This window comes from Rhinolophus hipposideros (assembly GCF_964194185.1).
Source record: "Rhinolophus hipposideros genome assembly, chromosome: 26".
NCBI classification, from domain to species: Eukaryota; Metazoa; Chordata; class Mammalia; order Chiroptera; family Rhinolophidae; genus Rhinolophus; species Rhinolophus hipposideros.
The window spans coordinates 4982658-5126836 of NC_138072.1; the positions used below are offsets into that span (position 1 = coordinate 4982658).

Consider the following 144179-nt stretch of genomic DNA (forward strand, 5'->3'; position numbering starts at 1 on the left):
ATCACATTGAGTCGTGGAAAAAAAATATAGAACTCATAAGGCTATTTATTTACCAATGCATTCTATACATTTGCCAAGCAGGCTTGGCAAATGCAGTGCACCAGATGTGGTCCGTGGACTGGGAGGGCGCCCCTCCGCGGTGCCGCGCCCTTCCGCTCCCCTAGCCGCGGGGGTGTCCCCCAGGGGGCGTTAGAAGCCTGGAGGGGTTCTGCAGGAAGCTCTAGGGTCTCCACGTCGCAGCGCCGCTTCTCCTCCCGATCCTGCAGCGCGGAGGGACGGGGTCGGGGTGCAGGGGGTGAGGTGTCCGCGGTCTCCGGCCACCGCGCTCTCCCTGCAGGCTCTGCGCCCCATCTGCACGCTCAGGTGCAGCCTGGCGCCGGCCACCAGTGGTCCCTGCGCCTGGAGGCTGTTGGTGCCGCGGGAGTAGTAGAGTCGGCGGCCGGGCAGTGCGTAACCGCCGCTGGCGGCTCCACCTCCAGCATCTGCGAGTGGCTGAGCGACAGGTTCGGCGGAAGTCCCCCGAGGAGGTCCCACCGCTTTGCCCGGGCTTCGTGGAGCAGCGTCAGGAGGCAGAATGCCAGCAGGGAGCGCCCCAGAGCCAGGCGGAGGTTCCGGCCCCGCATGATGCTCGGTGCCCGCCCCGTGGGCGCTTCTTTTATAGCTTCCAACCTGGCAGGGTGCCCGCTGGTTTAGTGAGGCGACGACTGCAAGGGTGGGGTTCAGGCAAGTGAGGGCCATCATCTTCCCAGGGCACCCAGCGGGGAGCCACTGCGAACCCCGGAAGTGCCCCAAATCCCACACACGACTTGTGTTCATCCTTTGTCATCGGTACATGTTGAGTATTACAAGTTTAATACAGTGTTTTCCTTTCTGAAAATGCGTTTACCTGTTGGGGGCACCCTCTGTATGTTGGTTCCCCACGGTGTTCACAGCACACGTGTAGGTCACGGGCCCACGTGCTTCCTACTAGGCTCGTGTACACATCACACGTATGACCCCAACCCATCGCTGTGTAGCCAGCCAACTGAGCACCAAGAGGTAGTATGTAGTATGTAGTATGTAGTATGTAGTATGTAGTATGCTTCATTCCCACATACCATTTTGGAAGTACTTTCATTGTGGGATCTCTTTTTAAAAATCTGTAAGCCGTGTCTACTACATTAAAATTACATCGTGACAGGATTGTTTCACCTCCTAATGGTCTTTATTTTGTAAAATTAGTTGAGGCAATAGGGTAAAATTCTACTTCAAAACAAAAACAACGCAGTAAATTTCCTTAGCAGCTATCTTTTGATTGCACAGACAAGACAAAACCGCACAACACTGTAGACGACATCTCCTAATTTCTAAAGTTATTTTGGATTTATGAAGAATGGCCGCACGCCTTTCAGGGTGTTTGTTTTCTGCAATTGTCTTTCATCCTTTCATGAAGTCGTGAAGCACAGCCCACTTGAAAGTAGAAAGAGAACCGTCAGAAACAGCAGTTGTAACCTGGTAACGTGAACCTTACCCTTAGCTCGTTGAGCACGAAGGATCGAGAAGGGTCTGCACTGGGGTGATAACTGTTTAGGGGCAGGCGTCTCAGCTGACCTTGACCCTCCTTCACAGACTGCAGCGAGTTCGGTGAATGAAGCGCGGTCTGCTCGGTTGGGCTCCGCAGCCGCCACCGCACCGAGGGCTCTTATCACCGCGACCCGGGCCCCGGCTTGGTCTCAGCATCACCGGCCTAGTTTCAAAGCCACGGCGAGACAGCGCTGGGCTTCTAACGTTCATTTCCTAATTTCGAAAACACAACGTTTGTTTCCTTTAGAATGAACGTTCTCCATCGGGTTACTTTTCCTCCTAACCGTGAACGTAAAACCGCAGTAGGTGGCTGCAGGTGGCTGCGGGCTCTCCTCTCCACCCTCCGGGGACTGGCGGAGGCTTTTCCTTCCCCGGCACGGAGACCCGGCCAGCAGGCGCTGTGAGGACACTGTCATCCCAGGCCAACATCCCAAGGACTGGCTTCTTTCCGGCAGTCTTCCCTTTGTTTTTTCTTTCTTTAGTCCGTTTTGCCAGAATATTGGCCACCGTTCCACTCACTGAGCCTTTAGAAGCATCCCTAATCCGGAAAGAAACTTAAATGCCCGAGGCGTGGGCGTGAGTGGAAGCACCAGCGAGTTGTCTGGCGGAGAAGTCATCTTGAGTGGCAGACGGTGACATTCGGACATTGGTGACATTCGGAGCTTTGTAAACACTGGGTGACACGACACTGAGTTCCTGACACAACTCGCCAGGAATCCGGCTTTGCAGGAAAACCCCGAGCGGCCGGGTGGGGCGGGGCGGGCATGCGGGGGCGTGGCCGGCGTGCGGGGGCGTGCCCGGGCGTGCGGGGGCGCGGTCGGGTGACAGAGGGCGTGGCCTGTCGGCCGGGGCGGGCCTTCCGGGACGACGGGCCGCCCCATCCCCGGTGGCTGCAGCCCGGCGCTCACACCATGCCCTGGCGCCGCGCGGCGCTGGCGGGGACGCGTCTCGCCCGGGGCGGGGACCGGAGCGGCAGGGCGGCCTTCAGGTACCGGCGAGGGTGGGCTCGGCGGGGCGCGGGGGCCTGGAGCCTCTTCCTCCCGCGAGGCGCGGCGCGGCGCCGCGTGGGTCCCGAGCCCCATCCAGCGGAGGCCGCGGAGGGCGGGAGAGGCCGGGGCCAGGGCGGGTGTGCGACTGCAGGATCCGGGGACTCTGGTTGAAAATACTTGGGTCGTGTCGCAACCCCCACGATTGCCAGATGAAATACAAGATGCCTCAACAAATTGGGGTTTCAGATTGACAGCGAAGAACTGTTTAGTCTCAGTGTGTCCCCAATGTGGCAGGCAGGGGACACACAGCCTGAACAGTCGCTGTGTAGCTGAAATCCTAATGCAGTCGCCAGTTGTGCAGTTTCACCGGCTGCTCAGGCAACCCCAGGCCGAAGGGAGGGGGCGCCGCCTCCCGAGGGGCCACGTCTCTCAGGACAGGTACGGTGGCTGTCGCAGGTTGAGGTCGCCCCTGGCGACAGCGAGGACCGCGCTTTCCCCGCGCTGCTCCGGTTCCAGTACCCCGCGGTCACCGGGCCCGCACGGAAGACGCCGCCCGGCCGATGCTGTGCCCCCCGTGCCGGCCGCTGTGCGTCGCGCCCGCCTGCCAGACCCTCCCGCCCCCCTCGGCCTGGGGACTCCTACAATTTTGCAAGATGCTCGAAACTCTTGAACTTTGTATGCTAAGCGAGGGAACCCCTCCGGAAGGCGCTAATCAAAGGGTCTAACCATGTGGCTAACAGGTCACAAAGCCCCTCCGGTGTGTTTTTCCCACCCTGTGTCTCCCTGGGGCATTTAGCATTTTGCCGACTTAGCACGTAGTAGGTGCTTCCTTCATGTGCCTTTGACTAGTGGGTGCTTCATCACTGTTGAAGTGAAAGCTTTATTGTGCACACTGACTTCTCCGTTGATGTTCTGTTCCTTGATAGGTGACAGCTTTTGCAAAGCTCAACTAGATTTAAGGAGAAAGGTCCCTTCCAGAAACGTTCTCTTTTACTTGTCTGGGAAGGGGGTGACATTTCAGAATGCACCTCCCACCTGCTCTCACTACCCAGGAAAACATGCTCTTGCCAAAGTTCCACTGGAACTCCTGCTTCAACAGTGAATCTTGTAGTAGATGGTTTAGGGATGACAAATAAATGCTGGACTTGGGATGAAAAGGGCTCAGTTTCTTGGTTGACAACCTAATGCATCGCTGATTTATTCACAGGCACCTTCTTAGGTCCAGGCCAGCACAGATTAACCTCCTTTCTTTTCTGGTTTAGGCTTCAGGAACTCATTTTGCTTTTTTCTTAAAGAGAATGTCTGCTAAATTGGCTAGCTGGCTTCCCCAACCCCTTTCTGACAAAAGCACACAGGCCCTTTTTGTTTTAAAGGTTTCCTTGCTCAACTATTGGGAAGCAAGAAACAATAGATTGTAATCATTGGGGAGTTACAATGTTCCCTTGCAGTAGTTTGTGTCTCTTTTTCCTTATTACCAAAGGTAATGTTTGTTACAGCGTCTTTATTCTAAGCAGGCAGGCATGCCCAGCTCAGGTCAGGCTTCCCTTAGCCAGGGGTACTGTTTGATTTTGGCCTGGGAAGCTCTGTAACAACAGCTTTGTTCCCTTTGTTCATCATCCAAGGATCACATGTCAAAAGCCATTTAAAGTGGATTCTTAAACCAGTACTAAAATTTCATGCTACACAGTAAAAAAGAAAAGTTTTGGTGGGTACCTTTTTAAAAAGGAATCTAAACATTATAAAAAGTAGATTACTTTTATATTTAACAACAGTACAACATTTAAATTTTAAGTGCTTTCAGCGTTTGGAGGGAGAAAGTTTTCTATCAAAACTTGAGTTTGCAACATAATCATAAGGAGACTGTTTTCTGAACTATTTGAGGCTTCAATTCTTTAGCTTACTCTCTTCATCCCTAGATGGTTGAGTAATTCTTTTTGAACCCCCTTTTATCTTACAGTCCGTTGGCAAGGATTGAAACTCCACCTGGCAACTAGTTTGCATCCTGATGTCATACTGTCCCAAATATGCTGTAGGACTTGACTGATCAAGAGAGGAAGTCAGTGGGGAAAGGTTCTAGGGACAGGCAGGGAGACTGGATGATATTAAACTAAGGTTGGTTTTTTTAGTGTAGTGGACCTTTTCCTGTTACAATACCTCCTTGTACAAGCTACCAGTGGCTTGATTTTGAATAATAAATACTGGGATAATGAGGGTCTCTGTAATCAGGCTATAATAGTAATAATGTCAAATGTTATTGAACGTGTGCTGTGTTCAAGGCACTGTTCTTTATGTATATCAATTCATTTAACCTTCACAAAACTCTTTGAGGTGGGAGTGACTATTGTTCCCACTTTACTGATTGGGAAACTTGGAGCTATGGATCATTGTGAGAGATACTTTAATTTCCTTAAAATCCTTTTTTCCCCACTTTTAAAACCTTAATTTTTTTATTTAAAAAATTAATGAAATTTATTAATAACATTATGTAATGTTATTAATAAAGTTCAGGTGTACAACCTTATAATTCAATAGCTGTAAAATCTTTGACTTTTGTAGGTTTTCTGTTTCATCACGTGTTCGTGGAGTTTTGGCATGTTTTTATAAGGAAATGGTCATGGGGGCCAATCATTAGGACAGTGTATTTGAAATTGGTGCCAGGGTTTAAACACAGTAAATGTGGTTTTATCAAATAATTAAGGCCATTGGGAGGTTAGTGAGAAAAGCACAAAGGCCCTTTGGTTTTAGTAAACCAAGTATTTAGTAAAATACTTTGTAAACTGATATTTTGTACTGATAAGAACACTTCTTTCCTTCTACATATGTTTGAATATCTATTTGCATATCAGGTTTTCTTCAAATGGATCGCATTTGGTATATTATTTTTAATATTTCATAAACTGGCTTACCTTTACAAATTCCTTTTAGGATGGGGAACAGCATGTCGTCACCTTTGGGGAAGCCAGCAGCTCCTCCTGCGACTCAGATCCAAGTGAGTGATAAAGAAAACGTAGGAGGAAAAGAAACTCTCCTGTGTGGAAAAAGAAATGTCTTATGCATTGAATATTCTTATTCAATATCCAATCTGACATGGTTCAGCAAATGAATTACTAAAAATCTATTTTAATATTTACTATCAAAATAATCCATGTGACAAAACAGTCCATTTTGGTAGTCAAAATTTATGATATTTACTCCTGTTTTCTTCCTTTAGGTTTTATTGGGGAAGGGGAACAGGACTTTATTGGGGAACAATGTGTACTTCCGGGACTTTTTCCAAGTCAAAGTTGTTGTCCTTTCAGTCTTAGTTGTGGAGGGCGCAGCTCAGCTCCAGGTCCAGTTGCTGTTGTTAGTTGCAGGGGGCGCTGCCCACCATCCCTTGTGGGAGTCGAGGAGCCCAACCAGCAACCTTGTGGTTGAGAGCTGGCACTCCATCCAACTGAGCCATCTGGAACCCCGGGAGCTGAGCGGCAGCTCACTGACTTCATTCTAGTTGCGAAGGGCGCAGCTCTCTGGCCTATGTGAGATTTGAACCTGCAGCCCCGTTGCCCAGAGCTCATGGTCTAACCAACTGAGCCACCCTTCCGCCCCTGAGATTTACTCTTAATGGAGTCTTCACTCCCTCTCAGCGGGGTCTGTGATGTTGGCTGTTTCTTTCCATTGCCCTCCTCAGGTCAGGCTTCCCTTAGCCAGGGGTACTATTTGATTTTGGCCTCGGAAGCTCTATAACAACAGCTTTGTTGTCTACACACAGAACCTAGGACACGATAGGTAATCTATAAACTATCTTCTCAGGGAATCTGTGCACTGCTGTGTTCTACCGTTTTACTCTTGTTCCCCCCCACACACACACACACACAAAGCCCAGTTAATTCTGCCTCAGGAAATTGCTCTTGTTCCCTCACAGCCTACAAGACACAGTCATGTTTTTCTTTCTGTGTTCCTCACCACCAACCCTACCACACACACAGAACATTTCTGCCTTTATTTGGTGCAAAAAACTATTTAGTCACAGCTGCTGAGTGTAACAGCAGTGCTAGAAACCCAGTATGAGGGAATTGAATCTGTTTAAGACAAGAATACAAAATCATGAACTGTATAGCAAGGATGAGCTTGAGAAAAGGTGAGAAGGAAGGTTCAAGAACCTTTGGCACTCTCATCTTGAGTTTCAGCGCACTTTGGCATCTCTTCGTCAGTGTCTGTACTACCTGTGAGCACCCAGGTTGCTCACGTCCCTCTCAGTGAGCCTCTGTGTGCCTATAATCTATGTACCTATAATCGAGGTAGCACGATGGAGGAGAGCACTGGCTTTGGTGTTGGCACAGGGGGGATCAAATCCCAGTATTGGGAACCACTCGGCCTCAGTTTTCGCATTTATAACATGGGTTCGTTAATACGTCTCTCATATGGCTGGCTCTCCGACATAGACTTTTACACTGAATATGCTGAGTAAGCAGAAGAGAAAGCGTAACAACAGACCAACTTGCAGGCTGCTGAACTGGGACTGAGAAGGCTTCTGACACCCCAGGTGGACACAGCATTTGAATCGCTTTGCCTGGGGACCCTGCTTTCTGATGTTTGGCCTTCATCCTGAAGGTTCTGGTTACGACCCACATAAGAACAACCTAAACGGATGCCTGGTCCTAGACCTACACATTCAGAATCTCTTGAAGGGCCTGGATATTCATATACTTAGAAACGAGAAAAACAAAACAGAACAGATTCCATAGGCAATGCAGATGCCTAACAAAGTCTCATGGTTTTTGTGATCCAAGGCCTGGGGAGTAGTTTCCAAACCAAGCTGATCCCATTAGTCATCTGGGACGGTTTTAAATACAGTTTCTGACCTCTGCTTCCAACCCATTCATTGAATAAGGATTTCTGGAGATAGGTTTTCCAGGAGCAACAATATAAGCGTACCTTATCAATACAGTAATGACAGGTTTTTGTTTTTTTACTATAAAGATATACAGTAAGCTGTGGTTTCTACCTGGCTCAGTGAAAGCCTTACATTTTAAAGAGAAATCACATGTCAGTCCTCACCACTGAACGTCAAAGAAGGTGAGGAGATAAGTCCTGGATACTTCCAGACTCTTTGAGAAGCAGTGTAACAGAGAAGAGTACGTGCCTGGACGGTAGAACCAGACTTGCCTGGGGTCAAATCCCAGGTCTGCCACTTACTAGCTAGAGGACTGTGAATAAGTTATTTACCTTTCTCTGCTCACTTTGCTTATCTGTGAGGCGGAGGTCATAGTAGGACCTGTCTCAGGACTGTAGTGAGGTTGAAATGAGCTCGTAAAGTACAGTGTTGAGCTTTGTGTCTGGCCCACCGAGTTTTTGCTGTATATGAACTGGCTACAATCATTATTACTCCATATCCACACCTTCCAGCTGTTACATCCTTTTTTCCTAATAACATTCTTTTGAAATGAATAACATTACCCTCAACCTACCGATGAGAAAATGGATAATGGAGACTTAGTTTGAGCCCTGAATCATGAGAACCCCCAAATCCATACCCTTTCTTCACTGTATCATGATTTCTTTCCAAAAGGTAATGTCTGGAATTACAGTTATTTTTTGTTGTCTCTTTGACTTCAGGAAACAATTTCTGATAATTGTGTGGTGATTTTCTCGAAAACATCTTGTTCTTACTGTACAATGGCAAAGAAGCTTTTCCATGACATCAATGTTAACTGCAAAGTGGTGGAACTGGACACGCTTGAATACGGAAGCCAGTTCCAAGATGCTCTTTACAGAATGACTGGTGAAAGAACCGTGAGTGTATTCTCTGTGGGGCTTTCCCCCGCATAGCTGGTGACCTGGGCCACTACAGTCCAGACCCTCGTGTTAGCAAAAGGGAGCCAGACATTCTGTTGAGAAGCTTGTGTTGGTAAAGAAATGGCAGATCCGGTGTTGCCACGCAGCAGCCTACCCGTCTGTCCCCTCGTGCCTGCCCCTAAAGAAAGGAGAGTCTGTGAGACGGATCCTTTCAGGGACTTTGCTTCACCTTTGTGCTTACACCTTACGCCTCCCTGTTTGGCCCCAAAGGGTGGCTGGTTAGTCAATGACGGGTGAGATTCCTTAAGGAAGGAGCAACCTAAGCCAGACACAGTCACGTGGGGGCCCTCTGGAGAACTTGTGGGATTGATAGAGGTGGGCACAGACCCCCATCTACCCCTGCCTCAGGAGAGCTTCTGCCTCTGGCTACATTCCTTCTCACATCCTGCTTGGGAAGAGATTCAAGGATGTGATAACATCAGCTCTCTGTCTCTTCCTGTGCATAAAGGTTTTGGCCCTTGGGGAGGGACACACAGCAACTTCTAAGACGTCCTGAGACTTACGGGTCTGCTGCCTACAGGCAACGGTGACTGGTTTGAATCAGTTTCCTAGGATAATGTGTGAGATTCACAGACCTTGAGATTAACAAGCTTTACTTCCTCATTTGTTAATCAATAAAAGCTATGCGTTGGCCTGATTCGGGGCTCAGTCCTTTGAGGCTCGAGTCCCTTGGCCCTGCTTGCACTCTATTCTTAGCTACTATATTTCTTAACCCTGCGCCACCCTCCTCACTTCCCACTACTTTTGTAATGCAAGACACGACGATCTGGGAACCAGATTTATAGACTAGGAAACAGCAGAGTTCATTCCTTTGATTTTTATTCTTGCTGTGCGTGTGAGACTGGGACGGGTGGGGCACTGGTGTTGGCATGACTGTTTGTCTATGAGTCTCCTGGAGCTCCTCTCATGTCTGAGTCTTCTGTACCGCCCCTCACCTGGACGGTACAGACCAGGGCTCAGTCTTCAGTTACTGTGCCGATGGAAGCACTTTAGTGCCCCATGGTTTTAGATTCTTGACATTTGTGGATTTTTCCATAATATGCATTCTCAGAAAAATACACCATGGGGCCATTTTCCTTCTTGTTTCTATGTGCACAGAAGTTCAGAGTATTCTCTTTCCCTTTAGTAAACAACCGTAAGACACTTAAACGTTATTGTAATTACAGACTGTTTTATTTTCCTTTTTATATGCCAGTGTGATTTGGAGGAAGGACTTGAGGGTCAGATTGTCCTGGATTTAAATCCCAGCTCTGTCATTTACTATCACTCTGATTTTGGGCAAGTGCCTGTGCTTCATTGCCCTCCAAAATAAGGCTCAAAATTGTACCTAACTCAAGGGATGTGAAGATTCAAATAGGTAATTTGTGAGGGAGTTAGTATGGTGCTTGGCCCAGAAACATACCCTGAGTGGAGCATTGGATATTATGTCAAATGGTCTTCTATTTCTGACACACGGGTGACATTTAATCTTTGTTTGTCCCACAGGTGCCAAGAATATTTGTCAATGGAACTTTTATTGGAGGTGCAACTGACACTCATAGGCTTCACGAAGAAGGGAAATTGCTGCCATTGGTTCGTCAGTGTTATTTAAAGAAAAGTAACACGAATTTTAGTGATAGTAAAATGCCAGTTATTCAAAGTGATAATGCCCGATGATGCCTTTTGAATGTTTGAGGATCTTCAAGTATGTGAATGATTTTCATGAAAACATTGTAAAAACAATGAGCAATAAATCACTGTGGAAACCTCATCTTCCTGCCTTCTCATTCTTGAGAAAAAGGGATATTTAAAACTGGAGGGGTGGAGTTATATCAAAAGATCAGGGAAGAATGTGTCTTATTAGGAATTTATATATACATTTTACTACCAAGAGCTAGAAGGTAAACATCTGGGATTCTTTATTATGTATACTACTCAGGAGTCAACCCCTTACGTTTTGCAGCTTTTAGTGGTTTGGACTGATGTGTGATTTCTCTTTGAAACGTGAGGCTTTCACTGATGCAACTGTGACCTTGGTAGGACATGTCCTAGTGTTATATTGTGACAACACTTCACACTTTGAGAAGTTGACTGAGAGAAGTATATTAAATTTGTACGATGGAATGAAACTTATTTCAGAGAAACCAAATCAGTCATTTAATTGACTTAGCTGTTCCAAAGAACAGAAACTGCACCTATAAGCAGTGTGAAAAAATAGAGACCTCAGGCCCAAAATGGAGTCACTTATGCTATGGCCACGTCACCAAACATCACCAGACCGAGACCTAACACTTAACCTAAATGCAGGTTCAGCCTCTCTCAGGAATGGAATTTTAACCAGTTGGTCTGGGATTTTTCCTGGTCAATTGAGAAGATCCACCTGATAGGCTCCCTGCTTCCCCCAAAGAAAGGTGACCCCGCCTGAAACCACCCCTTGCTCTAAACTTTTTTTCTCACCCCTTCTGCCTATCAAAGCCTTTCATTTTGTGTAGCTCTTCAACAGAAATTAAAAGGAGGACTATTTCAGTTTTGTATGAGGATGAACTTTTGAAACAATTCAGAAACGTACTTGAGTTAATATTAAGTGCCTAAGAGGCATTTTACTAGATGACCCCACACTCACATAGGCAGATTACCAGATGCTGGAAAAGAGAAACTTTAGAGGGAGGAATATGTACTTTAAGAGAAGTGGAGGGCTTCTGCTTTGTGATCAAAATGGACCAAAGAATCTTGGGAAAGTCCTGCGGGTGATGGCTGTGGCTTTTTTGGCTACTTGCCGTCAATGATGCTTTCTCCATGGACTTCTTAAACCGTCATCAGGAGACCTTGATAAAACAAGCATTTGGGCTATGTCATTCTTGTGGTAAGTTCTAACATGAATAGAACAGAGACTGGAATGTCCTTTATTTTGCATTATGTCCTGAGAAATTTTACATGCTTGCTGTGTTGTAAAATCTTTGTTAGCGAGTAAAGGAAGTCTATTACCTTGTGTGATATTGTGATTTATAGGAAATACATAGTTCACCTTCATCCCTTTCCTGGCACCCAGATACTAAAACCTCTGGAATTTTCTGTGAGCAGAGCCACTTTTGTTGTGTGAATGAGGTGGCTTGTGCAATGCCCACTAAGCATGGGAGGTGGCTGCCAGTGGAACCAAGCAAGTGATGAGCCGGTTGGAACTTTGAGCCCCACCTCCAAGCTCGAGGGAGGGGAAAGGAACTGGAGATTGAATGCAACCACTAATGCCCAATGATTTAATCTAACACGCCTGTGTAAAGGAGCCTATAAAAACCCAGAAGGACCGGGTTCTGCGAGCTTCCTGGTTGGTGAACACGTGAAGATTCAGGGAGAGTGGTGCCTGAGGAGGGCATGGAAGGTCCGTGCCCTTTCCCCACTCCTAACCTTGTGCATCTCTTCCGAGGTATATCCTTTTCTAATAAATCGATAATCTATTAAGCAAAATATTTGAGTTCTGTGAGCTGCTCTAGCTAATTAATTAAATCCAGGGAGTGTCGTGTCCAGTGCAACACAGGCAGTGAGAGAACGAGAACGGGCGGCGAAGGGTTAAGAAAGAAACAGAAATCAAGAAAGTTATGAACCGGGGCCAAGGGTCTCCCAGCCTCAGAGGACTGGGGTCCTCTGAATCGGGCTGCCTTCTGGCTGTTATTGATGAACACACAAGGAAGTAGCATTGTTTTCTCCACGGTCTGTGAGTCTCACACATCATACCAGAAAACTGATTCAAGTCAATCACCCTTGCCTGCAAAAAGCCGGAATCGAACGTCCCATTTTGTCTTAACAATTATGATATGTGCCTCCCCAGGAACAAATCCTTTATGCTGAGACTTATTGTTAAGAATGGAAGGAGAACTGATGTTATTACATCATTGGCTCACTTCCCAAGCAGGTTGTGGGAAGGAATACAGCCACGTGGGCAGAAGCTCTCCTTAGCCGGGGGATGGTGGGGGCTGTGCCCACCTCTGTCAACCCTGTGAGTTTTCCTGGTGGTCCCCACACGGTTCTGCCTGGCTTGGGTTGTTCCTCCCGGGAGGAATCTTTTCCGTCATTGGCTGACCAACCATCCTTTGGGGGCCAAACAGAGAGACATGAAGTGTAAGCAGAAAGGTGAAGCAAAGTCCCTGAAAGGAAAGTCTCACAGACTCTTCTTTCTTTAGGGATAGGCTCGAGGGGACAGACGGTTAGGCAGCTGCGTGACAACAAGGGAGGAGTTCCTGGGAGCCTCCCGTCTATAGCCAGCCGGTCAGAAGCACAGGCCACAATGTGGACTTCCAGTGGGTGTCTGAACAGCAGGAACAATCTGGGACTGGGTGGGTGCCCTGCCGACGTACCGCTCAGTGAAGAACGTGTTTTAACTCGTTATGCAGGGCTCTTTACAAAGTCGGGTTCCAGGGGAGGGATTTGGGGAGGCAGACACGAGGAATTCCATCCTCGGTGAAAACAAACTGTAACTGGTACTTACAGGGACACACCTGTTCCATCAAGACAGGGAAGCCTTCATTTCACGAGTCACGGTTCCTAGGTGTGACTGGTAGGTAGGCGACTTCATCTCTCCCAGCTGGTAAGTTCCTTTTTGTCACCGGCGGCTGATACCATCTTCCTCTAACGTCTGAGAAATGGAGAGGACATAAGTCACCGCACGGTGCTCAGGGGGGAGCAGACCCGTGGTACAGAAGGGCTGTTCTGATCACCGTGGCTCGGCAATGTGCGCCGTAGTCCCCGCTTGTCCTCGGGGATGTGTTCCGAGCCCCCCAGGTAACACCCGCGACCGCAGGTAGCCTGGGGCCCTGTCTGTCTGCGCTCATCCCTGCATTAAGTTTCACTTACACGGGAGGCACAGGAGGCGAAGGACGACAGGACAGCTGTAACAGCGGCCTGGCGGGCACAGGGCATTGGCAGCAACACCGAGCGGACTCTGGCGTCCGTGTCACGCACCGAGCGCAGTGCTGCCAGGGTCGCCCCGCCCGGGTGACCGCAGACGCAGGGGCCGCGGCGAGTGCCCACCGGCCGCTTCCCGGGCTGCCGCTGGGGCGCCGGGGCTCGGTGTCCGGTCTCCGGCGTGCGGGCAGAGCCCCGGCCTCAGCGGACACGGCCCCCAGCTCCGCGGCCACTCGGCGGACCCCGACTCCTCCTCGTCCCTCCCGAGGCTCTGCCCCTCCCCCCAGGGCCGGCAAACCCCGCGACCCCGTGCGACACAGCTCCCCCTGGGCCACGGGAGGCCGCCCTCCCAGCGGAGCCGCGGTGCGTGCCCGGGGACACCGAGGCCGCAGGACCAGGCCGCCCGGCAGGTGCGGTCACACGCGGGACACCCTCCCCGCCGGCCGTCGTGCTGTGTGACCACGGCCGTCGCACGCGCCGCCGGCCGCACCGGCCTCACCTCCGCGCCCGCAAGGCCAGCGCCACTGCCCGGTGCCGCGGGGCGTCTGGCAGGTGAAGCGGGCGCGGAGCCCGGGCCCGAGGCGCCACCTCTGCACCCGACGCCGAGGCGGCCGCGCCGGGGCAGCGGCAGGAGCCTCCCGCCTCGGATGAGCCGGAGCGCCGAGCGAGGCCACGCGAGACTTCATCACGCGACGGCAACGGCCCGCGACTGGCCATTTAGCGCTCCCGGCCAGTGGACCATCGGTAACTGAAACCGCGGATAAGGGGGCGGGGCTGCCGTGTGGTTGTCTCGTGCACCCATCAGGCTGTCAGGGTCTCGCTACCGCCTTATGGGGGGGGTCCATTTCCCCTCCCCTCCCTAGGTCTTAGCTCGAGCTGCTGGGCCGTCACTGGACGGTGCAGACAGCAAACACTTGCTCTCGCATTTCTGCAGCCTGGGAAGCCTGAGATGGAGCGTCGGCTCATTGGGTTCCCGGTGAGGACCCTCTTCCCGGTTTGCAGGCGGCCGTCTCCTTGCTGCCCTCACACGACCGGCAGCAGCGAGCTCTCACAGCTCTTCCTATAAAGGCATAATCCATCGCGTTGCCTAAGATCGCATTTCTTGCAAAGGCCATTATCTTCAAATGCTATCATATTGGAGGTTAGGGTTTCAACATACAAATTTTAGGGAGACAGTCCCCATCAACATACCTTATAGCTGGATAAAAATATAAAATCTAAGAAAACCTAGGTGTGCATTGTTTCAACAGCTTTTTCCAGAATCGCAGGCTAGAAAGAATGGTGAGGATCCAGTTTAAAAGAGTTTTGTTCAGTCCTCTTTTATCTTTTTCTTATTTTTTGTTTGTATTGCTCACAAGCCTTTTTTTTTTATTATTTAAAGATTTTATTGGGAAGGGGAAAAGGACTTTATTGGGGAACAGTGTGTACTTCCAGGCCTTTTTTCCAAGTCAAGTTGTTGTCCTTTCAGTCTTAGTTGTGGAGGGCGCAGCTCAGCTCCAGGTCCAGTTGCCATTGCTAGTTGCAGGGGGCACAGCCCACCATCCCTTGCGGGACTCGAGGAATTGAACTGGCAGCCTTGTAGTTAAGAGTCCACGGGCCCATGTGGGAATCGAACTGGCAGCCTTCAGAGTTAGGAGCATGGAGCTCTAACCGCCTGAGCCACCAGGCTGGCCCTGTCCTCTTATTTTTAATGTTGAGATCTGAAAGACTGTTTACTGGAGCCCATTAACATTAAGTGGGCCATTTGTTTTCTCATTTTATCACTAATCAGTTTATACTCAAATTGTCAAAATATCTAATTGGAAAACTTAAAAGTCAAGGGGGGAAAAAGGGTGTTTTGTTTAAATGTAGTTGGATTTTATTGTTTACTAATGTATATTATTAAAAAATGTCATATAAGCAACATTTTTTAAGGTCAAATTTTCTTCATCTATAAAGAAATGTACAGTTTGCAGTCTTCCTTTTTCCACAACTGTTGACTGTCATGTTTAAATAAAGAACTATAAAATCAACCAAGTGTTCCAAGTTTTGATGGGTATATGCTCATGAAACGTGCTCTTACTCTTCTGCATAACTTCCAGCTCTGATCTTGAAACTTTTCAGAAAAATTTTATGGAAATTCAGATAGAAATGTCTGCAAACTGGCACTGAAACAAAATGTTTTTATTTGCACGGTTGACTTTGCTGTAAACGTTTCCCAAAGGCAAATGTGAGATTTTTTTTCACAGAATCCTGTTTTTAAAACTTAATAATGTGCACTTTGATTAAATCCAGTTGTTTTGATCCTATAATTGAAATCCATTGGAAAAATATCCCAACCACATATAGTTTAAATAAGTAATAGTTACAAACAGTAGTATATAGAGGAATTGTAAGGCCAATTTAATTTCCAAAACCTTATTTTCATCGTATTCAAATATAATAGATTACTAAGAGTCTTAGATTTTATAAAGCATATTAGAGGCTTAAAATTCTTATCTCTTTAAAAAAATAAAGACAATTGTTTGATGTGCATAGTTTATTTGGTACTTCTATCAATTTCTACAATAATACAATTGACCAGAAACAGTTCAGAGTGCCCACCTGTGTTCCATGTCTAAAACGATTTATTCCGTATGGCATTTTGCAAGGATAGAAAGGAGAGGAAGTCAAGATTTCACAGTATCGATGAAAACTGTTCTATCATGTAATAAATTTCATACATTAGTATTTCTTCCATTTTCTATCAGAAAACAGCAAAATTACATTGTTAGGTATTTACAGTGAAAACTTGGAAGACTAAACAAAGCATCAAAGAGTTTACCAACAGACCTCGGACCCCTGCGCCCCCATAAGGGTCCTTTCTTTTGAAATGAAACTTATCAAACTTTATATACTTTTAAGCACCAGCTTTACAATTTAAAGTTCTCTTTCAGTTTTATAAAAGATTCCTGCTTTGAAAGGCAAATTGAATGTACAAAATGTGAATGTAATTAAACAAATCACTGGTCTCGATACTTTATACTGATTGCAACGTTTCACAATTACAGTCACTTTTTTGAATGAATTTGCTTGTAGGCTTCAAACAAAATATTTGCCTTTTGTCTTGAAAAATCCCCTTAAAAAATTAACAATTTTTTGGAACTGTGTAACTGTATTTTTCATTCATAGTGCTTAAAGATACAACTTGGTCCTTGGAGTTAGTTACATAAAGTCCAGTTTCTTGGGTAATTTGTTATACAAAACAATAAAAAAACCCTCAAACTTCCACAAATATTACTGATGTTAACAGTCATGTTTATCCTGTTAGTGGGTGCTTCAAATAGTAATGTACAGTAAGGTTTTAAAACTTAACAAATTCCCATTCTTTATGTAAAAGTGAAAGCTCTAAAAGACCCTTGGAGTTTTCACTCGAGAAACTAACACTATTAAGGCATTACTTAATGAACAGACCCTATGGAAAGGAACTTTATGCCTGGGTTGGAGAACTAGTTGTATTTTAAGGCAGTCAGAAAGATCATGTTTTTCACTTTAAGGCTCTTGCATACTTAAATCTTATTTTATGCAGGCATTATTAGTGTGTGTAATTCAAATATCCATAAAGTGGTCAATTATGGGAATCAAAGCCTTCATACAAAGCAAATGGACATTTAGAACTAGATAATACCTCTCCCCCAACTCATTAAAAAAATGATTTCATATTATCTCATCCCTTTGGAGAATTTCTTCATTATCAGAAGCTGGCAATAAAAGTATCACTCAAATGCACTATAAAGTTATGTCTAGTTACACCATACCACATTACATATAGTCCATATTTAGAATAGTGCAACAAAAACATTTTTTCTTGGCTATTACTCATTAAATGTATAATTTAAATTTAATTTGTCTGTATATGGATTCTAAACAGTTTACATTGCAAATAAAGCCTAACAAGTAATTGAAACAGAAGTTTCAATAGTGTTTGTATCAATACAATATCCATCAATTATAAGTGATAATGATATATAAAACAGCAAGGCTTTCACCCCATTTACTACCCTTAATAATCTAAGTGTTCATTAAGTGAAACCAGCAGAAACGTAGCTAACTTACTATTTCTTTTGTGCAAGCATAGATTAACTTCTAGAAGTACAGAAATTTAAACACATTTTCAAATTAAATACTATCACTTTTGTTCGTAAGGTTTATATGACCCATAGTGGTGGCAAAACAGAAGGGAAAAATCTCTTTAGGCTCAGAAACAGCTTTTGTGTATTTTCATTGTATTTACAAAACTCATCCTCATTGAAAATTATCACCTTAATTTCAGTAATTTTGTAATTTCTTAGTTTATGTTTTCTTTCTACCAATTTCCAACATAATTTGGTATTTCCAGGGTTTAGGAAAATATCTTTATAATTTTATTCAAACAGTAGCTCAACCACATTATTAGGTACTTGAAAATATTACCATAGGATTAAAAAAATTAACTTCCTCATTTTTCAAAAAGAAAATAAAAAGCTCACCAATTTAAAAGAATGTTGAATGTGAGTACGGTTGGTTATTGACAAGACCTTTTCTGCTACAAGCCATGTGTTATATATATATATATATATAGTCAGTGCGGCACTTAGTAGACCAAAGATTTTGATGGTGGCCTTTATAATTATGGAAATATGAGCACTGAGACATGCGAGTTTCTGAAAGAATGTTATTTTTTGAAGAGTGCTTTTTCTAAGAGCTAAGCGCATCTACAGTTGCAAACAAGGGCTGAATAACTGATCTTCAAAGGCCTCAAAATTTCTGCAAACACCTAATACAAAAGGTATACAATATACCTTGCTTTGGGGAGAGAATGTCAATTCAATTATTGTTCCACGAGGCCTGCCCATTAATAATTCGAAAAAATATGATCTTAAATCTATATGGAACAAAAAGCAATCTGCAGAAGATTCATCCCAAAACTAACTATGGGTGACTTTCCTGCCACTCATTCGAGTACCCTGGTAGAGCAAGACTATAAAAAGCAGAAGACAAAAATGTCAGGCGTTTTAAAAGAAAAATAGAGGTATAAGGTCATCTTCCAACAAATAAGAGGTTAGCAAATGGGATAGTGAATAAAATCAAGACAGCAAATACAACAGATTTCATTGTGAGCTTCGCTCACCTTTTGGTTTTCTAATTCTTCCTTGTGCTGTTTACATTGAGGCTGTATGACATTTCTCTAGAGAGGATACTGCCTTAACAAGTCACCCCAAACCTGTGGTATACAAGTGCAGAATTTCTCATTTTTGATCACTTACTTACTGTAAGGGCATCACTTATCAAGAAGTTTGTACTCGTGGGTGCAATACCTTTAGGTCAAATTAAAATAGGTCTGATCAACTATCATAATAATTTCCCTTTAATTATTGTTTAGATTTAGCTTTATTGTGCTTTTAAAGAGGTTTCTCACTGGTCAGATCCTCAAATTTATTCAGGAACTCTGCCTTAAATTTCCAAAATAATTTTATATTGTTTTTGCAAAATCTCAGAAAATGAGAAAAAAAGTCTGATAAGATGGCATTCTATCATTTGCAATTTACGTGTTATTTTAAAAGATTAAGCGAATGTAAATAGCATCTCAGAGTATGAATTTGTTTTTCCAGGACCACCTAAGGGGATGTGGAGTATATTCCTTCTTTCTCTTGAACAGAGAATAGTGACTTCTTAGTTAATAGTCACCTTCACTGTGAAAAATTTTCTTTCACATTTTCCCACTCAGGAGTGTTTTAAAAAAATTACTGATCCTATTGTGCTGTTTCCCTAAAACACTTTGTCTTTCAAAACACATTATCCTATTAAGAATGTTTTTAATTAAAAACAGCTCTAATTAGTATTGCAAGCCCGCCTCCCAATGTGCACTTTTATACAGATACTGAATTACTGATTCTTCCATGAGCCAAGCATCAGGTATGTTACTCTGAAAAGACAGCAAAACTGAATCACATGGGGTGAACTGGTTGTCTACTGCTACACAGTAAATTAGATAAACCAAGAGATTCCAGAGAGGTAACGCTAAATTCCATTTGCTAGCATCTTCCTCACTAATATTTCCAGAAAACAGTTACTAAACTAAATAATATATAACAGTGTTAATTAGTAAGAAATTTCAAATAACAAGGAAGGGTAGGAGTTTTCTTCTTTTTCTTTTTTTTCTAATTACAACTATATCCTGAAAATATTTACATATTTTCTGGGAAATAGGTTTATTTTCTTAGGATTGTGTTTTTAAAGCAACATTTCCCTAAATACTAACGCAGCAGTAATCCTAAAAATTAATTCAGAAAATAAAACTTCTTTATCACATTTTATCCATAATGAGGTCAAGATTTTTAATTTTTCTATAGGACTATGTTATATAGCAACACGGGTTAAGTCCTTGTGCTTGAGGATTACTATGAACTACAAAAGTATACATATTTACAATTTCTATGTTTTTCTGCTCCTAAAGCCATGATGTGTATACGTTAATTCCTAATACCTAAAAGTTTTGAATAATTCTAGTTTATTCCCTACTCTTGTGAGTCAATGTCTTCTCCATTTAGTGGATACATGGGTACTGGAATGGGAATGAAGAGACCACGATTTCTAGATCTAGCGTTCCAAAGCCACACTCTCGGACCTCGGATCCCTAACCCAAATTAAAAAAATAAATAAAGAAAAAAATCACCTTTTAAATTTCTAAGGTTTCTTCCAGCTCTAATATTCCAGGATACCTTCTGTGGTGGTTCGTTTAGTTTTTTTCCTCCTTTCTTAAATCTTACCCTAATCCATTTGACCCACCTAAATTCTTCAAAAAGGTTACATCTAATCTTACTTCGATGGATTTAATATTTGCTCAAGAATATCTGTCTAAAAACACTATAGAAACAGTACATAACTGAAATATATACTATATTTCACTTAATTCCAATTAAGAGTAAAAGTTAGATCATTTTATAATTTTTAATTAAGAGCTTGTATTTAACTTAAAGAATTCAATAACTAGTACACTATTCTATTATGTTCTTTAAACATTAAATTCAATCTGAACATAGTATTTTAATGTGTCAAGAGTAGCTAATAGGTAAAAAAAAAAATTGTAGCTAACACATTAAATCCGATGTTTGATAGTTAAAAAAACAAAATGACATCAGAAGTAAAATTACTTTTTGGGGGGTGGGTGAGGGTAGGAAACGTTGCTGTTAGCTTTGCTGACCAAAACGATCCGAGGTGAAACACAACATTTACAAATTGCTACCAGTTGCCTTGAAGGCTACACATCAGAGCTACCTTAACAGATCAAATAATTTGAAAGGAAGATTTTCTTGTCACTCCCAGAGCCCAAATTTCCCACAAAAGAGAAGACATTACCCACACAAATTCTAACATTACTAATGTCCCCCTTCCGAGCAAAACAAAACCTCTAACCCCAAGCACGTAAAAGGCTGTAATTTACATTTACTAGTTTGCGTTTTCAAATAAGAACGGATTTATAAATCCCCAGTAAATTTTTATAAAGAACAAGACATAAAATTTGAAGTTTTATATGTAAGCTTAGACAACCATGATATAATTATAAGCAAAGATATTGGCATTTCAACAGGTTAAACCTCCCACAAAGGGGCATCTGCTCAAGAAAATAATGCACTTCAGTGTAATGAAAAGACGTTTAATAACACAAATAAAATAGAAAAAAATACTTTCTTACAGACTGGTTAGTGGTAATTCGTTACTCAAAAATTGCCTTTCAAAGATCTAGTTTGTTTTTTTATTACTTTTTTTCACTCTGTTAAAAAAACAATGTTTTGCCAATAAGGGACAAAGAACTAGGCCACTGACATGTTTACAATTAGAAAATATCTAAAACCCATTTACAGTTGGCTAAAAAAACAGTTAAAAGTAATTAGAACAATATCCATTTTAAAGTAAAGAAAAAGCTCAACTTAAGGTTACAGTTGAGATTTTAACTGTCACATTTTCAGATTATGAGTGGGGGAATTAAACGCTTGAAACATTTTATGTTGTCTTCATTTAAGAGTATGAAAAAAAGAAAGTGACTACATGTGGCTCTCTTGCTATAATTCTGAGGAAACGGTCAAGTCATGCTCCTAACTCACAGCAATAAAATACACCAAAACAAACAAAAAAAGCAAACCAGAGACTTCCTCAGCAGACACTCACATTAGAGTTCCTTTTCAGGGGTTTCCATTATGTTTCTGGTTAACGGTAACAATTCCACAAGTGTAAATAAAACACAAGAAACAGTTTCTTTTGTACTGAATAAGAAAGCTGCTATTTATGTGACCTTAGAAAAGTCTTACAGGAATTTGTAGAAACTCATTCAGAATTTAAGTCTAGTTTCTGTGTTTTACCCCCCAGTATAAAAGTTTACAGATGAGTTTCATATTCCATCACAGTTACATGGTCCAGTGCATTTCAGAGTATGTGGACATTATCGAAGCTATCCCTTTCCCAATGAAAATGTTTAAGAAAACTGTAAGCACTTCTCAAACAAGTGACATGATATGGAACTACTTACACTTTTGGCTCTTACTTCTTTTAAGTACAAATGTGATTATTCACCAAAGCAAAACTCTTAGACTATTTTACAGTGTCTATCAACAGGAAGTTCTCTATTACATGGAGCTACAGTGTATTCTGAAGCTATTTCCCAGGAGCTAGGTTAGTAGACAGAAAGAACTTTGGGCTTATCTTTTTTTCTGTTTTTTGGTAAGGTAACTTTCCACTATGCACATACTATGCCATCATCTTATCATCTTTCACTGGGTTAAGCTTAGCTGGGAAGTAGCTGCATATTTTTAATGAGATCACTAATGCAAGGGACCTCTCAGATCATGGTGGTGCTTTAAATCATATCTAATGTGAAATTTCGAATTACATCCAGAGCTCCTGTATCAAAGCCACACATATCCAACATGCCTCTGTCATCTGGATCTGCAATGGTAAAACCATTTGACGTCATCCCACAAACAATCAATTTAGCTGGGATATCCATTTTCTGTTGGAAAAGATCAAAATACACATTTAGAAAATTTTATGTAAGCAAAAGCAAATAACCTCCAAAATTAAAACACTTTAAATTCCATCTATGACAGATTTTTGTTGCAAAGTCAATTTTTTTTTCTCTCCATAAAATTTGTTAATCTTTTAGGGCTAGGATGTGATCTTCAGACAACTAGAAAATAAAATTGTGTCAACAACCTACCTGAAATTCCTGCTTCTCTATTCTATATTACTCGTTCTGTGAGCCACAGAATATTCCTGAGCAGCCTAGGGACTTTGTACTTACGAAATCTGTCAGGATATTCAAGGGCATCAGACATTTTTTACCAACATATCAAATACTAGGCGTGTGCGCACGCATAAACGTAAAGAAATAGTTCACTTAATTTTTGGTCTATGAGTTTGCTATGTATAATATATGTCACACGTAAGAACTTGTTCTCTACAGCTATGATTTGTTAAACAATTCAGTTTTTGAGATGAAACAACCATCACTGAATGTGCACTATGTCAGATACCACAATGGGGTCTGTCAGTAAGTTACCCGCTGTAATTGTAACAACCCTAAAGGGTAAACAGTACTACTAATGCTCTAACATATATTATAACATGTCTCAGTGACATAATTTGCTCAGGTCCACAGTTAGTGAACGAGAAAGAGCCAGGACCCAGAACCCAGGCTGCTGTGACTCCATCGGCAGGTCTCCCAGGAGTCCCGGAATCTGCATTTCTAACGAGGTCCAAGGTCTAACGAGGTCTAAGGTTGCTGTAGGGAAACCACACTTTGAGAACCACTGCTCTTCTACTTCTCCTGCCAGTCACACGAGCCACAATTCAAGTGCTCAATGGCCCCATATGACTAGTGGCTGCCATCCATATTGGAGAGTGAGGACAACGCATCTTTCCAGCTTTTCAGAAAGCTCGACTGGAGAGCACTGATTAGAACACAGAAATATCCATAAAACTTAAATAATATATTAGAGCTTTGCTTTTACTTTATGTAGTCCTTTAACAAAACTCACCAATGATACTTCAATCTTTCAAGGACCACACTGAATCATTAAAGAATTTATAGTTAAGCTGAAATAAATGTGCTGATTGTTATAAAAAATACTGTTTACAAAGGATACTGTTAGTAACGTATAGAATTGGAACCGGCTGAAGTAAATTGTATATGTGCAGCCAATCGTTTCTTATTTCAAGTACTGCTGAGTCCAGTACTAGTGTTGTATGCTCCTATACAAAGGTACTACCTGCAGTATCTTTTTTTTTTTGAAAAGCAGTGAGTGTCTGAGAAGTGAGTGTATCTGGGGTGAGGGGGGAGCATGAGAATCTTTCACCTCTCGGTACTGCCTCAGAGCCACAGCAGGATGGACGCTCCCGGCGAAGGTCTCGTTGTCCGTGAGTACAATGAAAACGTCAGCAGCGGTGTCTGTCCTCAGAGCCCAGGTTATAGGAACAGAGCAATCAGTTCCACCCGCCGGGATCTAACTCAGAACAAAACACAACTAAGAGTAAGAGAAAGGGCCCTTGTTTCCATACGGCGAGGTTTGAAATAATTAAACACTTACAAGTATTATGTTTATATTATCATAGTGTTCAGAGCCGATATACAGTTCTTCCCAAAGCTTGTAGATATAGTTTTTGATTTTGTGCTCATGAGAAAATTGAGATGAAACAACTTGTTCTCACAAATTCATTAATATCAGGCATAACATCAATAATACAATTAATATACAATGTTAAGTAAACTTAATAAAATAGTTTCTTACCTGGACCATAGCCATTAAGACCTGTTGTAAAGTCATATCTGTAGTTACCGGACACGGTACCATTTCATCTGAAAAAGCAACTACATGAGAATCTTTTTCGGTCCGAGTGACAACCTGAAAAATTCAATGGTAGTAATTTTCAGCAGAATCGGAGGAAATATATACAGTATCTTGAATTACATAAAACTTTACCTTTAACGGAAACACACTATGCTTATTTTAGCTCTAAACTCACAGGATCGCATTGCAGAACTGCTTAGGAACAGTCGTACAGCTTTCAAAAAACTTCTACAAACTCTTACAAAGAAACTGGTTTTTACGACAATCCTTTGAAGCAAATAGAGTATTCATTCTTAGTTCATTACACAAGGAACAAAGCCACAGAGGAAAGCTGAAAAGCTCCTTGTCTATGATTCATTTGCCAGTCAGTAGCGGTCAGGCTAGATGTCTCCTGACTGTTGTTACTAGTTCCTGATCTTTTTAGTTATTAATAATTTCTCTAAACACTATCTACTTCCTCAAAAATACTATTAATATTTAATGTTTGGTTGTAAAATTAAAATTTCTATTCTGACTATTCCGTAGGTATGCTTTTTCAGTATACCTACAATACTATACGTACCTAAGTACGTAAGTATATATAACTATATAAGTATACTTAAGTATTTTATATATATACTTGTGTGTGTGTGTATATGACTTAAAACTTTACTTATTTTTGATTGTCTTTAGATAGGAAATGATATTTAAATGAAAGGAAAATGTGCTAAATAAATCAACATGACAAAAACAAGTGCAAACCTAATTCCTGCTCATATGTAACTTTCTCGTTTGACCTAACCCAGTCAACACGGTGTTTAGGTGGCAAAGCTTCTCACCATACACATTGCTGCGGCTACTGTGCTGGCATTGAGGACACTGCCCAGAACTCTTTGGTTCATCGAAGCACTGACATCAACAGCCAGCAAGAAACGTTTCCCAGTTGGCTCAATTGTCTGAAGAGAAGACAAATCATTAGAAGCAATCACATAAATTTTAAGTAGATTAAATGTCTAACAATTTAGATTTACTTATCTTTCTTTTGAAAAATTCTCAGATAAAAGGCCGGATTTCTGATTTACCCATTAATTGACAAGTATTTAAAAATGCTTAGCTTTTACTAGATTTAAAACAAAGGAAATAACATAGCCTATTTAATAATTTTATTTAAAGAAGTTACCACCTTCCTGTTTTTAAAATATTTTTTTCTCATGAAGTAAACTGGGAAATTCTATCAAGAAATAGTTTTTTTGTGGTAAAATATAAATAAAATTTACTTTAAGTCATTTTCAAGTGTACAATTCAGGCATTAAGTACATTCACAATGTAACCACCACTATCTATTTCCAGAACGTTTTCATCATCCGAAATAGAAAACCTACCCATTAATAACAACTCCCCATTTTCCTCTCCTTCTAGCCCCTGGCAACTTCTACGTTACTTTCTGTCTCTGAAGCTGCCTATTCAAGATACCGCATGTAAGTGAAGTCATATAATACCTGTCTTTTTGTGTCTGGCTTATTTTACTTAGCATAGAGTTTTCAAGGTTCATCCGTGTTGGAACATGTTTCTAATTCCGTTCCTTTGTATACCATGTTTTATCCATTCATCCGCTGATGAACACTTGGGTGGTTTCTACCTTTTGGTTATTGTGACTAATGCTTCTACAAACATTTGTGTGCAAGTATCTGAGTCCATTTTCAATTCTTTTGTATATACACATAGGAGGTGGGATTGCTGGATGGTAAGGAAATTCTGTTTAACTTAGGAGGAACCAAACTGTTTTTCCACAGGGGCTGCACCACTTACATTCCCACCAGCAACACAATAGGTTGTCAAATTTCTTGCTTGTCAGCCCCTCTTAACCCCCCTTTTTTGATGAGTCCTCCAAATAGTTGTAAAGTGCTGTCTCATTATGGTTTTGATATGCTTTTTTCCACCTGATGACTGATGACGTTGGGCATCTTTTTATGTGCTTATTGGCCACCTGTATAGCTTCTTTGCAGAAATGTCTTTTCAGGTACTTTGCCCTTTTTTGAATTGGGTTGTTTGTATCTTCAGAGTTGTAGGAGTTCTTTATATGTGTTCTGGATATTAAACCCCAATCAGATATATGATCTGCGAATACTTTCTCCTATGCTGCAGGTTGTATTTTCATACCCTTGATGGTGTCCTTTAAAGCACAAAAGATTTAAATTTTGATGAAGTCTAATTTATCTTTTTCTTTTGTTGCCTATGCTTTTGGCGTCGTATCTAAGAATCTATTTCCAAGTCCAATGTCATGTAGCTTTTACTCTGTTTTCTTCTAAGAGTTTAATATTCTATACAGTTTTAGTTGTTACATATAGGTCATTGATCCTCTTTGAGTCAATTTCTGTAGGTGGTGTAACATTAATGGTACACCTTTATTTTTTTGCATGTGGATATCCAGTTTCCCCAACACCATTTGAATACTGTCTTTTCCCCACTGAGCTGTTTTGACACCAGTCAAAAATCAATCAACCATGTGAAGTACAGCACAGGGAATATAGTAAATAATAGTTTAATAACTATACATGGTGTCAGATGGGTATTAGGCTTCTCGGGGTGATCGCTTTGTAAGTTATATGTCTAATCACTATGTTGCACACCTGAAACTGATATTGTATGTCAACTGTAACTGAAAATATATTTAAAAAAGAAAAAAAAATCAATCAGCCATACATGTCAGTTTATTTCTAGGCTCTGTGTTGTATTTTATTGGTCTTTATGCCAGGACCACAGCGTTCTGATTACCGCAGCTTTGTAGTAAGTTTTTAAATTCCTAAACGTGTGTGGGTCTTTGAACTTTGTTCTTTTTGAACATTGGTTTTGTTATTTGCAGTTCCTTGAGCCCACATAAGTTTTAGAATGGATTTCACTGTTTCTATAGAACATGCCATAGGGATTGCATTGTATTATCTGCAGATTGCTTTGGGTAGTGCCGTCATCTTCACTATATTAAGTGTCCCACACTGTGAACATGGGGTAGCTTCCCGTTTATTTATGTCTGAAGTTTCTTTCAGCAGCATTTTGTGGTTTTCAATGTATAAGTCTTGCAACTCCATAGTTAAATTTATTCCTAAGTTTTTTTATTTTTTTTGATGCTATTTTAAATGGAAACATTTTCTTAGCTTAGCTTTTGAATTGTTCAGGGCTAGCATTTAGAAACACTATTGATTTTTTTCCTGTTAATTTTATATCCTATAACTTTGCTGACTGAATTTGTTAGCCCTAGTAGTTCCTTGTGGATTCTTCCAGGTTTTTTATACATAAGATCATGCTATCTGAGAACAGAGATAATTTTTCTTCTTTCCCAATTTGGATGCCTTTTATTTCTTTTTCATATCTAACCTCTAGAATTTTCAGTACTATGTGGAACTGACGTGGAAAAAGTGTGCATTCTTATCTTGTTCCTGATCTTAGGAGAAAGATTTCAGTTTTTCACCATTGAGTACAATGATAGCTGTGGGTTTTTTATATATGGCCTTTATGATGTTGCAGAAGTTCACTTCTATTTCTAGTTTTGTTTCTAAACCACGGAAGTGTACTGAATTTTGTCAAGTGCTTTTTCTGCATCGAGATGACCACGTGGTTGTCCATTCTATTAATGTGATGCACTACACTAATCGTGATGTATTGCACCATCACTGCATGCTGAGGATAAATCTCGCTTGTATATTCCCTTTCATTTGCTGCTGAATTTGTTTGCTAGTATTTTGTTGAATGTCAAGAAGTATTTAAAACCCCAAATTTAACTTATGGCCCGATGTAGGACTTCCATTCCTAAAACTGCTTTCTATCAAGACATAGGAGATCCACTACTGATTAATAGGAAAAAGGGGGGACAGAGGACCAAGTTAAAGGACTTCACAGTAACGCAGAACTTTAAATTTGTTAATTTAAAACCTATCAAATGATCTTAGGATAATGAGTTGTTCCTCAAAGATAGGGAGAAATACTTTAGTCATAAATTTACAATGTCAATTATATACCTACCTTCACATGAGCTATGGAAAAGCAAATGAACAGCTAATCAAAACTGTTAAGCTATTAACGTCTTTAAAATGTGTTTTTACAGAAAATATCAAGTCCTAAGTCATTTGTGTTTTTTTTTTAATCAAAAAAAATCACCTTAAATGTTTTGTAAAAAGCAGTATCCAAAGCTTTCAGAATTTCTTCATCAGGGCGCCACTTTAGTTTTCCTCTGAGCCCATGACCTGTTTTGTAAGTTTCTAATGCATTTAAAACATGAAATGGATGTATACGAGCCTGGAAACAAGACATAGACAGAAAGTAAATGCAAAATTCAAGTGAAAAGCAGTAATTATGTGTCACAGATATTTGTTACTGTAGCTAACAAATTTTATAAAGAAAAAATAGAAAAATGACATATTAATCTTATTTTCAGAGTAAAAATGCAATCTGGTATGAGGAAAGTCTTGGGACACCTAAAAGCTGTGCTGACAGCATCCCCAAAATCTAGGAGCCAATTTTTTCAATTACTAGTAGCTAAGGAAGGTAGTAATGCTTACCTTTTTCAACAGTTTATCATTACACAGTTTTTCACATACTAAAGATACTTCTGAATTTCCTGGTTCAAGCACTGAATTAGCCGTCATCTTTCCTAGATTCCTTAGTAATGCAGTAAGAGGCATTTCTTGTAACAAAGCCTTCCATACCTATTGCAGTAACACAGGCAGAAACAGAAGGAATTATGAATCAGTGTAACAACAATTTCAATGGTAATAGGAATAACATATTCTCCAGGGCTTTCTTTTGGGGTTTAGGATAACTTCTAAATAAAAATCTGTGCAAACTAGTCAAAGGTTTATCAAATTAAGTGTTGCTATTTAACACTTATCGATTACCAACTAGATCTGGGCATCTTGTTAGGTGTTAAAAAAAACAACACATTAATTTCAAGATATATTTAAAATTTTTCTTACGAAGAATGAATATGTATTTACCCTAAGTTAACCCTTTTAATACCTATCATCAATGACCCACGTTTGACCACATGCTGTAACATATTATATTCACTTACCTCTTTAGACTTCAAGTGATTTGTTAGGAGATGTTCCCTCACCAACCTGTGCTCTTCTATCAGATGGATGACTTCCAGTTCATCCCTTGTGCGCTTCACTTTCTCGACAGCCTCCAGATACTTTAATAATTTTTCAGTCTCCACAGAAAGTGCTTTTTCTTTATATAGTTCATGGACCTCTTTCCAGCCCTTTGTAATATATTTGGTCACAATAGCAAGTCCTTTAACAAAATAAAGAATTGAAAAAGGTATGTAGGCGCACCAAGTAAAAGACAAAACATGTTGACTAAGAATGCATTACGTGACAGGCTTAAGGAGATGTGCAGGCGTTAACTTCTTTAAGATACAAAGCTGCTTTCCGTGATATAACAAACACAGGTAAGCAGATGGAGTCAACCGATTGTGCTTATTTCGTCATCACTGTTTTAATACAAAACGATGGAGGTAAAAAACTGTGTCCTAAATCATTTTATCATCAGAGTTTCTTTTCTTTTTGAGCCATCAGCATTAGAAACCGGTAGACAGTGCCTATTTTAGGAAATCTCAGAATAATTCACAACAGCACAGATGTATCTCAATCTTACATTCAACTGTCCCTTTTAGCTGATAAACAAACTTGTATTTATGAATAGCATAGATAAGTGGAAGTGGCCAGGTAGGTAGGTAATTTATAAGTTTTTTTTTTTTACGTGGTTCAGAATGTATTACAGGCCAAATTAAAAACAAGAAAAATAATATGTCTGTCTAAAATTTCTTTTAATAGCTAAAAGAGCTTAGATTGGGGGACTGAGGAAATCTGAGTTCCACCCCACACTTTGCCACTAAATGGCTATGTGACTGGTCTAGTAGGCCTTGCTGTCTGCTTCTGCAAAAAGGGGGAGAGGGGAGAATGATCAGATTTAAAGGTCTATGGGGGAAGGTGGGTAAAATACGTTAATGAAACAGACCATGTGCCGAAATAGACCATGTGCCGTAACAGAGAGTGGTGAGGACTGGGGAACTGGAGAGTACGCCCTGGCAAACGTTTTAGTGAAGTATCTGCTTTGTGCTGTCAACAAGATACACATTTAAAATAAACCAGAATATGAATTTTTATGTGATATCTTCTTACTTATTTCATGTGATACTGGCAAAGAATTCATTTTTCCCCTAAAATACTATGCAGGCCAAATAAAATACATCTTTAAGGCAGAAATGAACTTACGTGCTATTTCTAAAATGTTATTTTAAAAATTTGATCAAAAGTTAATACCAATATGCATAAACTGCTAATGTGACTCTTGCTATCTTTCAGATTTTAGTACAAAACCTTACATTGTCTTAAATGATTCAATGTGAATCATTAAATGATTAATGATTTACCTCTTTAATCATTAAATGATTAAATGATTTCATGTGAGCATGTATTCTATTTTGTTTTTCCAACTAATATAAAGCTTCTTAAAGGTAGTCGTATTATTGTTATACTATCCAAGTTCTAGAATTATTTTGTCCACATAGTAGGCACACAATAAATGCCTGATTAATTGAATCACATTTTTGACTTGTTTTACCTATTTTAAGTACGCATAACAGTTAAGGTATTAAAATATTACTCATTTGGTAACTTAGTTGGTTTCCAAATTCTTTTCACTCTTGAGAAGCCTAGGAATCTTCTATGCCTATACGTACTGTTGCTATTATTACAAGATTTAAAGTATGAGTTCTATCCTCAAAAATTTAAAATTAAAGAATTCTTTGTGTGGAAGTAAGTTTAGGAAACATCGACTCATTTTATAGGCCAAAAATTCAAAACCCAGAATAACTGCGTACAGATTCAGAAATTTTTTCAATTAGAACCAGAACTTAGGTCCACACCACCACGTAGCGTCTCAATAGAAAAATAAAGCTGGATCCCTGCATTCTTCTCATAATGGATCAAAGATTTAAAAGTAAAAAATTAAAGTAAGAATATGTTAGAAAGAAAAACCACTGGAAAACATTTTAATGACTTTAGGTTGAAAGAGGACTTTATAAATCTAACAAAACAAAAATCTATGAAGAAAGACAGGTAAGTTTGAATGCATTAAAATTACAAACTTCAGGGTGCTACAAACAATCCCATTCCCCTGCCAAAAAAGAAAGACAAAGAAAAAAGGGGGAAAATGCATACAATATGTACAATAGTAAATTATTGATTCCTGTACTATGTATCACACAAGTGCTCAGAACAGTACCCGGCCATAGTAGGTGCTCGATAAATACTTGCTGAATGAATGAATGAATGGTGACTATAGTCAATATGATAAAGAACAGTAACTCAATGGGTGAGGTGAAGACACAATATAATCCACAAGAAAATACACATCATCAGTAAGCACATCAAAAATGAGCTTTTGCCCCAAAACACAAATTCAAATAGTAAGATATAGATTTTCCCCTATTCTATTGGCAAAGATTAAAACATACTAGTAGTAACTGTCAGTGTTCAAATGTGGGCAAACGGGCCACTTTCATAAACTCTTTGTGAATTAACCATTATAGAAATATTCACACTACTCAAGTTTTTTCACTGCAGTATTTTTGTAATAGTGTAAGAAACTGGAAGCTAACTTAACCATCATCAGTAAGAGATTAGCTAAGTAAGTTATAGTATGTTCATACAATGGTATATATGCAACTACTTCCTAGCTGAAAACATATCAATATGCTTTTAACTGAAACAAAGGAAGGCATATTAAAAACAAAACCAAAAAAACCCAACAAAAAACATAGTACTATGTGTTTAGGAAAAATCTGGAGTTATATTGAACATATCACATACTGAGATTGCTTCTGAAGGGCAGGACTCCAACTTTCTGCACTATATTTTTCTGTATTAGCCAGCTGTTATTTTAAAACAAGCATGTAATTTCTAATAAAAAAACCAAACTATAAATGTTGTGTATATAAATATTTGCAATAATGTACTGCTTAAATTTCATCTGAAAGTCTATTTATAGTAAAAAAAAAAAAGATAAATCAGGAATTGCTGAGAAGAGTGTATGAATGAAGGTATCATTGTACAGCAGCTGTGGAGAAAGGGGAGCAACCACCACTGGCCTGGCGGCGCGCATGTCAGGAACTGGGCGTGCTCTGTTAACACACAGATCACCATTAGTCACAAGGAAGGTTATTTCCTGTCCTCCTTTTGTAATAGATGAAGATACAAAAAACTGAGGGAGGTTAAGTTACTTGGCCTCAGGATACAAAGTAATGGGCAGAACTGAAATTTGAACCCATCTGAGTGGCTGTCTTTTCAAATTTCACTTCTGGTGTTTAAAAAAAAAAAAAGGAAAAAAAAAGGGTGTCAATTTTCCAACATGTTGATTTTTGTGGAAGTTAACACTTTAAATTATTCTTGACCAAAAGTTTTTATTTCCTTGTAAGAAGGACTAAGTTTTTATTGGAGATCCAACTAACTTCTCAAAAGTCTTTTCCCAGAGACGAAGGCAAAACGCCCCAAGTTACCATGTCCCCTGGCTGCCTGCTTACACACAATTACCATCCTGAATTGGGAAACTCAGCACTATTTCAGGTAGCCTTTAGGTTCCATGGAATATTGTCCTAGAAAGACAGGGCGGGAAGAACATGACAAGGGCCAGAGCCTGGCTACCTGTGAACTACTGGCGAGGGGCTGTTTTGCTTACTGCTCCTTGAATCACATCCAGGCTGCCTTCGTCCTCCAGTCACGTAGATGAGCTTCTACCTAGCTGACGTTTTACTAATAAGACGTAGAATATTAACCTGTAAATCGGTCATTTGATTATTGACTATTAATGTCTGGATTCCCTGTGGTAGGTATTTAATTCAGGTTGGCATTAAATATATTTGAATTAGTGTGTTTTGAGAATGAATGGCTACTTCGAGAAAACATTATACAACGTCTGCAGGTAAAAATGGGCTATTTGCTGGATATCTGCACCCTTTTCTCCCCCAAAGACGTTATGCTTACCTTCACTGGAGGGTTTAAGATGTGACAATCTTACCAGATCTTTGTGAGACCAGCCGTTTCTTTGCTTATATTTTGTAACTGCCAGAGCGAGGGCCATGCTGCTTTTCTCATTGTACCAGTCTGCTACCGCCTTGCGGAGGGCACGGCCCCACATGCCACATTTCATGCTTTCCTTCAGATCTTTCTTAAATTGGATGAAAGTAAAGAGATGTGTAGGAATGCGACAAACTTCAGCCATGGCTTTAAACGCTGCTTGCTTCGTGCTGATGTCGGAGCACTGGGAACAGATGGCCAGTGCGAACAGCAGGGGCTCCTGCTTGGCGGCTCTGCCTTCCTGACTGAATGACTTTATCTCCTGGATCACTTCGCATCCTCGGCCATCTTCAATCAACCTAATTAGAGCTTCTGCATTCTCAAGGCCCAACTTCTGCTCTTTGATATAGTAAGTCCCACCTTCAGAACCAAAGCATAGGAAGCGGTGCAGGCGATTCATGTCAGTGACCTGCCATACATAGCCACCCTCAGAATTGGCTATCTGCTTCTCATTCAGTGGGCGCATTTGGTTTACGGAGTCCCCCATTTTTCTGTCTTTCAGGCAACCTATCAAAAAGCAAAATGTCATTAGCTAGATTGATACAGTAAAATTATAAGAGGAAAACATTCATTTATGCTTACTGAAATCTGCCATGAAATCTTTTAATTCAAAACCAGTTTAGGTTCAGTAATAGTAGTATGAAAATCGGAAGCGACAACTAAGAAGTCACATTTCTGATGTACAGCTTGTGGCTCCTGAGAACCAGCAGGCAACTCAGCATGGGGTCTGCAGGCCCAGATAGAGAACAAAGGGGAGGAAAGCCGGGAGCAAAAGCTGACACCAAAAGACCTCACTCCCTGTACTCCCGAGGAACTGCAGACATTTTCGGCTGCGAATCCCCCCTTCCCCATGTCCTTCAGGGAGGCCAGGCTTTCCCCCGCTTTTTGATTGCTCTAAGCCAGTGGACCTCTAACTCTGCGCATCAGCATTACTGAGAGAGCTAGTTAAAACACAGGATGGTTGGTCCGAAGCCCCCACCACCCCGTTTCTTTCTTATTTCAGTGTGAGATGAGGCCTAAGCATTCGCACTTATCACAAGTTCCCGGGTGACGCGCTCCTCTCTCATGCCACGTGACTGGTACAGGCATCACACACAGATCACAATCTAGCCAGGGTGACACGATACATCTGTTGGGAATACTTCTGAGGTTTTCTTCCCTCTGAAAAGGGGGCTTGGGCTTAAGAAGCATTTCCCTTTTCGGCTTGAGACATTCATTTGCAAGTGATGCCTGGTGGTGGCAGCTATCTTGAGCCACAGGGCAGCCAATTTAAGACCCACTAATTTATAAGGATGGCAGAAGAGAATAGAAATACCCGTAGAAGGAATCTGGGTCCTTTGGCATCATCGAGCTGTCCGGAGCTGCCTTACTTACAAGTTTCCTTACATACAGAAACACACGCTTATTGTTTAAGCCACTTACCGTTTTCTGTTACCTGCAGTTGAGAGCATCCTAATATCCAATCCACTGTGCTCATTTACGGATCATTGTCTATAACTACCCACACTTTCCTCCTTCCATTAGCGCTCAAGCTACTAGAACTGGCTGTCTGGCAACAATGCCCGCTTTCTCCTCCGACCGGAGCCAGCAGTGCCCTCTCCTCAGTCCACTGCGGCTCTCACCACACAGGGTAGCTGTTTGTCCAGGTGCTCAAGGGTCCTGCCTGCGCCCTGACAGCGCTCTGGGCTTCTCCCAGGGCAAGCAACACAACACAACACAACACAACACAACACAACCAACAAAACCTCAACCAGCACTTCCTGCATACTGTGTGGAAGGCGTAAAGGAGATTTCTATTCCATTAAAAAGATTAAAGTTTTCTTTCCCGCCCTCAGGGAAATCACATTCTATTTAATGAGGTCGAAGTACAAACTACAAAGCAAACTGTAATTAAGTGCTCTGAAAGAAAAGAAATGTGAGTGAACAGAGGAGGACAAAATAATGCTGTTTCAATAATTCAGGAAGATGTGCGCAGAGAAGATAAACTGAAAAACTGGTATATAAAGTCTGGGGGAAGGCATTCCAGAAAGGGGTTTCTGTGTCTTTAGATTTTAGAAAAGGAGCTGAGTATACTGGCATTGCTGTGAAGAAATCTTAACAGATAAGGTGGCAGTTTAAAGAGGGACACAAGGAAAAAGAATTTGGTTTGAAGGTGACACAAGTTTGAGCGTGTCTGTATGTTGTGTGGGAAGGGTGAGGTTGGCATTTCTGGTGACAATTAACAATTAAGAGGCAGGGAGGAAAGAGGACACACAGAGGGCCAACAGACATATGAAAAGATGCTCAACATCACTGATCAGCAGAGAAATGCACGTAAAACCACAATCAGATACCCCCTCACACTGTCAGAATGACCACGGTCAGTAAATCAACACACAAGCGCATGCGAGAATGTGGAGAAAAGGGAACCTCTGTGCACTATCAATGGGATTGCAAACTGGTGTAGCCACTATGGAAAACAGTACGGAGTGTCCTCAAAAAACTACCTTATGACCCAGCAATTCCACTTCTGGGTATTTATCTGAAGAAATCCAAAACACTAATTTGAAAAGATATATGAACTTCTATGTTCATTGCAGCATTATTTACAATAGGCAAGACATGGAAGCAACCTGAGTGCCCATCAATAGCCAACTGGAAAAAAGATATGGTACATATACACAGTGGAGTATTACTCAACCATGAAAATGAAATCTGACCATCTGTGACAACATGGATGGACCTGGAGGGTACTATGTTAAGTGAAATCAGCCAGAGAGAAAGACCAATACCGTATGATCTCCCTTATGTGTGGAATCTAAAGAACAAAATTAACCAACAAAACAGAAACAGACTCATAGATACAGAGAACATACTGATGTTGCTGGATAGGGGGGAGAGGGCTGAGTGCAAAAGGGGAAGGGATTAAGAAGTACAAATCGGTAGTTACAAAATAATCACAGGGATGTCAAGTGTGGCCTAGGGAATTTAGTCAATAACATGGTATAACTATGCACAGTGCCAGGTGAGTACTAGACTTAGTGGGGTGATCACTTCATAAATTATATAAAGGTCTCACCACTATGCTGCACACCCAAAACAAATATAATATCGAATGTCAACTATAATTGAAAAACAAACAAACAAGGAGCTAGGGAGAAAGCACCCTTTAAAGGAGGAAGAGAAAGCAGGGCACACAGACTTAAAACCAGGAATGCGTGGTATTATGGACCACAGGGAAGAGGATTTCGGGAAGTGAATGGCGGTAATGCCAAATGCGCAGAGATCAAGTAAAATAAGGCTGGAAAATGACCCCGGGATTTAGCCAACAGGACTGAGGAGGAACGGCACCTGCGTAGTGCTGCAAGAAACAGCGTGATTACGGTGAGAGCAGGAGGGCTTCAGTGAGGAAGAGACTTCCCAGGTAAACCACTCTTACAGAAGCACAGCTTTACCAGGAAGGGAAGGGGAGTGGGCACTAGCGGAAAAATCTTTTTACCTTTTTAGGTGAGAGGGCCTGGAGGTTGAAAGAGCCAGCAGAGGAAGGGCAACCTGAGGGATGGAGCCCTGGAAGAGGTGGGACAGAACGACTGCAGAGCATCCAGGTTGAGGCTGGCCCGTGCACAGCAAGAGGTGTCACCTTCACTAAGGGTGAAGGCTGCGGGCGAAGACAGGTTTGAAGAAGAGGAATACGGAGACTGAGGGACTGCCTGACGTGGGGGAGCCCAGGAGCTCGGGGAGCAGTGAGACTGGCTCTCAGAGGGGAACGTATGATGGTTGATGGTGTGGGGTAAGTGCACAGGATTAGAAAGAGCCTAACACTTGGAATGTGACTGAGCCGGACAGTGATTTGAACTGTGCGGGAAACTAAGTGTCACTGCTGGAAAGAGCTCTGCTAGAAAGTGGCTTATGTTAGTGCAGCGAGTCTCAGGTGGCTTCGGAAGTAATGGTCAGTCACGTCATGAGTCACTGGGGACTTACAGCTGCTGAGTGCAGCACAGTACATGGCGCTCATCTCCATTTATTCCCACCCCCTTTACAATACGGCATGTACCCCTGCCTTTCAATCCAGAAAGCTCTGGAAAGATTGACAGGATTTGCAAAGATCGACACCATAACTGCTAATTCCAGTAGAAAATTCTGTATTATTTTGATCTTTGCACTGTATTGATCTTTGCACTGTATTTGACATTGCTAGTCTGTCCTTTAGCTTTTACAAAAACACGCCCTGGTGGTACTTCAATTCAGCTCTTACTGCTTGTTAGTTACACTTGTTAGAATGAATCATATAGAAATGACATTCACTATCAGATTATTCTACTCCATCAGCTTTCCTGCACCAAGGTCCAAGTGGAAAGATTCAAAGAGCTCAATCCAAACCTCAAAATCCCCTCCCTTACAAAGTGAAAAGTATTTCTCTGTAAGTTTTTCTAATTAATATTCGGTATTCAAGTATCTTCTGTCAAACAAGCCACAAAATGAACTTTGAAACCTAGGGAGGATGCCTGAGAGAGAAATCCCTTAATGTAATCCTTATTAAAACAAATGAAGTTAGCTATGTATGCGTAGCTGTATCAATGAAATCTTCCCTTTGCATGTTATATTAATGACAACCATGAGGACATACCCTTCCAATATCTCTGCAGAACCGCTCAGCTTTTCATATGCTCTTTTCATATGCTCATACCTTCTGGGGTGCAACATAAGACAGTGGAACAGATCAAACCACACCTCTCTACTTGTGTAAATTTACCCCTCAAATTTGTAAAGTGAAATATGAAAAACAAAATGATAGCATGTTCCAAGCAACTCTTCTTGTCACTGAGTCCTGATACATAAATTAACTCTAAAAAACTGGCTAGGCAGTAAAACACAGTCGTATAATACAGAATATCTGGTCTTTGTCAAGGATTCTCAGCAGAGCTTATAAAGACTCTAGAATTTCCTGAAAGGAGTCTTTCTTATGCTAACGAGGACACTCACTCTGGGCCTCTACACAGCTTCAGGATAGGGCTTGGTCACCAGAAAGACCAGTGTTTGCTAGAGGGCTGGACAGCTGGGCGAGATCAACCTCCCAGGAGGCTTAAACTCAACCACATGGCCAATGAATTAACTAGTCATGCTGGGTGATGACACCCCAAATACACACTCTGGATGGACCTCTGAGGTCAGAGGAGCTTCCTAGTTGGTGATGTGCTGGGAGGGTAACATGCCGCGATTCCAAAGAGGGGATCCCTCCCTTGCCTCCAGACTTTGCCATCTGGCTGTTCCTGAGTTGTATCCCGTATGATAAAACTGTTCAAGGATAGTGTTTTTAGTGAGTTATGTGAGTCATTCTATTGGCAGTGAGGGGTTTGGGGAAGCCCTGAATTTGCAGTTTGCCGGGCAGAAGTGGGTAGACTGGAGACCATACTTGCAGCTGGTGTCTCAGGTAAGGGCAGTCTTGTTGGATCCTGCCCTTTATTAAAAAACTTGTAGAGTCTGATGCTAACTCTGGAACTGAGTTGAAATGAACTATAGGACACTGAGTTAGTCTCAGAGAATTGGTCTCAAAACACAGAAATCAAAGGTACAAGTGACAAAAGAAAAAAATAAATTGGACTTCATCAAAATTGAAAACTTGTATTTCAAAGGATAGCACACCTAAAAAGTGAAAAGACATCACATGAAATGGGATAAAATATTTGCAAATCATACATATAAGGAACTTATATATAGAATATACAAAGAACTCAGAACTCAATAATAAAATGATACATAACCCAACTGAAAAATAGGCAAAGCATATGAATAGGCATTTCTTCAAAGAAGATATACAAATGGTTAATAAACACAAAAAAAGATGTCAGATATAATAATCACCAGGGCAGTGAAAACCAAAACTTCAATGAGATACAACTCTATACCCAATAAGATGGCTACCCTCAAAATGACAATAATCAGTGTCAGTGAGAATCTGGAGAAACTAGACCTCATACACTGCTAGAGAGAATGTAAAAGGAAGGATCATACAGTAATTCTGCATTTAATCTTTTTCAAGAACCGCCAGATGTTCTCCAAAATGGTAAAGGGTTTCTTTTTGGGGTAATGAAAATGTTCTAAAATTAGATACATGGGTTACACAACTCTGTGAATGTCCAAAAAAACCCCACTGAAGTTGATACATTAAAATAGTGAATTTCATAATATGTGAATACTACCTCAAAAATGTTATTAAAAAATGAAAATTAAAAATTGGTTAGGTGAAATATATTTGGAAAGTTATTTAAATGAATAAGCATTTAAATGATATTAAAACCTACATTTTTTTATATTTATCTTTAGAAAGCAATCCGAGATAATACACCGGCATATACAGGACCTTAGTTTCTTCTTTCCCCAACTGCCCCGACCTCCCTCCTTTAGCTGAAACTCCATGGTCAGTGCTTTAGAGGCAGCTGCGCAGCGAGTGAGGTCAGAGCCTGGTCATCAGTTAATCCACTGCTCGAGTGTTGTGAATCCAGATGCACAACAGAAAAAGACAGTTAATTCTTCTTTGGGAGAGCCCCACTTACCCAGTGCTCTTAAAGCACACCACTCCAAAAAATGTAATACAGCTAAACTATTACAAATTAAAATTTTGGGAAGAAATTAAACAGATCTGAATATTATTAAAAGCATGGCCACAGTTTGAAATGGGTTGTGGATATTGTAAACACTGTCCACTTCTTTCTTAACTCTGAATGCAAATCAATGAACGCTAGTAATAGGTAATATGGAATAGCACTTTTTTTCTGCTTTGCATTCAATTAGAACGAGATCACTGATACGATCTTTTAACAGTACTAACAATACATTATTCCTAAGAAGTCCTACGTTTTCCTTGAATACACACTGCTGAATACCTTTCCGAAATCTCTTGATCATTTGTTATTTGAAAATGCTATGTTTTACCCAGGAGGTCAAACAAGGTGGTAGCTTATTCGTTGTTAAATGAAGTCAAGGCTTACTGACATCGACGGCAGCGTGCAAGGCAGTTGAAAAGAATCAACACCGCAAAAAACGGGGCCACAAATTCAAACAACTGTATCCTTCAGACTGGTCATAAGCATGAGTGGATGCAGTCGCGTGGGATGGAATGAAAAGAGCTGAGGGACGGCGGCAAAAATGACAGCACAGCACCCAGGAGGCAGGGCGCCTTCAAACACCTGGTTGCTGTGTGACAAGGGCCTAGTGTTGCAAGATGCGGTCAGTTTTCTCAAAGAACCGGACATCTGAATTTTTACGGGAACTCTTAGGATTCAACGTTCACAAAACGAAAGCAAGTGTGACCCCCGCCCCTTTCCGAGGACTTCCAGATTCCGTCACGAGCTCCATTTTCAGTTCGGTCTTTGCACGCGAAGCACCACGTCGCCAGGTCGGTCACCCGGTAAACGTTAGTCGCGATGTATTCGTGCGGCACAGCGGCAGTCCGGAGCCACAGGCGCACGGCCCCGAAGGACCGAAGGCCCGGACACCGGCGCTGCGCCCACCTTCCCGGTTCCCGGGGCTGCACTGAACAGGGCGCACAGTGAACCAAGGCCCCTCCGCCGCAGGGCCGACTCCCCGGGGACCAACCCCGCAGGTGTAACGCCGCTTTCGGACCGCACGCGCAACGCCGACGTGGGCGTCCACGCCGCCACCCGGCCGTGCCCGCGCGAGCCCGCGCCGCGGGGGCCTGTGCGCGCACTGACGCCCGGGGCGGCGGCGGCTCCCGGCCGAGGCACGAGGCTCCTTTTACCCACCGCAGCCTTTCCCCCGTGGAAGCCAAGTCCCGTTCTCGGAACCCAGGAGGTTTAGGGAGCCACGCGTGGACCCCCGCCCCCGGGCTCCGCGGGCCCAGGCTGCTTCCGCGCACGGGGCCACCTTCGGATCGGCTCGTCCTTCCGACCAGAGCCGTCACGATGCCCCGACGCGGGCGCCCCCGCCAGCCGTCTGCCGTCCCCGCGCCCGCGGCCCCCGCTCTCGGACAAGTCCGCCTCGGCCTCCCACAAAGGCCCGAGCCCCGAGCCCCCGAGCCCCGAGCCCCCGAGCCCGGGCCGCGCCGCTCGGCACCGAGGCCGCGGAGAGCAGAGGGAAGCGGGCCTCCCGACGCCGGGCCCGCTCGGCGCGGACGCGGGAGGGGGCGCGGGACGGCCTGGCCGAGCTCGGCCTCGGCCGCGGGGATGCGGACACACAGGCAGCGCCGGTCCGAAGCCGCGAGTCCCCGCGGCCGCTCCGACTGCACAAAGAGCCCCAGCCGGCCTCCCGCAGTCTCCTCACCTGTGCTCGGCCGCCGATCCTCCGACCCGCAGCGCCGCGGGGAGCCGCCCTGCGCAGCGCGGGGAAGCCACAAGAGGAAGAACGGACTGCTCCGACTCCACCTCCGGCACCGCCAGGTTCGGTTCGCGGGAAGGAGCCCCGCCCCTTTCGTCTGGCCCCGCCGTCGCTCCGGACTGGCGAGGGCCCCGGATGTCACCTCCTCGCGCAGCCGAAGCCCCGCCCCTTCCGCTCAGGGCCCGCCCCTTCCGCATCGGCTGCGCATGCGGCGCGGCTTTGGAAGAGTTTCGTTGCTTCTTCGCTGGCTAGAGCGTCCTCCCGCGCGCGGCTCCGCGGCGGCGGGGGGGCGGGGGGCGGCGCCCGGAGGCTGTCGGGAAGTTGGCGGGTGACGTGAGGTTGACGTGCTCGGCGGCGGGTTTGCCCAGATCAGTGGCCGGCGGCCGCGGGTGCCGGGGGCGGCCAGAGTCCCAAGTGGAGCGGGCGGTGTGTGGCCGGGGCCATGACGGGCAATGCCGGGGAGTGGTGCCTCATGGAGAGCGACCCCGGGGTCTTCACCGAGCTCATCAAAGGATTCGGTGAGCGCCGAGGGGGCCGTCACGGGCCGGGGGATCGCGGAGGAGGCCCTGGCTGGGTGCGGAGGGGGTTCCCTGCGGCCCCCCAGCCCCGCGTCGGAGGGCGGGCGGCTCGGGAGACCTGGCGGGACTCGGGCAGCGGGGACGCGGGGCTCCCACCGCCTTTCCCGCCCGGACCACGGCGTGTCCGCCGGGATGGTGGGAGCCGCGGCGCGCGGGCAGGACCCCGCGTGTGCGTGTGCGCGCGTGTGCGCGGCCGCAGGGGCCGCAGGCGGCTCCGTTCCTCGCCCACCGACGGGAGCCCGCGGCCCCCTGCGCCCCGAGCCGCCGGCACCGGCACCGGCCTCGCCCTGCGCGCCGCCTCCCTGCGGGGCAGGTGCCCGGCCGCCAGGCCCGCGGGAGAAGCCGGCTGAGCCTGCTCCGGGGCGCGGTGCCCGAGGCCCCGGCCGCCCGGGAGCCCAGGTTCCCGGGACTCGACGCGCAGCCCCTGGGGTGTGAGGAGCTCCGTGGCCGTCCACGCGCGCCGACTGCGTGGGACCCGCGGGCCCTTCCTTCCGGTGAGGTGTGTGCCCTGGGGCCCGCGCTGCAGGCCGGAGGCCACGTGCCCCCGGCCAGTGTCTTAGCGCAGCGGCGTTGGCCGTCCGGAGTGGGCAGCACATGGCGCCGCTGGCCCTCGGGCCTGGCCCTCCGCCCCCGCCTCCGCTGCGCGCAGCGCGTTTGTCACGGTGGTCGTTAGGTTAACGCTGGCGCGCCTGGCACTAACTCAGCGTCGGTAAAGGTGGTGACTGTCGTGCGCAGCTGAAGATTCGCAACACGACCTCCCGGGCGGTGTGCTGCTTGCCTGCTGCGGTGTCTCGGGCTCCCCGTTAAGATTCGGGGATTGTTGCTTAAGCCAGGACCGTGTTCCCGAGAACCGGCACACCGAGATGGGGTGTGTGGATTGCTGGGTTGAAGGAGGTGCAGGATGTCACCCGAGCGCAGGCAGAAGCGGGAACGAGCGGCCGCGATGTTAGAGCGCGTGGCCCGAGGAACAGCTCGGAAAGGGACCCAAACGTGGTGTGACCGCCGGGAGGAGTGTGTGGATGGGCAGCTGAACGCTGCACCGAGGCCGGACTGTGTGCCGTGTTGTGTGTGAGCAGTTTGGATGGTCCTGTAGTCGCCGGGGGCTGAACTGCCAAAGATACCTGAATGCTGACATGACGTTTTCATGATTAAAAAGGGTTTGCTAGGTGTAGTGTGCTCAGTGGATCGGAATGAAGTGAGAAGCTAGAAGTGTTACAGGGGCTGAAGTCTGAAATGATGGGCTTGACATCAAGTCGTGGGTTACAGAGAGGAGGTAGATTCAGTAATTTTGCTGTTTTTAAATCCACTGGACTGCTCCTAACTGGATGTAAGGAAAAACGTGAAAATGGCTCCGTGGATTCTAGCCTGGGTGGCTTGTGAAGTACCAGAGAACAAGCTTGAGGAACAAGAAAATGGGTTCAGTTTTGGACATACACTAAAGTCATGCATAAGAGAGTGATATGCAAATGCACCTTTTGCACCTGCACAAATGAAAATGAAGCAGTAACTATTAATGGGTTGGTTCCATGAGAAGAAGAATTTTGCAAAAAGTTACATGATGATAGTTATATATCATCATCAGATGCTACAGAGAGAATAAGTTCATTCCAACCATTCCCATTTTGTTTTTCTCATCCAGTTCATGGATTTAAAAAACTTTTGGAAATTCGTTTTCTCAAAAGTGAAACATTAGATTCTGAATGCTATTTTAAATTTATTTTAAAAGTTTGTTCATTGGAGGAGAAATTATTTGTGGATTCAGTGAGTATATAAATACACATTTTGGTGGACTGTAATGTCATGGTAAAAGCAAAGTTCTTACTAAATTAAGAAACTGATGGAGCAGAACTATACTTTTAATTGGTATGGTACATACCTAATTCATAAGTGTACCAAAACTCTGATAGTCTACCAATTAAAAATAGAAGCTGTGGGTTGACTGGTTAGCTCAGTTGGTTAGAGCGTGCTGTTGATAATACCAAGGTTGCCGGTTGTATCCCCACTCGGGCCTCTGTGAGCTATGCCCTCCTTTAAAAAAACAAACAAAAAAAACCTGTGAATTTTTGCTTCCAGCCAAGATGGAGTAAAATGGACTGGATTTCCTTTCCTTTTCCTACAACAAATCGATGACCCCAGCATTCACTTTAAGAAAGTGGAAAAAGAAGAGTAAATTAAACCTAAAATAAGAAGATGAAATAATAAAGATCACAGTTGAAATCAGACAAACAGAAAAGAGAAAAATAGTGGAGAAAATGAAACCAAAAGTCGGTTTCTCAAAGGTTAGTAAAATGGGTTTACCTCTAGCCAGACTGATCAGAAAAAGGACAAGAGACACAAACAATATCAGGAATAAGAGAGATTATGTCACTACAGGTTCCACAGATATCAAAAGAATAATAAGAGAATAGTCTAAACATCTATATGCCAATACATTTGACAATTAGGGGAAATATACAAATTCCTTTAAAGACACAAATTACCAAAGCTCTCCCAAGAAGAAATAACCAGTATAGCCTTACATTTATTAAAGAAATTGAATTATAATTTAAAGTCTTTTCACAGAGACAACTCTAGCCACTGGCAACTCTAGCCACTGGCAAATAGGGAATGCCAATTCTACACAACTTTTCCCCCCAAATTGGAGAATGAATACTTCCCAACTTACTCTATGAGGGCCAGCATTATCCTAATATTCAACCAAGACAAAAACATTACAAGAAAAAGAAATTGCAGTCCTATAGCTATCATCAACCTAGATGCAAAAGTTCTGAATAAAATTTTAGCAAATCAAATCCAGTAATATATTAAATGGACACTGTGTCATGACTGAATGGGGTTTATACCTCAAATTTAGGCTTGGTTTAACATTTGAGATTCAATATAATTGACCATATTAACAAACTAAAGCAGAAAAACCATACAGTTATCTCAATAGGTATAAAAAGCATTTGACAGTGTCCAGCATCTGCTAAGAATGATGAAGTGTTAGGTTTTACCCTGCTTGCCAGCTAACGAGTTCGCCTGCCACTGTTTTATGGATGCTGGCAGACAAGTTGTCCTTTAGAGAGGAGGGGTTGAATTCCGTGTGGCACAAAGGCAGCAGGCAGGAGATTCACGTTTGTCTTGGTTCCCGTGTCCTCCAATTCATGGCAGTGGAGGGGGACCCAGGTGGATGCTGCACAGCGAGTCTGTCATAGCTGAGGGACTCTGAACTTGACGAGCTCCCAATTTTATATGAGTGAAGAGGCTGCTGGCAAGCCTGCGACTTCATGGGCAGCACATCGTCTTCCCTCTGCCACAGAGACAGATACTCTCTCCCCAGTCTATTTAGTAACATCCTTGAAAAGGTGGTTCCGAACCAATCTGGGAATTCCTCTCAGGAGACAGACAGAAAAAGGAGCAGCCCATTGAGGACGGCCTGTCAACAAAATCCATGCTTTCCACACCAAACATGCCATTCCTTAGCCAGTCTGATTGATCTGCTCTACAGGGCCGTTTGTACCAGGTCGCTGTCATCTCTTGTGCTTACGTGAAAAAGCCAGGTGGCTTTCCCCCTTAACTTGTTGTTCGGACCTTGCTCCTCTTGGTTTAAGGCATTAACCCAGGTACAGAGGGTGTGTTACTGACTGCACAGAGTCCACCTGGGCCCCCAGCAGGCCGTGAGCAGAGTCCCATCATCCACCACGGCTCTGGCCGGCGAGCTGAGGCAGATGGGGAGGACTTGGGCCAGCCCCGTGTTTTCTTAACACGCAGGATGAGAACTGTAAAGGCAGCGCGGAGGCCAGAAGCCAGGTCTCTTGAATCTGCTTGTTTCTCTTTCCACTGTGCCATGTATTTACTGGACATTGAATGTACACTCGGGGATCATTAGATATTGAGCGGGTATAAAGAGAAATGCTAAGAGTTGAGTACATACCTTGTTTTCCTTGAACAAGGAGATGAGTATGTGTTTAACATATGGTGATTTAAACAGTGTCACCACTTGAAATTCCACCCGTGCAAAAGATTTTGGGGCACTTTTATCCTGTGGACTTCTGTGGTTTGGTTATGATACGTACAACGTTTTAACATCTGGCCTTTTTGCGATTGATTTCCAATAGCAGGAACCACTGTTAGCAATGGCATAAGTGCCCTTTTGTGCCCTTTCCTGCACTCAAAGACACAGGTTCACGTTTACAAGGTTTTTTGCCCAACTTACTATGTGTTTATGTCTAGCCACCTAGCAACAACATCAGGTTGTTTCTGGTTCTTCTCTATTACAAGCTATGTAGTAACTCTCCTTGTACAAATATCTCTAATAGCAGAGTGGGTGGGGCACTTCATAGATATTTGCTGAACAGAGCCAACTGAGTCGTGGAATGGTGTGCATGCCCAAAGTCACATAGTTGGTTCACCCAACTTTTTTCTTTTTTAAATTTTATTTTATTGGGGAACAGTGTGTTTCTCCAGGGCCCATCAGCTCCAAGTCGTTGTCCTTCAATCTAGTTGTGGAGGGCGCAGCTCAGCTCCAAGTCCAGTCACTGTTTTCAATCTTTAGTTTCAGGGGGCACAGCCCACCATGCGGGAATTGAACCGAAAACCTTGCTTTTGAGAGCTCGCCCTCTAACCAATTGAGACATCCGGCCACCCCTCCAGAAGCCCAGTGGCAGCTCGCTCTCCTCAATCCAGTTGTGTAGGGTGCAGCTCACTGGCCCATGTGGGAATCGAACCAGCAACCTCATTGTTCAGAGCTCGCTCTAACCAACTGAGCTCTCTGGCTGCCGGACTTTTTCCATTTTTAACCATTGGTTTCTGCAGGTGGTCTGCAGGCTTCTCTAGTTCTCACTTGAAAATAATCTGGAATATTAGAAAGTACCCAGACATTGGGCACTTTCCAGACGTGAGTTTTAATTAGTTTTTAATTAGTTTTTTGGCACGTACTAGCTGTAGTGAATTTAAGCAAGCCACTTAGCATCCTAACCCTGTTCCATGTAATACTTGCTTTACTGGGATTAAAGAAAATGCTTTTAAAGCACACGTAGAAGGCACTAGTAAAGGTAGCTTTTTTTTTGCATTGCGATAATATAGCTCACATTTAGTGAACACTTAGAGCGTGCCAGGCACTGTATTAAATGTAGCTCATGTATAATAAATGATGTCACTTATTCCTTATAACAACTCTGTAAGTGTGGAGAACGGAGAGGTTAAATGGTCATACAGCTAGTAAACAGAGGAGCCAGGGTTCACACCCCGGCAGTTTGGAGGCCATGCTCTTAACCAGCACACCACTGCTGTGACACGTCCTACGGGAGACACTTACTGGTGTCTCAGCCTTGGCTGTTGACGTTTTGGGCCAGATAAGTCTTTGTTGTCGGGTTCTGTCCCTTGTAGGACGTTTAGCATCTGTGGCCTCTACCCACTAGATGCCACAGCCCACTGCCCCCCAGGGGGACAATAGTGACAGTAAAAATATCTCCAGATATTGTGTAATGTTCCCTGGGGTGGGGGTGGGGGGGAAGCAAAAAAATCACCCTGGTTGAGAACCAGTGTCCTAGAGGAAGAGCATGTTTGGGGGTAGTTGAAAATAAAAATTAGGGATTTAGGAAAAAGGTCAGAGTAAATATGTGATACAAAAGTCACTGTTAAGTGGTAGTTACTTAATACCATTTTTAAAAAGTGCAGTAAGAGAAAACGAGGGCTGAGCGCAGAGCTGGGGAAGCTTAGCAGTTGAATAAAAATAGTGGATGAAAAAAGAGCCAGAGATGGATAAAAACCTAGAAGGAGCAGTCATGGGGTGGCATTTCAGTGAAAAATTTTAAAATTATAAAAGCAATATATTCCCTTTGTAAATACTTAGAAAATAGTAAAGAAAACAATAGGGTTTGGTTCTGAACTTTTACCATTTTAATTTGTCCTGTCTTATTGCTCCTAAATATGCATTTCTTTTAGTTAGTATTTAAAGGTAAAGGTATGTATTTTGTATTCTAAAGAAAGGATTTCTTATTTTAGGTTGCCGAGGAGCCCAGGTAGAAGAAATATGGAGTTTAGAGCCCGAGAATTTTGAAAAATTAAAGTAAGTATAATTTTAGTTGGGTAAAAATAATGTCTATGCTAAAGCAAACTTTTGTCTGATTATTTTACTTGGATTACTGTAGGCTGAATACATTATATTGCAATATATTACATCCTTCAAGTCTTTTTTCAGTCCTGGCAAGATAGGTATTGTTATTCTCATTTTATAATCACGAACCTGAGGCTCACAAATAAGCAACTTACAAGAGATTAAAAACTATGTCCCTGTGATTCCGTATCAACAAAGTACTGACTGGTTGATTTTTTACAGCATTCACTTACTGATCAATAGCATTAGAACGTGGAACACATTTTAACATAAAAGACATGAATAAGAGGTCAGTCTACAAAAGCATATTTAATAATGTATATTAATAGTGAAACAGAACTTCTCTGTGCATTACCGTATCGCTTCTGGGGAGGTGACAGTTCAGATTCCAAATGTAGACGCCACGGAAGTAGCTTCTTCTCCCCACCCTGACTCGAGTCACCTCTCTGAGCCTCTCCTTAGCACCCCTAAGCCCCACCCTGTCGTGCAAATGGGGGGCTAGAGGAGTTTTGACTGCTGGGAGAGTTCTTGGGATAGGGACAAAGAGTAGGCTATTCACAGGGAAACGGCGACAGTTGGGATATGGCTAATGTTCTTAATAGGAAGAAGGGAGCAGTAAGAATGGGGTCGCTTGCTCCCCCTCTTCTGCCCCCCCAAAGTGCAAGCATTTTGGGTGGAATGAGAGACCAGCTCTAGCTGAGTGACCAGGGAAGGTTAGTTAAAGATGTGTCACCTGAACTGTTTTTAAAGGATAGGAATGATGTTTGTTGCAAGGAAGGTCGTTGTGGAGGAGACGGGAGAGCATCTAGAGTGGTGATTTTCTGCCTCAGGGGCAGCAACAGTTCCTTTAGGGAAGTGGGTGACTTCATTACGGACCAGATGACAGCATCTGTTCCTACTGTAGTTTGACAGTTGTTCATTAATCCAATAATTACATGAAGGTGACTCCCTGTATTTTATAATACGTATGCTGTCAATCATAGATCCATAAACACTCTCAGTGAACTTTATTCGTACATACTGGAATTCAGTATGGCGGTAGCAGCTTCTAGTTTTGCTATGTTCCTTTTTTTTTTTTCGAGTGAGGTGATACAAGGTAGAAATGAATAATCCACAGATCTGAGAACAAACCTTTCATTATAATTCTGTTTCAACTGATGTGATTTTGAGTTTTGTTACCTTTGCCGTAGGCAACATTCTAGTGGCTAAAAAGCAATAGAAACCTTTAAAAAAGTTAAAATTAACTTCATTTGCATTTTATTTGTTAAGTGGCTGACTAAACTTTAACATACTGACAATATGTTATGAAAGAAGCAGGGTTTAGTGTCACTAATTTGCATTTTATTTTGTAGGCCAGTTCACGGCTTAATTTTTCTTTTCAAGTGGCAGCCAGGAGAAGAACCAGCAGGCTCGGTGGTTCAGGACTCCAGACTTGACACGATATTTTTTGCTAAGCAGGTACGGTCCTTAGGTACGCTGAAGTCTTGAGAGCAGTCTTTCTTACAAACAGGACTCTTCTACCTATGTGTCCTTAACGTAGCTGTCCTCAAACTTTTTCTCTTAAGACCCCTTTACATTCCTTAAAATTGTTGAGATTCCCCAAAGAATTGCATCCATTTCGAGAGGTAATAATGCTGGCTGTCTTATGCTGATCAGACACTCTAATTTGAGATGTGCCTGTCTGTGGATCATCAATAAAACACTGGGAAAATAAATTGTCTTCTAGTAATTACAGTTTGTGCACAAGGATCCAGGAAGGACGGTTTGGTAAAGCATCTCTACGCAGCATCACTGTCTAGTTACCATTTCACTGATGACAAAGCTAAGGTCTGACATACTTGCTTAAGATGTTGCAGTGGTACAGGGTCTGCCTGACGTCCTCTGTTCAGTCCTTCAGGAAAGAATGAGGGAGTGCCCGCAATGGGACAGATACTGTGCTGGGTGCCTGGGGAAGGATACACAGTCGTGATCCCTGCCCTCATGGTGCTTAGAATTTAGTGGAAGAGATGACTATTCATCAGTGAAATGTAAAATTACAGTGGTGATAAGGGCCGCCTAGAGTGAAATGAAAACCGTAGTACAAAGTGGGAAAACAATCTCTGACGCTACCGTCAGTTCAAACACCAACTACAGAGTTCACGGAACCCCAAGACCACCGCATGTTCTGTAATTTGCTAGAAAAACTCATAGACTTCACCAAAAGCTGTCATAGTTACTACAGTCATGGTCCATCCCAGGGAAAGGATACAGAGTGTCCTCAACAGATTGTCCCCCCAACAAGGGGGAGGTAGCATGGGGTGGGAAGGGGTCGGGCCCATTTAGGGACCTAACTTGACTGAAATATAATCAAGACACACAGATGTCACATATTCAATGTATATAATTTGATGAGTTGGGAAGGTGTTATTTTCTATTCATTTTTAAAAAGTTATGGATTATAGAGTTGAAGTCCTTAGATCATAGAAATGTTCGGTAATATTCTCTGCTACAGTCTTAGCATTAGCCTAGTGTTGGGTACATATTCTGTGCCGTGATTTTGGAAGAATGTGTGAATGACGATGAATTTTAACATCTAACTTTCCTCCTACCAACCCATCCCCAGATAATTTCACCCGAGATAATTCTGGCCCAAGATAAGGGAGCACCAAGTCTCAACAACGTTTGAGTGACTACCTTTAGGAAGTCTCCTTTAAACAAAAATTTTCACCCAAATTTACTAAAGAACTGTGATTCTGATCAAAGAATTACTTTTTAAAAGAGCAACCATATCGATTGGATTCTAGATTTGTTACTTTCCCCTAATTCATCAATTATGAGACAGTTTTAAGTACAAAATACTAGAAGAGAGGAATTACAGAAGTGTGGTGTATCATCATATTTGTTTGAGAATTGGGCGTAAGAGAGTGTTTTCTAGTGGAGAAAACAGTATTATCAAGGAGTTTTTCAAACCTACTGTAGTTAAACATGTAAGAATCTGGTGGATGCTCAGAAGCCTCTGGCAACCTGAAAAGTAGAGGAGTACAGGAATTAAAGAGGGGGATAGTTGAAAATTTTCCTTCTGAAATCAGGAAGGCTATAAATAGATAACTGACCAAATTGTAAAACCGTAATTGAATTAGCATTTTAGGGAAAGACTACAATTAGAAAATGGTACTTAATTACAGTATAGTAACAAAATAATAGCAATAGGACGAAGCTGTATTTTTCAGTCATTTAGCAAATTTACTTCCACTCTACAGTTGATTTTGCTGGTGTTCACTCTGGTCACCTGAGGTTCTTCCCAGCTCTGTGCTTGCGACACTGTGTGGGTGCTGCAGGGACTGTGGGCGGAGCCCTTGTCCATAAAGAGGTTATAATCCTGCTGGACAGGCCACGTGTGTGTCCAGAACCAGTCTGGCCTGGCGGCTAAGTGCGTGAGTTCCAGAACCAGATGCCTGCCTGCGTCCGCTGGCTCTGCCCTGTGGGCGGTGACTTAACCTCTCGGTACCTCAGCCTCCACAAATGGAAATGAGCACGATAATACTACTCCTTCTTCATAGGCTGTTGAGAGGACAAAAAGAATTAATATGTGTGAAATGCCTAGAAAAAAAGTACCTGGCACCTACTAAGTGCCACCTAAATGCCACCTCTTGACCAGACTGTAACGCCCACATGATCTGTTAAATAAACACTTAACAGTTAGATGATGGCAGTATAAAGACTGTATAATTGAGTTGAAATTGTATGTGGACAGTTTGAATCCTTTTTAGGAATTCAAATGAAGGTAAAAACTATTTTAGGACTTGTAGGATAATTTCTCAGAGAGCCACAGGTGAGTGAGTTGGAGCTTGGCTGGGTGCTGGAATGCGGGTCGAGTTCAGACAGCTAGAAATGGGTTTCGGAGGAAGTGAACAGAAGGCGAGGCATCTTTTGTTGGTTTACCCAGCCTTGTTTTATGTCAGGAAAGATGGGTCTTGTTATCCTACCTGGATTGTTCTCACCGATATTCTGAGTTCATTTCACGTTTCCTAGAGTCTTCCAGTCCAGAATTTTCAGCAAATTCCTGAAACTCGGTTAGAATGGAAATTAAACATGTTTATGCTAAGTCTGCGTGAAATAAAATGGGAAAACTATTAACGTTCTTCATATTCTGGGGGTCACTGTCACCAGGTAAAAGCTGCATCTTTTAAACAAATGGATGTTTTTGCTGTTGTGTTTCATAGGTCATTAATAATGCGTGTGCGACTCAAGCCATAGTCAGTGTGTTACTGAACTGCACCCACCAAGACGTCCACTTAGGAGAGACCTTAGCAGAGTTTAAAGAATTTTCGCAAAGCTTTGATGCCGCTGTGAGTACAGTCTAAGTATTGTTAAAATGCCCTATTTGTGATCGTTCTTATTTTATTTATTTATTTATTGTTATTATTTTTTAATTTATTGGGGTGACAATTGTTAGTGAAATTACATAGATTTCAGGTGTACAATTCTGTATTACATCGTCTCTAAATCCCATTGTGTGTTCACCAGCCAGAGTCAATTCTTCCATCACCATATGTTTGATCCCCCTTACCCTCATATCCCTCCCCCCACCACCCTTAGATGTTCTTATTTTAATGGGCTGCTCTAAAAACTGTTTCAGATGAAAGGTTTGGCACTGAGCAATTCGGATGTGATCCGACAAGTACACAACAGCTTTGCCAGGTAAAGGGACTTTATTTTACGGAAACCCTGTTTCTTTCTTTGACTGTTTGTGTCTCACGATTTTTTTCTTCTTCACTGCAGACAGCAAATGTTTGAATTTGATGCAAAGACATCAGCAAAAGAAGAAGATGCGTTTCACTTTGTCAGTTATGTTCCTGTTAATGGAAGACTGTATGAATTAGATGGATTAAGAGAAGGACCGATTGATTTAGGTAATCCGATTCCTGTTCCTGGTATTTCATTTTTGAGAAGGGAAAAGATTTTGGGTTTTCCCCTCTGCGTTAGCCACAGTGCAGCTTAGATTTTGAAGGGGAAGAGGGCTGCCAGGCAGTAAATGTCAAGAAGGCTTTAAGCTCTTCAGTACTTAGGAAATCGACAGAGAGGAAGGGTGTATTGACTAGCTCAATTCGAATCTTTCTTGCTAAGAGAAAATAATTTTTAACCCATCGATGACATAATTTCTTTTTTATTCTCCATTTAACATTTAAAAACTACTTCATCTAGTGAACTGAAGTTATTCTTGTTGTTTTTAACCTACTGATAAGTGAGAGTAAGCATTTCTTATGTTGTACTACAATATTTTCATTGAAATTGGATCATTCAGAATCACTATAATTCGGTGTTGAACCATCTACAAAAATGTTTTTTTTCAAAGTTGCTCTTTCAGTAGCACACTAATGTGCTGTCCTTTGTGCCAAAGGTTAGATTTGTCTCATCCCACCCTGTTTCTAACCTTAAGCAAAAATGATAAATGGTTTTTGAGGGTGGGGTTACAATGGGTGGTTCTTACAAAATACTGAAATTAATAGGCCCATAAGAGAATCTTAACTCCTTATTTTTATCTCATTTTCTTTTTTTGTTGTTTATTAGGTCCATTTTTAAGTCCAACAAAACCCGTTTTAATTTTATTGAATCTAATGTTATCTGAATGTTATCTGTTGTTCATAAAACTTTATACTTTTCACATTAAAAAAAGTTATCATAGTTTCATTTTGTTTATACTTTTTGACTATAGAACCAATGATTTTTTTTAATCTAACACAGATTTACATCTCATCTCTATATTTACAAATATTTATTTTTCTCTGTCTTTATAGAAAATGAATAGAATATTTCTTCAGTTCTGTGGAAGTTGATTTTGTCTAGTTTAGTGATTGATCTAATCTCTGCGTTTTCTCTGTTGGCTCTGTTCGGTCAGCCATTCATTTATTAGAACCATCAAATATAAAGGAAGTAAGAGAGGAAAGAGAGCATCCAGTTTTACTGTACAACTGGTGGCTGTGCTAAAACTTATGGTGAAAAAGAAGATTAAAACAACTGTATAAAATTGGTTTTGCTTTATGTGTAGATTTCAGTTTTTTATTCTATAGTTAGGGTGGTGGGGAGTCTTCCAGATAAGGATTAAATCCTTATTTTGCCACTAACGTGGCTGCTGGTTTTTCTTAGTGGTCAGTTTCGTCATCTGTAAAAGGAAGGTAGTTACCCTTATTTCTCAGAGTTGTGAGTTTTAATGATAGAACTCCCTAATTCATTGCCTTCTCAAACATCTGTTCAGTACTTGCTAAGTGATGAAATAACATGGCAGAGTAAATTAGGGTGTGCTCTTTCCCCATGTTATTACTCAGAAAATAAGAATTGAAGCTGAACATAGCAGTGCTAAAAGGATTTTTACCATCCTGAATTTCCTAAAATGTGTATAAAAAAAGAGATTTTTGACCAAACTTTTGAAATGATATCAATGTTGACTGTATTTGCTTTCAATGCTTTCACGTTTTTTTCTAGGCGCGTGCAATCAGGATGACTGGATTGGCGCAGTGAGGCCAGTCATTGAAAAAAGAATCCAGAAGTAAGTTCTCAGCTCGTTTCATGGGCACAACACTCTGGCTCTTAAACACTTTTAAAACCTTTTATTTCATTTTCATTCTAGCAATGCTTATTGAACATCTGCTTTTGATCGGGTTGTTGTGTTCAGGAAATGCATTTCAGGAAATCTCTAAATTCTACAAAGTAAGAGGTCATCTCGTTTTTTATAGAAGTTAAACATGCAGCCCTCCACTAAGTTAGATATTTTGTACAGTTACTTTGTAGAGCTTTGTTTCTGAGCATCTATTATTTTATTAAACTTTTTAAGGTAATTATGTTCACATTCAGTTATTAAAAAAAAAATACAGAGGTCCTTACCCTGCAGCGGTAACAGTGTTTCAGTCAGGGTATCGGCCTTGATGCTGCGCGGGATAATTTCTTCGCCACAAGGATTCCTCATGTGGCCCTTTTAGAGACACACAGGGCACCCTGCCATCCCTCCCCTCCATCTTTCATGCCTAGTTCTATAATTTTTGTCATTTACATAATGTTACATAAATTGCATATAGTATGTTACCTTTTGCATATACTGTTACTGTTATGCATATAGTATGTTACCTTTTTGGATTGGCCTCTTTCACTTAGCACGATTCTGGAGATTTTTCTAGGTTGTTAAGTGCGTCAGTTGTTCATTCTTCTTCTCTGTCAATGGGTAATAGTCTGTGGTGTGGATATGCCCATTTCCCCCATTGAAGGACATTTGGATTATTTCCAGTTTGGGCCTATCATGAATAAAGCTGCAATAGACATTTGGGTACAGATTTTTGTGTGAACATAAGTTTTCATTTCTTTAGGAGAAATGCCCAGGGGTACCATTGCTGAGTCGTATGGTAAAGGCATATTTAATTTTTTAAGAAACTAGCAAACTCTTTTCAGAGTGACTGTACCATTTTACATTCCCACCAGCAATGTGTGAGTGATCCAGTTTCTCCACATTATTGCTAGCGTTTGGTTTTGTCAGTTTTTCATTTTCACCAGTTTGATACATGGGTAGTGATATTTCATTGTGATTTTAATCCTCATTTCCCCAATGACTAATGAGGTTGAAAATCTTTTCATGCCTTTTGCCTGTTTTTGTAGTAGGATTTTTTTTGTTTTTTGACTGTGGAACCTTGAAGTTCTTCACAGATTCTAGACGCTGCTAGTCCCTAATCAGACACATTGCCTGCAGATGTTCTCTTCCAGTCTGTAGCCCATTTGTTCATCCTCCCAACTGGTCGTCTGCAGAGCAGAAGCTCTTAATGCCAATGCAGTCCAACCATTTATCAAACTTTCCCACCAGGAATTGTATTTGTAGTGTCAAATCTAAGAATTCTTTGCCTAGCCTTAGAGCCCAAAGATTTTTCTACTGTCTTTTTTTCTAAAGGGTTTATAGTTAAACATTTTACATTTAAGTCTGTGACTTATTTTGTTAATTTTTGTATATGGTGTGAAGTTAAGTCAAGGTTCATTTTCTTTCTTTCTTTATTTTTGCCTCTGAATGTCCAACTGCTCTGCACCCTCTGTCGAAAGGCTGTCCTCCCTCACTGAGTCGGTCCAGCACCCTTGCGAAAAGCCTGCTGGGCATCTTCGTGTGGGTCTGTTTCTGGGTTCACTGTTCCGTTCCATTGATGTCTTGGTCTGCCCTCTGCCAGACTACGCAGTTCTGATCACTGGAGCTGTAGGTCTTCCCATGAGGTAGACCGATGCCTCCAACTTCATGCCTTTCCTTCAAAATTGTTGTAGCTATTATGACATTGTAGCTATTATTAATTGTTGTAGCTATTATTATGTGGTGTAAAGTATCTGATGAAAACAGTCTCACAAGAAGTTGATCCAAAGATAGTAAAGATGTCTAAGGTCTAAAAACAATTGTTTTAGCTCTATTAGTTGCCCTGTCTTCCCACATATACATTTGAGTAAAATCTTATCTATAGCTCCAAAAACTCTTGCTGGGATTTGATAGCAATTGTGTCAAACGTTTACCTCAATTTGAGGAGAACTGGCATTGTACGATGTCGAGTCTTCCAATCCACGAACCACAGGATCTCTCTCCATTCACTTGGATCTCCCAGAGAATCATGAGTAATCACAGTCGATTACCTTAATTGTAATAATGTTACAGTTCTTCATTACGTTATAAACTTCATTTTTTTTTTTTAATTTTTCTTTTTAGGTACAGTGAAGGTGAAATTCGATTTAACTTAATGGCCATTGTGTCTGATAGAAAAATGATATATGAACAGAAGATAGCAGAGTTACAAAGACAGCTTGCTGAGGTTTGTGGCATGTTTTTAAGTGAAGAGTTCTTGGTTATTCTCAGGGAAAATATTTGCTTTTCTTTCCCTCCTTTCCCTTTCTTGCTTTTTTTTAAAAAAAATATATAGATTTAATCTAGTGTCCTGAGCGATGTTTAAGAAAATGTATTCTGGAGTTAGGCTCCCTAGATTCAGCCCCTGGCTTTGCCATTTAGTGGATGCATGAATTTGAGTATATTTCTTTGTGTTTCAGTTTCTTCATGTGAAATGAGGATAATAATGTTTACCTTACCAGGTTTTTGTGAAGATTAAGCGAGATAATATATGTTAAACCACTTTAAACAGTGACAAATAGTAAACACTAAGTGTTAGCAATTAACTATTTACTGTAATTTCGTTATATAATTAAGCAAGTTAGAATATATTTCTCACAGAATTAATTGGTACATTCAGATTCACCTATATTCTTTACTAATTTTTATGACTGATTAGCTTTCTATAGTAAATATGACTAGAGAAGAGAATTAGTAATAGACCCAAAGACCTTTTTTACATTTCTTTGATCACATTTTCTTAAGAGTATATTTAAGTAAAGTTATTTTACAGCTGAACCAAAGATTATAGCAGTATAGTATATTACACTGTGGATTGTTTTTAGGTGAACATCCGTATTATTATAGAACATAGAAATATGGAAGGTACTGCCTACAGCTTTTATCCTTTAATATTAGAGTTATTAGGCTGGTATTTGTCACCATATTAAGGGTAAAATTGGAAAAGAATTGTACTATGTTTATCAATTTGAAATATCCTTGACTTAAACCTCTGTTACTAGGGTGTGTTATTTTTTTCTTTCCCCTAAGGAGGAACCCATGGATACAGATCAGGGTAATATGTTAAGTGCTATTCAGTCAGAGGTTGCCAAAAATCAGATGCTTATTGAAGAAGAAGTACAGAAATTAAAAAGATATAAGGTATTTTTTTCATTTGCTCCTTTAATGTTTTAATGTAGAGTTGTAGATTTTGACATGAAGGTATGTTGAATACTTGATTGTTTTTCTCCCATTATTGACTAGTTTTCAGAATAATAAGTTGATTCTCTGGCACCCTACAAAGGTACTAGTGAGGTTTCTTTGTCATTTTTTTTTGAGTTCACTGCGGTTGTTGATGCTCCAGTTATCCCACCTTTGGCCATTAGGAGGCGCTTCAAGCCGTCTCCTGAGTCCTTCTGACATGACTCTTCGTCTCTGGTAGCTTCCAATTGCTTTCTAGATGACAAGATGTTTCGGACCCATTTGTACATTTTCTGCTTCAGGCTCAGAATCAGCCATTTTTTCGAGAAGCCTGAGTCCTGCTGGTGGGAATTGGTGAGCCCAGGGTGCTCAGTGACGCTGAGTAGTCATACTTCCCAGAAGTATGTCAGAATTATGAAATGGCCACTAAGAAATATATTTTTGTCTGTTTCTTGTTTTATTTTTGAAGAGAAAATTCAACGTGAATTCATATTAATACTTAAATGTAGGTTAAAGGGCATTTGCATCTTTTCAGCTGAAAACACTGGTTCCTAGCAACAGTAACATACTTATTTGCTTCATGCTACATAGGTATAGCACATGTATGTATAATTAATATTTATATGCCTTATGCTATATGTAGAATGCATGTGCACGTATGTGTGTGTGTGTATGTATAAAAAAGGTTCAGAATAAGAATACCAGCATTGTTAATAACAACTGAAAGGTTTCTTCTTAATTTTTTCCTTAGGATATATCCTTTTCCTTAGGATATGTCCCATTTTAAATGAACAATCAAATTACTGTGTTTTTAAATTCACCTGAAAAAAATTTCTCATGGTGTGGTTCTCTTACCAATGTGATACACAAATGAGCTTGTTTTATTCTTCTTTCCAATTAAGGTTAAAGTTTTTTTTAATGTAATTATGTCAAACATTTGTATAATTCAGAGTCCAATATAAAGCAAGCCTATCTTTAATAATGTCATTCTCCTTCACTTGCAGTCTGTCTCTGATAAGCTTTCCTCAGAGAGAGCGCAGAGAGTGAAGGGAACTTTGAATTTTGTATGGCTTGGGAAATGGTACTTATGTCATTTGTCATGTGTGTAGAAAAAGCGTTGTTATTTGTTGAAAGCTCAGTGGAAGGCAAGGAGTGTCCTTTTTCTTTTCGTTGCTCACTACAGTGCTTTGCATCACACTTAACAGCCACCAATGATTGTAAAGTAAAATAATGGACCTTGGACTAGCAGGATTTCTTCAGGTGGAAGTGGCAGGGCCTGGCTCCAGAGTATTCCAGGCAGGGAAAAGGGAGTCAAGTTCAAGGAGACAAGAAAGTAAGGGATGAAAGTTTGAATATTTACCTTTCATTTTATGTGATATAAAAAAACAACTATTTGTCATATATATACTCTTATGCAGCATTATTACCAAATTAACTAATTTTTAATATTTGCCTAAAATAAAACACAAAGTAGGTTTTCAGAATCTTTCCCTGATACGTTGTATAAGAATCATTTGGTCAGAAAAAGATAAAATGATCCTCATTCTGATATGAAATGAACATGTGTTAAGATTTTTGTTTGATTTCTTAATGAATTGAAGGAATCTGGAAAATGTCACAAATAGTTCAAATGAGAAATCAAAGCAGCTCAAATTTATATGAAGTAAAGGAATGTTGAAATGAATTCACAAAAGACGGAAACTATTTTTTTTGTGTGTGTGGGAGAAGGGGACGATCTCTGCCAGAGAAAACATCACATAGCTCAATGGCAGTAAAAGGCTGGAATCACATAACTCGGGAGGTTGAGCTCTAGACAACGCAGTTTTCCATTATAACACATTTCTCCCTCTACAGTCTACCCCCTTATGATAAAAAACAATTTAAAGAAAGATTATTCTTGATTACAAAATAAAGCTGGTCTCAATAGGCTATTCTTGATTATAGTTCTAGTAAGTAGTGAAAGTGCCGATCTGTCCTGTGGGTTGTAAATTCACTTTCCTAAGCAAGTTCAGTTTTCATAAATAATTTTAGACTAGACTTTGAAAAGCCTCTGTTATCTGCTGAGCCCAGAGTACTAGGAAGCCACACCCAAGACACTCGGCACATGTATTATTGTATTAGTCTTTATTCTCAGTACGAACTGAATCTCATTTCATTTTTTTTTTCTTTTGAGAATGGGGGTTTTCTTCCATTTCTATTTTGAGTTGGATGCAAAATTAAAATGTCAGAAACTTGGTGGAAATGTAGTTAGTGTGGTTTGATGTTTGCTTTTTTTCAGATTGAAAACATCAGAAGGAAGCATAATTACCTGCCCTTCATCATGGAGTTATTAAAGACGTTAGCCGAACACCAGCAGTTAATACCGCTGGTAGAAAAGGTAAGCCTTTCTTGGTGAGTACGTAAGTGGCATTTAGGTTCCCCCAAACAGGCTGTTTTCTGGCTTGAGTAGAAGTAAAATTGGTTGAAGCTTTTTTATTTTTATGTGTTTGCTTTTACCTGTTGTTTCATATTCTAGATGAGTGTTAGTTTAGTCCAATACTGCTTTAGTCTTCAAGGATCCTGTGTCACAACTTAGGTAGTGTTGTATTAGAATAACATCGAAAACATTTTCTTTTTTGTAAAAACAAATTTTAATGTTAACAATTGACATAATAGATCTTTTTTCCTTATTTAACAAACATTTGAATAATCATAGACTTTAGAGCTAGGTGGACACTGAAGGGAGAAAAAAATGTAGCCAAGTCTAAGAAATAGGTTTTCTTATTGCTAAGCTAGTATTCCTTCCATTGAGGGAAAACTAACATAGATTAGTGAAAAATTCTAAGATATTTTGCCTTTGATATGAGGCACTTAAAATAGTTGTTGGATGAATGAAAAGCATTTAGATTAGATTGTTTTTAAGTTTATACTATAAATCGGTGTTTCTGAAAGTGACCCATTGCTGGATTCACTTTAAAATACATGTTACATGGCCCCTCCCCAGTAATTCTGTTATGGGGGAAGGAATATTTAATAAGCCCCCCCCAGTTCTAATGCAGCTGGTCTGTGTACCCCATTCTGAGAAACACTTTGAGAAAACACTACTAGGCAAACAAAATTTTGGACAATTAACTGAAAGAATACATGGTAGGTATATTTTTCTCATTAATTTTAAAGTTTATGAAGCAAAGATACATTTCAACCCAGCTGTTTCTTATCATCATGTACTCCAAATATGAAATGTGAGTTAATGTTTCGTGTATACCTTATTACCTGGATCCTGAAATGTGTGCTGCAACATTTACTATTAAATACGAAAAAATTATTGCCCAACACTGCTAAATCGTCTCTTTTGCATATAGGTTTTTTTATTCATGTATCTTAGGGCATTAGATAGGAAACTGATTCTTATAATTTTAGATTAACAGTTAGGGTCCTGTGATCCTCAAAATTGCTCCATTAACAGAGTAGCTATGGTGTTCTTTGTACAAAACACTACAACATATTTCTGTACTAAAAACAGTAAACAAAATCATAATGTAGACTGTTATGCTACATTATATATATTAGATTTTATGTACAGATAAATATTAGGGACCAGTCAAACGTTATTAGAGAAATTTTATATGTATATACATCTTGTGCATTATGCTTTAAAATTGGTCTGTGAATTTTTTTTGCAAATTAGGAAAAGGACAATTCTTGTTTGATTATAATGACAGTATGTCCCCAGACTTTGAAAAATGCCTGGAGAACAACAGCTTTGGCTTCTGTTAGAAATGTACTTCCTTAGCTTGCGTTATTTTGGACACAAGGTGGCAGTATCTGAACGCCCAGTGTTAGGGGTACGCCCATCAACCTGTCCGTGTGTCTGCATCTGTGCTAGCTTCTGCCTGTTTTTCCAGAATGTTCCTTGATTGTTAATATTGCACATTTACTATTGTGGTACGTTTATTTCTTGTATATGTGTGATATTTGGCATCTCCTTAGATTCTAAAGGGAATTCAGATTGATTATTTGGTTAAAATTTTTGAAACGCTTTAATTATTCATCGTTTATCTAGCTGCGGCTATATTCCAGGCTCTCTGTTAATGTCTGTAGCCATGAATAAGGCACGTCTTCTCTCTGAAGCAACTCATGATACGGTCGGGAAAATGATAAGTAAGCTATTATAGTACCGTGATGTTAGGTTAAACTCATTTATTTAAGTATGTAGAAACACAGGGTTTTTCTTAAACTCCATTTTAATGAGAAGTAGGCACATGTAAGTATGTTGTTTTGAAGTCTTTATGAATAAGTATGACTTTATGGAATGGATAATGGTGTATTTTAAAATAATTATTTTATAATAATACATTTCAACTTCAGATAAGAAAGAACTACAAACCAGACATGGTTTTTTTGTGTGTGGAGGACAGAGTGTAACTATACATTCATAAAATAGTCTGTTGCAAACTAGAAATCTTACAAACAATGCATTTTAAGTCTTTCAGCTTAATACCCTCTTACATTTTATTTTAATATGATCTAACACAGACTTTCAAGATTTTATAGCATACTATCTTTAATTTCTAGGCAAAGGAAAAACAGAATGCAAAGAAGGCACAGGAAACCAAATGAAGAAGATGCTTTGGGATATGTTCACACTTCTGCTTCTGCACTTATTTTCATGGAAACATTAATTTTGAAGAACTTTGAGCAACACCCTCTTGAGTCTGCACGTTTGGCAGCAGTACCCGTCTGTCTTGTCTGTAATGCATGGACTCATCCACCTTCCCTACTGCGTCATGTGCATGTAGTGCCTGTTAAATAAAAGGATGCTAAGAGTGCCTGCCCAAATGCCATTGTGTGACATTGGATCTGAGGATATAGAAGTACCGTGATGAATCTAGAAAATGCACAAATGATATTCTCTATCTGTAATTGTTACAATTAATCTTATCGATCTCGTAGCTCAGTTAAATGCTTAAAATGTATGAATGTCAGATCTTGATTAAACTGGACCTCTTGTTTCTTTCCATCATGATCTAATGAAAAAAAATCAGTATTTCTGTGTTTGATAGCTAAATATTTTGAGGGTTTTAAAACTGAATTTTATCTCCCATACCAATTATTTGAAAAAGTATGATTTTAATGAAAAGCATTTGAAAAGGATAAAAGTACAGTTTCTAGTGATTTTCACTGCTGCCAGTAGAAAAAGTAATAAACATCCCAATTTTATTTTCACAAACTTTCTTGAAGTGTTTGGGGTTATTTATTTATGTATTGTAGAATTGTCTCAGGAAGGTATATTATTTTCAAAGCAAAATTTCAGGCAAAGAACACGTCTTAAAGATTTTTGGTGTTACTCTCAGTTTGGTTACGCTCAGTTTTTTAAGCTGTTAAGCTGTATCTTTGTAGAAAATGAGGTGTTTGACAATTCTGGGTTATCTGCTTTTTAAAAAAGGGTGGTAATGGTGGAGGATCCTTACATGCCAATTTGAACAAAATTAGTCTTGTCCAGTAGTTTCTAAGAGCCATATACAGTTTGCCCCCAGTGGAGTTTTTTTCATTGCTTTAGGGAATTGCTTTGTTTTTTATTTTATACAAATAATATTGTATTCTTGCTCCTAATCTTTTCCAAATTAAATTTTAAAGGAAGTTTTATAAAACTTTTTATAAAGGAAATCTTTTTTTTTTTAAGACACATTTCTAAAATTGGTACATGACTTTTAACATTGTATTACGGAAAAGTTTAACATTTGTAGGGAGACTGTACCCATCTATCTTCAAACACATGAATTTTTTTAAAGGATTGTCTTTAAGCTTACTACATTGTGGTATTACATAATGTCAGAAAACCTGGTCGGAAATTGAATAGAAAAATTAATGAATTATTTTTCATATATAATTTCAGGTGAAGGTAATACAGAAGAATTTGTAGTTTTTCATTTGTTTGTGGGTAAGTATATCTTGTTCTGGGTATGATAGTAATTATGGAGTGTTTTCAAAGCCATGATACAATTTTAAAAATGGTTTCGTAAGAATTATTTTAGGTTCATCTTGATCCCATTCATTTATTTCAATTTATGTATCCTCTTTTATAGAGGCTTACATTTTTTAAAGCAATACAGGGAGTATTGTAGTAAGGCGTATCCATCAATTAAGACTGTGACACTGGCATAAGTCAGTGGTCTAGAAGAGAGAGCGTAAAAACAAATACACATTTCTGTGGTCACGTGATTTTTGACAAAGGTAGCAAAGCAATCCAAATGGCACTAAAACAGAGAAGCATCCGTGTGAGAAAAAATGAATCAAGACCCCCCCACCTCACAAAAATGAACTTGAGATGGATTAGACCTAAATGTAATCACTAGAGCTTTCTATGGGAAAACATGGGTGAGTATCTTTGTGACCTGATGGCAGCAAAGGTTTCTTAGGTCACAGAAGGCAATACGTATAAATGATCCAAAATTAGTGTTCATCACAATTTAAAACTTGATATTGAAAGCTGCTTTTTACAAGAGGAACTAGGATCATATGACATTTAAAAATAGCTATAAAACTAATGTGTAAGTAGGTGTAAGGATTTGTTTGATTCCTTGTTAATCTAACTCTAATAAAATTCCTTGATAAGAATTTCCGTAGCTTAAGAATGGTTAATTTTATCTTCTTTGATGGTTGCAAATGCAGTGTGACCCTTCGTGATACTTTCTGCCAGTGAATACAGAAGTAAGAATTGTCCTTACTGGGTTCTAACTCACGATGTCTGTGGGTAGAGAGAATGGGGGAATAAAGAGCAATCGAGAAATATATGTATAAATGTTAGCTATGTGGAAAGTTAAAAAAAGGAGGATTTAAAAGAAAGTCTCCTTTGGTCATTTCACTTTTGCCCTTTCTAAATTCTCATTTAATGGTTGATTGGGCAAGCAAAGGCCTTTCCATTCGGTGTTATGCCTCTTCAAATAGCCAGCCAATTCTAAGGGATATGCTTCTGTTACTGTAAACAAAGAAAGCTTGCCAGCAGCTGTGGCCCTGGCTAGTCTCACCTCATATGTTTAGTTCCCAAGACAGCTGCCCTTTCCAGCAAAGAGCTGTCACCCTGACTGTGCCACTAGAATAGACATATTTGTTCTGAGGTCGTGAACGTGGGGACTTGCTCCCCTATTTAGACCCTGAGACATACTTCTGTGTGTGCTAATGGTGTTACATTCAGACTAATACCTTTACTTAATCCTGTGAGTTGCCTAAATGTCAAGATACATTCAGAAATTTTTTTTGTAGGAGGGTTTTGTTTCTTTTGAGAAAAAAAATGGCTTTTAAGATTTTCCCTTAAATTTAAGGAAGAATAACAGAAAGAAAATTTCTATCACCTATATATCTATCAGCAGGAAGGACTACGTTAACATTCTTATATATTCAGTGATCCTTTTCCTGTATTTTACACACATCTTGGTTAGTATTGCATGTCCTCTGAAATGGCTTTATGTAGTATAAATTATTTTTAGTTGATAATAATGCAATTAATTGTATTTCTATTACTGACAACTTACAGGAAACAAACCACTCTAGCTATTTTAAGAGGAATGGGGACTAATACCGGGCATTTTCAAACCACTTAGCTCCTTACAAAGTCATTGGAAGGTTTGCAGGGGGTGAGCTCAAGTTTGGGTCCCCAGAAGTGACTCCCAACCAAAGTACAGTACTGGCCCAGCAGGGCACAGTCTGGGATCCAACGTTGGGATTACTGAGGTCAGAACACGCTGCAGTCGTGTTCTAGGAGTGAGCCGGCCCCAGCTCTTTTGGCACCTGGTGACTACACTGCATTGCACAACCTCTCCACTGCTAGGCGTGCCACTCAGAATAGCTCCAGCAGCGGGCATATATCTTCGGCCTTATTCTTGACTTTCAAAGCTTGCATTAGCTTTTCTGCACAAGAATTTGGGAAATCAGTTGTGAGCCTTCCAGGCTCGCAAAGGAAGGCATTCTAGGAGGAGGGGTCGGAAGGGGTGCTGAGAGCAGATCCACTCAATCACACATTATGGCATTCTTCTACACTAAAACAAGCTTTCCTTTTTACCTAAGTGCTACAGGTTTATTTTAGAGAAAAAAAAAAGAAAACAGTGAAGAAAAAAAATTTACAATATGGACGTAAGGAGTCTGGCTCATGGACCACTGGAAGTTGCTCTGAAAGGCAATCTGGCGAATCTCAACATTTAGATGGTACATTTCCTTCGCAACAGGTTCACTTCCAAAAGCCACATTACAGATATAGTCACACAACTATGTAAAGACGTGTATAAGAAAATTCACCATGGGATTAATTTTAATAGCAAATAATAAGAGACAACCTAAAAACAGCAACAGGGAATGGACAAATAATGTTGGAATACTGTGCACTCACTGGAAAGAATGAGATGAATTTCTGTGTATTATTAATAACATGGAAGGATGTCGTGATATATTTTTGAGGAGAAGGAAAGTTGCATTACAGTGGTGTAATATGAATCCATTTTCTGAAGAAAAATCTATGAGAATAGAAAAATATTTGGAAGTATCACACAAAATTCTTACCAGTTACTAGTCTAGGGGCTTAGAAATGGAAGGTTGAGGTGAAGAATTTTCCCTTTGAAATTTATAGGTTTCTGAGAATATTGAATTTTTTCCAGCCAGAATATATTTTTTTATTCTAAACAATAAATAAATAAACCATATCAATAAATTAGGCAATTATTCTTATAACAGAAGTACTGGTAGGATTTCTCTCAAAATGCTCTCTAAATGCTGCTAAGAAAAAAACAAACATGCAGTTTTTATATGTACATATACATACACATATGTATAACATTTTTTTGAAATTTAATTTATTAGTTTGTATAACATTTTTGAGTTCCGTATTTGTTGAGCAATCTATGGCATTCCTATAATGCTTTCCTAGAAACAACAATACTGCTGATTACAAGGCACTTCCCATTGCTGGCCATTCTCCTAGCCTTTCACATGTTATTTTATTTTACTTTCTACCTCCTAGTAAATTTTTCCCTTGGAGTCAAACACCTGCCTACTCAGAGTGTGGTCCTCCGCACTACGTGGGACCTTGTTAGAAATGCAGAATCTTCTTATCCCAGACCAATGAACTCAGGATCTGCATTTTGACAAGATGCCCAGTTGATTTCCGTGCACATTAACAATCGTAGCCTCATTTGTGATTTTAGTATTTACGGACATAAATATTGTTTTCATAATCAGTGGTCCCTGTGCTTTATGTTCTGCACTGAGGAAATTAGTTTCAGGGATTTTTCCAGTTTGGATAGCAACATGCAAAAGTGCAACCTGGTACAAAATTGATTAGGAATAAAATGCAAAACCGTTCTCAGCGTGCCAGGTAGCCTCCTAAGTATTTTTGCTTATTAACTCTAGTCCTCACAAGATGTGAAGTAGATGCTGTTATCCCCATTTTTCAGATGTGGACACTAAAGTACTAAGATAGTAAATGACTTGCTCAACTTCGCACAGCGATTGAGTACTAGAGCAAGGATTCAGATTCAAGGCGACTGGCTCCTGAATTCATTCGTTCTCCCTTCCCTTTACTTCCTTTCCGTTCCCTCTCCCTTCCTCCCTCCCTCTGTACGATCCTCCTTTTCTCTTCTCCCTCCCTGACCTCCATTCTTAGAGGTGAAAGTTGCATTATGGACAGAATCATACAGTGGCGTCCATCACCTGAGAAAACGCTCTCTGGATTTATTAGAACTTGGTAGCAGGCATCGATGACCTTTGCTGAGTGATTAGGGAATGTACAGAGTGAGTGGTAACCATGAGCTGTGGGACCCAGTGCCTCGCTGTGGGCTGGGGTTGTCACGATTGTGATGAGAGACAGGCAGTCTGTCCAGCTTGGGCCTCCCAGGCTGTGTCTCCCAGTGCGGTGACCAAGGTCCAACCCTGCCCTTTCAGCTGGTGATTTGAGGCATGGAGAGTACACTCGCTGAAGGTGATAAGGGCATTAAGACAACTTAATAAAACTCGCAGGAGACTGATGTATGCCTGAAAGACAATTTATTAATTTACTTTGCAATTACAACTGCCAAGCAGACCAGACATTCCTATCAGCCTATCCATACTTTCTCTCCCTGGTAGGTAAACTTACCAAGGAAACCAAATTAAGGCGAAAAGGTTGACTGACAATGGCACTGGTCCAAAGGAAATTATTTGTTTTTTAGAGATACTGGCTGTGAGAGCCTGGGACATGCTTGGCCACAGTAGACACCAACCGAGTCTCCCTGGTACCCTATACCTATCCTTGGTCAAAAGTCTGACTGCATCCTTCTCCACATTGATGGAGACACCGTGACATTTTAAACAACATAATCATCACTTTTCTGGTTGACATTTTCCTACTTCCCTTCCTATGGCAACAAGTGTTTCGAAATACATTGTAATTTAAGTTTCTATGCACTTGGTTTTCAATTTTATTCTAATCTGGCTTCTTAATGACATTTGCACAGGCTCCTGAATTTTTTAAACTGTCCAGAGGAAGGAACTATTCCCTATAACCTCTGCAACACCAGTGTATGAGCAACCACTCTTTCTATTCTAATATTGCCATGGTGACCTTTCCTAAAATCGCCCTGAAATAGCCGGCACCAACTTCACCAATTTGGCATGCCCCGCCCACTTACTGTAACGGGGGCAGTTTTTCTCTTGGGCCACACAGGTTTGTTACTGCAGTAGTTTTACCTTGGGCGATACGGTTACTCTTTTAGAACTCACGCCAGAATTTACAGGAATTAACATTTGTGATCCAAAACAATGGGGTGTTGTTTGGAGTGGCCTCGCGGCATCTTCTGTGAGTAATGTGCTCACTCTACCTACCTGGTAGTCTGGACTAGCATTCTAAGAACGGTACATTCTTGCCAACGAGCTTTCCTGAAGTTGGTGAACACAAGCTCACAGTGGAGACACGGAACTTTCTGCATATTGTTTTATTCTGAAATTGCAACCCCTCAGTGCAATATGTTAGAGGGCAGATTCCTGGGTGTGGATTTAGGAGACCGGGGATTCTAGAGCCCTGCTATGCTATTACTTGTTGGTCATGTTGGCCTGTATTCTATTATCTGCTGAAATGTACTTTGGACTTTGTTATAAGTTTCAAGTAGCACTTACAGAGCAAACAGATGGCTTCCACATCTGTTTATACGACTAACCCTTAAAACAAATATCACTGTATTAAAGCTTCATTGTATTAGACACACACACTTCTGGCTGTCTCTTACTCTCTCTCACAGTTGAGTGCTACACAGAAGAAATCAGGCTTATTATAAGTTTTTTTTTTCTTTCTCTTCTTAAAAACACACATGATGTTTAGAAAAAGTTTGGTTACATTTCCTAAGCTTTCATCCCTAAATTTTGGGAATCCCCCCCACTGGCAACCTCATGACTTTATAAATCTAGTTTATATTATTACCTTAAAGCCGTCTTTTGGCTCATTTTAACCTCTGAGATAGTATAAGAGTATAAACGAGTAGGAACTATGTATTCTGATACAGCAGCTGCAGTTTGACAGCCAGTCAATCTGTGGAGCTTGTTTCCAAATGTTTTCACAAAAGGGAAAGTCAACCCCTTTCTGATCCATCTTTAAATAAACGTAGACAATTCTGGGGATTTGTGATAGAATTACCATTTAAAAATTTTTGAATGACATATTTTATCATCAGTAAATGTCAGGATAGAGGCCCTATTATAAATATATGATAGTACCCTGTTTCCCCGAAAATAAGACCTAGGCGGACAATCAGCTCTAATGCGCCTTTTGGAGGAAAAATTAATTTAAGACCTTCTATATCATATCATATCATATCATATCATATCATATCATATCATATCATATATCATATCATATCATATCATATATCATATCATATCATACCATACCATACCATACCATATTATATTGACCCAGTCTTATATTATAGTAAAATAAGACTGGGTCTTATATTAAGTTTTGTTCCAAAAGACGCATTAGAGCTGATTGTCCGTCTAGGTATTGTATTCGGGGAAACACGGTATTATGATACAAGAGACAAGACTGAAGTTAGCCTTTAGTACCTGCTTGTTCGTTCATTCATTCATTCACTCATTCATTCATTTAAAATGTATTTCCGAAGCACCTATTCTGAGTCAGGCTCAACGTTGTGTTGGGGATACATGGATGAAAAGACAGGATGGGGCTGGGTTTTAATCTTGTGGGATTATAATATTCCCTGGTCATCACTTCCCCATGGAGCAGGGACAACCTGATGGTAAGGAACTGTTACTAGCGCATTTCGACAAAACAGCCTAGAATGACTCTCGTTTGCCCCATATGTAGTAACAATGCTTATGAAGTTTGCACAAATGTTTATGAGAATCGATTTCCACTTGAGATACTTATTGTTATATTTCATTGTCAGTGTCATCATTCCTATCAACTTCTTTTTTCAAATTCAGTAAGTATTTTTTCTTTTCTTTTCTTTTTTTTTTTTTGTAGGAGGAAGAAAAGGGGAGAAAAGAGAGACAATGGCTGGTTTTCAGTTTAGGTTCGAGATACATATGTAGCAATTGCGACTTTTAAATTCTATCAGCATTTGGGGCTAGGGAGGTGCTTCCCAGGAACTGGGAATTAGGGAACTAAGATTGCTCTGAAAGTTAAATCGTAAGGTCAACACATAACAGGGGACACCTGTAGAAAGTCCCTAGAATGAGGTCGACTGTGCCCAGCCCGTTGGACATGACGATGGCCCAGAAGTCACCATACTAATGCCAACAGGGCCAAGAAGCTAAAGGAAGGAGTGAAGCATACTCACCAAACACACAGAGATAGCCTTCACTTCCCCAAATATAGCTGATGCCATCTTCCCTGACATTCAGGCACTTCTTTGGGTTTTCACTCATCTGAGAGAGCGAGAGAGAGAGCAACAGATATTTTTCTCTCAACTTTAAGAGTACGGCACACTACTGTACACTTTATAAACACTGGACACTTAGGCGACACTACATTGATAACAACACACGAGATTAAAGCAAGCGCAAGAGAAACGGATACAATCAGGAGACGAGATGGCTGCTGCCAGGGTACCACGGCTACTGTTTTACAGAAAACGTTTTTTTTTTCTTCTTTTACAACTAGGAAGAGTGCACTCTAAACTAAGGATACAAAGTATAGTTTAGCAAACCCATAGCCCCATAACACAGCAGTTTGGTACCATTATGAGTATTACGGATGGTACCTGATTGTAAGCGCTGTGCTTTCCTACGACCTGCAGCTCAGTGGGCGCGTTTTCACCAGCATCACCGCACACAGGTGAGTAAAGCGTTACTCAGGGACATCACCTGCGGCGGGGGCTTAGGAGCCCTGGGAAGACCCCACTGGGTCTCTGGTCACATCATAACAGCTGCCACCTCAGCTGGGGCCCCACGTCACATTCACATCCGCGGGGGTGACACGTCACATCCCTGGGCTGGGGCATGTCATAACGTCTGAGGCGTTTGCAGGGCAGGGCAGCCGGGATGTCACTGGGCAATGGGAATTTTCAGCTCCGTTATAATCTCATGGGACCAGCGTCTGACACGCTGCCTTGTGCCATGCAGGACTGGGTCTTGTTTGGGATTTTTGTCTCTATGCCTGTGAGTAACGTTGGCCTTTATTTACCTTTCTCATGCTCCTTAGCTTGGTCTTTGATAATCCGTTTATGCTGCCACCTAATAAGTGATAATTCCAATATCTGAAGTCCTACTGGGTCTGTTTTTGGTTTTTGTGGTTTCTGTTAGTTCTTGCTCACGTTGCGTGTGTGTGTCGGTGTTGTGTGTGCGTTCCTTATCTCATTGTTCTTGACAACTTCCTTGTAGGAATATTTGGAGACCTGGGATGAAGATTGCCTCCGGGGAAGGTGTACATTGCTTACGCCAGGTGCCCAAAGGCTCAGCAAGTTTGGAATCACCTTCACCAATATTGAAGACTCGAGGTTTTGCACGCCTGGACTGCCGGCTGCTGCGGGCGGCCGATGTGAGTATGGTTCTCCTTATTAGTGTGTAATCCTGTGGAGACAGAGCCAGGCATGCAGTTTCCAGGCTCTCGGCCTCACGTGGAAAGGTGCTGGCTCGGTAGTAGATGGCCATCAGCTGTGGCTAGTTGGCCGTCAGCCTTAACCAGTGAGCCATTGGCCACTGATATAATTGCCATGGCTTTGCTAGCAGTGAATGGTGGCTGGCAAGTGCGGACTGCAATTAGCACAGCGGATTGCAGAGAGACGGGGATTGCAGTCAGCAAGTGAGGTTGGTTGGCAGAGAAGCCGACGGCAGGTTGCGGATCGTATGGCTCCTGCTTCCTGTGTCTCCAACCCAGCCGCCAGCGAGAATGTAGTGGTATGACTCCCCTATCTATGGCTCTGTGGGTGTGTCCTGTATTGTTATGCGGGGAGCGGGAGCTGAGAACCCCCATGACACCCTGCATGACACGTGTGCTCTTCTCTCCTGGGGATTTTTTTTTTTGGCCTGGAATTCCTTATTATCTTGTTGGTACTTGGTTTATTTCATCCATTTTTTGTTGTTGGCAGGAAATTTAGTCCACTACCAGGAAAGCATTACTAAACCATGGAGTTCCCCTTATGTATGTGTAAAAACTCTCAGGGTTTACTAGTAGTCCCTAATTATTTAAAAAAAAAACTGATAGTAATTTCAACAAAAACATCAAAATACATGTAGTGCTTATCTCTGCAGTAGCAGTGTACTTTGTGTTTCAGTGCTCCCTGATTACTAGTAGAGTTTCTCTTTTGTGTGTTTAATGGCCATTTGGATTTCTTTGCTAGTGAAATACCTGTCATGTATTTAGCCAGTTTTCTATGGATGTGTTAATATTTTTGCTATTCGCTTGTAGTGGCATTTTAGATATTAAGAAATGTTAGCTTCCAAGGGCAGCTGAAATTATATTTCTAATGCTTCTCCCCATAAGTTTACTCCATTAGTAAGAAGGAGGAATACTGATTTGGATGGCCTAAAGCTAATGTCATTTAATAAATATTTATTGAAAACATACTAAGTGTCAGATACTGGGGTCCTCATTTCCATTGGTTCAACCACTTTTCGACTGTTCCACCTTTTTTGATATCCTTATTCTCTCTTTTCTCAGCTTAAATTTCATGGTACAGACCCTCTCTTGCATATACTATTAATTTCTTTGCCCTTCTCTTTGTGCTATTCTGTTGGCAAAACTAGATCCTGGTTAAGTCCAAAGTTGAACCTGCACCTCATCACCTGAATTAGAAGCTGGTGAAAAAATACTCAACCACATCACCTGATCTCACTTGAAATTCTGATCACTAGCCTCAGAAGGGCCTTTCCTGCTGCCCGGTGAGTGTTCTGTCCGTTCCTAGGCCATTCCTTCTCTTATTCTTCTAGATGATTATATGAGATGTTCTCCATTTTATTGAAACCTCAACCTGTCCCCTATGCTCAGCTGATGATCATACAGCCTTCTCTATTGAGAAATGGAACCAATCAGAAGAAAGCTTTCACAGTGTGGGGACAGAGTCCCAGAGAGCAGTTCGCAGGCTCTTGGCCTCATGTGGAAAGGTGTTCGCTCGGGTAGTAGATGGCCATCAGCTGTTACCAGTTAGCCATTAGCCACTAATATAACTGCTGTAGCTACGCTGGGGGGGGTGGGGTGGTGTTTGTTGGTTGGCAGAGAAGCAGACGGTGAATTGCGGCCAGCAAGTGGGGTTAGCAAGCGTGGATGGTGGATTGCGGATTGTGTGGATCCTACTTCCTGTGTCTTGTCCGGCCACCAGAGAGATGGGTACAGGAAGGCCCCCCTGTTGGGATACTGGCAGATGTTTGCTTTTGCGTCTGGACCAGCCACCTTTGAGAATACAGTGGTATGATTCCCCTATCTATGGTTCTGTTGTTCTTTTTGGCCTCACCATATCCTTCCTTCTTGTGCGGGGAGCAGGAGCTGAGACCCCGCATGACACATAGGCTCCCGCCACTGCATCTACTTACTTAAAAGTGTTAGTACCTCCCTCTGCCTTCCTACCTGTTACCACCTGTCTTCTTATGTGAAACCAGTTTCTGTGCTTGTGCATGGCATACTTCCTCTCTTGTCTACTCCAGGATGCATTCCAACAATTCTTTCCTCTTTCTCCTGCATCATCATTTTTTTTCACTTTCTACTGGACCATTCCAACTAGCTTACGAAAAAAAAAAAGCATCTTGACTCCTTGACTTCCCTGAATTTCTTTGCTCCCCTTTGTAGCAAACGTCCTGAAACGCATTGTCCGTACTCACCGTCAACACTTTCTCTCCTTCCCTTTTCTCTTCAAACCATACCAACTGGTATTGGCCATCACCCCATGGAAACCTCTTTCTTCAAGTTTACTGGTGACCTTCATGATGCTAACTCCAGTGCTCAATCTTTGTCCTCATATTACTTTACCCATCAGTAGTATTTGCCATGGTTGATTACTCCTACTGCCTTGGCAAGTTTTCTTTCTGTGGCTTCCAGGATTTTCTTACCCCACTAGCGTCTCATTCTCCTTTGCAGGTCTTTCCTTTTCCTGGACACTTGAGGTAGGAATTCCCCAAGGCTCAGTCCTTATTCCCCTTCCCAACTCTCTCTAACTCACTGCCTTGGTGATCTCATGTTCACTCACAGCTTTGCATATTTATTTGCCAATGATACCCCTTTTATATCGCTCTCTCAGATCCCCAACTCCAAACTTATACATCTAACTGTTAAGGAATTACCTCTAATTGGAGGTCTTATAGACATCTCAAATCCAGCGTTTCCTGAACAAACTCCAGTCTCTCTCCTCTCCTCTCCCCTCCCCTCAACACACACACACACACACGTGCATGCCCCTTCCTCCCACCCCACTAGCAGCCTTTCATGTTGAATTGATAGCAATTATAGGCAACACCAGGCCAAGAAACAGCTTCTAGCAGGATTTCTCCTGGTGTAAAACTTTCTCCAATTATTGCTTGGTCATTCTTCTACCTGTATTATCTGCTGCTTTGGTGTTCTGAGATAGCATTTCATGGGAAGCATGCAACTTCCAAGGTGTGCTTATTCCTAGCATACTTTTCCGTTCATGGGGACATCAGTTTTATGGGGCTTCCCCTTTCAGAAAGTACTTGGTCACTACCGATTTCCCACTCCTTCCTGCCAAGTTAATTCCTGGATTTTCCTGGATTGCCTGGTTGTAGACAGATGGTGAGATGAAGAAACTCACTTGGTTGGTGGGGGAGGAGTGGGGGTAAGGAAATAAGGGAGACAATGGGGAGATTAGTTCTGACCTCATGGAGTCCAGAGCTCTCCCCGAAAGGTAGTAGACTTCCGCCGTTTCTGTGGGTGTCAGAATCATGGATGGATTAGAATAGGACGACTCTTTCTCAGGCCATCTCTGTTTCAGGAAGTGACCAGGGTGTACCAGGAACTAACCAGGAAGCGACCAGAGTGTACCAGGAGCTAAGCTGGAATTGTTTTCACTCAGCCCTGGTACTTGGTGTCAATTCTGACATCAGCTTGCTCTTACTCTTTTGAAACACTTTTCGCTTTTTCTGCCTCTTCTAGTTATTTAAAGAGAAATTGAGAGAGGCTCCATTTTGGTTATTGACTAATAGCCCCCCAGGCAGTCTCTCCAAATGTCTTTTTACAGTGTTTTCACAAAGTCACACAACAAAATTGTGAAACAGGTAGTGTGGCTGTTATATACGCCTGTACCATTTTCCTCGTTTTCTCCCTCCCCTCTGGGCTCTTCCCCAACTGGAGGAGACTCTTGTCCACTGATGTCTCCATCTGTGTCTTTTTGGTGACCTCTCTCGGCCAGAGTTGAGTTATGACTTAGTTGTCTTCTGGCTCATGGTTTTCAGCTTGCCTGTTCTTCCCACAGTGTCTCTGGGACCTGTCTCTGTTCTCCTTTCATATTCTGCCCCCACACAAGGGTGAGCCCTCTTCAGAAACAGGTCAACCTATTTCCTGTGGAATCTGAAAGCTGATTTCCCAGCAACAACAGGATGCCTGCACTTGTATCCAGGAAAAATCCAGGCTCCTGCATGAGGTGCTGAGAGAATCATACATGAGATGTCCTGCTGTACTTGCACTCTGCCTCCCTCCCTCCACCCCCGCTCCCATCCACCCATCTTCCGTGAATTATCATCTACACTCAGTTTTCTCCCACACACATAATAAGCACATAGCAAGGCTTTAATTCTGTTAGCGTGAGACGGAGGGAAAAAAAAGATTCTGTGACTTTTAAGGAAAATCACATTGTTTCTCCCCTCTCACGATGTTCTATTTTCTGTGTTAGTCTCCTCCATTCTCACAGGTTCTATCCCAAGGTCTGTCTTCTCTCCCACGTTCCTGTCCAACCACCCAGTCACCACCTCCATCTAAATGTTCTTCTGTAATCTCAAAGCCATCACGACCCAAAATGCACTCACATCTTTGCTCCTGACTTACCTGTTCCCTTACTGGTAACTAGACACCAAAAGTTAAATGAGGGAGTCATCTGTGAGTTCCCTCTGCCTTCTCCTCCTACGCTCCGGGGCCGTCTTGTGGAGCAAGTTCTAATGAGTCATGATCACCACGTGGCATTTTCATGCCACCACCCTTACCAGCAGGGTTATCGTTAACATTTTCAAATCGGGACATGTATGTTCCTCACCCTTTATGTTTTACTGCAGTTATCAGCAGAGCGAGTACCCTGTTTACAGGCTGCTAACTCCAGGGCTGAAGGGGTGGCCTGGTGTCAGCGAAAGTACTAACCACAGATATGGATTGTCACGTTTTCCCACTCGAGTCTGCTCTCTCATCCAAGCTTCTGTAGGAACCTGTGTTCCAGCAACCGCTGTTTCTGGACTGGAGAAGTAGTTAGGGGGCAACCAGTGTTCCGTCTCTCGTAGGTGAATCACAGAGTAAAAATAAACACTGAATGGTGCAGTGGTAAAATCACAGGCTTTGGAGGGAGGTGAAGCGGGGTTAGAGTCATGACTGTCTCATTGCTGTGTGGCCTTAAACAAAGCACTGAGCCTCCCTAAGCCCCAGTTTCACCACCTGTAAAACAGACAGAAATAACCTCCAGGTCAAGGCACTCAGCATTAGAGGTGTGGTATGCAGCAAGTGCTCAGTGAATCTAATTGAAAGTCGTCCTTCGTCGACATCCGAATGACGGAATGAGTTTTTAAATTTTCATCTGTGGTTGGCATCATACACGTAGGTGCAGCCCGAGCTGTTTTCTGATGGCAAGTGGAAAGTTTTCATAACAAGAATTGTGCGGGGGGGCGCTTACGTGGATGGAGTACTTCTGTCCCAGGCGCCTTATAGACCTTTTCTGTCTTTATCTCGTTTGATTTCTTACGCTAATGTGTGAGGTCAGTACGATAATGCTCATTTTACGTGTGAGGACATGAGATTAACTTTGATTTAGGGGGTTATCCCAATTTGTACAGCTCAAAAGTGAGTGACACAATTAGAATTTTAACTGGGCCACTCTAACTCCAAAACGTGAACCGTTTTCAGCAGTGGTGTGAGATCAGTGCAGGAAGATGGGAGTCTCTGAACACCCCCAGTCACACGCGTGAGGATTAGGCAGTGACAGTGACCAGGAAGGTGCTGTGTCCACTGAAGGCTTCAGTCCTGAGGAAGACGCTTTCAGATCTGAAGGAGGAGCCTAATGATCAAACCAGCCTCAGTGATGTAAACTGAAAAATGAAGTTTTCAGGCCAGCGCCAAGTATTTGATTTTCTGACAGATCTTTCAAAATGTGTAAATAAATTGGGCATCTTTGATAGTTTAGGAAAATAATCAGTGGTATCAAGGTTTATCCTTGGAATGGGGACATTTGTGTGCCTATGGCATCACTACGATGGGTTTAAACAAAGATAGAGTTCCCTTATTTTAAAAAGTAGTATTAGCCCATTAGAAAAAGTTTCAAAATGTAGAAAACATAAACAGTGTTTTTCCATTGTCTCAACTCCTAAAGACTGCTGTTAATATGTTGGTTATTTCATATATTTAAACATTAGAGAATTTTTTTTTTTTTTGAGATTAAGTGGACAAATTTCTAAGGTTAGAAAAGTGAGGGTTGGGAAACCTTACATCTTTACCCAGGGATACTCACAACTGAAAACAGGTATTCATTTGATCAAGTTGAGGTACTTTTGCTTCAGTTACTTCCATCTCAACAACTCAGGTCATTTGTTTTATCTGCAGCCTACGAATTGCTAACTGTATCTTTTGACCACCATCACCCATGTCTTCTAGAACAGTGGTCCTCAGTGTTGGGGAAAATTTGCTCCATCCCAGCACAGGAGATGAGATTTTTTCTTTTTCTTTTTTGGATTGAAGATATTTTTGATTGCCATGATGGTGGAGGGGAGGGGCACTACCAGCTTCCAGTACATAGGGCTTACAGATGCTGCTAGCCATCCTACGGTGTGCAGGAAACCCCCTGCCCCCCGCAAGGAATTATCCAGCCTCAAACAACGACAATGCTAAGGTTGAAAAACTTTTTCAGAATATCACCTCCTTTGGCAAGTTTCCCCTTAGGTTTCAGTGCTCTGCTCTTACACCAATAAAACAATTAACTGCATCTTACTGGTCTCTTGAGTGAGGCCAGAGTTTATATTTTGATCGTTGTTGATTTCCCATTACCGAGCCCAGCATGTGACTCACTGACGATGAAGGTTAGTATTTTTGGAGTTACACTGCAATTGAACATGGGTACCACCCACCCAGACAGAAGTGTCCCTTTGACCTAGTCCAACCTGAAGGGCACCTCAACACTTCTCCCAGTCATACCACTTGAGAGGGTGAAGCTCCTGGACTATTACTAGGATTCAGAGATATGAGTATGGGGAGAAATTAAATTAAAACCCCTTTCTTTTATTTGCACTGCTCTTTAAATTGCTTCTTTCTCTGAATTCCCTTGCAGCTGATATCCTAGGAAGGCAATGGGATTGGTGGAGCTTCTGGCTTCAAAGGGGTGCTCTATCTCTTCTTAAGGGTCAGTGTGGAATTCAGTGGCGAGGATGGATTGTTAGGTTGGCTGTACACAAGCCTGTAGGAAGACACTTTTTTCTTTGGGTTGGTCATTCTTCCTTGAGGGTAGGAGACCTTGATGGCTAGGGTGGGATATCGGTGAAGAGAAAAGAGCCCCCGTTTAGTCTAGGCCTTCGAAAACGCAGAGGGAGTCCTTATGGCATGTACCTGGCTCAGCCCTCTATAAGGTACATTAGTTTCCAAGGGCCACTGTCACAAAATACCGCAGACAGGTGGCTTAGAACAATAGGAATTTATTCTGTCATGGTTCTGGAGGCCAGAAGGCTGAGAGCAAGGAGTAGGAAGGGTTGGTTCCTCCCGGAGGCTGTGAGAGAGAATGTGTTTCATGCCCCTCTCTTAGCTTCTGGTAGCTGCTGGTCATCTTGGGTGTTCCTTGGGTTATAGCCATATCTGGGCACTATTGGCCTCTGTTGTCACCTGGCCTTCTTCCCTGTGTGTCTGTCCTTTTCTTATAAGGTAACAGTGATTGGATTTAGGGCCCCAGTACCCTACTTTAGTATGACTGCATCTTAACTAATTACATCTGCAAAGACCTTTGTGCCAAGTAGGGTGATGTTCCGAAGTTCTGAATGGACATGGATTTTTAGTGGACATTCATTCAACCCACCCCATAAGGATGGGAATCTCAGGAGTGTTTAGTCAAAGCCCTGTAGATTAAAGTGTATATTTTTGCAGTGGATCCATTCTGCGCATGTCTCTCACAAATTGATGATGTCAGCCAGTGGTGAGTCTAGAATTCAGAAATCCTTTTTTCCCTTGCTCCCCTCATCATAATGAATACATCTAACTTTGACTGTGACTTCTTAAGTCACCTAGGACAGCCTCATTTATTTAATACATCTAGTGTCCCGTTTAAATGTTTTTCACTGACCAAAGTGGGTGGTTTCCATAGCAAACTAGCGTCCAAACAGAAGATTGGAGCTGGCGCATTGAAACCTCATTAAGTATTATTAGGGATGATAAGTATTGAGCCAAGACAATAAGCCAGATAATAAAAGAGGAGGCCTAGTGCTTTATTCTTGGCACTTAAAGCTCACATTTCTTCCCTTTGTCACTTAGATATTTCATCAACCGAACCCAAACTCTTCTCTCTAGACCGGAATCAAAAAAATAGCAAGCATTTAAAGGAGTTATCTTCTTAAAGTAGTGATTTAAAAAAAGAAAAAACACTCAGAAAATCAGAATTGCTGGTTTTGTGATAGTGTTTCTTAATGGGAGCTGGAGAAGGAGGGTGTTGGAACCAGAATTTCAGCAGGAGGTGTCTCTGTTAGCTGCAGCTACAACACCGGGGTCACCTTGAAACCATAGAAACAAATCAAAGCTACTGCTGGTGTTTGCACGCGCGTGCGTGTTTACCCCACCAAACGTGGTTAAGAGTTTTCACCAGCCAAAAATAAATTGAGGTGTGTTTGTCCTGTCTTCAAGCACTGATGGACGCCCAATTATTTTGACAAATGGAATTGGTTTTGAACATATGGAAATTTTTATTTATTTTCTTCTTTAAAATAAAGGATGAAACTGTTTTAGGAACAGAAAAATGATTACACTTTAGACCTTTGGAAATGTCTCTACATTTGGCTGTTAGAAATTAGGTATCTTCAAACGCTTCTCCTCTGCTCCTCTCCTAACAGCCACAGATTGGCAGTCCAGGGGCCCTCCAGCTCTCCAGTGTGTTCCTTTGGCTTTCCCAGTTTCTTTAAACTTGTTTGGAATATGAATGTCTTTTATTCTCCAATTGGACTGTCCTGCCAACCTTGCTTTTTGATTTCCCACTTTTTCTTTGACTTTCCTCATGCTCTCAGTCATAGCCTACGTCTTTCGTGGGTCCCTCTGAGATCATTATCTCTATCTCAGGTAGTGATTTTTCTCATCTTCATAATGGATGCTGCTCTTATGTCTAGATTTCCGAAAATCTGTTTTCTCCATCACACTTACCATAATTATTTATAACTTGCCGTTCTATTTCTCAGCATGGCTTCTCAGCCTCACACCACAACAGCAAGGTGCTATACAACCGAGAAACAGAAAGCAGGCAAAGCTCAAACTGATATAATTTCTAGGTACACCCCACTGTTATCGAATTGACAAGCTGGGGACTGAACTGGTATCAACAGGCGGTTTCCCCTCTGCCGCTCACAACCAGGGCCATCACCTTTATTGATAATTGCTGCCAGCAAAGCAGGCCTAGTGACAAAGACGCAAAACAGTGAGAAAGGTATCGCATCAGGGTTCTCTAAATCTCTCCTTCCAAATGTTGCTTGAGTGTCTACCCATCCCTACTCATAAGGAAAGGATGGTTCCATGTCCATCTCAGGCAAAAGCATTCTGATTATCTGAAGTCATTCGTAGTAGTTCCATGGTAGCCATTTCAGGCCAAAAAGAAGGAAGGAGAAACTGTCTGCGGGGGGCTTCTGGAAAAGCTTCTTTAGTTTTCAGTGGGTGACGTTGCTGAAGTAGACCTTTTAACCTCTGTACTTCATCCTGTCAGAACGTGACACCTGGAAATGCTGCAGCCATCTGAGGAACGAGACAATGTGCAGAGAAGGTCAGATCCAAGAAACCTGCAGAGACGTTGCGCTGGGACCCTGACAAACTGAAGCTGGAGTTGTTTCAGACACTGTGAGTAAGGGCTTCCTGGCAGCCCAAAGCATCCTAAATGACAATGTCTCTCAAATTCACCATGGCTTTACTTAATGGGCAAAATACTCTGACTTAACGTAAGCACCAGAAGTCTGTTCCTTTCTTGTCCTTTGGGATGTAAACCCGGGATAGAATTCTCTGGAAAAAAGTTCCTGTAGAAGAATTAGCTTGGTGCTATGCTGAGAAAGGAATAGTTACGGATGATTACTGTGACTTGTCTTTTTTCCTTTTAACCACTATTATACTTTGATAACAGTTGGCATACCTTGTATCTGCTAGAATGATTTATAGTTTACAAAGTGCTTTATGGGTCACTTCATTTAATTCTGTAACAGACCAGTGGGATAGGAGAAAAGAGGAAGGTATGAAAAAGGGAGCTCAGAAACCTTGTATGATTTGACCCAGATCCCTAATCTAGAAAGTGTCAAGGCCGGGACTTAAACCCTAGATTTAGTGCTTTTGCCACCAAACCACAGCCAGAGCTTGGAGCAAACCTACGGGGTATGGTGAATGAACACTTTAGAAAAGGAGTGAGGTGACTCCAGACCTCTTGCAGAGGCAGCTCAGGTCTGCTCCTGGGCTGTCACTCACTAGCTGTGAAATTTTACCTGAGTCATTCTGTCTCCCTGAGCCTCAGTTTCAAGATCTGTTGTGTGCTTCCTGATTCTAATATCCTGTGATTCTGTAACTGAGAATTGCTTATAAAAATAGGGTACAAATCACACTGTATTTATAAGCCAGAAAGCTCCCCTAATGACGACCAAAGGGACACCACTGTGTGTGTCCCGCTTATGGTTCTAGTTTAGCCCCCACGTTCACACCTCTTGAGCACCTGTGAAAATGTCAGCACTTAACAGCTAGGTGGAACATCAACTTGCGCTAGCTTTATGACCCAGGTCACAGGCTTTTCATTGGCAGAATACTGTTACTGGAGAACTGCAAAACGAATGTGTTTGTGAACTAGCCTTGTCACCAGGATTCTTGGAACAAGTTTAAGGTGGCATGAAAGCCAGTCCCATGGAGTCTTCAAGATGCTTATTTATTAGGCACTGGAATGACAGGTTCCCGTAATTTATTGTCCTAGGGCTGACTTCCCTTCACTGTTTTCATGAAGCTTGTGGTACTGGCTGCCTCCGCAGATTTAGGTTTGCAAATTTAGCACCAGGGAGGCTGTTTTCTCCTAATTAGGAAACATGTCAGGATTTGAGGACATTGCTATCATGCACTGTGGTTGCAGTTTCACAGTCTAATGTCCTGTCTGCACACAGATACATTGTTAAGTCAAAGAAAAGGCAGCACACCAGGACTTGTCTGTTGAATAAAAACTGGGGTGTGTCAGAAACTGGCAAATATTTGCTGTAAAATTGTAAAGTACTGCTTTATGAGTGAACATGTGCACTGGCCGACTAAAAATATCAGGTGTTATAAGGAAAATAGCTTGAGGAGGGTGGAGAAACGATGGGAGAAAGTCTGGATGAGGGTAGAATAGAATGGCTCTTGCCTTTATTTTTAGAGGGAAAAAAGATGCTGGAAATTGAGTCTTCAGAGGGATGATTGTGGGTGTAAGGTGGTGATGTGAAACTTCATGTTAGGTATCTTTTTGGTGGCAGAAACCCAGCTCACAATAGTCAAATAGTTAAACAAAAGTCAAACAAAATAGAATTTATTGGCCTATGTAAATGGGAATTCCAAAGGCAGGCTGGACCCCCTGACTGTACCCAGGGACTCCAATGAGACTTCTGTGTCGGAAACCAGCTTTGATCACTTCTCCCCCGATCTTGTAGTAAAACAATCACAAAGGAGTAAGTTCGTACACGTTTACAGGAGGGAATGAGAGACATGCCAAAGGAAGAGAGAGAGTTCAACAGAATGCTACAAGGTGGATAGTGAATAGAGTTTTCCCATGATGTAGCAGGAAAGCTGAAGCCCAGAGAGTCTCAGAAAAGAAAGGAATAAGAAGGAAGCTGATTTGCTTGGCGGAATCCAGACAGGGCCAGAGCTCAGAGACGTCAGGTTCAGCAGACAGGGCTTGTCAACAGGGGATGGAGGTCTGGCTATGAAAGAGTCAAGGGCTGCCACCAGCATCACGCTGGCTCAACTTCTGCCAAGCCTCAGTCGGAAGATCAGATGTTTCTTCTCTAAATCAGCTGGACAGCATCCCCTCCACCCACACAAATGACCTGCAAATGGTGTCGCTTAGGGACACCGGTGTAATGGCTTGTTCAATCAGTTATGACTCTAAAGCAAATCGAGTCCATTGGAAAAACTTCATCCATGGGAACAAAACCTTCAACGGGCTTATTAGAGCCTTACACTCAAATAGGAACAAAAAAGAGGGGATCACCATGCATTTGAGGTAACACTCCATCGCCCGTGGAAAATAGACAGAATGTCCCTGAGGGAATACAGTACAAGGAACAGAAGAGAAATGCAAATTCTATTAAGTGTCCTTGCAGGAGGAATGAGGGGTGCCCGAGAGAGGCAATTCAGAAAACAAAAGAAGAGGTCTTGGAAATTAAAAATGTTTGCTAAAACATCCTATAAAAGAATTGGAAGAGAAAGATGAAGAATCTTCCAGAAAGAATAAAGGGGCTACATGTAGGGTAAAGAGTTCATGAAGGGTAATAAAGATTTTAAATTATGTACAAAAAAGGGAGGAAAAGCTGACTGGAGATACCCAAGACTGGAAGGTAGTGTTGAGGTTCTGGAAGCAGTAGCCGCACAGATGATCCTAGAGAAAGCGTGTGGTTACAAAGTTGTGTGGACCTGCACAGCTAATGTACCCTCTGTCGTTTTTCACTGGCAAAAGCAGCAGCTCCTGCCTTCCAGTACATGCTCCCTGTCGGCACTTAATAGTACTTGAGTCCTTTTTCTCTCTGAAAAACCAAGGTCGTGGAAGAACAACAACAAAATACATTTTAAAAAAACATACACCAGAATTCTATGTCAAAAGCCCACACTTGTAGATGAGCCCACACTTCGCTTTCAGACTGTGCTTTATGGTATGAGTTTAAAAAAAAAAAATCCACGCAGAGGCTCACTTAACTTCTCTGTTCTGTCTGTATGGGTTTTGCCCATTCTCCTAAACCACCGAGGAACACGGTGGAACAAGAAAGATAAACACGTCAGGATGTAACTCCCCACTCCGTTCCATCACACAAACAGATGTGAAATCTTCACTGTCATGAGAGCTACCAGAGAGTCAGATGATGCTAGGATTATCTGTTCTCAAGGTTGAAAATAGTGGTAACCCAGGCTTGGGCTGACACAGACAGCAGCCCCTGGAGTCATGTTTCTCTCAAGGAAGCCAGGACTGAGCTGATGGCATTGTCACTTGGGCATCCAGGAACCTGGTGGGTGTTTCCCCAGGTCCCCACCTGTAACAGCAGCCCTGGAAAGTGGACAGAAGAGCTTGTCTAGAAGGGGGTGGTTCCTTCCTGTTTTTTTCTTCTTTTTTTGCTTCTTTCCTAGCCTTTGTATGGCATGCTATATGACTTGATAATCAGGAGAGTATTTTCTGTTTGTATACACTGTGTGGAAGCCCACCAGAAGCCTGAGTCAAACTGACCACCTTTCAGTGATCGAAAAATCTTGAGATAGGTCTCATCAAAGCGTTGTGCTTTCAAGTATTAGAAATGTTAGTCTGTTGGTTGGGAAGATGTATGAATCAGGGCCAGTGCCTGCAAGTAACAGGAAGGCCTTCCCAAGTCAATTGTGTCAAAAAGAGATACTTGTTAGCTCACTTGCCTGGGCTGTGGCTGACTTCAGGCATTGCTGGGTGCAAGGGTTCAAATGTCACTAGAGGTTTGTCTCTCTCTGTTTCTCATTTCTGTTTATTTCTGTTTCTGTTAGCACCTCCGTCTCTTTTTCTTGTAATGTAAAGAGGTTTCTTCCATGTGACTTAGGAAGCTGGTCATTGAGCAGCCTGAAATTTAAATCTTCCCACAGCCCATACATTATTATGAGAATTCATTGTGAATTACGTTTTTGACTAAGCTGTTCGTTCATTCATCCATCTATATTCACTGCTATTTTCAACAACTTTTATCAAGTACCTAATACAGGACATACAGGGAAAAAAAAGTCTTGCTTTCTGACCTTATCAAATTTACAGGGTAATAAAGAGTTACATGCACACACACACACATACACCGTTGGAAGTCATTTTAAATGCTGTCGGGTTTATAACAAGAGTGCACGCCACATCACAGAAGCTCTCGCACATGCACTTCTGTTTAGGTAGAGTCTTGAATGATGAGTAAGAACAAAGAGAATAGGGATGAGGATGGTTTGGATGCCTGACCACTGTGCGGTACACCTGAAGCCGAAACTGAGCAATACTGAATGTCAACTATAATTTAATACATACGTAGTCACAGGATGTGGAGTACAGCATAAGGAACAGAGTCAGTGGAACGGTAACATGCGATGTCAGAGGGGTAGTAGATTAGGGGAGGGGGATTATCAATTTGTGAGGAGTATAAATGCCTAACGCTATTACAAAGTTTTATACACCTGAAACGGAAAAGAGTATAGATGAGTCTTCAAGGAGAAGCAGCAGCATAGCATGTCTGTAGGGCCCAAACTAGAAAAGTACTGAATCAAATCTGTTGTGTCAGATGGAAGAGAGGGAGGGGCCTAACGTGTGAGGCAAAAGACACAGTAGGAGATCACACGAGACCTTACAGGCGGGGCTAAGACATTAACGTTTTTATCCCACCTACAGTGGGGGCGTGCCTGAAGGGTCTACACAAGGCAATGATACAATTTCATGTATGTTGCCAAAAATCATTGGAGCTCATGCATTCCTCTATGTATTTAGGCGACAGACTATGGAGCTATGGCACAAGACTGCCTAGGCTTGAAGTCTAATTCTGTGTGACCCAGGACAAGTGTCCTAACTTGCTTGTGCCTCAGTTTCCTCATCTGTAAAATGGGGATGGTAATAACAACTACCTCTTAGGTTTGTTGTGAGAATTAAGTGAGCTAAAGTATGTAAAGATTAGAAAAGCCCTTGGAGTATGGTGTTATCTTAGTGTTTGTTATTATTATTATTATTAAACATTTATTGAGCAGCTTCTATGTGCCAGGTGTTGAGGACGTATGGAATAGTTCTTTCAAAGAGAGGGAATGTTTTCTCATGAGAGAATTTATAGTATGGTTGTCAGACAGTGGTGGGTGTCGTTTTGAGTTGATTGATCATGGTTTTTAGGGCTCCCTGGTTGCCTGCATGTTTTACAGTTATCCAGGCTACTGTCTATGGAATTTACACAGACCTGGATTTCATTTCTGGCTTTGCCTCTTATTAAAGTGTCTCCATCCAGTAAGTCTCAGTTTCCTTACTTGTAGCATGGGATCATAGTGTCATTATAAAGAATAAACAAAATTATATACGTCTGTATTTATGTATGTATGTAGATATATGTAGCGGTTTTAGCACAGTTCCTGCTGCATAGTAAGTATTCACTAAATGGTGGTTATTGTTAATCCTAAATTAAGAGGTGGTGGTAGTGGGATTTGTTTTCAATGCAGGTCTCTAGGCTTAATATATGTATCTGTCTGATACATGCTCTGAATTATTGAGAAATTGGATTCATTGTTAGCTGCTTAAAATATACCCCAGAGAGAAAGACTACACACAACTCTTACTGAAGTTATTTTTCTGTAGGAGAGTAGGAAAGGCATAATAGAAATGAGCAGGGATTTACATATTTTGCTAACAATACTTACATACTTTTAAAACCATTGATGATGCAAATATGTTTATAAGTTGTTTGTATATTAAAAATAATTGAGAAGAAAAAAAATAAAATAGTGACATATACTCAAAATATTTTCTTACCTGGCAAAAACGAACATTTCTAAATCTTTCATGCACAGCTTTAAATTTTATCCTTTTCTTTTTTTATTCATGAGGAAACAAATACATTCAGTGGATTTTGCAAAGCACAAATGTTTGCCCTTTATAAGGTGAAGTCTGAGTTGAATATCTATGTTTATTTTCAAACCTGTCTTCCAATCTACCCTTCTGATTTCTGTTCTTCTTGTCTCTAACTAAACATACCATGCTCATGATAGAGGCAGATGGATTTAATTTTTATTATGCTCTAGCTCAAATGGAAAGTGAAATACGAAAAGGATGGTTCCATTTGTATAGCCATAAGTTAACATTAAATCTCACTTTATGATGTTTAGCTTTGAGATATCCTACCAAAACACGATTGATTGATGGGATTGAAATTAAAACCACTAATGGGATACCTCAGTCTATTAATCAGAGTTGAGGATTATGGGGCTAAGGTCATCTTCTTTATTGCTCTCTGTGGGAAGGAGAAGTCGGTAAACAACCTCCAATGGATCTGTGGGCAGGAGTGCCCTGCAGGAACAGACAGACCCGAAGGAGTTTGTAGCCAGAGGCAGAGAGAATACAACCACTCAGGAAATAAATTAGGAACAAAGTGAACTGACTGTAGGATGGGGATCAGAACAACCCTGAAAAGTGATCACGCAAAGGGAAAGTGAATTGTAAATTAAAACGTCCAGCAAATACCCTGCAGTGCCTCTCTATTCCACAAGCAAGAACATGGTCCTAATTCCTTCCTTGCTAGATTTGTCAGCACAGTCGACTGGGGGTGTGGGGGTTCAGCATTAAAAAACCCCCACAAAAACTGGGAGAATAAAGATTCCCTTGGTACAAGTTTTCCTTATGGCCAGCTATGCAGATGGCACAGTTCTCATAAAAGAAATTTATGCATGCACCTTTATTTCAGGCCCCAACTAGTTCTCCTAAAAACATAAACGTGTAAACTAGAGGTTTGGCATGAAAAATTTAAAAGAAGGATGTACTACTGTCTTTTTTAAAATCAAAGATGTACTCCACCCTTGCACGGAACAAATGCTTTGCTTTTTATTCAACTTCGTTTCTCTTTCACCTCCACGCTTTCTCTTGACCATTTGGATTTCCTCTAACTCGGGTTTCTCTCTTGCTTTATCCTGTGTTTTTGCTCTGCTTATTTTCCTTTCTTCTGGCTATGTTCAATGTCCAGTGACATTAGTGTTTCCCTAAACTTAAGCTTCCTTTCATGGATGAAAAACTGGAAAAAAAAATCAGGGGGCACCGATATAAAATTATCATTTAAAAAATTTTTATTATTATTATTTTTTTTTGCTAATGAAAGACATCAAACACATAAAGAAAATGAGTATAGACTTAGTTTTACACAAAATTCCCCACATCATACTTACTTTTTTTATTGCTTCTCACCCTGGTGAACAATTTATTCCCGGTGGACCCCAGTCTGGGAACCCACTTTGGACGTATAGCTCTAATCTGAAAGAATTAGTCTGAAGGGTCAAGGACTTTGGGTAATGAATGGAGCTCCAGACGGATCTTCTCGGTGCTACGTTTACAAACATTAGACATGAAAAGTCTTTCAGAATTGTGTCTACTTTTTGGTGAAAGAAAAATAGAGTCAATGACTCTTCGTCGTGTTTGGGATGAAGTCTGCATTTGTGGCAACGGCTTGTGTTTTCCTTATCTGGTCCCATCTACGGTGCCAGCCTCTTCTTACTACCGTTTCTACTCCCTTTCCTGTGCGGGGCTCCATACATGCCCATTCAAGGTCCAGGCCTCCTTGGATGGTCAGGCTCCTTGGTGCTTTAACATATGGTATTCTCTCAGAGAGACTGTGATTTAAAACCTAATTCAAAGGCCCCATCCTAGGGGAAGCCTTTCTGGGTACATCCAGTGGAGCTAATGTCTTCTTCCTCTGTGCTCCCATGAATGAATATATATCTGTATCCCCCCTCTAACACCCCTATAATAGCGTGTGGCAAGGTTTTATTTCTATAATATGTTCTCTTACAGAAGAGGTCCTTGAAGGTAGAAAGTATATCCTTTTAGATTTTTGTTATGCAAATAATGTACGTTGCAGAAAAGCTAAAATATATTAGGCAAAAGTAATCTACTTGAGGTTTTAAAATTATAACCTTTCTTTTAGCATGATGAAAATATTAGGCAAGATGGGTTTGTACTGGTTTGTGTAGGCCAACGAGAGTAGTACAGAGATTTATTCTCCTACTGGCATGAATTGTGCTATTCTGGTCACCATCTGCACCACTCCCTACCATCCCCACCAGCCCTTAGAAGACGAAGTGAGTGCAATCAAGTGTTTTTGTTTGTTTAAAATACCACTTCCAACCCCCACACGTATCTGTGTGTGTGTGTGTGTGTGTGTGTGTATGTGTATATATATATATATACATATATATATGTGTATATATATATATACATACATACATATATATATGAATAATGCGTGAAAATATCTGGATGGATATCTACATACAACCCAAAGTAAATGGTGGCTAGAGGTATATGTTTTCATTTATTGTAGACATCTTCCCATGCCAATAGATGTGCTTTTATTTTCTCACTTTGAATAGCTGCCTAGTTAAATGACATGGCTGTGTCTTATTTGGACGTTTTTATTCTCTGGCAAAACATGTGGAATAAATACTTGCTGAACGAAGGACAAAATATGTCCTCAGTCCTTTTATCGAAGCCTGATTCGAGGTTCTAATTAGTCCAGCAGTGACCTTCCAGGCAGCCCCCACCGGCAAACAGGCAGGAAAACGAAAGGGAAGTGGTGGCAATGCCATGACTCATGCTGTTTGTGTGTTTCATTTCCTCTTGTCATAAAGTGAAAAACAGTGGCTGAAAAATGAAAGATGTGGTTTCGCAAAACATTATCATCCTTTTTTTACTAAAAGGACGATGTAACAACATATAATTATGAAGACTGATTTGGTGCCCAGATTATATGCCCTTGACGCAGATGAAATGGTTGCCCTCACCAAACCATTAGCTTCACCGAGGTATGAAAAGTTCTGACATCATGCAATGAAATAAGGTGAGACACGAATGAATCGACTTGAGAAATTCTTTAAATATATGTATCGGCCATTTTATGACTGGCAAGAGGCATGCATTTGGGAAGAACCTGGCTTCCAAATCCTCAAGGTTGGTGAATGAGGGCATGGGGCATTCTTGCCCAGCACCGGGAAGGCAGAGAAAGATCTGCTTTATCTCCCAACATCTTCTCTAAAGCCTCTTAACCTTCACTTGGCACCTTGAACTACCTCTTCCCTCTGCTTCTTATCTCCTCATGCACCTGACTACCTAGTGATTTGAGTAGGATGTGAGGGTGCCATGGCTCCAGCTCCAGACATGTGCCTATTAAACAAGCCTGCTGTTCCCTAGAAGAACTCCCAGACTTTGTGGATGAGCTATTCTGACTAGGGAGAGAGGGCCCTTCCTGCCTCCCCGAAACAGGGTTTTTAGGGAATAGCCATGGTCACGTCCTCATAGCTAGGGTCACTTAGCACTATGGGTGGCCTGCTCCAAAGCCAGCCTCCTTTTTAATGTGCTGGTGAAGCCCTGACCTTGTCTGCATGTCCATTTCTCCCTCTGTGAATCAAGGGCGAAATCCTCGTTAGTTTTGGTAATCCTATTCCTTGGTCAGAGATAGGTTTCGGGGGGAGATGAGTTATGATCGAGTTCTAGCCAATGAGAAGACAAATGGAGAGCTTCTGGGAGGGGTCTCCTCATTCAGCAAAGGAGACCCAGGAAGGAAAGCATCCCTCTTCTTCTATGGGGTGCTGTGGTACCTGCAATGATGTCAAGAACTGAGGAGGCCACCTCGTGACGTGAAGTTAGAGTCAACCCAACATGGTGAGGCTGGCGGAATCGAGAAACATGGGAAAAACAAGGTTCCCTGGTGCATTTGATAAGCCACGGAATTAGCATATCCTGGAAGTACTTACCTCTGGACTTCTTTTCTTCAGGAGATGATAAGTCGACTTATTTGTTGAAGCTGGCATTGTCTACGTGCAATCAGAAACATTCTTCCTGCTAAAACTCTCAACATTGGGAAGTCCTAATCCTGATTTAGGACACCAAAAATCGCAGTCATCCATTAATTTTGGACTCAAATGCTTTCCTAGATATAATCTCTATTCTCTTTGCTCTCTCCAATCAAAAAATTTCACTTAATACAGAACGTTACCCCCCTCCCCCCAAAACAAAAATAAAAAGTGAAAAAGTAATTAGATTTCTCTACCTGGCCACATTCTATGCCTTTCCATCCTTAGATACTTTCCCCATTGCTTCTACCAATCAGATTTTAGAGTTCCTGGGACACACATATTCTTTACTATTTATGAATACTTACCAACACTATTCCATCTATGGAAAACAACTTTTTATTGCACTTATATCTAGTGAAAATTACCCATTCTTCAAATCTAGTCCAAATCCTATCACCTTCCATCGTTCCACCGGCCAGAATAACTTCCTTCAGTCTATGTAGGGTGCTTGGTTCAGGTCAGTCTTTTTGAGGTATCTGTCTCTGCCTTATTCTATATGCACACATTATCACTTTCCTTACATAAATATAAAACTTTTTTAAGGCAGAAATGAAATTATTTTCGTCAAATGATTCAAGGCATCATGTATTTTTCCTATTTGCCTCCATATAATTTGCCAAATTCATCCTGTGTGAAATGAAAAGTTGGCATAAAAAATCCTTAAGACCCTTTCTGACACTAAGGGTCAGGGCTGATGTTTAAAGTGAAGTGAAATGATGATTCTTGGAGAGAGAAGTTTGAGAGTTGAAAAGGAAATAAAGAAAATCCCTGCTTGTGGGTGGTGGTGAAATACAAATTAACTTTTTTATTTATTTATTTTTTTAGGAGTCATGTTTTTAAAACTATACTTGTATTTTTGGAAATCTTTGCTCATGATATTTACTTTCAGATGACTATCTGGGATGGCTCTTTGCCACTGCAGAAAGCCCCCTCATTTGGGAGGAATGTGCTGAAAATAGCATCTCATAATATGTGCCAATCAGAAACCTTTTACAGGCCTGCCGATATTTTTGGTTTTACTGGAGTGTTATCCGCCCTTGTTTTCAACTTTGCACACCCTGACATGTTGGAGTTGGAGCGGATTTGTTTGCTTTGCTTTAGGGAAACACTCCACTGAGCTATTTTTGAAGTTGCTTTGACATTTAGACTTGGAAATACCATATTTCTAAGATACGTATCTCTGGATAAGCTTGCAATGCTGATGTAAAAGTATATCAAGTCAAAATGTAATCATCTGCTCATGTAATTGTTCATAGAGGATTTCCCTATTGTGGAATTCTCTTTGTGTAGATTAAGTGATGGGCACAAAGGAAATACAAGATGGGAAAAAGCATGCAAGTTTCAAGGACTCAAAATTACCCCTGAATTATTTACCTCTAAGGTTTAGGAACATAGGAAAGACGCACATACAAAACTCTCAGAGACTCTGTGTTCTGATTTCACTTAACGCTGGACCAAAGCTCTGCTTGTATTTTTACCACTTCCTCAATTAGTTCTGTTGATTCACATGAGAAATAGTGTCGTGGTACACATGAGTTCCTTGGCAGGTTCCCCTGAAGAGACGAGAAGGAGGTGGGGCGTGGAGTGGCGGAGACAATAGGAGGCAGAAAACAAAGACTATGGCAGAAGGGTGAAAAGGGGAGAGTGGGGAAGCTCCATCCCCTCCTTGACCAGGTGACACAAGTGTGGTACTGAACCTGCTGAAGCAGGACCCTGCTGAGGCTTGCTCAGACCCAGATACCACCTGGGGATTAGGCAGAGTGACCTGCAGCTAAGACCAAACAAGGGCAAACTGCGGCAGTGGAAGGTGAGAACAAATGTCCGTAGTGTTGCACTGAATTCTGTTTTTGGCTGATGGCCATTTCTTTCCAATGAAAACCAGCTGCTGAACCAACCTGTGTGGACGCTGCCACTCTTCCACTGCCTCTTGCCTTCCCACTTCCCTCAGTACTCAGCTTGGTTTCTGTGATCCTTCTCTGATCAGGTTTTCTCTACACCCTTCACTCTGCTGCCTCTTTCTCACTTTGTGTTAGTTTTCTACAGTAACAAATGATCGCAGACTTAGGGGTTCAGAACAACCATTTAGTGTCTCCCAGTTTCCAAGGGTCAGGAGTCCAAGCGCACCTTTGCCAAGTCCTTTTTCTTGAATCTTAGACTGCTTGCAACCAGCCGAGATGCTGGTGAGGCTGTGTTCTCATCCGAGGCATGGAGTCCTCTTCCAAACACACCGAATTCATTTCTTGCAGCTGCAGAACTCATGCTGGTTTGCTTCTTGGAAGCTGGCAGGGAGGGGCTATCTGAATCTGAAGTCTTGCTGGATGAGTCAGGCCCACCCAGGAGAATCCCCTTTTGATGAACCGTAAGTCCACTGATGTGGCCTCTGCAAAATCTGGTCCCCCTTGCCTCATGACGTAATTCTGGGAGTGATGCTCCATCCTACCCTTAGGCCCTGCCCACACTCAAGGGGAAAGCATGTCTAGCAGGGAGGGCCCCGGGGACCTCGGGGCCATCTCAGCCCGTCTGCCACATTGCCTGGTGTACACTGCCATTGAGACACCACCCCCAGGGGCAGTCAACACTTCCCCTGAGTCTATATTCATTCACATGCTTGAGAAAACGCACACAAACATTCTAACTGACCTTGCTTTAAATTCATGACCACAAACCTCACCATTAACTGTAGCTGGGCCATCAGGGTCCCCAGCTCTCCAGTCTGCTTATGCTCTTTCTCCTCTGGATGAGCACTCCGCTGGAGGACTCACAACCCTCGCTCCTCACTGTCTCATAAAGTGAGACTTTCAGAGTGACAAGCAAGTGGCAGATGACGTTCCCATGCTCCCACTACTGCGTCTTCTGTGTTCCCTGCCCCTGTGCCCTCACACTTTGCTTCCGTCCTGTCACACTGGACAGGCTGACTGCTTGCCCATCACAGGCCAGCCCTCCCTTACGTTGCCCTGAATCCCTTCCCCTCACCTGTTGAAGGACAGTGCTCCTGTAATTGTCTCTTTTCCATCAGCATGCAATTTTCCTGCTGTCAAGGGTCATTCTTAATTTCATAAAACATGCTAAATTTATCCTATCTTAAAAAAAAGACTCTCATGACCCCCCTCACAGCTCTTGTATTCCTCTAATAGCGAAGTTCCCTAGAAACTGCCTATGGTGACTGTGTCACAGAGCTGTCTATATTCCCTTTGCTCCATTCTCTCTTGAATCCAATTCAATCGGGTATTGCCCCCACCATTCCCTACTATAATAACAGTCTTGCCAAAGTCACAAATGGCCTCCTTTTGGCCAAATTCCGTGGTCGATTCTCAGTTCTCACTTTAAGCATCTCACACAGCTGAGCACACCCTCCTCCCTGAGACACTTTCTCTACACGGTTTCCAGGATACAGTCTGTACTGCTTTTCCTACGTCATGGTGCAGTCTTACAGCCAGTAGTGCAATGCAGAAAAGCAAGGTGCAAGGGAGTATGTGTACAAGGCTAGTATTTGAGGAAAAAGGAGGTATTTACTTGTATATGCATGAAATCTGTGAGGAAGCGCAAGAACGTGAGTTTATTCGAAGACGGGGAAGCTGGGTGGCTGGAACAAGATTTAGGTCCTTTCAGATCTTCTGAATTATTCACCATGTCAATATGTTACCTATTCAAAATAAATTGAAAGCATACAAACCTATATCAGAAATTGGTGGGTCGAGTGACGTCAGAGGAGGTGGCAAACTGGAAGCTGCTGCAGTGTCTGGTGTCACTAACCTTTTTGCACAAGTCACTAGGTGGCTTCAGCCACAGAGCCCTGTGACAACCTTAGTGCTTGCTGGTCCCTGAACAATGGCACCGAGATGTCTCTCTTTTTTCTTTTTTTATTAGTTTCAGGTGTACAAAACAATGGACGAGCCACTGAGATTTCTGTAGAACACACTTTGAGCAACAGGGCTCACTAAACAATTTAATTCATTAGTAAAACAATGTTAAAGGGAAGCGGGGCTCATGGATCCCTTTCTGCCACATAACAGGGCAGAATTATGTGGAGTAGCAGGTGGTCATGAACTTGACATAGTTCTCAACGTGTTGTAATACCAGAGAAATGGAAAGAGAAGGGAGAAAAATGCAACGAAGAAGGGAAAAGAGGATAGAATGTTTGATTTAGATACAATTGGGAGGCTAGATTAATTTTTAATTAAAACACGTGTTTTTTTTTTGTAGGAGATAGTATTATTATTATTGCCGAAAGTTTTATTTCAGAATTTTATAAATGTTATTGATGAATATCATTGCCCATAAAGTGTGTCAATATTTTGTTCTGTATTTCCCAGTGAAAACACTGTTTTAACTCACAAAAATTGATACCTTAAAGCTTTTCAGTATTGCGTTCTATTATGAAAGTGATGGTGGTGGTGTAATGAAAATGAGTGTATACATGGGGGTGTCTGGGTGAGGGGGCAGGTGCATGTGACGATTGCTTCTTAAAAATCACTGTCTGACTGTGTCACGGAAAGGTTTTCTTATTTGATCCTATGCAGATCCTTACTTCCCTTTTTTCAACCTGAATCTGACCCTCCAAATTACCCTTTTAGTCATTTTCTGACTTGAGAATAAATGGCCATTTTCATATTTATCTAGAACTCTCTTTGTTGACTCTCAATCCTCAAGCTTTTTTCCTTCCTTCCTTCCCTCCTTTGGTATCTAAGCGGTGACGCGTTTGGGGGAAATGTAAGTTTTAATATCGCTAATGCTAGAATGCCAGGTTCATATCCATAAAGGTGTGGAAGCAAATTAAATTTGGGGTTGTATTACTATGGCTGGGGCCAATAAAGGGCAGTATAGTCCTCTCCACGTGGACTTGGTAACGTGCTGAGTGTATTGCACTCTTATGAGGATCTCTTGAGAAAGAAGAATTAGGAAGAGGGGAGAGCATAATACTTCCCATATTTTAAAGGTGAGGATGAGAGTTTAGTCTTGTGGTAAATGCCAAGTGGTACCATTAGGACCAGGGGTTGTAGGAAATTGCAGGAATTCAGACCAGGGGTTGGATGATGAGGCAGGAAGATGATTTTATTTCCAAACGTCTGAATCTCCCAGAGACAGGACTGGAGGCTTCAGGGAGAGGGCGCCCACCATTCCTGAAGCTGATCAAGCATAGGCTGGGCAGGTTTAATTGTCAGTTGGGTGATTGGACAAGATGATGTTTCCTATCCCTTCCATTTCGTTTTATGTTCTGGGAAAGTGGCTCTTGATCTTTCTTAGTCTTGAATTCTTTTGAAACTCGACTGAAAACTATTACCCTTCTCTCCAGAAACAAATGCATGTATGATACCATTTCTTCCTGTAGTTGATATAAAAAATAGATATAAAGAGAACAGGTCTGGGAGAAGACCCTCTAGTTCCCCAAAGATCAAATTTTGAAAACTACTGTTCTGGGTTATTTCTTGCTTGTAAAAGATTTTTGGATAATGAAAGGCTTCATCAAAAACTAAAGATGCTTTTTAGTCATGCTTCAAGAAATAGCATTTTCCTCCAAATTAATTTAAACACAGCACATAGATCTTTGAAATGGACTTGTTTTTGAGTTTTGTAACAAATAGGTCAGAAATCATACCATATTTAAATACTTATATTAGTCTGAAAGCCTTTGGAAAAGTAGTATTCTAAAATTAGTGGAATTTCATGCTATTTATAGATTAGCTTATAATGCATAACTTTGCCTATTTTCTCGTTGGGTCCTCATGAAAATCCTATGATATGAGTAGTTATAATCACTTCACCTTGCCAATGACCAGACTGAACTTCAGAGAACTTAATTGCATGGTCTGAGGTCAAATTTAGCAGAAACATGTATCTGCTGAAGAGTCACACAGGACTGGATTCAGTTCCTGGTTCTGACATGTGACCTCAGGGAACGCGTCTCTATTCCTCAGTTTCCTCTTTTGTAAAGTGGGGGTAGTGGTACCATTAGCCTTCTAGAGATGTTGTCAGCTTTTAAATAATATCAGTGGCCTTCTTACAAATGGGCGAGGTGCACCCAAGGCTTGTGTCTGGAAGTTAGAGAGCCAGTCAGAAGGTGTATCCCCTTTTCCGACCTACCTCAGAAAGCACACAGTACCTCTTCCTCTGCATTCTATTCTTTAGGAGCAAGTCACTACGGCCACTTATACTCAAGGAGAGAATTACAGACTCCATGTCTTCATGAAAGCTTTTAAAACCATCATGTTCTCCAAGCCTCATTATAGATTCGTTATTAATCAATAGTACGGACAAGTTATTATAAATATGGTGAGGTAGGAGGAGCAGCTGTAACAACAAAAAAGGCATCATGTCTGCCCTCGGGGAGACTGCCATCTGGTTGGCAAAGATAATACTTTCCTAAGAACAGATAACCAAAAGTGTCTTTGGAGGAAAAAGTGACACATGATAAATGGTGCCTGACATGAGGAAGACCTGGACACTAGCTCCTGTGTCACCACTAATGTGCTGTGACAATGGCCACGCCATTCAGGAAGCCCAGATTTCCTCATCTTTATCAGAATTTATGGAGGTGGGTGGGACCTGGGTGGAGACCCGGAGCCCTTTGCTACTTCTTTGCGTTCCTTTAAGCAGTAAATCTGTAAGAGGATTAACTCTAACTTACTAGTGTCTTAAACTTATCAAGTATGTCATTTGTGCAAAGTGTTCTTCCAAGTGCAGTGGGGGACACAGAAATAAGTGAATTTGTGGGGTACCTTTATTTACATAGATAGTAATAGAGGTAGTACATATAGTCCTACAGTGTAGAGATGGAAAATGTTTATTTCTTTGCAAGTGATATATGGGATATAAAACATATAAAAAGACACATGTGAAGACTCCATACACATAATATCAAAAACATTCACAAGTCTAAGAGACATATGTAAAATGTATGTATCAATTCAACAATTATGTCACATAAAGGTCTGCATGGGCGGAAACCCTTTGCAGGAATGGTCATGTGTTGTCTCCAGAGGCAGCGGACTCTGTTATCCTTGTTCTGTCATTACCTACTTTGGGCAACTTATTTTTCCTAAATAGCCCATCCATAGAATAATGGGCTTGACCTACACGTGCCCTTCAAACTCTTAAAAAAAGCATGGATTTACTGACTTCTGTTTTTTTTGTTTTTGTTTCTAACTCTCTGTGACTCCAAATACATGTGTTAAAATGTTCTGCATTCTCTCTAACATTGATTGTCTGTGGTGTAAATACTTGAACATATGAAGAATAGCCTTTAAATAACATTGTCTATTGAATACTCTATGCAACAAAAAAGAGAAAATGCATTCTTAGCAGAACTCTGTACCGAACTCAGATTTTTTCCTACTCCAGAGTGCATTATACCTATATCTGCAAAATCCTGCTGCCTGCCTTAAGCGTCCTCGGACATGGCTAGAGTATTTCATTGGTTACGATTCTGATTTTATCTATCTCCTGGGTTTCTCTGTTCCTGCCCTTTTAAGGTCCTTCACTGGCCAGTGACAGCACTTCTGGGCCCCAGCCCAACACCTCCTTGATGGGTAAATATTATATTCCCATATAAGAGGGATGACACTGGATCTTAGCAGGCAGCCCTGCTGGAGAAACTATCTAGTAGGGCTTCCAGGCAATCTGCCCACGAGGAAAATGACACAATTATACTAAATTATAAGATTCCTTCTCTCCTGGCACAGAGGAGTCTGGCCTGGTTAGATCTGGGAGGAGGAGGGTAAAGTCCATTTTATATTCCGATAAGGGACTCCATTCCAAGCAGCTCTTTGAGGTGATGCTGGCCTCTCCCAGGGCCTGGCTACCACCTTTGCTTACCTCTAGTCGGTCGTTTCTTACAGCATTCACCTGAAGCAGGTGGGACCCTGTTGATCCCCCAAGACTGCAGGCTGTCCTCTGGGGTCACAGTGCATGCGCCTGAGGGGGCAAGCAAGCAGCATCTCACGTCTCACCAGGGGTATGGCCCTGTCTGCTATGCCAGCCCCCCCTCCAGCACAGCATGGGGAAGATGGCCATTCTGGTGGCTCAGAGGACATCCAGCTGGGGAACCAAATTCTACTGTCACCTTCTCTTCGTTATCCCAAAACTTCAAAAGCAAATCTCTTCTCTTGAACTTAGACCACAGTTTTTGACCCAGAAACCAGTCAAAGAGGCTGTTAATGGAGGAGGAGGGCCTCCCCTTGCAGACACTGCTACCCCGCCTCCCCCAAACAGCCTTGTGTTTTGGGGGCACAGAGTTTCCTTTTAGATCTCTTGTGGATAAAGGCTATCATACCAGACCATTCTCTTTTGCACTGGGGGAGGGGCGTCTACCTGTAAGCACTGAGCTCTCTTTGAACTTTAGTGTCTCTGTTTTCAACAAAACACTAACTCCTCTTCAATCCCTGTGATCATTTGGTAATCTCCAGGGCAGTAAGAGATCTTAATTAGCAGACCTCACAAAATCCTGTTATGCACAGGAAGGCGTATCATTTTGCAAGCTTAGCTCTGAGTATGCATGTCAACATCACTGATAAATATTTACTTAGCATCTGTAATGCGCATCGCATTTAGAGAGATGCTTTATAAGGCACAGTGCGGATCTTCGAGGGCTTTTCAAATAAGTTGGAGAGAGGGACGGGCAGGACAGCTGTCAGGAGCAGGGCAAGCCCGTACATGTGAGATGCTGTGAGAATGGTGCAGGCAACAGGGGTTGGAGAAAGTGGGCAGCAGGAGAGTCTTCTGTGACAAGGAGGACTTGGGCTGGCACAGAACGTGGAGGACGAGACACTGGGGCATTGTTCGAAGGGAAGAGAGTGCCTTTCAGAGAGGCAGAATGAATAAACAAAAGAGTGGAGTCCACACGGTCCACGGCGTCTCAGAAATCTGCCACGAGCCATAGACCATCATCCACCTTTTCCTTTCAGAACTTCCAGCCCCTTCCCACACGTTAGTCTTGCCCCGGGAGCCATTCCTGCTGGAGGTGACCGCAGGGACACGTGATGAGAGCTGTGCTAGTCTACTGTCCTGATGGGAGGCTCTGCCGGACTCTCCAGCCTGGCCCTCGGCATTCCAAGGCCAGGTCCCTTCAAGTGTGTAAGACAGAAGGACTATTTGTCATCACCGTCAGCAGTGAACTCGTGAGCCACCCCACAGCCCTCCTTCCACAGGCAGGGGTTGCTCCAACACACAGACCCAAAGAGAAACCTCAATTCTCAGATCCAGTGCAACCCAGATACTTGCCCAGGAAATAGAACCATTTCTTCAAGTCAAAATATGTGTCTTAGGCCTGGCTCCCTAAAGGCAGCGTTTGAGCCAGGCTGGGGTTCCTCTGATTTGCTGAGGGTCACCTCAGAGATGGAGGGAAGCGGGGAGGAGAGGGGTGGGGCTGGGTAAGGGTGCACACTGAGGTGATGTCTGGCCCTGGCCCCAACTAGGGGTGCAGTGGAGTGGTGGGGCTGGGCCCTGGACCGTAAGATCACACTGCAGAGTGGGCCTTCTTTGAGGTGCTTTTATAGGTTGCGTCAGACAGGGGTTGTGGATGCCATTGGGAGGACAGGAGAGAATGAGCTCTGCAGCATGGCCCTGGTCAGCAGAGGCCTTGGAGAAAGGGGGCTGTGTGAGCTGCCAGCAGCTAAGCGCCTACGCCCAGTATAGTCGGTCTGGGCACGACTGGGCAAATACCCCGCAGCATCTACTGCGATAGCAGGACAGGACCTACGCGATCATAATGCAGTTCAGTGTCACTCTTCATCCTAACCCACTTCCTTGGGCCCACAGTGAGCCCCCAACCCCACTCCATACGAAGCCAGGACCCATCACAAAGCCCTCGTGGGTAGAGATACACAGAAGAGGCCAAAGCTGTGACACTTTTCCTCGCCACAGGCGGATGGCTTTCCCTGACGGGGCAGGCTGTCCCAGCATTATTCTCTGTAAACCAAGTAAGGCAATTATGGTGCTTCAGTACAAACAGCCCCAGGGCTCAGGAATTGGGACAGGCTGTGCATAGATTTCCTCTTGTCTAGTTGTACAGGGAAGTAACGTGGGCTTTGAAGTTATAGTATCTACGATTTATGGTTTCTTGAAAATTGATTCATATTGAGTCATTTTTATGGTATCAGAATAGCATACTTCCTCATTAAGTAGGAAAACAAACCAGAGACAAATCTAGTTTAGACTCCTACATTTTCTTAATGCAATTGAACCATGAAACTTTTCACATTAAGTGTAAAAGGAAATGGAATGATACAGTTTCAAGTTCATAGAAATTCTGATGAGGACAAAGGAAATGGTGGCTTTTGTAGAGTGGGCGGAAGTGAAATGGGGAGGGAGGAAGATAGGAATACTTTTTTCCAGATTACAAAAAGAAAAATAAGATCATGTTAAAATTTTTTCTCAGCAAAACACTGTTCAAACTTGATTTGAAATTTCTGATGCAATCCATTTTTAGCATTTTATACACACAGATTTACAAAATGGGGATGATTGGGTGCAAACAGTTTGCAACCTGTTTTTAAATGAATAATTAATATTTTCATTTATACAAGTATATTTTTTTCTAAAACACCTCCTTAAATGGATAGAATTCCATGTTATGAATGTACTGTGTTTCATTAATTCTCTATTCAACATTTATTTCCAGGGTCGTGCCATTTCTGATTTTAATTATGCATAGTGCCAAACCACGCCTCATGAGTTAAATAGGCTGGATTCCTATTGTTTGGTTACAGGATTTCCTTTGTCACTGAATGAAATTTGTAAAAGTACATTTGCATTTCAGAACAACAAATTTACTAAATGGTTCTTGATTAAAGGTCCCGGGGTGGAGACCAGTGCTATTTGAAAGTCCGATTTTATTTTAAAATTATTCAAAAAGCATGGAATTCCACAAGCAGGAGTTTCTATTCCAGGACTTCAGAGGTAAAGGCAATTGGCATAATCCTTAGTTCCTCAGTAAAATTAAAACAATGCCATCATACTGTCGTTATACGAAGCAGTTAGTGACTCTGAGAAAACCATATTGCATTAGAGAAAACCCAACACATGGCATTTCATCAGTAGTTTTTTTCATAAGTTATTCAGCAAGGAAGACAATTTGAGAAATACCACTTGTTTTGAAAAGTCAGTACAAACCACATTGTGGTTCAGGCCCTTGGAACTTTTGGGGCCCGAGAGCTCTGGGGTTCCAGCTGGGGTGTCTTAGAAAGTCTTACCTATAAGCTGACTAGGCCTCGTGCCACTGGACAATCTCTATGGTCCGTTCTCTTTTAAGAACCGAAAAATGCAGAAATTCTCATAGAGTTAGGCCCAAGGCAGGGGGTATTAGTGTACATTCTTATGATTTTGAGCTCTTTAGAATACCTACACCTGTACACACACACACACACACACACACACACACACACACACACACAGTTTAAAACAAATATCCCAGAATTTGATTCCAAACTCAGCTCTAGCCCTATAACTACTTTAGTTGTCTTAGAGTTCACGTTGTATGTGTCAACCTCTGCGTCTGTTATGTAAAGGGTTAAACTAGATCGGGTTTTGGATGCCTGGACTGTCAGTACTGGAAGGTCCTTTGGGGAATCAGAGGAGTCCCTTCATGTTCCACATAGGAAAGCACCCGCTAAACTTGTCCTGTGGGGAACAGAATCAGGACTACAGCACTAGTGCATGCCCAGGTCTTTTAACACCCAAACCCAGTGTGCTTTCACCTGACTACCAAGCGCTACAGCTATTTTGCTCTAAAATTTATGAATTGATGATTGTCCAACAGAGAGTTTATACTGTGAGCACCATGACCAGAATCTGGTAAATATGTCGTTTTTTTTTTCACGTTACTTAAAATTGGCAATTAGCTCACCATCCTCGAGTGCTGTTTGAACAGGAGATCGTTTGGGTCTTCATCCTGTGAGAATAAATTTAAACCATCATCTATCTTTCCTGAGCCCCTATTTGCCTCTCTGAGTCTCAATCCTGTGGCTAAAAGCATGGCCTAAAATAGCAACACAGAAAAGTAGATACAAACAAGTGGTAAGTTGTGGGTAAGCAAATGATGGTAGAGCAGCCTGTTCTGTTTATTAGATTCACATCTTAAAATAGGAACAGGGATCGTCTTGTGGACACAGTCTTATTTTGAAATAAAATACTTCGTGTCATTTCAAACATCAGCTGGCCTTGGAGCACATGTTAACTCAGCTTTGCAACAAGTGCCTTTGCAGACGACATACTGTGTCAGCAGATTGCCCTCCAGCGAAGGCTGTGCGAGTCTGAACTTGCAGACAGAGGTAGAGCTTTTTTCAGAGGCTGCAAGGTGGGAGGCAGGAAAGCATTCTCTGGTCGCAATCATCTTCTCTGATGTAGATGTTGGGAGGATTAAGTGTTATTAGCAGCTAGAACCAAGCCTACAGCATAGAAAGGAGGGGTGGGGATATGGGAACTATGCAGCCCGCCAGCCGAGAACTGGAAGCTGCTTGGTCATGCAAAAATTCACTTAGAGTTCGGCCCAAGGCCAGAGGGTGGAGTTGGCATGTCTGCTTGTTTCTTCATCGCAATCATGGGCATTTCCAACAGAGTGCCTGGACGCATTTATTCAAGGGGTGAGAAAGTAGAATTACCCCACTCCCCGTGTATTGATTAAACCGGAGTGTGAATTTTCTTCCAACACACTCAGGGACGAGGAGGGTGAGTTTGATCATCACTCTAGTTACTAGAAAATTCCTAGAGGAAATGGACCGATATCACACGAGGCTATGGCAACGTGCCATAGAGAAGGTGACAGCCAACATTTTCTGTAAAGAGGCCAATAGTAAATACTTAAGCTTTGAAGGCTGCACAGTCTCTGGAGAAACGACACAGCTCTGCGGTTGTAGGCTGAAAGCTACCACAGACAGTATGTAAATGAGTGAGTGTGGCTGGGTTTCAACATTTAATTGACAAAAAGAGGAGGAGGGTGAATTTGCCATTTGCTAACACCTGCCAGAGAATTTACACCTATTTCACATTTACTGTGGATACAGAAGGTGCTATTTCTCCTATTCACTCAGACAGAAACCTTGGGATTACCTTCAACTCCTTTTCCCCTTTATTTCCCACATTTAATCATTAACATTGTGGGGTCCACCGTCTTAGTACCTTTCCTGTCATCTCCTCCAAAGCCACTTTGACCAACTCATCGATAGCAGGTTCAACCCAACTATTTTCCATCTCATCACGCCGTGTGTTTCCTTAATAGCTCAGGGAGCAGCTTGAAGTGACCTCATTTATTTGTTTACTTATTTATTATTTGTCTCCCATACTGGTTGAAGGAGAGAACCAGTCCCCCTGCCTCTAATTTCCCGCATTCTTCATTTCATCTTTCACGTGAAATCTAGACTTCGGACGTGAGTCAAAGCCCACGAGGAAAAAGATGGCATGCTTGAAATAGGATAAATAAAGAAGGGCTTACCAGAGGGGCTGTTTATAAGGAGAGAGAGGATCTTGATGGGAAAAACAAAAGATCTCTGGCATCACTGTACGCTTGAAACACAAGTCAAATGTTTCTTAAAATCTCTCCTTGGACGGCTTCCTATTGCCTACAAAACACAACCCAAAATATGTAGCATGACGTAAACCCTCCCACAGTCTCCTTACAGCACAGCTTTCCCTCCTTGACTTTCGTGCCGTTTCCCAAACCGTAGTCCCAGTTGCACTCCGTGCTATTTTCGTTCTCCTTTGTTACTCACACCAGAAGGCAATTCTCCCTAATCTGTTCTCAAAACTCAGTGTCAACTTCTGTCCTTCTGTGAAGCTGTGAAGGGCACATTCGGCTGTGTTTCCATGTTCTCTCCTCCCACTGTACTTATTCCAGATGCATTACACTTTCCATTACACTTTCCAGTAATGTAGCCCCTACTGGATTTCTGAATTACCATGTTTCCCCGAAAATGAGCCCCACTTAAGATCGTCAGCCAGATAGACGCATTTAGTACGTTATGACGATATTCCAGAAGATGACATGACTGTATTTGAATAAATGTAGATTGTAGTACATGAAAAAATAAGACATCCCCTGAAAATGCGCCCTAATACATTTTTTGGAGTAAAAATTAATATAAGACCCGGTCTTATTTTTGGGGGAAACACTGTATAAGACCCTGTCTTATTTTCAGGGAAACACAGTAGGTCAGGTGCATTGACTTTATCATTAGTTTCCATAGGAACCCAGCAGTGTGGCTATTTGTATTTCTTATTGCAAATAGAAAATCTGAGTGTGTAACTGAGTGTGAGAGAAACCTAGGTGTGACTGACGACCTTACCCATTGATGAATTAGCAGACCTGATGTTGACAGGGCAAGTCTCTCCTTGTGACCAGATATAAGGTACAGTCACCCTTATGAAGGATTCTTGCCAGAATGTTGAAATCTAGTCAAGTCTTTAGATCTAACACCCAGTTGGCAGGGAATCTAGGAACTAGAGGGCCGTGGTAAAAACATTACGTGAGAAACTGTCAGACCAAAGCATGAAATGGGATCAGCGATAAGACAAACTGGTCTACTTCCAGCCAAAAGTCAATTTAATGGAAAAAAGGGAGATGGAGAGCCACTCCAGACGGAGACGTGGCAGACAGAACAACAACCAAATACCATGCGTTATCTTTGTCTGTCCTGGTTGTAGAGAAGCTTCCTTTCCCTTCCCTATGCCCTTCCCTTCTCTTGGCACTTACTGTTCCATGGGCACCAGCCCTTCTATGTCAAAGGCTTCTGACTTCAAGCCCCTGAGACCTCTGCCTAGGGGCTTTTCTCTCCCTCCCCATGCCTGGATGATACATGGTAGCGGTAATAGCCCTCAGCTAATAAAAGAGAGAGTTGGGAGAATAAATATCTCAGTCTCCTGTGGGACAAGGAGTGGTTCAGGAGTGGTCTCCACCATTTCCCGGAGGTCCGCGATAGAATTTATTTCCGCTTACAGAATTAATCTTCTCGTTAAAGCACCCTGCGTGGACTTCACTTGGTACTTACCGCACTGGCCCCGCTCACTGAGATCACTTCCCAGACAAACCGCTAACACTCAGCATCCTTTCCTTAGGGTCTGGTCCTGGGGGAACCCACCTGAGAATAAGTGTCAAAATGTCTGCTCTTCCCCCCAGACATCAGTGTCACCTTCCCCCCTTCCGTCCCCTTGGCCTGCCCACTGGCTTAGCGCCTGACCTTAGGCAACTGAAACACTTTGAGCCTCAACACTCTCATTGGCGAAATAGGTTAACGATAGAGACGGCCAGCCATCTGTTTACATACTTTCGGCTTATGAATGTCTGTAGCTACAGTGAATCTTGTTCCACTTGATGCTCTTTCTGGCACTGGCTTTATTTATGAGCACCTATATGGAAATTCACAAAACTCGGTAACAGTGGAAGCAAGACATCAGTGATGGTTTGAGTAAAGTCATTGTGTACTTCTGCAGAAATGGGCTTAGGACGGTAGCCTCGTGGAACTGACACACTGGTGAGTCGAGTAGTTTCTGAGCCTCTCCGTACAGTGTGCGGATGACATATCACGTTGTGAAGAGCACAGCTCAGGCCTGACTGAAAGGTGCCCAGTCAGTAAGAGCCTGTGTGGTTACATCTCTGTGTCTTGATTTTCTGTTTCCTAGATGGCAGAAGCAGTGGTTCCTTCATCTCAGATACTTCCTGATAGTAGTGGTGCAAAAATGGAGATGACAAATTCTAATATAGTTGCAATAGCAAGTAACCGGCAGCTCCGTCCTGGGAGCTCACTTACTGAATGTCATAATCTCATTCAGTTTCCACAACGTTCTTGTAGCAACGGCAAGTGTAAGGCAAGTTAATCTTCTGCTTTATGTTATGCCTTGTTTAAATTTTTCACATGCATGGATTATTTTTATAAGAAAAGCAATAACAGATAATTCTATTAATAAAATAGCCACAAAGGAGCATCAAGTCCTTTGAATTAGTATGACAGGAGTTAGTTGGAGTCTCATGATAGCATTCCTAATGGAAGAAAATTTGTAATATTGGGCAATTTTACTCAAAAAGTCTGATCTTTTTTTTTGGGGGGGGGGATTAGTGCTTTCTTTATGGTCAGCAATGTAAAAAAAAAGTAAGATTTATATGAAACTGACATAACAGATCCTCAACACACACACACACACACACACACTTTTATAAACGTTTGATACAGGAAATTCTAGTCAGAATAGGGTCATACTTACTACACTTTGTGGTGATCAAAGTTTTGATGTCGTTATGTATTCTTAGTAGAGTTATATTTTCAGAGAGAGAGAGAGATAGAGATAGAGAGAGAGAGAGGAGATTAAAAGAAAATGACTGCTTTTCCTCAAAGCCAGCAGCTATTGCATATTGATTTCCCAGTCCATGTCAAGTATAGTGGTAAAGAATTTCATGATTTCCCTTAAGAATTGTCATTTGTGTTTAGAAATGCCTTGCAAGTAGTGGAATGTGAGATACAGATAAGTGAATCAGTTTAAGAAACATGCTAAGGTTCATCTTTTTCTAGTTATAGCGCCTCGATTAACTATCAGAACAAACAATAAGGAAGTGGATTATTTTATATTTATACCGAAATTAAGGGATTCACTCATTATTGATTTGGATACGTTTGCGAAACTGACGTGATGTTCCCCTGGCTAAGTCCTGTGAAACATGACTTCTGCATATTGCTAAACTGTACAAAACTTCTAAATAAAACATTACTATCTCTAGTATGTTTGCCAAAATAATGAATCACACTACACTGCTGTCCGTAAGCTCGCAGCCAGTGACGTCTGTTCCTTTTGCTTTCCTTTATCGTTTGAGCAAGCGGTTCGAGCCTTTATCACCAAAAGCAAACTTCTAGGAGCATTCTGATCCCAGGACACTATATGCCTCACACAGCTGACTTCTCGAAAAGGCTGTGATGGGCCCTGAGCCCCGACTCAGTTCCCATTTGTCAACAACATTAATAGAACATGGACACTCCGCCCACTTCCCTTCTTCCTTCAGCCTTCTTTGCACCCCATCTTTCCTTCTCTGATATGTCAGGGTGCAGCTGGCAGGAGGACTCATTGACAAGTTGGCAAATAAAATAAATACAGGTGAGTTGAACTTTGGGGCAAGTGATGGCCTCTGCTACCTGAGCCAGTTTTTCATTTGTACGATGAGGATATTGATACTTACAGAACATGTGAGCACTTGTTGAAATATGTTAAAGTGCTGAAAAATAGTTTTTTAAATTGTAAAATAGTACATATTCATGGTGGAAACATTTCCTAATTATAAAAAAGTGTAAAGAACAAAAGCAATGTATTGTTGTACCTAGAGATTACCACTCACATCTCTTTCTTTTTGAAAACAAAAATACATGTCCATTTTATATGCTGTTTTCCACCCCTCCACCTCACTTCATCTTATAGTAGTCACGTATCCTGTCACTAAATAACAAAGCTTCATTTTTAAACTGTGAAACACCACACAAGTTCAAGTGCTGTTGCTTTTCTTCAGTTCTGAGACTGAAAAAGACAAATGCATTCATTACCCAGGGAAATTGAAGAAGCTATTTCCTTGGCAATTTTCAGGGCAGCACGATCCCTCTGTGCCTGAGACGACCATCTAGTTTGTTGACCTGAGATGGACTTTCTGTTTTTCAAATTCGTAGCAGATTGAGACGCACCGTGGAATTGTGCTTTCAATTTCCTAAGCCGCTTGGGAAGCGTGGGTTTTGTCTTCTTCCATCAGCGAAGCTGCGGCTGTTTTGTGAAAGCTTTGAGAACAGAGGCAAGACCTTTTCTTTCGTGAACACTTAGCAAGACTTGGAAACTAGAAAAAGACTAAAAAGGCCATCTATGAGTTACGGGGATTGGGGGTTGACTTAAGACGCTTAGAGTACTCTAAAGTTAATAGGAATAGAGTATGTAGTTTTATACAATTTACATGGACTGCCAAGAAATTTCTTTACTTTCTAAACTATTATAAACAAAACAAAATGAAAAAAAGCAGAAGTGATGGTCTGAGAGAGAGATCTCTTCTGGGGACATAAACATAAATGTCCACAAAGAGACCCTGGCCCAATGGGGTCCCTCGTTGTCTGCGGTCCCACTTTCCAGCGGCACGAGAGGCATCACCTGTAGCCTGCGTTTAAGCTTGGCCCCTGCTGGGGAGTCTGGTGGTGCAGACTCCAGACTGTGTGTCTCCGTGACCTGCTCTGGTTACTAGGAAGCTGTTGCCAGATTAGGAAGGCATGAAGGATGTGTCAGAGCCCCGGGAATCGCTAGAACAGTTCACAGAGATCTGGAGTGACAGGCCGGTGAGACCGGGCTGTGGCACAATTTACTTCTATTTGAGCCTCTAAGCATGACCATAGGAAGCGTTCATCATTGATTCAGAGTCTGTCAACTGAGTTCCCACAGTATGACAGAGACTTTCCATTTTCTGGGGATGTCGTGGTGAGCTAGATACATGGTCTCCTTGCTTTTCTTGCTTTAAGTGTATAACAAGCAATGCAATCGAGTAATGAACAAGGCAGCCAACGTCCTCACTTTTTCTTTCTTTGCTCTATTAAATCTAGAAGCTGTATGTGGAAAAATAGCAACCTTGAATGTTTGTATAGCATATTCTAGCAGAGGAGAAAGACGGTAAATATACTAGTATAAAAACAAGGAAAACATTGGAACGTGATAAGCGTCAAACAGAAACATTAAAACGGGACTGTGAGTAACAGGAAGTCACTGGTGGCTTTTTTACACTGGGTGGTCAGGAAGGCCGTACTAAGGAGGTGACATTTAAACTGAGATCCAAAGGACTAGAAGGACAAAGCCATGCGAAGACAATGGAGGGAGGCGGTGGATACTACAGGCCGAAGAATAGTTCGTGCCTTACATGGCTGATCTCAAAAATGACCATCTCTACCTATTGTCCCCGGAAATCTAGACTTGATTATATTCCTAATATTTGTCCTGGCCTTCTGAATAATTTGCTTTAGAAGTAAACTCAAATATGCTTAACTTTATTTATAATAAGAGAAATGTCAGTTAAAACTATTCTGAGGTTAAGTTTTTCACCTATCAGATGGGCAAAGATCAAAAAGCTGGAAAACGATGTATTAACCTTCCTCCAGTTCTCCTCCCTGTGGGGTGAGAAGTCAGGGGGCCAAGGGCGGCGCCCACCCAGTCCCTCCCTCCTGTTCTAGGTCATGTTCCAAGGACCTCAGCTCCTGGAATTCCCTGCTCAAAGGTCCACAGGGAGCACAGGCCTCTGGCCAGTCCATCTACTTCTAGGGCCGAGGCAAGGCTGCTTTTGTATAACGCATGGCTTGTCAGCAGACCTTGGACGTAAATCCAGGTTGTCCACGTGTGCATACAAGAGCCCCGTGCAGTGTGGGCGGGAACCAGAGATGGGAGGAGGTAGGAGGGTGCCTGTGTATCCTGGGTCCCTCCGTCTGGATTCAGCCCTAGGTCTTGCAAATGTTAATAGAGATACTGTAAGTCGATCACATGCTTATAATAGCCCAGAATGAGTGACATTCCTGGTGTACCATCAATGCATGACTCGTCCTCAGACATTTTCATCCTTTAAAAGCCTTTGGATCTTTTATAGTATACCTTTTCAAAGTGTGGGAAAAAGATGGTCACCAAAAGCTCGAAAATATATATCGCAAATTCCCATGTCATAAGGCCCAGGCAAACAACGGAACTGAAAGAAGCCAGCTGGAATAAAAGACCGTGAGAAGGGGGTGTGGAATCTGATAAAGAAGAGAACACACATCCAAAGGCAATGCAGCTACTCAGCTTTACGAATTATTGCCACGTGGGAATATGGTACCAGTGCGGACGCAACTATGATTTCTTTTCAACCGGAAACGTTGTCATTATCAGTTCCAATGTCTTGAATTAAAAAATGTTGATTCCAAAATATTCACTTACTCTTTGCCAAACACATAACTTCCAGGGCTGAATCCAGGCCATGGTGGTCCGTGTGCACCCTCTGCTCTAAAACGTGACGTGAGAGTCACAGAAGAGGACTCTATTGGGTTATGCCTGAGTGAATACCTGATTTTGTCACAGAAGAGGGAGGTGTCTTAGCAGAAATCTTCTCCAAATAATAGGGTGCTTGCGGTAATGTGCCCTACGTAGGGTGAGACATTGTGAGGGAGCCAGCTGATGAGCTACTTTGGATCTCACCTTAACACTTGTAATGACATCTGCTCTACCTTCAGTGTCGAAGGGGTTACCTGGAGATGTGTTCGGAGGTGGGAGGTTCGTCTTTAATCGTCCCTGAATTCCAACAAGCCTTTCCCTGATGTAGGTTTTTGTATGGTTCTTGGCCGTAGAATCCCTGTCTGAAGCTGTTTGCCCTGTTGTGACATACACTGAGTATGTTTTGTTTATGGGAAGTTGAGCGGGAACCACAATGAGGGTTTGCTAATTTAAAGTTTGTGCAATTAATGGTCCCTTTATGCCCAAGATCATAGAGTTGTTAACTTGGTGTTCTTACTGATAACAACTTCTTTTAAAAATCTGTTTTTAGATTGGCTATGTTTGAAACTAATGCAAGTGGCCACATAGTTCTGTTTGGGGCATTTTTTAAAAATAATGGATTCTTTTGGACCTAGCAAATGTTTAGCAGATTTCAATTTATTAGACACAATGCTTTCAGCCCCTGGAAAGGAGAAGGGATGGAAAGCCTGATTAATTGTTGGTCTAGTGATCCCTTGGCCAGGTTGTTGAATGATTTACACTCGTGTTTTGTTAGACACAGCTGAACAAAGCCCCGTTTGCTTGTGCTTCTACAATAAAAACAGTCCTGAGGTTAGGCACTTGCATTCTCTAAGAAAATACATACAATACAGTCTGAACAAATGAACTCTCTAATTTAACGTTTTCTAGATTTTTCTGCCCAAATCATCTTTCCTTCTAACCCCTTGAATCCCATTTCTTCTCTTTCTGAAACATGGTTGGTGTATGTTTTTGCACCAAACTTGAATGATCTCTTTCAGTAGTCAGCACCCTTTGCTTGTGGACCCATGTCCGCAGTAGTCTTCTGTGTTTCTCATGTTCCGGTGTTTTCATTTCAAATCTTCTTTCAAATTCTTCGTAGAGAATCGCTCATGAGGTGATTCCTGAGAAGGTGCTCTGTGCTTCTATGGTGTCCTGGGACTGGCCCACAGGGTTGTTCTAAAAATAGATCATGTTTCCTGAGAGAGAGGGATTGTATGTAGAGTTTTTTTGTTCTCGCCTTCTCTGGCCAGTCTAGACATGGCCCTTTTCCACAGACCTTTAAAACACAAGGGCAGCATATGGGGAACAGGGGCACGACCCTGGGGGGTGTAGTTTTGCGAATTCATCACTAATGAATGCTTAATGGAATATTTAAAGTCAATTAACTGGATGCACTATTTTTTTGTTGTTGTTTTCTTTAAACGTACGGTGACAGGCCACATACTGTTAGCTGTTGGAGGTAGAAACCAGAATGTAACCAAATCCCTGCACTCAAGGACTAACAGATGAATGAATCACTGCCCACTTAATGGCACGCTGTATCTTATGGTGGCATTCCAGTTGAGCTTATGAGATATGTCCCAGCAAAATTTTACAAAGAGACGATGCCTGAACTGAACCTTGAAATATGGGTAGCATTAGGAGAATAAAAATTTGGATATAAAAAGAGCATTCTAGAAGTGGTCGGTTAGCTCAGTTGGTTAGAGCGTGGTGCTCTTAACAACAAGGTTGTTGGTTCGATCCCCAAATGGGCCACTGTGAGCTGTGCCCTCTGCAACTAGTAGATTGAAGTGGCTACCTGACTTGGAGTTGATGAATCCTGGAAAAAGACACTTAAAATAAATTTTAAAAAGTTAAAAAAGAAAAGGAGCATTCTAGACAGGGACTAGCATGAGTGAGAATAGGGAACCTTGCAATACTGTGACAGATCAGTGAGTTATATTTACCTCAATATTATTGAGTGACAAGTGAAAGGGAGTGATACTAAGTGACGCCAATGAAAGAGGCTGACACCAGGTCAGGTATACCTTGGAAATGCTTGATTGGAAATGTTTAGGATGATTTCAGGGCCAGGTTCTAGAATATGATAAATGGTGGTATTTGTTACTAAAGCAGAAAGTTTGCTTTCTCTCTCTCTTTCTCCATCTCCCTCTCCCTCCTTTCTCCCTCTTTCCTCCCCACCCCCATGTGAAGACATGGCAAGAAGAAAGAGGGCCCTCACAGGAATCGATTCACTCCTTAATCTTGGACTTCCAGGCCTCTAGAACTGCGTGCAATGAATGCCCATTGTTTTTGTTTTTTTTTTAGAGCAGCCTGAGCCGACTAAGACAGTTCCTCATTTCTTTTGATGACACCAGGCAGGCTAAACATTTCAAATCATCTTCATTGATAGTCTCTTGTTTCCGTCTCCACAATCCATTACTTAATCCTGTTGGCTCTCTTTTGTGGTTCCCCACCCCCCCTGCACTGTTCAGGACGGTGGTTCCTTGCCATTTGTCATCTGGACTATTTCAGTAATCTCTTAACTGGTTCCATTTCTGTCTATAAGCTCCTGAAAGACTTACGGAAGGGGAATTTGAGGCATAGTGAAGCAAAAATCTCCAGGGGCTCACCACTGCCTGAAGAATAACATTCAAACTCCTCAGCACAGAATTTAGAGCCCCCCCTCCCCACCCCAACCCCCATGTTATGGCCTCGATCACCTTTCCAGCACCATCTCCTGATACACACAGCCACGAGCCTTTCGTATCAGCCCCGTGGGGTCACCAAGCATGTTTTCAAGCTTCTGGGTTTTTGTGTCTCTTCACTCAGCTAGGAAAGTTCTTGCTGTTCTGTGAGGTACTGAAATCCTGCTCATTCTTCAAGACCTTTCTGAAATGCTGCCTCTTCCTCACCAGCCTCCTGATTTTTCTCATTAAATGCTTATGCCTCAAACTCCCAATGTCCTTGGCTTCTACCTTCATCCTGCCACTTAATATTTAACGTGATTCTCCTCTTCTTTAGACTGAGAGCTTTGTGAGAACAGGGAGCTAGTCAAGACACGCTGTGTACATTGGGGACACGCAGTGTTTATTGGATGTAACCCTTGGGCATGGGAAGGCACTGAAATAGGAAGCGAGTGCACTGAAGGAAAAACAATTTTGTCTTTGTCTTTTGCCTAAGCCAACCCTCCTGGGGGTAGGATCAGTGTGTTCTTACTCTGGAGGTGTATATTCAAGTCCCAAAAGCTGGGTCATTCTCTTACTTCAGAGGTGTACTACAAGTGAGAAGCATAGGATTTTCTATTTGTCTTGCAAATATCTTTTGTTTTGTGTCAATTTGCAATTCTTAGTTTATTACGTCTGTTGCGTAATAAAGGATTTGGTCTTTGTCCCTGGTTCCTGCCAGGGAGCTTCTAAAACCCTTGGAGTCTCCTAACGGACAGAAGTGGTTTTTGTTATTCGTGGGGCCCCTGGATCACACCTGAGTTTATGCGAATGAGGCATCTCAGGGTGGGTCTCCAGATAGCTTCAGGAGGGGGACTGGTCACCAGAAAGACCAACCACATGATTAGACAGTTGGGACTTTGAGCCCGCCTGACTTCCAGGGGAGGGGGGGATGGCTGGAGACTGAGTTCAGTCACATGGCCAAGGATTTAATTAAGCACACCTACATAATGGAACCCCAATAAAAACTCTGGACACCAAAGCTTAGTGGAGCTTCCAGGGTGGTGAACACACTGATATGGTAGGAGAGTGGTGTGCCCGATTCAATGAGGACAAGGCACAGAAGTTGTGCGTTCAGGCCTCTCCCAGACCTAGCTCTATGTGTCTCCCCATTTGCTGGTCCTCTCTAACCGTTGTAATAAAACGGTCATTGTAAATATTGCACTGTCCTGAGTTCTGTCAGCCATCCTAGTGAATTATCAAACCTGAGATGATTCATGAGAGTCCCTAACATTGTAGCCAGTTACTCAGAAATGCAGGCGACCTGGGGACCCTGAAAGTGTGACTGCATATGAACTGGAGGCTTATGGAGGCCTGAGCCCTTAACTTGTGGGGTGGGTGGTGCCAGAAATGAATTGGGTGGAAACAAAAGAATGTCACAGAATTCAGGTCAAAACGGGAGACAAGGCTTCCATCCCTTTTGCCACGCAGAGAGGGAGGAAGTCAGTGATCCCATAGTCCTGCTGCAACTAAGCCTATCTGGGCGCCATCCAGGTATTCACACAAGGACATATGACTTCTCTTTTGATATCGTAGTTTGTCATGTGTCGTCCAAATTGGCCTTTTCTTGTACCTCCTTCCTGTCAAGTTTTATAGCATCTGAGATTGCACTGCGTCTTTAACAGTCATGCTTCCTCTAAGTCTCCTTTCACTTTATCACCTTGCTTTTTGTTTCCACTCTGCTTTTATAGCTCCTGTGTGTCCTGCTTTCTGGTGCTCTTCCTTTCAACCTTGCAAGGACGTCACAGCATTGCTTTGCACGTAACAATGAACTCTATTAGCTCCCTTTCCTAGCAAGGCTTTTGTTTTTGAGAGGTCAAAAGCAAACTTCTGAGAAATGTCAGACCAACCCAACCAACTTCATTTGTTTTCCCCTCAACAGTTCTTAACCCAGTGTTTTTTTCTTTTTATTCTATTACCTCAGGAAAGGAAATTTTCTTAGCTCTTTTTCTTTAACCCAATATTTTGCTCATCTGTGACTATTTATTGGGTTTCTTCCCGTTGAAGAAAAGTTTTATTCTTTGGAAATAAAAAGGTGTCAAATCTTTGTGACCAAAGACCAAAAAAAGAAAGAAAGAAAGAAAAAGACTATCCATACATGACTAAAATACAGTTTACCAGACATGCTTGGAAGATCACATTTATTTTTAGAGGTTGATTTATTTTTTCAGTTAATGTGCTTTTCTCTGGTAAATATAATTAGTTAACAGCAAGGGGGCAAATTTCACAGAACAGAACCACCCATCCAATTGAGAGTTACTCATCCAGTTTCCCCCGTCACTGCAGGGATTTCGTATACTAGTTAGTGTGGTGAGACAAAGCACAGACTCTGTTCACAGCATGTCTGTTTACATTGTAATTCTATTTCATTGTGTCTGATGGAATTTCATATCCCAAAATAATTGTGAAAGTTCAAACTCAAAGCACTCCTTGGTTTATTAATACACCTTTTTAAAGTTAATATTGCTGGGTGATTTCTGTCCATGGTTCTGTTCTTCTCCCCTTCACTGTATTACCTCATTCATACGTCATAGTCACCCAAAGTATTATCTAATCAAAAAGAGTCTTCGAAATACATTTCATTTCTGCTTTCTTTGTGACTGAGTCAAAACTGTACAAATTGCTAGAAAAGCCAAAAAAATAATAGAATTAAAAATTCTCCTGGTACAACTTCTTCTGTAGCTGTATCAGCCTGAATAATCCATACGGAATTTGTGTGTGTGTGTGTCTGAAAACATTCACTACCAAAACTGCGTTCTTTGTGTCTGAGTAACATTTAAACACTGTGCATGAACTACAGCAAGTACCGAGGGCTTGGTTTGTGCCATGTAACGTGCGTTTCACAAGCTTAATACTAAATAAGTGTGAAAGCAAGAGTGGGATTTTTGGTTTCTGACCTAAGGATGCTTCCTTCTAATCAGGGACAGGAAGAGAGGATATTATACAATTAGTATTTGTTGCCTGACCCTATTTTGGACAGTGTTAGGTACTCTATATATGAAATTCTTATAACAGCTCTACAGGGTAAGTATCTGTCCTGTGTCGTCTAAATTCTGTCTCTCGATAGATGCATTGTATTAAATCCTTATTGATCAGAAGTAGATTTATTGGTCTTACCTAACAGCGAGCAGAAAGGTATCCAGGACTGGTTCTGGGTAACTGACAAGACTCTTCAAAGGAATCTGGGGAGGTGTCTCCCTGGGCTTACTGCCCCCTTAAACAAATGAGGGTAACATTAACGATGAGTGGAGAATGGACACCTCTCGAGTCTCTCTTTTCCTCACCACCCCTTCCTGCTCCAGGCCAATGTCCTGTTTTGTCTGGATTTCTGTGATTGTCTTGTAATTGGTCATTTAACGTCTAGTCTTGTGCAGCTCCCATCCACTCTTCATACTTCAATCAGAGTGATCTATCTCCCTTGAACACAAATGGGAGGGATTCGCTCACTTGCTTAAAGCACTTCAGTGGTTCTTTGTTGCTCTTACAGTAACGTTCAAACTCCTCAAAATGGCATTTCAAGGCCTCCAAGCTTTGGACATTATTCCATCTTCGCTGTCCATGTTAGGCATTATGGTTTAGACAGAGAATATTTTCAATGCTTTACATGCGCCTTAATCCCTTTCAGCTATCCGCTGTATTTAGGCTTATTTCGAATTTTCAAAGAGAAACTGTAATTACAGGTTTTAATATAAATTCTGATTTTTCAATGTGAGCCATCTCCGTGGCCAAATAAAACATCCCTATTGATGAAATTCAGCTCATTGCTTGCCAGTTTGTAATCTTTGCCTTTCTTATCCTTTTGGCCTGAGATACTCTCTTTTTACTGAATTCATTCCATCCCAACCCTTGGCTTTTTGTTTGTCTAACTTCTCATTTTTCAGGTCATGTTTTATATATCGTTTCCTCCCAGGAGCTTTCTCTGATTTGGGTTAATTTCCTGTCCAATGTCCCCCAGCTGTGGCCTGTTCTGTTGCCATCAGCTTGAGACTTACTGCCCTTGCCTCGATGCTTAGAAGATTGGGGTCATTTCTGTCTAATTTCTCTATTGATTCAACAAATATTTAATGGGCACCTACTATGTGCCAGTGCTCTCTTAGGCACTAGGGATTTAGTAATTTGCAAAATAGAAAAAAACGCCTTACCTTCATGGAGCCAGGAGAAAAGACAGTAAACCGGAGAAATAGATAAAGTACATAGTGTGTTCTATGATGGCCGTCTCTAAGTCTCTTTTAGGCAGAGGGAAGTCACTTACTCTATGCCAGCTCTTTTATCCATATGCCGCTCTCTCAGTCGGGACAGGATTCAGTACTTCTGAAGCTTTTTTTCATTACTGTACCCATGAGGAAGCTTCTTAGAATTTCTTTTTTCCTAAACCCCTGCCAACCTCCTCCCGCACGTGAAGTTTTGAGACCACAAATATACCGTATGTCTGTTTATGTGCTGTGGCCCTTGGGAAAGCCATGGACCGTTCCATATTTATTCATGACTCCCAAACCAGTTTTCATCAATATTCCCCTTGTTAAGATTGCCTGGGTTAGTTTATGCTGCTATTACAATTATCCCCAGAGGACAGCGGCCAAAAGCAACAAAGTTATGCTACATAACCATCCTAGGTCAGCTGGGGACTCTGGAACTCCGGCTGAATCATGATCTGAAACGCCGCTGGTCTCCGGGCAGAGAGAAAGGGAGCAGGGCACGTCACAAAGAATTGTTGGCAGCCTCTAAAGCTTCTGCTCAGAGGCGACATGCTGCTTTTGCTCACATTTCATTAGGAAACCAGGTGACATGGCCACACCTTATGTTTTGTAGGGGAGAGGTGAGGAGGGGAAGTCAATCTTATTATGTTGGAAGGAAAAAAAATACCAGAATATTTGTGACGAGTCCTAACAACTACCACAGTTACCCTCCCAACAGTCCTGGGAGGTAGGGAGTTTGAGGAAACCAAAGACTGTCAAAGTAATTTGTTCAAAAGCCTGCAAAGGCCAAACTAGGATTTGAACCCAGGTAACTGTCTGGCTCTTCGTGTTTGACTCTTGCCGCTGGGGCTTCTTTAGTTAAAAAGGTCATGGTCATGTGACACCATGAGGGCTGTAAAAACACTGCCAGAAATCCAGTCATTGCAGCCAGAAGATCTACATTGTCTGTAGTGGGGATAGCTTGGCACATTTCATATGACTTTCTGTCTGCAGAGTCCTGAATGGCCCAGTGTAACTGCCCTGAAACGACTGGGTGTTGGGTGTGCAGATGCCCTGGGAGGTTTCGGGTCCAGTCTTCTAGAGCTAACCAAGCTCTAGGTGCCTATCAAGACCTGGGGGGAGGAAAGGGGTCTAATAGCAAAGCACGGCATTTTGAAGGAGACAGAGCAGGATAAAACTTGGGATTTTGTGGTTGGCGAGCACAGCAGGCTTCGTACCTGGCAGGACTGCTGACGATATTGCCATTGCTGCTCTGCTCGCGTTGCACAGTGGGCCCGTGGCAGAGGAAATCCCAGGGACCCGTCTGCCAGGAGAATACACTGCCCTCCCCACTTCTCCTTCTCTTGTTCTCTTCCTTCTCTGACCTCCGAAACGGAAGGTCCCTCTCCCACAGGCCCCCTTTTTCCTTTCTTCTGCTCAGAGGAGAAATGTGCTGTGGTTTCTAGAGGAGGAATCCAGGTCTGAGTTTTTCCAAACTTGGCAAGAGCTCCTGGCAAGGTTCCTCCTGGGCCGTCTAGTTCGGTTCCAGGAGCTGCCTGGGGACGTCCACAGCAGGAGAAGCGCTGGTCTCACCCGAGGGCTGGGGAAATCATGCGTGAGTCCCAGCCTCATGGTCCATCACGGGTTTTCAGCAGCAAGACTATGCCGGGCCCTGGGCAGTCGTGGCATGCACACGACTTGCCGTGGAGCCCTCGGAATATGACGCTTGTAGATTCTGCAGCTTCTTACATGGCCTCTGTGGCTCTCCCAACTTGCCGAGGCTGCAGCGTGTTAACGCTGCCTCTCTCTCCCCAGGCCGATCCCCGTGCGGTCGTTCATAACTATTTATTGAATTGACATGAATGGCCCTGCAGCTGAGACAGTGGAAGTGCAGAGACGTCTAACACCGCACAGCTAGTCAGAAAGAGATTGAATTCAGAAGTGAAAGCCAGTCCATCTGACTTCACTGCATTGTAGGAATCCCGCGTTCCAAATTGAATTTTAAAACTTTAGTTAATAGGAGTGGTTCACATACCTAGACTACAGATTGTTGAACAGGGGAAAACCTCTGTGGTAGGGTGGGTGACCAGGAAAGCCTGTCTCCTTGACACGCTGGAACTGTGGAGCATGTTAACGAAGGCCGTGGGTTTTGTCTGACTGCTCCTGGAACAAATCCTTTAGAATACCCGTGTCACAAGGTGGTGAGAAGGGCCAGAGGCAGGAGAGAGTAGGGGTCCGTCACCTCCAAAGACATACCTGGTAGCCTTGCGTTATGGTAATTGACCCCGGCTGCTTTGTGGTCACCCTCTAGTACCCGTTTCTCACCCGTGCATAGTTTTCGCAAGCACAGGATGTACTTGATCTGAGGAACTAAACATGTTGGGAAAGAGGGCTCAGTTCAGTTTGTTTCAACCCAAAGCTTGACTGGTAGCCGAACTCATAAGAGGTTCCCCAAGCACCAGCTTAAACAAAAAAATCAAAACAACAAAGATCCTCCACACCCTCAAAATAAAGAATGCGCACTTGTCCAGTTCTTATTTCCATCAGAGATTTGGGTGAAGATAAAATAGAAATATTGCCAGGACCTGTTTGGATGTGGTTTATGGCCCAAATATATTCATGGCATTTGGTGCACCTTGCAGAATGGCATTGACATCAGTAGGCTCCTGGTGATGGCCACACTCCATTTCTGAAAACCTCTTTGGGGTATGGACTCCTTAAATAATCCCTACAATTGTGGAAAACTTTGGTTGCAGCGTGGAAGTCTGACGTGTTTTATTCCAGACACACCTTTTTTTCCTTCCCAAAGAGGCCTGTGATAATCCTACTCTCTTTTGTGACTCATTGGGAAAATGAAGGTATTGACCAAAGGGCATTTGTCATACTCTTTGCATTAGGGAAGGATTACCGTTGAATATTTCTATGAAGCCGAGTCTTTCGTATTCCCCCGCTTCGTGTGCAAGTTCCCTTAGAAAAGAAGGTAGGCATGTGATCTGCTTGCCAGTGACAGAAAAAGAGGAATTCACACAAGAAAATACACACTTGTGGCCTTTACTGCTGTATTTAGCTACCTTCTCATGTCAAAGATGGTATACAGCAGGCATTAACTTCCTCTTTATTTAAAGAGATGTATGTACATTGACTGGTCTTCACCAAGGGTCTGATCAGGTGTTTGTTTTTTGTTGTTGTTGTTGTGACCATTTAATCATAACAAAGTAGGCAATGTGTAATGCCTACTCAGTCATAGTATCCAAAGAAGATTAAGGTCGAAAACGGATGAGAATGGCAACTCCCAAATTTTCAGTATCTGGGATCTGTGGAAACCAGAAGCACCCTGGGTAATCTGGTATGTGCAAGTCCCTATGTCAAACAGGACAATAACTAGTGGCCAACTTCTTATACAGATTCTAACAGCCAAAGAGACAAGGAGCGACAAACACCTCTCATTTGAGATTTCACGTTGGAACGCAGTTGCTTAGAGTTTAAAGAGGTAGTCATTACTGAGATTCTCACAGCAGTTGTCTGACAGCTGAACTCACCGAATCACATCCAGGAATGGTTCAAGAAAGTCTTTGCAGAGATTTACTTTTTCTTTTCATATACTTTTTTTTTTTTTAAACCTAAAGATTTCAATAGGAATTCTAATACAGTTGCGTTATAGTTAGGCTCTGTGGGGGTAAGACTTGGGCATAGAGGGCCCGCAAGGTCAGTCTTCCACCTCTTTCTTACTGATCAGTGAACAATAACAGCTTTCCTCTCTGAGCCTTTGCCTGAATCTTTCATGTAGAAAGCTGTTTCCCTACTGCTTCTTTTGTCTTTTCTTTGTCTCTGAGATTAAGAGCTAAGGCCCAGTTCAGGTCACTTATCCTCACTCCACCTCCCCCGAGCTATTATTCTGATTAGTGTGAATATTCATTCGTTTCTACCAATATTCGATGACTAATTGTATTACCCTGAGGACTCATGTCACCTTGTAGTCTTCATATTAATCCAGACTTTTAAATTTTGTTCATCTCATCTCTTCAGGTAAATGGTCTCTCTCAACTAACTCTTCATCTGTGTCACCAAAGACACTTGACATTCAGCATTAAATGGAAGGAGAAGAGCAGAGAGCCTGTCTCATGCATGCTGGGATTCCCTGCAGTGCTTGGCACAGTTTGTGCCAAGTGAATGCTCTGTAAGCGTTCATTGCAGGAATGAATGAGAGAATGTGAGAGGCAGGAGACCTCGCTTCCAGTCCTCTGCCACTCACCAGTTGTGCAGCCTCAAACCAGCCACTTGACCTCTTCACCCTCTATTTCCTCACCAGTAAAGGTGAGGGAACAGGTGATCCTTCCTTTGTTTTCAGCAGTTAGATCAGATTTTCTCCTTTCAGCATCTCCCCCATTTAGCAGTGACTTCATTAACAGAGGGCTTGCAAATCTCTTGTACATCGGCAGCAAAATCCCTAAGGATGCTGAGAAGACATCTTTTTCTAATCATTTCACATGGGATCTTTAAGCGAGGACAAATAATTTTAATGAGAAAACGTTAAGAAGACAGTCCAGTTCCAGCAAGAGAACTTGTCTTATCTGAGAGGTGTGTACCAAAGTTTAATATTTTCAGAAGAAAGAAAAAAAAAAAACACCCAGGAAGCTTTTAATTAAAAGGATACTGTAATTAGCTCTTCATTGTGGAATAGTGTAGATTATGGAGGAGGGACTAAAAAGAAGAGAGAAAGCAGAGAGAGTCACGTGGTCTATTATCGTCCTCTAGAAAAGAGAGAGATAACGAGACACTTACTCAGCTGAGCTGGGACTGCTAATTCCTGAGCATGTCCTCATGTGGCCCTACAGGATAGGTTTTATTATCCTCGTTATCTGGTTAAAACTGAGATTTGGAGAGACTGAATAATTTTCCCACTGTCACACCAGCAGTGGCAGAATGGGGATTAAAACTCAGCTCTGTCTGATGTCATAATCCATGCTTTGGACCACTCTCCTAGGCTGAGTACAATAACATTTGCTTCGAGAGACATTTGCTTGAGAATTTTGAACACCCTTTTGAATTTGGTGACTCAGGAATCGCTTGCAGCGTGGAAGCGAGTAACTCTGAGGTATCTCTCTTGGAAGATGAGGGGAAGGTAGTATGATTTCATTGAATTTGAAATGTCAGTTGAATATGTCAACTGAAAATACATGTCTGGAGTTCGGATGACAGGTCAAAGAAAAAGTACAACTGCTAAAATTATAGGTTCAGGAGTCATCTGCTTAGAGGTAGGAGCTTAGACCAGGGGAGTGTAAAAAGCACCGAGGATATTTATGCAGTATCAAGATATCTTCCCTTCATATTTGTAAGTCATTTGAGCCCAGTAAACCAACATCAAAAGGAAGACAACTGCATGTATTAAAAATACCATTTCTGATTTTCATATTCCTGAAAAAGTTGAAACTATCATAAAGAATTACTACTACATTATTTTGGTATAATTTTTTAAAAATCAGGTCCTCTCTGTCTTTATTGCTTCATGAGGTCTTTTTTTGTTTTTTATTATTAGTTTGAGGTGTATAAAACAATGTAATAGTTATACATTTACACCCCTCACAAAGTGATAAGCCTTCTCCCCCAATCTACTACTTCTCTGACATCGTATATGGCTGTTACAGTTCCACTGACTCTTCCTTATGCTGTGCTCCACCTCCTGTGTGTGTGTGTGTGTGTGTGTGTGTGTGTGTGTGTGTGTGTGTGATAGTTGATATTTATTATTCAGCTTCAGGTGTACACTGCAGTGGTCAGGGAATCTGATCAGTAATGTTATAAAGATTTTGTAGGGTATTTGATGGACACTTGTCTTATTAGGGAGACCAGTTCATGGTCGGTATAATTTCTTTATGTTACTGTGTAAAGAAACTAGAGTATTTCTAAGGGAAAACACTTCCCCTGTGTTCAGCAGATATCTTGACCATTGTATCCAAATCTAGTTCTGACAGGCAGAAGTTCACTTATTGACAGACTGTGGCAGAGTCTTTTAACTTAGACTGGTCACAGAAAACCTGTAATGGAACAAATTATACTTTGAATGATTTTGAAGGAAAGTAACCAGTTGCCTCTGGGACTCTTCTTAAAACTGTAGTGTAGAATTCTGAAAATGTGTTCTCTTTCTGAAAAATGGTATGTGGTGGTTAAATAAGGCATTGTTTTGAATTCTTAACAAGAGATAAAAGGCTATTTTCCAGCCATCCGAAATCATCTCTTTTTTTCTCTAGGGAAGCATTAAGGATCTATAATTATTCATTTAATGACCTTTCTCAAGGAACTTCTGAGGAATATAATTCATTTCTCTCGAGATGAGTAAAGTATTAAAAGGGAACATTCATCAAAATGTAAGATAAACAGATAGATTTGCTCCATATTTAATAAAACTATAGAAAGTGGAAATATTTTTCCTAAGGAATTTTGGATTGCATTAAATAGCGATTATAATAGGAAAAAGAAAAGACAATTTCTGGGATGGGTCACGTAAAACCAGGTTAAAATAAATATCCTGCAAGTTTTTAAGAGGGACAAGTAATCATAAAAGAATACATTTTGAGAACTTGTGTGCAAAGTGAGGAAAGGCAGCTCCACCTCTATCCTAGAAGTGAGTGGTCTGATTGGCTGGTTTTTCCTGTACAACCGAGATCTCTTGGAGGCATGGGATACTCTCAGCAAGGCTGCCTCTCCTCCCTGCCCAGAACCCACAGGATGAGCTGAGCACAAAAGGGCAAATCTGTTATTCTTAAAATTAGAAAATTGCAGACACGAGATTTCATTTCGCCTTGTGAATAGATTCTGACTTGATAAGGCGCTGGGACGCTGGGCAGCTTATTCATGAGAACAGTCCATGTATATTGTTATATAGAGTACTATTGTAAACTTGATTGACCTTAGCTCGCCAATCTTTATGCTTATCAGTGTTTATGTGAGTCAGTCATCGCTGCAGAGGACACTAGCTCTCCTTGCAGTCCGCTGCTGATTTGTAATTACGGCAATTTCAACATTCTTCCAGCTACATGTAGTCCAACTCCCTTAATTTACAGAGGATAAAACTGGAACCCCAGGGGGATGAAGACTTCATCCAAAGTCACACAAATAATTAGATCCAGAATAAGCCTGGAACCCGGGCTCCTGAATGGAAGCTCTTCCTCTTCAGTGGGGTGTGTTTTCTGATTGATTAGTTCTTATCTCTAACGATGGTGGAGGCTTCTCTTCTGAGCCGTCGAGTTATTTTCTCCTTCTGTATCACCAAATAGCAACACTGGATCAGCTCCCTAGAATAATGTGTGTTCTATCTGCCTGGATGTATTGCTTGTGATTTTTTTTTTTTTTTTTTTTTTAATATGGTGGGTTGTTTAGAGGCATTTTCTTTTCCGGGAGCACTGGATGTGTGAAAAATCACAAAATGCTGTGGAAAGAAGCTAGACCCAGAAGCATGGATTATAGTTTTGTCTTAATCACCACCCCTGTGGAAGTCACTTCATGGCATGTCAGTTTTCAAGTTGTAAAAGAGAGCTCATAATACCTGCTTAAATCTCTGATAGGTAAAGTATGAGGATCAAAGAAGTTAATGACATGATATAAATGTGTGAGACGGGTGTCATGTACTTCATATATATACAGCAAAGCTGAGAAGTTTCAAAAAGGATCGTCTAAATTTGTGGGAACGTGAGTAGACTGACCGCATGATAAGCCTATAGAGAGGCATGCATACTATTTGCTTTGGGAGTTTCTTAGCAGCTGGCTGACTTCTTTCTGTACCATTGATGACTGTAAAGGTGTGGTGATAAAAATAAACATCCTATTTATTTTGTAACGCCATGCTGATGAAACACATCCGTATGAGTCTGAAAGAGCAGTGACTGCGGCTCATTAACCTTCTGCCGAATTTTCTAGCATCCTCAGGAAGGCTGGACAGAGCTGACTCATTTCCATTGCACACCATGTTCTCATTTAGCAAACAAGAACACACTGGGCTCCTGAAAGTTGAGACGTGAACATTTTCTATTAATTTCAAGGAACTTGTACATTGTTTGCACAGCTGTTCTGTCATATTCCTTTTACAGGAGGCAGAAATTACTTTAAAATTCCTCAGTAATCATAATGATCAAAATAATAGCTCTAGTTTATCTGTCTTCTATTTTACGTCAGTCACTGTGCAAAGATCTCATATGCATTATTGCTAATTCACCCCATGAAAGGTGGGTATTATTATTCTTGGTTTACTTAATACTATCCTTAGAGAAAGAAAAGAAAGCATATTATAGTTTAAATGTCTCCATTTCCCAGGACTATGGCAGGTATGCTTGTATCTCATGTTCCCTTGTGACTATTCTCTGGATGAAATAGAGGCAAGCATTATAAATTCCAACTAGCAGGTAAACGAAGACAAAATGGAGTTAAATAACTCGCTGAAATGTAAGTCAGATCTATGACTGGGGCCCTAATATCACCTGAGGCTATTTTTTTTTTTTACTAAACCAGTGGTTTTCAAAAGAACAAACTTAATGGTCATATGCTGGACATGTGCTGAGATACAGGAAGATATGTAGCTCCTATTTTACTGGGGATACAACCAAATCAGAAGTCTTTGAACAGGCCTATCTTCGGGGTCTTTCATGACCTCATTCTTCCCTTTTCTCTGCCTGTCAATATGTTTATACCACTTAACAGAGGCTTAAATAGTTAAAATAATTTACCATCACCAACCTTTTTTGGGCACTGTGCAAAGTACTCTGCCTATATTATCTTATGTAATCCCTTTAGCACCCTGGAAGGAAGGATGGTATTGTTTTTTTTTTTCTTTTTGTTTTTGGATTGTTTGGTTTATTTTTTGCCACAGAAGAAGAGAAACATGGAGAGGATGATATGCAGAGCAAATGAGAAGCAGAGATTAGGATAAAACTGATTTGCATGTTCTAAAGCCAGCCATTCTGTCTCCTACCCCATATGGCTTCTTGGTTAATGGGCCTCCTTGTTAAGTAGCAACCGGTGATTGCAGCTTCTCTTTTGCTCTTTGCTTCTGCGGACTGCAAGGGCTGGAGAAGTGAAGGGTGCAGGGGCTTTGGAGGAAAGGAAAACCCAGATCTTCTGCCTAACCTGGGATTACTGCAGGAAAGTTATAAAAAGTCTGGGCAGTAGCAGGCGGGAATTGTGGGCTCTGTGAATGGGGACATTCGATTTTTGAACCCCCTTTATGAGGTAGCTTCATGTTGATACTGAGAATTTAGACCTCACGCTTGAACTATGTGGCATGTTGGAAAATGGAGTGTTAAGGAAACTCTTGGAGGAATTACAGATGAAAAGTTTCAAAGCACTAACTAAGTAAATGCTATTCTTGATCTACATTAGCCTAGTCTTTGTGGTGTGATTTCTTTCACATGATTGCCCTCGGAATCTCTCACATGTAATCCTAAATGCCTGGCTGTCCACCAAGCCCTGGTGCTGAGCTGAATGAACCGTGGCCCTGCTTGCCTGCTAAGGTGTAGTTCCTTATCTAGTAGATCCCCTTCTGCATGTAAGAGCTTCAAAAACATGAATAATGGGTGAAAGTAATGATTAAAAAAGAATTTTGGGGGCACAACTATTACTTTCAGCAGTTGATAGGGTGTCTTGATAAACTGTTTTGCTTTGCTAACTGTGGATCTCAAAGTAAATTCTAAAGAAGGAAAGTGCTTCATTAATGATATCTTATTACACCAACAACCGTACTTCTCTGCTTAATGTTGGGCCAGCAGATGTCAGTTCCTAATATCTAGCAAGAACCTTATCTTCTTGACACGTCGATCTAACTTGCCACATGGGTTGCTAATCCGTTTCTGATCCAAGCTTCTCCACCTCAGTACTAACTCAACAGATAGATAGTACTTTGTTTTCAAGTCTGTTAGAACACCAGAAGGATGTTTCATTGGTAAAAAGATAATTGGTTGTCCTCTTATTCTAATCACATCTCCATTCTATGCATTGTAAATAGGAGACTGTCTATCATTTCTAGAGTAATCTATCTGATAACTATACTAGCTCCTTGAAACATTTAATGGACTTCTATAATTTTGTCTTAAAATTCCTTTAAAAATTTGAATTTTGTAAGTATGTTTCGTCTTATTCACTTCCGCATTAAGAAAGTATGAAGTGAATAACATTTGTCAATCTTGGGTTACATTATTTAGAGGCTTTAAAATACATGAACTATCAGGCTCCAGGAAATTATGATGCAGAATTGCATAATTCAATGTTACAGATCCCTTGATTATTTTATCGCTCAGTATACAAGGCAATATTGAACATGTTTGTGTGCTTTATAAATAAATGTTTAAAGGTCACTTGGGCTGTTGATAAATTATTGCATTCTGGCTCATTCTCTTTAGTGACAAGCTATTCAGAAAAAATTTACTGTATTAGAAAATAACTAATGGCACACTTTTCTAAGGTTTACATCAGGAAAATGGGAAATAGTTCAGGGAAAAAAGCTAAATTTAAAAACCTAAAGTGCTTAGACTTTTTTTGCTATTTAGTATAGTTGAGATCCTTTAATAATCTTGTCCAGCAATTTTATTTCCTAAATTAACTGAACCTGGTGACCAGTTGTTTAATCTGTAATTTCCTCACGCCTCTAAACTCTTATATAGTCATGCACCACTCAGCCATGGGGATATGTTTTGCGGAATGTGTCATTAGGCGATTTTGTCATTGTGCCAACATCACAGTCACTTCCACACACCTAGATGGCCCAGCCAACTGCACACCTGGGCCTAATGGTGCAGCCTAGTGCCCTTGGGCTGCAAACCTGCACAGCGTGTGACTGTACTGAATACTGTAGGCAGTTGTAACATAATGACACTTATGTATATTAACACATCTAAGCATAGAAAAGATACAGTACAAATACTGTGTAAGAGATAAGAAATGCGACACCTGTATAGGGCTCTTACCATGAATGGAGCCTGCAGGACTGGTGAGTCGGTGAGTGAGTGGTGAGTGGACATGAAGGCCTGGGATATCACTGTCCATCACTGGCCGCTTCGTAAGCACTGCACACTTAGGCTGCACTCACTTTATAAAACAACATGGAATTAAATCAAGCACAAGAGAAAACATTGCAGTCACGAGAGTTGGTACACATGAGATGTTGGAGGAATGTCATACTGTTTTACAGCAAACATGTTTACAAGTAGGAAGAGTGCACTCTAAACGATACAAGGTATAGTTTAGCAAACCCATAGACCCCTAACACAGCAGTTTGTTACCATTATGAGTATTATGGACGGTACACTGTGCTTTCCTACGACCGGAAGCTCAGTGGGCGTGTTTACACTGCAGCACCGCACACAGGTGAGTAAAGCGTTACTTGGGGAATTCTCAGTGGCTGCGTCATTTTGGGGGCTATGACATTATGGGGCCTGCGACATTATAGCAGCTGCAATGTCACTAGGCAACAGAAATTTGTCAGCTGTTCTATAATCTTATGGGACCACCATCTTTCTTTTCTTTCTTTAAAAGATTTTATTGGGGAAGATACTTTATTGGGGAACACTGTGTACTTCCAGGACTTTTTTCCAAGTTCAGTTGTTGTCCTTTCAATCTTAGTTGTGGAGGGTACAGCTCAGCTCCAGGTCCAGTAGCTGTTTTCTAGTTGAAGGGGGCACAGCCCACCATCTTCTGTGGGAGTCGACCCGGCAACTAATTTGTAAGTGACTTTCAAAGACCTGAAGCCCAACCACAACCCAAGTGATAGGATTAGATTCCTTAGAAATGTGGAATCCAGGCCAGGGCATTTTTTTTTTTTTTTTTTTTTTTTACCCTCTACTTCCACCCCCCAGGTGATTCAGTGTGCAGACAAGTGTAAGAATTGGCGATGGGAACAATCTCCCAATTCCCAGAGGACTGCATTTTCCCAGTGTCTCTGGGTTTCTCCTCCATTCTTTATTGTCTTTCCCAGCTGATTTCCTTGATGAGTCATTATTGTTTCCCTCGAAAAGTCAATTTAGTCCATTCACTTTAGAATATTAGTGAATGTATATGCTTGTCATTTCTTTTAAAAAAGTTATCTTGTTCTGTGTTAGTTTAACTTGGGTTTTCTGTGTTCTGTCTCTCTCCCTCTCTCTCTATCTTTTTTTTGCTATCTCTATCCCATAAAGGACAACTTCGACTTCTTAGAGCAACCATAATTCTAAAACATGTACATAAACCTGAGTTAGTAATATTTGATGCAAGCTATAAATTACACAGTAATATGATCTGAAGAGCAAAGTACATATGAAACCAATATTTAACATCCTGGTTCATTGTTCCATAAATTTATAATCTCTCTTAGCTCTTTAACAATAAAAGACTGATTAATTATAGAGTTCAAAATTCTCTAACATGTTGCATGATTTTGGAAAATCATGTTTATCTTACATTAGAAATGTAGTAAACTATAGATTTAATTGTAATTGTATTCACTTATACTTCTCAAAAAGACAACCTAAGTAGATTAACTACTAAATGACACCAGAGTTGTCAATAACTATTATGACACTTGTCACTGGAGATCTCCGTTAAGCTCAGGGCCTCTTTACCCTAAACTGAACTGTTTAAAAAAAAAAAAAAAGCAACATTGAACCGTAAACCATGTAGATACAACTTATATCATAAGAAGAAACCTGGGCTTTTGGACTTGCTTTGCTTAACCTTTTCTTAGGTTATTTTTCCCCTCCGTTTTTCAATTAGAACTTTCTGGTCACTTCACTGCTTCTGTCTCCCATGATTTTCTTCCCTAATCTTTTTTCCCTGCTGGTTACTTGCTTGGGTAACAGTCATCAACATCCACTTATGTCATAATTTCTACCTGCGTTTGTCCTCCATAAACATCCTCTGTGTATTTACTCCTGTTCGTGTTTACTCTTTCTAAACGACCCTTACTTCTCTGGGGATGGAAGTGGTGCCAGTGTGGTCTGATGACTGTCTGGCCGGGCAGAGAAGGCCGGGTGCTGTCTGACAGGCTGGGATGTCACTGTTCTCTACTTTGAAGGCCATATCCTAACAGTCTGAGCGGCGAGAACTAAAATCCAAAGAAGGTGTAGGTAGACACCAGAATGACAATGTAATAATTTACTATAAGAGATATCTGTTATGAGAATGGAGGAGCTAAAAACCTATATGGTCAACTCATACACTTCCTGTAGTCAGTGGAGAAACCTGGCAGAAAATACCTTAACACAGGGAATAAAGTGGACATCACCAATAATAGGGCAAAGTGACGTCACTGTCCTTCTGACACAATCACTCACTCAAGAATATGAGAGCATCACTCAGTGCCTAAATGCATAATGTAGTTAAATCATAAGCAAATATCAGGTAAACCCAAACTGCGGGCCATTCTGTCAAGTAGGTGATGTCTGCTATTGAAATGTCACTGTCATGAAAATCTTAGGAACAGTTGGAGATAACAGGAGGGTAGAGAGACAGGTTAACTGAATTAATGCTTGAGCTGGGATCTTTGTTGTTATAAATGACATTACTGGAATAATTGGTAAAATCAGAATGTCTACAGAATCGGCGATAGTGTTTTGGTGATAATTTCTTGATTTTGATAATAGTACCAGGGCTAGAAAAGAAATATACACTGAAATATTTAGGGCATTATGTCTGCAGTTTACAATCAAATAGTGCAAAAAAAAAATTAAGGGTGGGGGGAGGAAGGAAAGAATACAGCAAATATAAAATACCAACATAACATTTGGGTGAAAAGTATGCGGGGATTCTTTGTACTCTTCTGCAGCTTTTCAGTCAGTGTGAAATGACATCAAAATGTAAATGTGCAAGCAATTAGCAGTTGGAATCACTGTTCCACTCAGACAGCTGGGAACTGGAAGCAGGACACTTGACGTTTTTCTGGGGACGTCAGCGTCACAGTGTGACAGGACCCAGAAGGACCTGGTGTCTGTCTTCCGTTTTCTTCATTCTCTTCTTTGGATACATAAATAACAGTTATCAATGCCACTGTTTTCAACACTGAGAGAGCCCCAGCTAGAGCTACGTCTTGTTCACATAATTAGAGGAAAACCTTCCACCTCCCGCTTATAAGTTATTGTTTAGTGGTGTGGCTGATCCCTTTAGGAAAAATGTCCACTTCTTCATTTCACAGTTTCAGTTTTTTCCGAGAGCCATTCCTAATTGCAAGTTTTGGGGTATAAACCATCGTCCCCCCAGCTGGACTGAGCACCATACCTGGCAGCCCCAGTCGTCATTAAGCTGCTTTCATATCTGAGACCCAGAGCTCCCTACAGGTCTAACCTCTTTGTTAAATTTTCAGTGTCTTTGTCCCTGGCCTAGTTTGGGGCATATGTGAGTCTTCTCCTTCAGCAGCATTTATTATAGGCATCTTACCCTAAAAGTAAGTGCTTTCCGTGAGCAACCTAATGTACAATTCAGCAAGTGCTCTCAAATTATAATGAACACTTCCATTTTAATGAGGTTTGATTAAAGTGCAGCCTTCTCTGCAAATGATCTAAAATGACACAGTACCTGTGTTAGAAATCCAGCCCTGCCTGAGAGAAGGATGTACAGAGAACTGATTTCCACCCTCATTTCTCTTCCATAAAAGGGAAGCATTGCTGGATAAGCCACTTTAATAGCAGAGGAAGTCGCAGATTGATTTTTTTTTTGACAGGATTACTGAGAAGAATGATGGGGAGTGGGTGGAACTGACTGAGCAAAATGAGAGATGGAAGATAATAGCCCAGCATGAGCTGGGAGTGCTGTGCTGTCAGTGAGGTTGGGTGTAAATCTGAATAACAAAAAGTGTCAGTCCTGAAACGTTGGGAAGGAAGGAAACCATATTTATGTGGGTTTTCAAATAGAATTAGGTTGAGTAGCTTGACTTTTATAATTTAAGTCTTTTTCGTGACTGTGACAGAAATCACCCCAGAAAAGGAAAGGTAGCATTTGTCCAGTACCGTTTTGTGGGATGCGGGACTGGAACCCAAGAATCGTGATGGGAAGAATGCTACCTCTTGATTAGAAAAATGAAGGAGGGAGAAAAGCTTTGATATCTCCTCAAAGAGAGAAGCTTTGAAGCTGTGAGCACCAGACAAGAATAATGGTACAGAAAGGAGAGAGGTGGGATGCAGGGGGGCTAGAGAGAGGGAAAGGCATTTTAATAGCTGGTACTTCGGGAAAACAGTTGTCTGAAACATGGCAAATTTGACATGAGCAGCACTCCCTGCTAGGAAGTTCAAAATCCAGACATATTTAGGATCTGAATTAATCCCATGAAATGGCTGAGAAAAAGAGAACCAAGTGGGACCCGTCCCCTCCCACTCATGATAGGGGAGGATCTGCCTGCTTGACCTGTTCTCAGAGTCGGGAAAGCTCTCTTCTTTCTGTCCTTTGCTAAAATGTCTGCTCTGTGATGCTGTTAGGAGGAAGGTAGAGGCAGCTTGTCTGTCCCCAGCAAGGCTGGGGCAAGGTTATGGCCATTTTTGCTCCAGAAACATAATGATTCTCTAGATTCTCCAGGCTCGGCTCAGCAACTTGAAAGCAATTTTTCAAAAGGCTCTTTTGTCCGTGGCCATGTTGCTTCATTGCAGACAGAGCTGGCTTTGCTTTGGCTTTGCTTTTAATCAGCAAATGTTTTGATCTTCCTTCCTATGATCACATTTGCAGACTAAACGAAGCCTCTGTTTTCTGCTGCTTCTCCTTGTTCTGAGGAGGTAGTGTCCCGCGTCTGTTCATCGGTACTGTCTCCATGTGGGTTAGGATACCACTTCCCTCACTTTCTCTGGGAATTCACGCCCTCTTCTCCTTTCAGTATTACCTACAACACAGAGTACACTTCTGTACCTGGATCACTTATCAATTTACTAACAGGCTTTCATACCTTCTGTTAAATTAGTTAAACATGGAGGCCATTCCACTGAGGTGCTTCTCATACCTTAGCCACCTACGTAGGCAGCCCACACACAACCTAAGCTTGTAAATGCCTCAAGGTTAAGAAATCAAATCCTAAGAACAGCCAATCACAAACAGCCAAATAGCCATTTCCAAAAAAGGACAATTATGAAGCTCTAGCCAATCAGATCATTTCCTTGCTTTGCTTGTGCCTTGTCTCTATAAAATTCTCTCCCCTAACTGCTGTCTGTGGAGGACCCCTGAACAATTCTAATTTGTCAGTGCCCCTTTCAAGTTGATTTTTTTTCCTCAGATAAGCTTTAAACACTGTTGATGGGAACGTAAAATTCTTCAATATGCCTCAGTTTATCTTTTAACATGCCGATGTTGAAAAAGCCCCCACTTGGATACGTATCTCCTCGTTTCTCAGCTCCCTGTGATCATCACATATGCCACCTCCTCACCTCCCATATGGTACTGTTCCTGCCTGAAACACTTTTGACACTTTTGTTAGTAACTTCCATGCTGCCAAATTGGATGGATGCGTCTCTACCTTTATTTTTCTCAGTCCTCATCAGCATTCGGTATAATTGCCAGTTCCTTTTCTTTCTCTTAACAAGCACCTCAGTTGTCTTCCTGGGAACCACATTCTGCTGATCTTCCTCTGAATACACTGGATGATTTTCTCAGGCTTCCCTCCCGCCCCCCCCCCCTTCTCCCAGCTTCTCATTCCCAGCTTCTCATTCCTTACCCAAATGTAACAGATTGAAAGGTTGAGGCTCTTTAGGGCTTTTCTTAGCTCCCATTCTCTTCCCTTTCCTTCCTCTGTTACCTCACTGTACTCTTTCTAGGTAAACTTATCCATACGCATGACTTTAAATACCAAGTTGATACCATCTACTCACCAGTTTACGTATGTTGCTCAGAGTTCTCCAACCAAATTCAAATTTAAGTTCTCTGCTATTTATAACCAAATTTATCCAAAAGAGATTCTGTTTTTCTCCCAAATCCATCCCCACTCATTAAAATTTCCCATCTTAATAAATGGATTCCCATCTACCCAGGTGCTCAAGTCAAAAAACCCAGGAGTCACCCCTCCCCGTCATCCATTTCATTACCAAATCCTGTAAATGCCATCTCCAAAATATTTCTCAGATCCGGTTACTTCTTTCTGTGTCCATTCATCACCACTGTTTCTTGTGTGGGCTATAACTACACAGCCTGCCAACTGGTCTCCCTGCTTCCACTATCGGATTCGACCCCATTCCACCAGTATTCCCATTTCATCTGCTACACTGCATAGAAATGATCTTTAAATATAAATCTGGTCAGCCCTCTCCTGGCTAAAAACTTTCAGTCGCTTCTTGTTAAAGTTAGAATGCAATTTAAATTCCTCTGCGCCTTCAAGACCCCGTATAATCAGAGCCCTCCCTAGTTCCTCAAGTAAACGAGAGTATGAATTGGAGTTATTAGCAAAAAGCCTGGTCCATCATGAACATTCCACCACTTTTACCTGATGATTTTGTGTTTCACTTTTTAATCCCCAACAGCTAGTCTAGTGCTTAGAACACAGTAGGCTCTTATGAAATATTTGTTCAGTGATTAAGTAAATGAATGCATTGTGGGTTCAATTTAAACTCAAAGAGGTATTTTGAGGATGAGACACAGCATATGTCAAATGATTAAAACAGTACCTGGTACATTGTAAGTGCTCGATGACACTTTATCATCCGTACTCAAAGAGCCTGCATATTTGATCAATTAATATGATGAAGAACTACACCCAGCGCTCTTATCTAAAATAATCAGAATCTTTAATTGTCCACGAAGTCCCTCCCCTCCCATGTTGTAAAGGGCATAGCTCCTACAATTGTTTACCTTTGTCTCCCCTACCCTCTTTATTAGATCCCCACCAAGAAACAAACATGCTGGAACAATTTTGATTTTTGGAACCTCTTTCTTGAATCCCCACATGTGCTTCCGATTACCACCTCCCTTTTCTTCTCTTTTTACAATTAAACTCTTAAGGGAGTTGTTTTCACTCTCTGTTTCTGATTCTTCCCCCCCCAATTTTTCACCCATTCCAATCAAAATTTCTTCTCCACCTCTCTGCAGACGTTTCCTTTGTCAAGGGTATTAATCACTTACAGATTGTCAAATCAAACGTTGCATTGTTGTTCTTAACTTCCTTAGCCAGTCAGCAGCATGGACCCTTGCTCCTTCCTTTTTCTGAAACACTTTCTTCACTTGATTTCTAGAAAATCATTAATATTTTGTTTATTCCTCTGCTCGGTTCGCCCACTTTTCCTTAGTGTTCCTTTGCTGGTTCCTCTCCACATTCCCCAACTCTAGATTTTGTCTCAGTAAGAACCTCACCTTCTTTCTCTGTATTCACTCTCCGTGGAGCCCTTATCCAATCCCATCCCTTTAAATATCATCTGAAAACTGATGATCCCCAAGTTTAAAGTCTCACCTTCCAGCTTTCTCTGGCACTCCATACTCACAGTTGGCTCCTTGATTTTTCCATTCAGGTGACTAAGAGGCATGTCAAATGTAACACATTCAAAACCATACTCTTGTTGAAATCGCCATGTTGTGCACCTGGAACTAGTATAATACAGTGTGTCAACTATAATTAAAACAATAAAATAAGTCATGGCAATGTAATGTGTAGTGTAGGGAATATAGTCAATGGTGTTGTAATAATTAGAGTTGTGATTGTAAGGTTATAAATGTTGAATCACTATGTTGGACACCTGAAACAGTCATGGCAATGTAATGTACAGTATAGAAAATATAGTCAATAATATTGTGATAATTAGACTTGTGATTGTAAGGTTATAAATGTGAATCACTATGTTGCACACCTGAAACTGTAACACTGTATGCCAACTGTAATTAAAAACACAAACTATATTCTTAATTCCACCTTTCTCCAATAGTACCTCTTCTCAAGTGTTCCCATGGGAATGGCAACTCCATCTTTTCAGTTGCTCAGACCAAAACCATTGTGTTCATCTTTGATTCTTCTATCCTCGCTTGTCAAGCCATAAACAAACCTTATGGGTCTATTTGGACAATATATCATGAATGCAACCACTTCTCATCCCTTCAACTGCTCTCTCCTTACGCCAAGCCAGAATCACCTCACTTGGATTATTGTAACAGCTGTCTCTTCAGTCTCTTTGATCCCACCTCTTCCATCTGTTTGCCACACAGCTGCCCCAGTGATCCTTTCAAAATGGCATATCACTCCTCCACTGAAAACCGCCAAATGGCTTTCCATTGAAAGTCAGTGCTAAAATACTCACTATGGCCACCTTTTTCCAGAAAGATTCGTGGTCTACCTTTTCCCCCTTGCCCCTCTGTCCCACTCCGGTCACACCAGGGACGTTGCTGGGTACAGAACATGCCAGCATTCTCCTGCCTCTGGCTGTGGCATTTGCTGTTCCTCTCTCTGGAGCATTCTTTCCCGAGATCTATTTGCATAGCTCATCCCCTCGTCTACATTAGGTTTCCAATGTCCCCCTTTCTGAGAGAGCTTCCTTAACCACCCAATATAAAATTGCTCTCCCCCTCATCACCATCACCCTTACCCTGCTTATTTTTCTTCATTTATCCCCATTACCCAATGACATTTGATATATTTGATTACTGTCTCTGGCTTCACTCCTAAATAAGTTCTTTAAGAGTTTAGTATCCTCTTTACTCCCTGAACCTAGAATGGTAGGCATTAAAAATATTTGACAAATCACTAAATGGGTTAAGAAATGTTTTAGGGGGGGTCTCATGACTGCTAAGCATATTCTATTTCAGTGAAATTTCTGCTTATTAATGGTAACCTGATAAAATGACAACGGCTCAGTTTCCTGGAGTGATGTGTATTGTAGTGGAAAGTTTGTTGCGTGTTTTGGTGTCTCTCAAGTCCAGTAAGTAGGTAACTCTTTCCTTCCTCGGTGCACACAGCTAAGCTCTGTCTGTTGCCAGCATCAAACTTTATTTTTGAAAGCCTTTTGTTCAACTCGAAGTCATTCTGTATATTGCAATGGAAACAGATTCCTGTAGGATGACTCCTTCCGTGGCTCCTAAAACTCCCAGGCCCTCTTTTCGTTGCTCCTCCCACTCACCTACTAATTGACTACTTAACATGGTCCTGGAGAGGAAAATCTTGTTTCAAAGCAGGCCTCGCTGTGATTCAGCGGTGATAAATGTGCCTTTTGGCTTCTTGTCCTCTCAGAGGCATTGGGTAGCTCGTTTAATCTCCTACTTGGTTGGTGACCAAGTACAATCTGGTTTCCATTTGGAGCTCAGTTGTGCTTATGATGTGATGATTAGGACATCTGTTGAAGGACCATGGTATCCTTCTCAGGAACAGAACAAAACTATAAAAGATAAAACCTCCCAAGGAACTCTTATTCTAAAGCCCAGCCTATGCATGAACCTTATTTGTTCAATTGGTGATTTAAAAAACAGCAGTAGTACCCTGATTTAATCTTGACTATTCGTCCTTTTTCTCAACTTTTTCCCTTTTCATGAACCAGTTATATGGAACCAATTTGCCTGGTTTCCATGCACCTTGCATATTAGAATAAACCTAAATTCCCATCAAAACCCTTTTCAAAAGAGTTTCAGCCTTTTAGGATGTATCAATTGTGATGATTTCAGTTTTAAGAGATACTAGCCACAGAAAACTTGAAAGTGTTTTTGCATCTCTTCTTCCAGGAAAATCCTATTATTGAGAGTGAGTAGACATGTATGCCCGAACACTTTCTACGTGTGGTAGAAATGTTTGGCAGCAATGTAAATGCTGTTGTTGATAATACTGTCAAACCTTGCAATTACACCATTTGTTTAGTACAACTTGTGTTCGCATGGTCATGTGGTGCGTTAATGAATATGTGAGCGCCGACCTTAACTACCATCTTGCCTTTAAAAATAAACCTGTAAGAGGTGCTTAACTTCTACTGAAGCAAATAAAAGGTAGGTTTAACTTCGCGAGTTCCTAAGTGGTCTCCTTACCATCAGCTCTTTCCCTATCTAGAGCATCTTGCTTACCTAGGTCAATCTTCTTAAGAAATTGTTTTCTCATGTTATGTCACTATTAAAAGACTGTTTTACATTTCTAATAGAAACCAACTCAATTACACGCGCACACACATACACACACACACACCCTGCTCTATAAGAGGCAGTGGGCTAGGCTAGCAGGAAAGTACAAAAATAAATAAGATATGGTCCCTGTCTTCAAATACAGTTGGATGAGATCTAAATTTGAGATCTTTATACTTGATGTCTTTTCAAATCTGATCATAACCTATTTTTTAAAACTTAACTCCTATTGAAATTTTCTAAACTCTCTGCTGAAGCCTAACATGTTGACTTATTCTCCACGAGCATGCTTTGTGCCTCGTTGATCCCTATCTAGGGACGTATTTTTCCTTCTGTATTTTCCCACTCCTTCCTTTAAAGCCTGCTCTGATCGTAGCCTTTTCTTATGTGCTCTCTGATCCCTGGTCTGCAAAGGTTTCCCCTTCATTTTGGAGTCATGCATTCCTTTGCTAGTCAGCATCTTACTCCTGTATCTTATTCTTTCAAATTGACCGTGACCTTTTGGAAGGCAGGGACTGTGTCTTGTTGATTTTGATATGCCTCACACATAGAAAGAGTTCGGTATGTGTTCCTTCTTAGAGTTCATCATTTTACATTGTTTTTCCGTAAGTGGAACTTTGAACGTTCTAAGTTCTTTTAACTTTCTATGTTGGTGGGCCTTTAATATAAAAAATAAAAAGTCTACAGGTTCACTTACAGTGGTATCACTTCATAGTTTTAGAGATTTTCCTGATGTGAGCACTATTTGTGATGTTTACAAATGTTTATATATGATCCACGTTTTGCAATGAAACTGTAAGTGCTAAGATGGAAGGAGGATTGGCAGTCAGGCTCAAATAGCCCCAGTTGATATTACTGTGTACCCAGTCTGGATTTTCAGTCTCAGAAGCTCCTAACTGATTCTTACTAACCATATTCACAGACTTATTAATTTATAAGAGATTCTGCCCAAGATGGTGTCTTCCACTCAGAAAAAAATTAAAAAAAAAGTTTTGTTTAGAAATTTGGTGAATAGGGTGGAAGCGAAGGAAGTCGACCACTTTAAAGACATCTTTTATCAAGCGAGGATACCCTGTAGAGCTTTCCTTCTCTGATTAGCCTGAAATCATTGTCTGGGACCTTAACACAGGACTGACTAATTTTCATTTTTCAACTCTGATTTTCCTAACTTTTTTTTGTGATCCCTGCTTTGGATTTGCACTGATTACAACGTCACGCTTTCATAGTCTATTGTAGGGTCTGTGTTTCACACCATGTCACTTTTGACTGGCTGATTTCCAGGTGGTTTGCTCACCACTGACACACTAGAGAGTAGACGCCTTCTGAACTGGTCTTCAGGGGACAGCTAATCAATCCACTCTTTAGGTGGAGGCTTGTTTACTATCCTTACCCTTCTCTAACTTGTGGTGTATACACTTCTTTTACATCATGCTAATGATGAGACAGAACCTATTTCAAAAAGGATTTGTACATATTTATTGGTAAGGAATATCATCTGTTGCAAGAAGTGAAGTTAAGACTTTTTCAAGGCAAATAACTTTGGTTTGCATTCTTGCTTCTTAACAGGACATTTGAATTTATAGCGTGTTTTGTAAAAAAGAAAAAGAGTCAAGGCTTATCATCTCTAGTTGTGGATGGTAGGTAATAAGACAAGTTCAAACATGGAACTATAACAATAAATGAAAATAGGTGAGAAGTAGAAGGATGAGAACAATTGGTGTTAGTGTTAAACTATGTTGATTGCTTCTTCCTTTAACAACATTGTTTATCACATGAAAAGATAAAGTCAGGAGGACTTTTTTTTTCGAAAATCAGATGTCAAGATTGGATATATAAATATTGATTACGTGTTTCAGTTGGACATTGTGTTATAAGATAAGTCATCCCTGTTTTAGAACAGCTGATTCTGACCCTCTTCTAAATTATGTGTCATTGGCAAATGAAACAAAATAAATGCAATTAATCTTTGAGGAGCTGCAGTAAAATAAAAATCCCCCTAAATATAAATAAGATGAGAACAGAATGTACTTATTTAAAAAAAAAAACAAAACTAAACTAAACAAAAACCTGACAACAATTGTTCAAAGCCAACTGAGGAATTCCTTTGCAGGTCTCAACAGGATTCTTTCTCTGTTATATAAGGTGTTTAGCAGTGAACATAATGAAATCACATGGAAGCTGGTACTGCCAATACATCAAGAGGCACTTTCTGTAAATGATGGACCAGTATTAAGTGGTTCAATACATACACCTACAATTCATATAGAGTGTCTTCTTTGAGTTCATTTGACCAAAAGAAAGAATCAGTGATGTCAGGAGATCTGAATAAATAGGAGATGATTTTGTCAAAATAATTTTGAATTAGTTGTCATTACTCATTTAGTTGTCATTGTCACATATCTTCCAGTACTTGATATCTTCACAAGTATCTTATTTCATCAAGCAACTCATAAGCCACTGAAAATGTTCCACAAATGTTACTTATTTGTACTTTTCTGACGTTTAGAAAAGAAAGTTGCATGGATTCTGTGTTAATAAATAGGTTTTAAATTTTTGATTGAAGAAGGAATGTGTGGTTTAAAATATGATTTGCATACTACTTGAATTAGCAGTTTACAAAGAATAAGAACAGAATTAGATACACTTTAAGTCTAATTTTAACGTATTTGAATGGCTACCTCAGGGCCTACTCTAGATATTAGAGTGATACCCCTTCATTTTCTAAATGCAGAAGTACCAGCTAGCAAAAAGCTGTAATTAATAGCATAGCCAATAATAGGATTGATTTGCTCATGCACATAAACTGATGACTAATACACAGGCATTTGTTACAGAGTCACATTCTTCACAGTTCAAGACGTTATTCATCAGATAAGCTTTAAATTATACAAGCAAGTCAGAAAACGTTGTTAATAAAATGACCTATATCTTTTTTCTTCTGTAAAAAATATTAGGTGGTTTAAGTTAAAATTTAATGATTTTCATGAATTTTTATGTTTCATAATAGCTTGAAAAGACAACAGAAATTAAGGAAAATGTTTTATGGCCCCCCAAAACTAAAACAAACAAAAAGTGCAATTCCATGGTTGTTTCTTCCTTACAGCACATACAAATTATGAGAAACAAGAATCTTTGAATGATTGCTTGAGATTGCATTACTAAACATTTAGTAATTTAGCAATGATAAATTATTTAGAAAGCAACAACTGTATTTATAAGACCCATAGAAGGAACACAGAGTAACTGAAAATTCCCATTTGTGTAAATTATTTTATTAATTTACAAATAATGAAAATGGTAATGTATAAATTACTGTCGAAATATGGCCATCATTCACCATATTTATAAAATAGAGATAATGCCATATGGCTCTCTATTGATGAGTTGACAAAAAAACAAGTATATAGTATATTGGGACTGAATGAGCTGTAATGAAGTTTCTCCTTTCTTAAATGCCATATTTTATATCTCCCTTTTGTTCTGAAAGTTGTTGTTGAAAGTTTATAATAACCTTTTTTATGTGTGTATATAAAATTATAAATTCAAAAATTTTTTGAGACCTTAAAGCCCTCTAAGCAAACCTGTTTCCCATGATAGCAGTTTCCCTGAAAACGCTTAACAAAGCCCCTTTGCTATTACTACTTGTAAAATGGAGCATCAAGCTTAGTACTTTACAGATGACTCTTAATTTGGGGAAAATATCCAACATTTGGCCAAACTTTGTGTGCCGTCCCACAATTGGTCCTCATTCTACCCTGTGACTTGCCCTTGAAATCTATCCCCACCCCTCCACCCCCCAAACTCTCCTTTCTCCTGTTAAATTTCAGATTTCCTCAAAAAACTCACATGGTTTTTTCAGGTCCTTAACCATCACCCTAGTTGTTTTGTTTTATACACTTTTGCTGATCACGAGTGTCCTTTTTAAAGCTTAACACCTGGAACCGGACACACTTCTGGGTGGTATAGGCAACATGTAGTCTTATATCTTTCTTATTCTGGACATTAATTTTTCTGATAACACAGCCAAACAGGACCTTTATTTTTAGCAGCTACCTAACACTAAGCTTACTTTAATCTAGTGGTTAGTTAGCAGTCATAGGTCTATTTTTTAATGAACTATTCAGTTCCTACACAACCTGAATTGATAAAGTACATATGTTTAAACCTAAATGCACAGCTTTACACGTATGTTGTATTGGATTTCGTCTCGTTGGTTCTTTTCTTAGTATTCTAGATCAATCCTCAGCACCTTCGCACTTGAGTACATCCTTATGGACAAATGCCAGACTTGAAATTGCTGTGCTGTTTATTGGAATTTTCTGCCCACAAAGCAAATTGAGTCAAACACTTCAACCCAGTGTTCAAAGTCCTGTGTAATGAGGCACTCGGGCTCCCCAGGGGCTGTGGAGAAAGAGTGGAGGGTGGAACCCACTGTAGCACTCAGCACGTCTCCTTTCCAGTCTGGCGCTGGTACCGCGTTTCCCCGAAAATAAGACCTTGCTGGACCATCAGCTGTACTAAGTCTGATATAAGACCGGATATTATATTGTATATTATATTATATTATATTATATTATATTATATTATATTATATTATATTATATTATATTATATTATATTATATTATATTATATTATATATTATTATACCCAGTCTTATATTAAAATAAGACTGACTCATATTATTTTTTGCTCCAAAAGGTGCTTGAGAGCTGATGGTCCTGC

General features: G+C 41.6%; 4 protein-coding genes and 1 long non-coding RNA gene across 5 annotated transcripts; 3 read left to right on the forward strand and 2 right to left on the reverse strand.

Moving 5' to 3' along the window:
• The first annotated feature begins 2198 nt into the window (after positions 1-2198).
• Positions 2199-10140, forward strand: GLRX2 (glutaredoxin 2). Its single transcript, XM_081039208.1, has 4 exons — positions 2199-2551; positions 5478-5541; positions 8151-8327; positions 9876-10140. Exons 1-4 carry the CDS (start codon positions 2328-2330, stop codon positions 10044-10046), a joined length of 636 nt encoding a protein of 211 aa, XP_080895334.1. The 5' UTR covers positions 2199-2327; the 3' UTR covers positions 10047-10140.
• LOC308493265 lies at positions 5459-13914 on the reverse strand. The gene is made up of 3 exons (XR_013992664.1): positions 13765-13914; positions 12850-12996; positions 5459-5580 (listed from the first exon to the last, which is right to left on the reverse strand). It is a non-coding gene; the product is annotated as an uncharacterized lncRNA (long non-coding RNA).
• LOC308493384 (uncharacterized protein) lies at positions 13091-15279 on the forward strand (the record flags this gene model as incomplete). Its single annotated transcript, XM_081039456.1, has 3 exons — positions 13091-13161; positions 13205-14009; positions 14200-15279. The coding sequence occupies 2 exons, from the start codon at positions 13091-13093 to the stop codon at positions 13722-13724; spliced, it is 591 nt and encodes a 196-aa protein (XP_080895582.1). The 3' UTR covers positions 13725-14009; positions 14200-15279.
• Positions 15280-20903: 5624 nt separating this feature from the next.
• On the reverse strand, positions 20904-41698 carry RO60 (Ro60, Y RNA binding protein). The gene is made up of 9 exons (XM_081039206.1): positions 41476-41698; positions 33124-33723; positions 29151-29371; positions 28639-28785; positions 28238-28375; positions 24925-25041; positions 24047-24160; positions 23615-23761; positions 20904-22269 (listed from the first exon to the last, which is right to left on the reverse strand). Exons 2-9 carry the CDS (start codon positions 33701-33703, stop codon positions 22117-22119), a joined length of 1617 nt encoding a protein of 538 aa, XP_080895332.1. The 5' UTR covers positions 33704-33723; positions 41476-41698; the 3' UTR covers positions 20904-22116.
• UCHL5 (ubiquitin C-terminal hydrolase L5) lies at positions 41665-63213 on the forward strand (the record flags this gene model as incomplete). The annotated part of the gene is given in 15 exon segments (XM_081039207.1): positions 41665-41707; positions 41710-41792; positions 41795-41849; positions 41852-41942; positions 41944-42047; positions 48096-48159; positions 49560-49665; positions 52410-52535; positions 52826-52887; positions 52969-53099; positions 54670-54733; positions 56906-57008; positions 57851-57961; positions 60279-60377; positions 62555-63213. Coding segments are annotated over 15 exon segments (1287 nt in total). The 3' UTR covers positions 62600-63213.
• Between the last annotated feature and the right edge of the window lie 80966 nt (positions 63214-144179).

Excerpts from the sequence above, each read along its gene's own strand:
- GLRX2 (XM_081039208.1), top strand. The coding sequence starts at position 2,328 with ATGCGGGGGCGTGGCCGGCGTGCGGGGGCGTGCCCGGGCGTGCGGGGG. Across the intron at positions 2,552-5,477 it reads AGCGGCAGGGCGGCCTTCAG|GATGGGGAACAGCATGTCGT; the intron begins GTACCGGCGAGG and ends AATTCCTTTTAG. Across the intron at positions 5,542-8,150 it reads CTCCTGCGACTCAGATCCAA|GAAACAATTTCTGATAATTG; the intron begins GTGAGTGATAAA and ends CTTTGACTTCAG.
- RO60 (XM_081039206.1), bottom strand. The coding sequence starts at position 33,703 with ATGGGGGACTCCGTAAACCAAATGCGCCCACTGAATGAGAAGCAGATA. Across the intron at positions 24,161-24,924 it reads TAGCCGCAGCAATGTGTATG|GTTGTCACTCGGACCGAAAA; the intron begins GTGAGAAGCTTT and ends TGAATTTTTCAG. Across the intron at positions 23,762-24,046 it reads TCTTAATGGCTATGGTCCAG|ATCCCGGCGGGTGGAACTGA; the intron begins GTAAGAAACTAT and ends GTTCTGAGTTAG.